Source organism: Eschrichtius robustus, chromosome 11, assembly GCF_028021215.1.
Source record: "Eschrichtius robustus isolate mEscRob2 chromosome 11, mEscRob2.pri, whole genome shotgun sequence".
NCBI classification, from domain to species: Eukaryota; Metazoa; Chordata; class Mammalia; order Artiodactyla; family Eschrichtiidae; genus Eschrichtius; species Eschrichtius robustus.
The window spans coordinates 104,627,392-104,769,139 of NC_090834.1; the positions used below are offsets into that span (position 1 = coordinate 104,627,392).

Genomic DNA, 141,748 nt, shown 5'->3' on the forward strand with positions numbered 1-141,748 from the left:
CTACAAGCAAGTTCTATTCTAAATGCATTTCAAGAGTTAGAGAAGGCTCTATCAAGTTCCAGCAGGATGTAATCACGAAGGGAGGCAACGTGATAGACGAGGAAGAATAAGGATTGGTATTTGAGAGACCTGGGGACGTCCTGCTGCTCCAGCTGCTGCTGTGTAATGTTGGATGCCATGTTAGCCTCTCTGGTCACAGATTCCACATCTAAAGTAAAGAGGCCAGATTCCTTCCAGCACTAGCAGTTCCTGCCTTTTTTGATGAAAATGTTACTCAAGATCCCATATCTCTGGTTGACATTCACCTAGAGATGATGCTTTTGATGACAACTCCTTTCTTAGATAGACTACCCAATAAGTTGCCTGTCATTTAAGGCAACTGAATTTGACAGCCTTATTAAGTTTATGCCATTTTTTTAAAAAAATTATTTATTTATTTATTTATTTTTGGCTGTGTTGGGTCTTCGTTTCTATGCGAGGGCTTTCTCTAGTTGCGGCAAGCGGGGGCCACTCTTCATCGCGGTGCGCGGGCCTCTCACTGTCGCGGCCTCTCTTGTTGCGGGGCACAGGCTCCAGACGCGCAGGCTCAGCAGTTGTGGCTCACGGGCCTAGTTGCTCCGCGGCATGTGGGATCTTCCCGGACCAGGGCTCGAACCCGTGTCCCCTGCATTAGCAGGCACATTCCCAACCACTGTGCCACCAGGGAAGCCCAGTTTATGCCATTTTTATTGTTGAAAATTCTTGAATTTTTTTTAATAGTTAACAACTTTGGCTGCAAATTAAGTTGTTATCTAGTGTACTTAGTTAAAGTAGCTTGGCCTGACCAATATTGTTAGCTAAGATAGTATGTGTACGTTTTTTTTCATACAACTTGTGTTCTTTGATCTTCATTATTTAAACAACAAAAAAAAATTTAGTAAGATAAGTCAGAAATTACAGTCTCCATTTAATCATGAGGAAACTGAGAGGCTGTGAGACCAACATCAGGCAGTAAGTGATGGGGCAGGAATACTCATGTGGCCTGTGATTGCTTTTGATCTGTGACTTCCCACAAGAAGGAACAGACACTCTTCCCGAAAGCCCAGATCCATGGCTGCATTTGTGACCTAGGCCTAGCCAAGCAGAATGTCTCATTCTTCTGACAACTGTAATTGGCCCAAGGGTCAGAATGTGACCTCAAGCCCAATAGAGCCATTCCTGGCGGATTAGTGCAGGAAGCAGGGGCTGGGGGAACATTCTTTCTGCTGGGGTTGCTTAGCAGGTGCGGCCATTTTTTTCTGTCACATGGAAACGACCTTTCTGAAGTAAGAGAGAAGCAGGCCAACAGGGAAGGAAGAGCAGAGACAAATAGCAAGTGTTGAATTGCTGCTTCCAGAGGCCCTGGTTGCTGAAGCTGTTTAGTTCTGTGACCTATCTGGCTAGTCCTCCAGGCTAGGTGAGCCAGTAAATTTCTTTTTTTCCTTACACTAATTAGAATTCCTTTTTTTGTTATTTGCAGCCAGGAAATGAACCTAGAACCTCTGGCTCTTAGGCCCCAGGGCCCTTTCTTCTAATGTTAATAATAGCAGGGAGTCATCGAGCACTTCCAGTGTGCCAGGCAGTGTGCTAAACACGTCACTTATTTACTGGACCAAAACTAAAGTCCCAATCCAGAAAGGCTGAATATGGGACCTTGGAAAAGAGAAACCCCTTCCCCAGGTACCATGGCATCTGACCTATCTTTTTAAGGACTGAGGAGATTAGAGTTTTTGTAAAAGTGTGGCCAAGTGATTCTGAAACCGAGTTCCCCTAAAACCGAGTTCCCTTACCGAGTTTATGATTAATCTCTTTATCCAAAACTTATTCCCTTTCTTGTCCCCTCTGACCTCAGTCCTGTGCTAACTGAACAGTCATCAACCGGAGTCAGATGACTAAAATCACTGTTGTTGATAACATCATTAATGTACTGAAATTGCTATTCTAAATATCATCATTAAACATACAGACTCAATTGTTTCTCTAGGGCAATATGAGCTAACAGATCCCTGAGCCATGGACCACTTGGCCAGAGAATCGTAAACCAGAGACATCCTGATTCCTGAAACTACGTTTAAGAAATGCCATAGAAATTTCACAAGACAATGATTAATCCCAGCCTCTTTGTTCTTCCCCTTTTAAAAAAACCCCTCACTCAAAGTCCAAGTTCGAATACATCTGAGGCTTGTCTCCCATTCCCTTGCTTGGTGCCCTGCAGTAAATCCTTACTTTGCTGCAAATTCCCACTGTCAGAGTCGGGCTTTCTGTGCCACGGGCACCTGAGCCCTTGCTGGGTTTCAATTCTGCCCTGGTAGAGAAGGGCACCTAACTGTGGCGGAAGGGCTCCAGACTGCAGCACACTTTTCTTCTACGATGGAGGAGCTGGTCCTTCCCCTGCCTCCTTCCTGCTTACTGCTCCGTCATTCTTTCTTTCTTTCTTTCTTTCTTTCTTTCTTTCTTTCTTTCTTTCTTTGGTTGAGCCAGGTCTTAGTTGTGGCAGGTGGGCTCCTTAGTTGTGGCTCGCGGGCTCCTTAGTTGTGGCTTGCGGACTCCTTAGTTGTGGCTTGCGGACTCCTTAGTTGTGGCATGTGAACTCTTATTTGCGGCACACACGTGGGATCTAGTTTCCTGACCAGGGATCAAACCCGGGCCCACTGCATTGGGAGCATGGAGTCTTAACTACTGCACCAGGGAAGTCCCTGCTTCCTTATTTTCATCAGCCATTCTGATTTGATGATGTGCATTGCATTTTTGAGAGAGAGGCCTGATGAAAGTGCAAGATATTTTCATTGCTAAGTCATTTTTTAAAAATTTCTAAACTGTTGCTCTTTTTTTAAAAATAATTGAGGTATAATTGACGTATAACATATGTTAGTTTCAGGTATACAACATAATGATTTGAAATTTCTATGTATTGCAAAATGATCACCACAGGAAGTCTACTTAACAGCTAAATCATTATAGATTGCAAAACTCTAAATGTTCACATCATTACATTTAATTACCCTCAGGCTTCACAGTGAAAACACAAAGAGCATTTGCCATTAAATTTATGTGGTTAGTCCAGATCACTCTTTTGAGCTTCTAACTCATGTAGCTCATGCCTTGTGGCCACTTCCATTAGGATGTCTTACCATTGTATCCAGATTAGCATGTCCAAGCCTGAACTTGCCATCTCCCACTTCACCTCTTCAAACCTCCCCTTCTGTTGTCTTCCCCATCGTTATAAATATTCTGTTCACTCAGCGGCACAAGCTAAAGACCGGGGAGTCATTTCTGAAGCTTCACTCTCCAGTGAGCTGCCGTGGTTGATTCATTACCAAGCCCTGCCAGTTATACCTCCAAAAATATCGTAAATGTCCTCCCTTTCCACATTCTCCAGTGTCTCCACTCTATCCAAGCTATTGTCACTTGCTCAGATTCCTGCCTTATTCTCCTCACTAGCCTTCCTGGCTTTATCCACATTTGACTCCCTCCTATCCAGTCACAGAACAGCTAGAGTGGTCTTTGAGAATTTAAGATCATGTCAGTTTCCTGCTTAAAACCTGTCATTGGTTTCCCATAGCACTGGAAATAAAATTCATATTCCTGTGGGCCCTGCCTACATCTCCAATCTCATCTGGTGGCTCTCTTCCCCTCACCAAGGACACTATGGCCACAGTGGCCTTCCTGTTCCTGAAACATGCTCAATTCATTCTTTTTTTTTTTTTTTTTTAAATATTTATTTATTTATTTATTTTTGGCTGCGTTGGGTTTTCGTTGCTGCACACAGGCTTTCTCTAGTTGCGGCGAGCGGGGGCTACTCTTCAGTGCGGTGTGCGGGCTTCTCATTGTGTTGGCTTCTCTTTGTTGCAGAGCACGGGCTCTAGGCATGCGGGCTTCAGTAGTTGTGGCATGCGGGCTCAGTAGTTGTAGCTCACAGGCTGTAGAGCGCAGGCTCAGTAGTTGTGGCGCACGGGCTTAGTTGCTCCGTGGCATGTGGGATCTTCCCGGACCAGGGCTTGAACCCGTGTCCCCTGCATTGGCAGGTGGATTCTTAACCACTGCGCCACCAGGGAAGTCCCTAAATTCATTCTTGAATTAGAGCTTTTGCATATGGCTGTTCCTTCTGCTTCAAACGTGATCCACTGCTCCTTCCATGACTTGCTCCTTCTCAACCATCTGTTCCCAACTTAAAGTTCATTTCTTTAAATACTCTTTCCATGACGACCGCTCTTTCTACGGAAGATTCTCCCTACTGCTGCTTACTCACGATTTTAACATCCTCTTTGTTTTCTTCTCACGGGAATTGTAATTATTTTATTCTTTCTTTGCTAATTTTCTGTCTCCCTGACTGAACTATAAGCGTCATAAGGACGAGACTTGTCTTGTTCACTGTTGTATGCCTAATATGTACTCAGTACAATTAGTTGGATGAATGGATAAAATCAATAAGAAAAAAAAAACCCAAATGAGGTGATACTAACAGGAGGTCATAGGAGAAAATGTATAGAGAGCCAATAAACACAAGAGGATGCCCAGAATTTGTCCCATAATTTAAAAGGAGGGAGACTGCACTTTTCATATATCAGATTGCCAAAATTTAGAGGTTTGGCCATATCTCTTAACCTTGATGAGAGTTTGGAAAAACAGGTTGTGGTATGGTAAATCAGTGCAGTGTCTTTTTTAGAAAGCATTTGGCAATATCTATCAAATTATAAAAGGCATATATTCATAGACCCAAGAATTCCAGAGATAGACTTGCATAAGAATGCAAATAAATATCTTCCAGAGTGTTTATTGTAGCTTTTTTTTTTTTTTTTTTGGGCTGTGCTGTGTGGCATGTGGGATCTTAGTTTCCCAACCAGGGATCGAACCTGTGCCCCCTGCAGTGGAAGCACAGAGTCTTAACCACTGGACTGCCAGGGAATTCCTGATTGTAGCATTTTTTGTAATAGGAAGAATATGGAATAATAACAGCTAACATTTGTACTCACTGTGTTCCAGGACAGTATCTCATATACTTCACAGAGCAACTCTATGAAGTGGTTTTTATTATTATATTCCATTTTGCAAGTGGGGTAATTAGCTGGCAACTTCCCCAAGGAACCACAGCAAGTAAGTAACAGAGCTGAGAATTTAACCCAGAGCTGCACACTTGATCATTATGCTGTACTATCATTTAGAACCAGCTAAATATCTGTTTAAGTAGGGAACAAGTTACATAAATATGGTATTTGAAGTTCCACACTGTGTGTCCCTCCCACCATAAACAATTATAAAACTGAAAAAAATACATGAAGTGACTGTTTTTGGCCATTGCACAATCGGCAGTGTGATCCCCAAGTAAAAAAGAGGCATACAAAAGTGAACCCCACTATATCGCTGGCTTTCTGCCTGATGGCACTTTCTGGTGCTGTAATGAGGTGAAATTCAAGCAGAAAACAGCAGAGGTTAATTTAACATTTAAAAAAAAATTTTTTTTAAATTTATTTTTGGCTTCATTGGGTCTTCATTGCTGCACGTGGCTTTCTCTAGTTGCGGTGAGCGGGGGCTCCTCTTCGTTGCAGTGTGTGGGCTTCTCGTCGCGGTGGCTTCTCTTGTTGCGGAGCACGGGCTCTAGGCGTGCGGGCTTCAGTAGCTGTGGCTCGCGGGCTCTAGAGCACAGGCTCAGTAGTTGTGGCGCACGGGCTTAGTTGCTCCGTGGCATGTGGGATCTTCCCGGACCAGGGCTTGAACCCGGGTCCCCTGCATTGGCGGATTCTTAACCACTGCGCCACCAGGGAAGTCCCTAATTTAACATTTGAAGCTGCTGAGGCAGCTGGGAATTGTAGGTCGGAGTATTAGACAAAAGGGTGTACGGAAAAGGAGCTCCAGAAATTTGCATATGGCTCTTCTTAAGTCTTTAGCCAAACCCTAAAGACGTAAGTATGTTTAGGGTGAGACCGCACAGGCCTGGCAGAGAACAGCTACTGGGTCTCACAGCACTGGGAAACGTAGGAGTTCCTATTAGGTGGAATCAAGAGACATCATTAAATACTCTGAGCATTCAGTTGAGACCCCAGAAAGGCCATGCATTAGGAGTAGGGCTACTCTAGCCCTGGACTATGTATCACTACACTATAGACCTTTCCAATAAAGCTTAAAAATAAACCATAAAAAGAACAACCTATCTGCCGGTAAATTAACTTTGCCAGAACAAGACAAAACATCCTTTAAAGGAAAGCAACAAAATCCTGACACTCAAAAAATTTAGCATTCACAATGTCCAACGTAAAACGTAGAATTGCTAGACATGAAAAAAAAAATCAGGAAAATGTGACCCATAACCAGAGTGGAAAAAAAAAAAAAAAAGCAATAGAAATTTACCCATAGATGACAAATGTTGAAAGAGCAGACAAGTAATTTTAAACAGCTACTCTAAATATACTCAAGGATTTAAAGGAAAAGATTAACATACTGGGTAAAAGCTCACTAAAGAAATAGAAACAGTGAAAAAAAGAAATGGAAATTCTATCTTTTTTAAATTGAAGTATAGTTGATTTACAATGTTGTGTTAATTTCTGCTGTACAGCAAAGTGATTCGGTTATACACATATATACATTCTTTTTCATATTCTTTTCCATTATGGTTTATCACAGGATATTGAATATAGTTCCCTGTGTTATACAGTAGAACCTTGTCGTTTATCCATTCTATATATAATTGTTTGCATCTATTAACACCAGCCTCCCATTACATTCTTTCCCCACCCCCCCTTTCCCTTGGCAACCACAAGTCTGTTCTATATGTCTGTATGTTTCTGTTTTGTAGGTAAGTTCATTTGTGTCGTATTTTAGATTGCACATATAAGTGATATCATATGGTATTTATCTTTCTCTTTCTGATTTACTTCACTTAGTATGATAATCTCAAGTTGCATCCATGTTGCTGCAAAAGGCATTATTTCGTTCTTTTTTATGGCTGAGTAGTATTCCACTGTATATATGTACCACATCTTCTTTATCCATTCATCTGTTGATGGACAGAAATGGAAATTCTAGATATCAAAAATGTAGCGTCTGGAATATAAATTCACCAGGCGGAATTAATAGCACACTGGAAACTAGAGAAGGAAAGATCAGTGAAATTGAAGATAGGAACATAAGAATTATCCAGAGTGCTGCTCACAGAGGGGTAAAAAAGGCTGGAAAAAGGAAAAAGAGCAATGGCTACTGGATAATATCAGATGGTCTAACATGTGTAAAATTGCAGTCCTAGACTAAGAGGAGAAAGAGACTAGAGTAGAAAAAAATAATTTAAAGAAATACTGGCCAAAAATGCTTCAAAATTTGAAGAAAAATATCAATTCATTAGATCCTAGAATCTCAGTGAACCACAAATAGGAAAAAAAAATGCAAAGAAAGTCATACCTACGCACAGCAGTCAAATTACTAAAGATGAAAAAGAATAAATCTTGAAAGTACCTGGAGGAGAAATATACATCACAAGTAGGCGAACAACAATAAGAATGATCACTGATTTTTCACCAGAAATAATGCTATCAGAAGACAATGAAAAAATGCTGTTAATCTGGGAACCTATGTCCAGTGAAAATATTCTTGAAAAACAAAGGCCTGTGATGGTGGGGGTGGAGTTGAGGGCTGGTTCCAAGGGTATATGGGAATTCTTTGTACTTTTCACTCAATTTTGCTGTGACCCTAAAACTGCTCTACTTTTTTTAAATGAAGGCAAAAAATATATATTTTCAGACAAAAAGGCTGAGAGAATTCACCAGTAGACCTGCACTACAAGAAATTAAATGTTAAAGCAAATTCTTCAGGTCAAAGAAAATGAAGTAGGGTAGAAACTGAGATTTATACAAAGGAATGAAAAGCACCAGAAATGGTGCATTTGTAGATAAATAAAAAATACTTTTTTCTCATTTATTAAATTTCTTTAAAAATAACTATTCAAAGAAAAAATAATAACATTATATCATGAGGTTTATAATATAATGTAAGGTTCTTTGGTTATATGTGAAGTGGTATATTAACTCATGGTAGACTGTGATGAGTTATGGATGTGTATTGTATTCCCTAGAGCAACTATTAAAACAAAGATGTAGGGGCTTCCCTGGTGGCGCAATGGTTGAGAATCTGCCTGCCAATGCAGGGGACACGGGTTCGAGCCCTGGTCTGGGAAGATCCCACGTGCCGCGGAGCAACGGGGCCCGTGAGCCACAATTACTGAGCCTGCGCGTCTGGAGCCTGTGCTCCGCAACAAGAGAGGCCGCGATAGTGAGAGGCCCTCGCACTGCGATGAAGAGTGGCCCCCGCTTGCCGCAACTAGAGAAAGCCCTGGCACAGAAACGAAGACCCAACACAGCCATAAATAAATAAATAAACAAATACTTAAAAAAATAAAAAAACAAAGATGTATATCTAAAAAGCTAGTGGAGGAGTTAAAATGAAAAAAGAAAGAGTTAAAAAAAAAACGCAAGAAAGGAGGGATAAAGGAACAAAATATAGATGAGACAAAGTGAAAACAAAGAGCAAAACCATAGACTTAACTCAACCATATCAATAATTACACTAAATGTAAACAGACCATATATTCCAGATTGTCAAACTGAATTAAAAAACAAGACTCAGGGCTTCCCTGGTGGTGCAGTGGTTGAGAATCTGCCTGCCAATGCAGGGGACACGGGTTCGAGCCCTGGTCTGGGAAGATCCCACATGCCGCGGAGCAACTAGGCCCATGAGCCACAACTTCTGAGCCTGCGCGTCTGGAGCCTGTGCTCTGCAACAAGAGAGGCTGCGATAGTGAGAGGCCCGCGCACCGCAATGAAGAGTGGCCCCCGCTTGCTGCAACTAGAGAAAGCCCTCGCACAGAAACGAAGACCCAACACAGCCAAAAATAAATATAAAAATAAATTAATTAATAAAAAAAAAAGGAAAAAAAACCAAGACTCGGTTATATACAAAATTGCACTTTAAATATACTGACACAAATAAATAAAAGGATGGAAAATATATGCAACGCAAAGTGTAATCATAAGACAATCAGTTCAAGGTGGTGGAGTATAAGGACGTGCACTCACTCCCTCTTGTGAGAGCACCAGAATCACAACTAACTGCTGAACAGTTATCGACAGGAAGACACTGGAACTCACCAAAAAAGATACCCCACATCCAAAGACAAAGGAGAAGCTGCAATGAGACGGTAGGAGGGGCGCATCACAATAAAATCAAATCCCATAACTGCTGGGTGGGTGACTCACAAACTGGAGAACAATTATGCCACAGAAGTCCACCCACTGGAGTGAAGGTTCTGAGCCCCACGTCAGGCTTCCCAACCTGGGGGTCCGGCAACAGGAGGGGGAATTCCCAGAGAATCAGACTTTGAAGGCTAGTGGGATTTGATTGCAGGACTTCGACAGGACTGGGGGAAACAGAGACTCCACTCTTGGAGGGCACACACAAAGTAGTGTGCACATCAGGACCCAGGGAGAAGGAGCAGTGACCCCATAGGAGACTGAACCAGACCTACCTGCTAGTGTTGGAGGGTCTCCTGCAGAGGCAGGGGCTGGCTGTGGCTCACCATGGGGACAAGGACACTGGCAGCAGAAGTTCTGGGAAGTTCTCCTTGGCGTGAGCCCTCCTGAAGTCTGCCATTAGCCCCACCAAAGAGTCTGTAGCCTCCAGTGCTGGGTCGCCTCAGGCCAAACAACCAACAGGGAGGGAACCCAGCCCCACCCATCAGCAGACAAGCACATTAAAGTTTTTCTGAGCTCTGCCCACCAGAGCAACACCCAGCTCTACCCATCACCAGTCCCTCCCCTCACGACGCTTGCACAAGCCTCTTAGATAGCGTCATGCACCAGAGAGCAGCCAGCAGAAGCAAGGAGAACTACAGTCTTGCAGCCTGTGGGATGAAAAACAGATTCACAGAAAGACAGACAAATTGAAAAGGCAGAGGACTATGTACCAGATGAAGCAACAAGATAAAACCCCAGAAAAACAACTAAATGAAGTGGAGATAGGCAACCTTCCAGAAAAAGAATTCAGAATAATGATAGTGAAGATGATCCAGGACCTCGGAAAAAGAATGGACGCAAGGATCGAGAAGATGCAAGAAATGTTTAACAAAGACCTGGAAGAATTAAAGAACAAACATCTAGAAGAATTAAAGAACAAACAAACAGAGATGAACAATACAATAACTGAAATGAAAAATACACTAGAAGGAATCAATAGCAGAATAACTGAGGCAGAAGAACGGATAAGTGACCTGTAAGACAGAATGGTGGAATTCACTGCCATGGAACAGAATAAAGAAAAAAGAATGAAAAGAAATGAAGACAGCCTAAGAGACCTCTGGGACAACATTAAACACACCAACATTCACATTATAGGGGTCCCAGAAAGAGAAGAGAGAGAAAGGACCTGAGAAAATATTTGAAGAGATTATAGTCAAAAACTTCCCTAACATGGAAAAGGAAATAGCCACCCAAGTCCAGGAAGTGGAGGGAGTCCCAGGCAGGATAAACCCAAGAAGAAACACACCGAGACACATAGTAATCAAATTGGCAAAAATTAAAGACAAAGTATTAAAAGCAGCAAGGGAAAAATGACAAATAACATAACAAGGGAACTCCCATAAGGTTAACAGCTGATTTCTCAGCAGAAACTCTACAAGCCAGAAGGAAGTGGCATGATATATTTAAAGTGATGAAAGGGAAGAACCTACAACCAAGATTACTCTACCCAGCAAGGATCTCATTCAGATTCAATGGAGAAATCAAAAGCTTTACAAACAAGCAAAAGCTAAGAGAATTCAGCACCACCAAACCAGCTCTACAACAAATGCTAAAGGAACTTCTCTAAGTGGGAAACACAAGAGAAGAAAAGGACCTACAAAAACAAACCCAAAACAATTAATAAAATGGTCATAGGAACGTACATATTGATAATTACCTTAAAGGTGAATGGATTAAATGCTCCAACCAAAAGACACAGGTTTGCTGAATGGATACAAAAACAAGACCCATATATATGCTGTCTACAAGAGACCCACTTCAGACCTAGGGACACATACAGACTGAAAGTGAGGGGATGGAAAAAGATATTCCATGCAAATGGAAATCAAAAGAAAACTGGAGTAGCAATACTCATATCAGATAAAATAAACTTTAAAATAAAGAATGTTACCAGAGACAAGGAAGGACACTACATAACAATAAAGGGATCAATCCAAGAAGAAGCTATAACAATTATAAATATATATGCACCCAACATAGGAGCACCTCAATACATAAGGCAAATGCTAACAGCTATAAAAGAGGAAATTGACAGTAACACATAATACTGGGGAACTTTAACAGCTCACTTACACCAATGGACAGATCATCCAGACAGAAAATTAATAAGGAAACACAGGCTTTAAATGACACAGTAGACCAGATAGATTTCATTGATATTTAATTGATATTTATAGGACATTCCATCTGAAAACAGCAGATTACACTTTCTTCTCAAGTGCACACGGAACATTCTCCAGGATAGATCACATCTGGGTCACAAATCAAGCCTCAGTAAATTTAAGAAAATTGAAATCATATCAAGCATCTTTTCTGACCACAACGCTATGAGATTAGAAATAAATACAGGGGGAATAAAACGTAGAAAACACAAACACATGGAGGCTAAACAATACATTACTAAATAACCAAGAGATCACTGAAGAAATCAAAGAGGATATCAAAAAATACCTAGAGACAAATGACAACAAAAACACAATGATCCAAAACCTATGGGATGAAGCAAAAGCTGTTCTAAGAGGGAAGTTTATAGCAATACAATCCTACCTCAAGAAACAAGAAAAATCTCAAATAAACAATCTAACCTTACACCTAAAGGAACTAGAGAAAGAAGAACAAACAAAACCCAAAGTTAGTAGAAGGAAAGAAATCATAAAGGTCAGAGCAGAAATAAATGCAATAGAAACAAAGAAAACAGTAACAAAGATCAATAAAACTAATAGCTGGTTCTTTGAGAAGATAAAATTAATAAACCTTAAGCCAGACTCATCAAGAAAAAGAGGGAGAGGACTCAAATCAATAAAATTAGAAATGAAAAAGGAGAAATTACAACTGACACCGCAGAAATACAAAGCGTCGTAAGAGAATATTACAAGCAACTCTATGTCAATAAAATGGACAACCTGGAAGAAATGGGAAAATTCTTAGAAAGGTATAACTTTCCAAGACTGAACCAGGAAGAAATAGAAAATATGAACAGACCAATCACAAGTAATGTAATTGAAACTGTGATTAAAAATCTCCCAACAAACAAAAGTCCAGGACCAGATAGCCTCACAGGTGAATATCATCAAACATTTAGAGAAGAGCTAACACCCATCTGTCTCAAACTCTTACAAAAAATTGCAGAGGAAGGAACACTCCCAAACTCATTCTACGACGCCACCATCACCCTGATATCAAAACCAGACAAAGATACTACAAAAAAAGAAAATTACAGACCAATATCACTGATGAATATAGATGCAAAAAAATCCTCACCAAAAACTAGCACACAGAATCCAACAACACATTAAAAGGATCATACACCATGATCAAGTGGGATTTATCCCAGGGATGCAAGGATTCTTCAATATACGCAAATCAATCAATGTGATACACCGTGTTAACAAATTGAAGAATAAAAACCATATGATCCTCTCAATAGATGCAGAAAAAGCTTTTGACAAAATTCAACACTGATTTATGATAAAAACTCTCCAGAAAGTGGGCATAGAGGGAACCTCCCTCAACATCATAAAGGCCATATACGACAAACCCACAGCAAACATCATTCTCAATGGTGAAAAACTGAAAGCATTTCCTCTAAGATCAGGAACAAGACAAGGATGTCCACTCTCACCACTATTATTCAACATAGTTTTGGAAGTCCTAGCCATGGCAATCAGAGAAGAAAAAGAAATAAAAGGAATACAAATTGGAAAGGAAGAAGTAAAACTGTCACTGTTTGCAGATGACATGATACTATACATAGAGAATCCTAAAGATGCCACCAGAAAACTACTAGAGCCAATCAATGAATGTGGTGAAGTTGCAGAATACAAAATTAATGCACAGAAATCTCCTGCATTCCTATACACTAATGATGAAAAATCTGAAAGAGAAATTAAGGAAACACTCCCATTTACCATTGCAACAAAAAGAATAAAATACCTAGGACTAAACCTACCTAGGGAGACAAAAGACCTGTATGCAGAAAACTATAAGACACTGATGAAAGAAATTAAATATGGTATCAACAGATGGAGAGACATACCATGTTCTTGGATCGGAAGAATCAATATTGTGAAAATGACTATACTACCCAAAGCAATCTACAGATTCAATGCAATCCCTATCAAATTACCAATGGCATTTTTTACAGAACTAGAACAAAAAAATCCTAAAATTTGTATGGAGACACAAAAGACCCCAAATAGCCAAAGCAATCTTGAAGGAAGAAAACAGAGCTGGAGGAATCAGACTCCCTGACTTCAGACTATACTACAAAGCTACAGTAATCAAGACAGTACGGTACTGGCAGAAAAACAGAAATACAGATAAGTGGAACAGAATAGAAAGTTGCACCTATGGTCAACTAATCTATGACAAAGGAGGCAAAGATATACAATGGAGAAAAGATAGTATCTTCAATAAGTGGTGCCTGGAAAACTGGACAGCTACATGTAAAAGAATGAAGTTAGAACGCTCCCTAACACCATACACAAAAATAAACTCAAAATTGATTAAAGACCTAAATATAAGGACAGACACCATAAAACTCTTAGAGGAAAACATAGGAAGAACACTCTGACATAAATCACAGCAAGATCTTTTTTGACCCACCTCCTAGAGTAATGGAAAAAACAAAAATAAACAAATGGGACCTAATGAAACTTCAAAGCTTTTGCACAGCAAAGGAAACTATGAACAAGACAAAAAGACAACCCTCAGAATGGGAGAAAATATTTGCAAACAAGTCAACGGACAAAGGATTAATCTCCAAAATATATAAACAGCTCATGCAGCTCAATATTAAAAAAGCAAACAACCCAATCAAAATATGGTCAGAAGACCTAAATAGACATTTCTCCAAAGAAGACATACAGATGGCCAAGAGGCACCTGAAAAGTGCTCAACATCACTAATTATTATAGAAATGCAAATCAAAACTACAATGACGTATTACCTCACACCGGTCAGAATAGCCATCATCAGAAAATCTACAAACAGCAAATGCTGGAGAGGGTGTGGAGAAAAGGGAACCCTCTTGCACTGTTGGTGGGAATGTAAATTGATACAGCCACTATGGAAAACAGTAAGGAGGTTCCTTAAAAAATTAAAAATAGAATTACCATATGACCCAGCAATGCCACTACTGGGCATATACTCAGAGAAAACCATAATTCGAAAAGACACATGCACCCCAATGTTCATTGCAGCACTATTTACAATAGCCAGGTCATGGTAGCAACCTAAATGTCCATCGACAGATGAATGGATAAAGAAGATGTGGTACATATACACAATGGAATATTACTCAGCCATAAAAAGGAACGAAATTGGGTCACTTGCAGAGACCTGGATGGATCTAGAGACTGTCATACAGAGTGAAGTAAGTCAGAAAGAGAAAAACAAATATCGTATATTAACACATATATGTGGAACCTAGAAAAATGGTACAGATGAACTGGTTTGCAAGGCAGAAATAGAGACACAGTTGTAGAGAACAAACGTATGGCCACCAAGGGGGGAAAGCGGGGTGGGGGTGGGATGAACTGGGAGATTGGGATTGACATATATACACTAATATGTATAAAATAGATAATAAGAACCTGCTGTATTTAAAAACTTAAATTAAAAAAAGGGTAATCATAAGAAAGCTGGGATGGCTAAATTAATTAATATAAGATAAAATAGACTTTCAGATAGAGTATTATCAGAGGGAATGTCATAATAAGGAAATCATTAATTCATTAAGAAGACATAAAAATCCAAAATTTGTATGAATCTAATAATTGAAATATGTGAAGCAAAAATTGACCAACTAAAAAGAGAAATAGACAAATCCATAATCATAGTTGGAGGTTTTAACACCTCCTTTTAGTAATTTATAAAACAGACCAAAAAAATGAATAAAGATATAGAATTTTGAACAATACCATCAACCAGTTTCACCTACTGACATGTATCCAACACTGCATCCAACTACTGAATACACATTCTTTTCAAGAGTACATTGAACATTCTTCAAGATAGACCATATGTTAGGCCATAAAATAAATATATATCACTAAATATAAAATAAAATGATACAGAGTATATTCTCTGACAACTGTGTTAAATTAGGAGTTGATTACAAAGGAATGTCCAGAAAATCTCCAAGTATTGGGAAATTATCATATTACCAGATAATCCATGGGCTCAAAGAAATTGCAAGGAATTAGAAAATATTTTTAGGGGCTTCCCTGGTGGCGCAGTGGTTAAGAATCCGCTTGCCAATGCAGGAGACACGGGCTTGAGCCCTGGTCCGGGAAGATCCCACATGCCGCAGAGCAACTAAGCCCATGGGCCACAACCACTGAGCCTGCGTTCTAGAGCCCACAAGCCACAACTACTGAAGCCCACGTGCCGCAACTACTGAAGGCTGTGCGCCTAGAGCCTGTGCTCCACAGCAAGAGAAGCCACCGCAATGAGAAGCCCGCGCACCGCAACGAAGAGTAGCCCCCGCTCGCTGCAACTAGAGAAAGCCGGCACGTGCAGCAACGAAGACCCAATACAGCCAATAAATTAATTAATTAATGAAATAAATCTATTTTTTTAAAAAAAGAAAATATTTTTAAATGAATGATGATGAAAACATATCAAAATTTATGGGATACAACTAGCAGTGCTTAAAGGGAAATTTATACCTTTAAATGCTTGTTTTAGAAAAGGTATGAAATCAATGAAATATAAAATACAATTAAAGAAAGTAAATACAATAAAAAATTAGTTTTTTGAAAAAAATTGATAAATCTCTAGCAAGAATAATGAAGAAAAAAAGAAAACATCTCACACCATACACAAAAATAAACTCAAAATGGCTTAAAGATTTAAATAGAAGACATGACACCATAACACACCTAGAAGAGAACATTAGCAAAACATTATCTTACATAAATTGTACCAATGTTTTCTTAGGTCAGTCTCCCAAGGCAATAATAGAAATAAAAGCAGAATAAACAAATGGGACCTGATCAAATTTACAAGCTTTTGTACAGCAAAGGAAACCATAAACAAAATGAAAAGATAACCTATGGAATGGGAGAAAATATTTGCAGATGACGTGACAGACAAGGGTTTAATTTCCAGAATATACAAACAGCTCATACAACTCAATAACAAAAAAACAAACAACCCAATTAAAAAGTGGGCAGAAGACCTAAACAGACATTTCTCCAAAGAAGACATATACATGGAAAGAGGTTCAACATCACTAACAGAGAAATGCAAATCAAAACTACAATGAGGGACTTCCCTGGTGGTCCAGTGGCTAAGACTCCACGCTCCCAATGCAGGGGGGCCAGGTTCAATCACTGGTCAGGGAGCTAGATCCCACATGCTGCAACTAAAATTCCTGCATGCCGCAACTAAGACCCGACTTGGCCAAATAAATTAATTAATTTTAAAAAACTATTAAAAAAAAACCTACAGTGAGGTATCACCTCACACCTGTCAGAATGGCCATCATTAAAAACTCTACAAATAACAAATGCTGGAGACGGTGTGGAGAAAAGGGAGCCCTCCTACACTGTTGGTGGGAATGTAAGTTGGTACAGCCACTATAGAAAACAGTAAGGAGTACAGATGAACCGGTTTGCAGGGAAGAAATTGAGACACAGATGTAGAGAACAAATGTATGGACACCAAGGGGGGCAAAGCGGCGGCGGGTGGGCGTGCTGTATAACCTGCTGTATAAAAAAATAAATAAAATAAAATTCAAAAATTAAGAAAAACCCCCAACAGTATGGAGGTTCCTCAGAAAACTAAAAATAGAATTACCATGTGATCCAGCAATCCCACTCCTGGGCATATATCCAGACAAAACTCTAATCCAAAAAAATACATGCATCCAAATGTTCATTGCATCACTATTCACAATAGCCAAGACATGGAAACAACCTAAATGTCCATCAACAGATGAATGGCTAAAGAAGATGTGGTACTATACACAGTGGAATACTACTCAGCCATAAAAAAGAATGAAATAATGCCATTTGCAGCCACATGGATGCCACTTGAGATCATCATACTAAGTGAAGTAAGTCAGACAGAGAAAGACAAACACTATCTGCAGCCAATCAGTCTCCTGGCTTCTCAATGACCTTGAGATAAAGTCTAACTCCTTAACATGACTTGCAAGGCCCTTTTGATCTATACTTGCTGCCTCCACCCCACCCCACCCCACCCCGGGCCTTAAATCTCACTCTTCTTGCCTGAAATTCTCCCTTCCACTTCCCCACCTCTTGTCTGTCTCTGTGTTCCAGACCTACTGAACTTCTTTCAGCTCCTCAGAAGCTGCCGAGTTCTCTCGGATTTCTGTGCCTACAGGAGTCTCTTCTCACTTCCAGGAACACTTTTGCCATCCCCACTCCTCAGTCCCTTTTCACCTGGCTAATTCCTTGCAAACTTCTGGGCTCTCTGTCACTCTAGTACCTGTATCTCTCCTTAACACTTAGCCCTTGACTCCTTTGTACTTAACTCACTATCTTGCGAGTGTTATGTATTTGCTGTGTCCTCTCCATACTGGGAGCTCCACGGGACCAGGGGCTATTCTATTTAATTATACATATGTTTACACACGCACACACACAGATCTTGTACACACTGCTAGTAAAGTTGATTGTTTCTGAGTAGAGAGGATAAGCATTTTTTTAATGTTTTAAAATACTTATCTATATTTTCTGATTTTTATAATAAACATTCTTGTTTTCCTAATAATAAAAAATAATAACACAATTTCAAGACTTACTGTAAAGCTACAGTAATCATAACAGTGTGGAAGTGGCAAAGAACAGACAGATAGATCAATGGGACAGAATAGAGAGTCTAGAAATAGACCCACACAAATACAGTCAACTGAACTTTGACAGAGGAGCAAAGGCAATACAGTGGAGAAAAGAGAATTTTTTCAACACATGGTGTTGGTACAACTTGACATCCACATACAAAAAAATGATCTAGACACAGACCTTAGACCCCTCACGAAAAATTAACTCAAAATGGATTATAGACTTAAATGTAAAACACAAAACCATAAAACTATAAGGTAACCTGGGAGAACATTTAGATGATCTTGAATTTGGCAATGGCTTTTTATGTACCACACCAAAGCCATGACCCATGAAAGAGATAACTGATAAGCTGGACTTCATTAAAATTAAAAACTTATGCTCCGTGAAAGATACTGTCAAGAGAATGAGAACACAAGCCACAGACTGGGAGAAAATATTTGCAAAAGACGTATCAGATACAGGACTGTTACCTAAAATACACAGAGAACTCTCAAAACTCAAAAAATAAGAAAACAAATGGGAGAAAATAATTGCAAACCGTATATCTGATAAGGAACTCACACAACTTAATAGCAAAAATATATAAGGAACTCATACAACTCAATAGCAAAAAAATCAAATCATGTACCTGTTGGCCATTTGTATACCTTTGTATACGTTCTCTGGAAAAAATGTTTATTCCGGTCTGTATTTTAAAACCCCCCAGTAGTCCTTTCTTCCTATGTGTGTCCTTTTCTTTTACACAGAACACTTCACTTCTGACACTTTGGTCACCAAATGTGAAGGGGGTTTCCCCACACCAAGCAATTCTGTGACACCAGCAATTTAGCGCAATTCTGACACTGTGTACCTGGAGATAGCATCAGACCCTACAGGGTAAGGGCTCAGTCCCACCAGACTGTCCCACACACCACCACTTCAGATGCCAGTAGAAAGTTCAGGTGGTTACCTGTGCTTCTGACCCACTGGCTATAAATCAGAGATTCCCACAATGCCTTCCTTGGATTCAATTAATTTGCTAGAGTGGCTCACAGAACTTAGGAAAACAGTTTACTTACTGTTTACCAGTTTATTATAAAAGGATGTGATAAAGGATACAGATGAACATCCAGATGGAAGAGATGTGTAGGGGGCAAGGTATGCGGGAAGTGGCGCCGAGCCCCCACGCCCTGTCCATTTGCACCACTCTCGCCACACCTCCGTGTGGTCACCAACCTGGAAGCTCTCCAAACCCCATACTTTTAGGATACTTATGGAGGCTTCCTCACGCAGGCAAGATCAATCATTAACTCCATTTCCAGCTCCTCTCTCCTCTCTGGAGGATGGGGGAATGGGGCTGAAAACTCCGAGCCTCTGATTATGGCTTGATCTTTCTGGTGACCAGCCCTCATCCAGGAGCCCACCCAGAGTCACCTCATTAGAACAAAAGACACTCCTATCACCCAGAAAATTACAAGGGTTTCAGGAACTGGGGACAGAGACCAACAGATATTTTCTATTACCTCACAAGATACTTTGTCCATTTTTAAATTGGATTATTTGATTTTTTTGCTATTGAGTTGTATGAGTTTCTTATATATTTTTGCTATTAAGTTGTGTGAGTTCCTTATCAGATATATGGTTTGCAATTATTTTCTCCCATTTATTTTATTTTTGAGTTTTGAGAGTTCTCTGTGTATTTTAGATAACAGTCCTGTATCAGATATGTCTTTTGCAAACATTTTCTCCCAGTCTGTGGCTTGTGTTCTCATTCTCTTGACAGTGTCTTTCACAGAGCATAAGTTTTTAATTTTAATGAAGTTCAGCTTATCAGTTATCTCTTTCATGGGTCATGGCTTTGGTGTGGTACATAAAAAGCCATTGCCAAACTCAAGATCATCTAAATGTTCTCCCAGGTTATCTTATAGTTTTACGGTTTTGTGTTTTATGGTATATATACACGATGTAATATTATTTGTCCATAAGAAAGAAGGAAATCCTGCCATTTGTGATATGGATGGAATTTGAGGGCCTTATGCTACGTGAAATAAGTCAGTCAGAGGAAGACCAATACTGTATGATCTCAATTATATGTGGAATCTAAAAAAACCAAACTCAGAAACAGAGAGCAGAATTGTGGTAGCCAGAGAGATGGAGAAGAAAGAGTGATGGTGGTCAAAGGGCACACATTTCCATTTATAAGATGAATAAGTTCTGGGGATCTAACGTACCGCAGCATGGTGACTACAGTTAACCATACTGTACCGTATGTTTGAAAATTGCTAAGGGAGTAGATCTTAAAAGTTCTCACCATATATACACACAAAAAGAACTATGTGAGGTGGTAGACATATCTTAGTCTATTTGGGCTGCTATAACAGAAATGTCATTGACTGGGTAGCTTGTAAACAACAGAAATTTATTTCTCACAGTTCTGGAGGCTAGGAAGTCCAAGATCAAGGTGCTGGCAGATTGGGTGTCTGGCGAGAGGGTTCACTTCCTAGATGGCTGTCTTTTTGCTTTAACTTCGCATGGTGGAAGGGTCAAGGACTTCTTGTAAAGGACACTATTCCCATTTATGAGGGCTCCACCCTCATGACCTAATCACCTCCCAAAGGCCTCATCTCCACACATATAACATTGGGGATTAGATCTCAACAGATGAACTTGAGGGAGACACAAATATTCAGTGCATAGTATACTGTATGATTCCAATTATATGACATTCTGGAAAAGGCAAAATTATGGAAACAGTAAAAGGCCAGGGGATAGAGGGGAGGGAGGGGTGAATAGGTAGAGCATAGAGGATATTTAGGGCAGTGAAACTATCTTGTATGATACTGTAATGGTAGATACATGTGTCAAAACCCATAGAATGTATAACACAAAGAGTAAACCCTAATGTAAACAATGGACTTTGGGTAATGATGTGTCAATATTGGTAATCAGTTGTAACAAATGTACCGCTGGTAGGGAATGTTGATAATGGGGGAGGCTGTGTGTGTGGACATATAGGGGGTATATGGGAAACTCTCTGAACTTCCTGCTCAATTTTGCTGTGAACCACAAACTGCCCTAAAGAATAAGTGTATTAATCATGATTATGTTGGAAAAAGAAGAACAGTTTGTTCTTTGAAGACAAAAATCAAGGTGTTTTTGTTAAAAAAAAAAAAAAAGAATAAGTGTATTAAAAAAATTAATGAAAGAGACCTTAAAAATCAAAAACCAACTGTCAGAGGTAATCCCACCCTGAGTCAAAATGCTAGGTGGTGTCTGAAAGTACCCACTTTCTAAATCTGGGATATGAGCAAGTTATGTGAACACTCCAGGGCTTGATTTATTTTCTGCTTGAAAATAAAGAGTTGGGCAAGGTCAGCGGTTCTCGTGCTTTTGAGTTTTTCATGAAGAAGTAAATTAAAAATGGAAATGAGTGTAGAGGTGTCCACTTTTCATTTTGTGAAATAAACATATTTTCAAAACTCCACCATCTACTGTTACCATTTCATTATTAAAAAACATTTTAGCACAGAAAATTAGGACATAATTTTTAAAAAGGCAATCATTTTAATTGAATACCCTTAGTTTTATGAAAAACTCTACATTTTCCTTTATTTTTCTATTTTTTCAACTAACTGCTGAAAACTCTATGCTATCTGGAACCAGTTTGTGGACCAGTACTTGGAATGACTAAATGATGTCTTCCAAACCTAATATTCTGAGGCTTGATGCACAAGTAGGTTGGTGTGGCAGAAACGTCCAAAGTGCTGGTCCTAAGCAAACAGTGAACACTAACCATCAGGGCCGAAGTCCCTGACATTTATGCTGAGCATATTATTGCTAATGCTTAAAACAACCCCACGGGGTAGGTATCATCGATGCAAAAAACTGAGGCTTGGAGGGCTTCCCTGGTAGTGCAGTGGTTGAGAATCTGCCTGCCAATGCAGGGGACACGGGTTCGAGCCCTGGTCTGGGAAGATCCCACATGCCGCGGAGCAACTGGGCCCGTGAGCCACAATTACTAAGCCTGCGCGTCTGGAGCCTGTGCTTCGCAACAAGAGAGGCCGCGATAGTGAGAGGCCCGCGCACCGCGATGAAGAGTGGCCCTCGCTTGCCGCAACTTGAGAAAGCCGTCGCATAGAAACGAAGACCCAACACAGCCAAAAAAAATTAAATAAATAAATAAATAAATAAATAAGTCAGGAGCTCTTAAAAAAAAAAAAAACTGAGGCTCGGAAAGACAGAGTAACCTGTCAGAGTCCAGCTATAGCAGTTGCAGCACCAGGACACATACCCAAGCCGGTCTTGACTCCAAAGCCCATGTTGTTTCTGCCTTCAGGCTCTGGTTTTCTGCCTAGTATGCTCTTTTCTTCTGGTAGCAATATTCTCCTCTTCTGAAAATGGCTCCTTTCTGTGGTGCTCCAAGGACAATGGTGCTTCAAGGACAAGGACAACCCTGTCTGAAAAACTTTCACCGTTACACCCCCTACTGGACTCTTAATCGGCCTCCCCATAATGTTGCTCTGCTTACGAAATCCCTGAGCCCACCTGGGCAACGCCCACCTGGGCCAAGGGGCCTGTCCCAAGTAAGGAAAGGCATATGGCCTGTCCCACTCCCACCCTTATGAAGGAAGGTATATGTGCCTCGACCAATCAGTAAACGAAATTTTTACCTCGGACCATTCCTTTGTTTTGCTGGCTATAAAAACGGATGCATAGCACATGTTCGGGCTCCACTCTCCCAGACTACTAGGAAGAAGACCGCTGTTCTGGCAGCGACCATTCCCTTTAATAAATTCTATCTTCTTCACATTCTGCCTTATGTCTGGAAATTCTTTTCCAGCCGTGTTCAGACCATGACATTTGGTGGCCAGTCCAGGGATCTCTTTCCCCACCTCCTGTCCTCATTCCTTGGGACCCTCTGTGAACAGGCAAGTTGCTGTGGAAGCGAAGGAGGAACTCTGGCTAGGGCCACAGCCTGGTGTGTTCCAAAGGCTCCAGGGCTCACTTCGCCCCAGTAACTGCCGCCCAGAACAGGTGAGGATCCCTCTGTCTCCCTTCCGACTGAGGACTGGGCCTATTGGTATGGTGTGGGCACGGGCCAGGCATTTAAAAGCCATTAGGGCGCCGGCCGCTGGAAGACTCCTGTGAAAGGATAAGGGGGTCACGGAACGGACCAGGCTATTAGAGCATCGGCCCCCAGCAAGACAACTTCTGAGCAACGCGAGGCACATTGTGGATGAAGAAAAACACGAAGCCCACAGTCCCTTGGCCACCAACTCCTCAGTAGGGTTAGAAGGAGGACTCCTCAGTCCTCTTTTCTGTTGCTTCTGCTTCTTTCTCCTCGGCTGCGACTGACTCCAAAGGACCTCGCCGCCTCCAGATCGTCCCAAGAGCTCCTTCCCATCCCTGAGAGTCTTCTAATGGTGAGTCAATTCCCAGCTGGCTTGCGGGGATTCCCCTCTCCGTACACTGGCGCCCTGGCCGCATGGTTTCTCACTGCTCTGACCACCTCCCAGGGTCAGACGGGACTTTTGGGATGGTCGGTCTTTTTATGCCTTAGTCGCACGGCGATGTCACTGAGACAAAGAGGGAGGCCTTTTTGCCCATCAGTGATTCTCAGTACCCCCATTCTACGGCATTGGGGCTAAGTATAGGTTCAGGCAGGTCTATCCCCTTAGACTCACCTCTTAGTTGTATTCTCAGGAAATGGAAGGAATTTGACCCAGACAATCTCAAAAGGAAGAGGCTCATATTCTTCTGTAACACGGCTTGGCCCAAGTACAAACTGGGGGACCAAGAATGATGGCCTCTTAATGGGACACTAAATTATATCACCATCCTCCAACTTGATCTCTATTATTGGAGGCTGGGAAAGGATTCCAAGGTTCTGTACATCAGGGCTTCAAGGCCCTCAGTCAGAATCCGAACCTGAGGGACTCCTGTCGTGTGTTTCTCTCCAAGGCCGCTTTAATGCCTCGTCCTCTCCCCTGTCCTCCTCCTCCTTCAGCTTCACTACCTCGTCCCTCCCCATCTCCCCCTGCACCACATATCTTGGATGACCCTTCTTGTCCCCCATCTCACCAGCCTCCTCCACAACCCCCACCTCTCTACCCGCAAGCAGACCTTCCCTCCCCTCCCCACACTCGGTCACGAGCAGCCCAATGCTCTGAATCGAGTCCCAGCATGGTTCCCCTACGAGAGGTCGCTAATGGAGACCAAGGTACTATCAGGGTTCATGTCCCCTTCCCCACGTCCAATCTCTCATATTCAAGGGAAACTGGGCCCCTTAGCCAGGACCCCTCCACCTTCATCAGGGAATTCTAGGCCCTAACTATAGCCTTTGACTTAACCTGGCCAGATATTCCTGTGTCCTAACTACCTGCTGCATCACGAAGACAAGGCCGGGATCAGGGCCTTGGCTCAGGCCTGGGCAGGTGAGGCACACACCCGAGATCCTAATGAGAACCGAGCGGGGGAAGAGACAGTCCCACGGGCAGACCCAGGATGGAGATACCAGGCAAATGAAAATGGGCCAGCAGGAGGGCTCACTAGGAGAAACTTCATGACTACATATCTACTAGAAGGTATGAAAAAGCCAGTCATCAAACAGGACAATTATAAGAAACTCAGAGAAGTTACCCAGGAACCCTTTGAGAATGTGGCCCTTTTTCAGGCCCGATTGGTAGAGGCTATGAGGAAATACACCAACCTAGACCCTGAGACTCCTGAAGTTCAGGCTATATTGCAGTTCACTTTATAAGCCAGGCATCGCCAAGCATAAGACAGAAATTATGGAAACTAGAGCAAGGGCCACAGACCCCATTTTCTGTCCTATTGACAGGGCTTTAAGGTCTTCACGAATAGGGAGGAGGCTTCTAGGAGCAGACGAGAAAGAGAGGAGGAAAAATTAACACGACATGCTCAATATACGGCTCTTGCCATTACTCAGTCCCTCCCACGGCAAGGACTCGTGGCAGCCCATCTCCCGTCGCAGAAACCACAGCTGACCTGCCACCAGTGCGGTCAGCGGGGGCACAGTGAAGAACGGCCGCATCCCACCCCCCGATCCCCCGTGCCCTTACTGTCGTCAAAAGGGCCACTGGAAGAGGAGTTGTCCCTGCCGCCCTCAAGCTGGTAGGCCAACACCACGACCACCCAACACCTGGGGTATTTCGGGTCCCAGTCCCCTGGCTGAGGTCAAGGCCAGTTGCCCCTGTTGGTGGTAGTTGACTACCAGGAGTGAGAACGGGATTACGCTCAAGATCTGGGGCTCCTGGATGCGGATGACTGAAGGTGCCCAAGTCTCAATCTACAGGCCCCTATGTTCCCCAGAAGACTGGAGGAACCCCAGGTAACCCTGGATGTGGCAGGGGCTACTATAACCTTTCGAAGTGACACAGCGGCTACTTATTCAGCCCCGACCTCCTTCTCTGGTCCCACTCGCTGTTCCTCGATGCTCCTAACAGGGATGGGAACAGGCTCAGCCGGACTCTTAAAACTTTATTTTCATGGCCCGACAGCTCTCTCTTGAACTTACACAACAGATTGCCAACCTCGCAGCTCAAATTAACATGCTACAAGACAAATAATTTCTCTGCAGGAGTAGTTTTACAAAATAGAAGAGCTCTGGACCTCCTAAAGGCTTATCAGGGAGGGACTTGTGCAACGTTAAAGGAGGATTGCTGTTTTTTGGTCAACCATCCGGGCAAGGTCCAGCCCAATCTTCGGGCCATGTATTTTTAACCTTCTTGTTAAGTTTGTCTCTTCCAGAATACAACAAATAAACCTCCAAATGGTGATGCAACAAGAATACCGGGGGCTTCCCTGGTGGCGCAGTGGTTAAGAATCCGCCTGCCAACGCAGGGGACACGGGTTTGAGCCCTGGTCCGGGAAGATCCCACATGCCGCGGAGCAACTAAGCCCGTGCGCCACAGCTAGAGCCTGCACTCTAGAGCCTGTGAGCCACAACTACTGAAGCCCGCGTGCCTAGACCCCATGCTCCACAACAAGAGAAGTCTCTGCAATGAGGAGCCCGTGCACCGCAACGAAGAGTAGCCCCCACTCGCTGCAACTGGAGAATGCCCACACACAGCAACGAAGACCCAATGTGGCCAAAAATAAATAATAAAATAAAATAAATTAATTAAAAAAAAAACAAGAATACTGGACAGGGCTTCCCTGGTGGCCCAGTGGTTAAGAATCTGCCTGCCAATGCAGGGGACTCGGGTTCAATCCCTGGTCTGGGAAGATCCCACATGCCATGGTGCAACTAAGCCCATGCACCGCAACTACTGAGCCCGTGCTCTAGAGCCCGCGAGCCACAACTACTGGGCCCATGTGCCACAACTACTGAAGCCCGCGTGCCTAGAGCCCATGCTCTGCAACAAGAGAAGCCACCACAATGAGAAGCCCACACACAGCAATAAAGACCCAATGCAGCCAAAAATAAATAAATAAATTTATTAAAAAGAAAAAAAGAATACTGGACAGTCAACACTCGTACAACCCTTGAACAAGCCACCATCTCTTTCCATGCGGTCCGCACTCCTCCCTAGATGCACCCTGACAGAGAGCAGGCAAGGGAACCCAGGGCCCCACGACGCCCTCACTCAGCAGGAAGCGGCCAGAGTTCATCGCCCCTTCTCCTCGCAAAAGGGCTTCCTGAATGTCTGACAGGGAATTAGGCAGTTAGGTAGATATGAGTAAGGTATTCAATAAGGCCAAGGAATTGGCCCTACACATAAAGAGAAGGGGGAGTGTGGTGCTCCAAGGACAATGGTGCTTCAAGGACAAAGGATGACCCTGCCTGAAAAAGTTTCAGAGGTATACCTACTGGACTCTTAATCGCCCTCCCCACCATGTTGAGATGGTTTTGAAATCCCTGAGCCCACCTGGGTGATGCCCACCTGGGCAATGGGACCTGTCCCAAATAAGGAAAGACATATGCCCTGTCCTACTCCCACCGTACAGAAGGAAGGTATGTGTGCCTCGATCAATCAGTAAACGAAAATTTCACCTTGGACCATTCCTTTGTTTTCTGGCTATAAAAACTGATCAATAGCATATGTGCGGGCTCGACTCTCCCAGACTACTAGGAATTCGGGCCGCAGTTCTGGCAGCGACCCTTTCCTCTAATAAATTCTATCTTCTTTACGTTCTGCTTTATGTCTGGAAATTCTTCTCCAACCTGCGTTCATACCTTGACACTTTCCCCACTCCAACATGTGGACTCTTTGAGATCCATCTCCAGGCCATAGTTGACTCATCCAGGCGTGGGTATTTGATCCAAGAAGGGCGTGCCAGTCAGAGTTCTTCCTTCTGTGTCTGAGTTTATACCTCGAGAGATTAGTAGGCCTACCTTCCAACGCAGCAAGCCATAAGACCTAAGACCCAGTAGTTTTCAGCTGTCTCTCCACCAGACCCTCGTTTGCAAGGAGAGAGAAAGAAGTGACATCAAGGAGGAACAGAGGAGGGAGAGACCTGGCAGCCTTCAAGATCCTGCATCTGCTGGTTCCTGAGCCCCTCCATCCCCACCTTCCTGTGGTCAGATTGTCCCACCTTTCCTTGAATTTACTGATTTATTTTAAAAATAAATCTATCTATTTATTTTTATTTTGGGCTGTGTTGGGTCTTCGTAGCTGTGAGCAGGCTTTCTCTAGTTGTGGCGAGTGGGGGCTACTCTTTGTTGCGGTGTGCGGGCTTCTTGTTGTGGTGTCTTCTCTTGTTGCGGAGCACGGGCTCTAGGCACGCGGGCTTCAGTAGTTGTGGCAAGTGGGCTTGATAGTTGTGGCTCGCGGGCTCTAGAGTGCAGGCTCGGTAGTTGTGGTGCACGGGCTTAGTTGCTCCGCCACATGTGGGATCCTCCCAGACCAGTGCTCGAACCCGTGTCCCCTGCATTGGCAGGCGGATTCTTAACCACTGTGCCACCAGGGAAGTCCCTCCTTGAGTTTAGTGAGGCAACAAACTCCTTTTTTCTGAGCCAATTTGAGTTTTGTCCCATGCAACCAGTAAGGCTTCCATCCCATTCTTCTTCCCTGGGAAGTGTGGAGCCCTACATCAAGGACACCCTACATCGAGGACACAGGACAAAAACTCAGGAATTAACCAAGCCCCCATAGCAACTGTTGCCATGGGCGCTCCTAATCTGAACCAGACAGCCCCCCTCCCCCATTCCATATTAGGCAAAATAATCACCGTGTAGTAACCTTGTAGCATCCTGACCAATCACCTGATGCCATCCTGCCAGCAGGAATTTTCTTTGTCTTGAGGCTATAGAAGTTGGCTACTAGCCCACAAAGGGGATCGTCTCTCCCTGGTCCATCAGGAAGTCGCCCGCTGTATTTGCAGCGCCCCTAACTCTGCTCTTTGCTCTCAATAAACTCACTCTTTTCTAAAATACTTCGTGTCTCGAAATTCTTCCAGCCCGCGCACGGACCACAACACTTTTGATATCCCCATCTTTATTTCCTGGAGTCTGTATAACATCACTGAACAATTAATCCTATGAGGTCCTGCATTGTTTCCATGGTACCTCTCCCAAATTGGCTGAGAGATTCCTGAGTTCAGGGCAAGAACCAAGTCCTGGAGTCCCCGCTCCCGTGGCCCGCCCCCCCTCCCCGCCCCCGCCGCTTCCCTCCACCATGGCGCCTAACACAGGAAAGCACATCAGAGGTTCCACAATTCTTTTCTAAGATCCACTGATTACAGGCCCTGGGCCAGCCGGAGGCCGGCTTCTTCCCCCAGGGAGGCTGCAGGAGGGCGCCAATGTGTATAGCACGGACAATGTGGATATACTGGAGTCCGGATTCCAGTCCGGGATAGGAGAGGGCGTCACCTAACCAGGCCAGTACCAGAGTGGAACTCGCCAGCCCGGCGGCTCGGCGCCGCCTGCGCGCCCGCCAGCCGGGCCCTGGGCCGGTCCCCACCGCAGAGCGCGCGGAGCGGCTGGGTCCTCTACGTGCCGGCATCAGGTGCAAACCCGGGAGCGCGGGCCGTGGGTGTGCGCGTAAGCGCCCGGAAAGCGCGGAACTCAGCCGCCGCCCCAGCTCGCCCGCCAAGCTACCCTGGGATATCCTTGGGTCCCCCCCCACCACAACCCCCCAGCTCGAGCGGGGGAGGGATGAGTTCGGACACGTAACCGACCTCCAGGCCCCTCTCGACTCCGCGTGGGGGGGCAGGCGGGGGAGCTGGGGACCGCTGTTCCAGCCCGCTGGCCTTCGAAAGATCCTCCTGGGCCAATGGCAGGCGGGGCGACGCGCCCGGATTGGTGCAGGCGCTCTGCTGATCACTGTGGAAACCCAGGCGGAGGGGAACGCGGGAGGATGCGAAGCCCCGGACGGGGGGAGCCAGCGGGGCGGGCAGAGGAGGCTTCGAGGCCCTGAGCTACCGAGGAGTTTTTACAATAGGCAAAAGTCCACTGCGGGCTGGCGGGCGGAGGGAGGGGCGGAGGGAGGGGACCGCTTGGGGGCACTGGGAAGCCTGGAGGGAAGGCAAGGATACTCCGGAGCGAAGGCGAGGCGGCTGGGGGAGGGGGGCGCGGTGGGGGGAGGAGTAGGAGAAGACAAAAGCCGAAAGCGAGGAGGGCCCGGGCCGCACACACCGCAGTGCACGGGGCAACCCTGTCGGCAGGCAGCATGGGGAAGGGGGGGAACCAGGGCGAGGGGGCCACCGAGCGCGAGGCGCCGATGCCTACCTTCCGCTGGGAGGAGATTCAGAAGCACAGCCTGCGCACGGACCAGTGGCTCGTCATCGACCGCAAGGTCTACAACATCACCGAGTGGTCACACCGGCACCCGGGGGGCCACCGGGTCATCGGGCACTACGCAGGGGAAGATGCTACGGTAAGGGTCTGGGGCCTCTCCCGCCACCTTTCTCTGCTGCAGGAGGGAGTCAGGAGTCATGGGTCCCAGGGCGCCAAACAAGACCTCCAGCGCCGAGTGGAGCTTGGGGCGTCCTGGAGGGAAGGAAAGAGTCTACTGCGCTCGTCCCCCGCCCCGAATCCTCGTCCTCTGGGACAGCTGGGCCAACGTGCTGTGGGGGTCGGATTTTGGAGCCCGGGAGGCAGATTCGAGCGGTGGAGAACCATGCAGGATCTACCGCGCGCACTGGGATCCTTGCGTCCGTTCCTTCCTCAGAGTTCAGCCGGAGCCTGGGACTCCGCAAAGAGGGCGCCGGGGCCCTGGAGCCTTGACGCCCCCAGCGTGGAAGATGGCCGCCCCTGGGCCCCGCGGAGAGGAGCGGGAGAGGAGCCAGGTGTGGGACTCCGCGCGCGTCCCCCACTCACCAGCCAGACTAGGGGGCGGGGAAGGAAAGCTCGTCCCCGGCCTAGGGCTCGCTCCTGCTGGAATTCCAGTCTCAGAAGGTCCGCAATGGCTGCCGCGGAGACACCGCCTGGTAGCTCCTGTTCCCACGCTCTCAGAGACTACCAGGACCCCCTCCCCCCCGCCCCCGCCCCCGCCCCCCTCCCCCGCAAGGGTCGGCCTTCTTGGGGGCCCCGGGTGGGAATTGGTGGAAAGAAAAAGCGCTGCTGGAGTTTGCAAAGCCCAGGTGGAGAGGGGCCTTGAGACGGGACGGTTTAGCAGCACTAGGCTAGCTTGGCAACAGGTCCAGCTGCGTTCGAGGTTACTCTGGGACTTCAACTCAATGGTCCTCTGTTCCCAAATCCGGCCAGGAATGCCCTCCCTCATCTTGCCCTCGGAAATGTAGTGGGACTCTGGGATCTTCCCGGAGCCGGGGCTGTCCATCTTACCCTCACCTTTGCACACCAAACCTGCAGCTCTGCGATGACACAGCACCCCACCACGCCCCCTACCCCCCAGCCCCAAATCCTTGCTTATTCTTCGGGTGCAGCTGGATCCGCTCCCCCCACCCCCACCCCGTGGACTCGAAGAACAGAGGCCGGGAGGGAAGGAAGGGGCCACTCTTGGTGGCAGTGAGCTGGAAGCAGAGAAGTTCTGGTGGCATGGAGAATTTGGGAAAGTGACTAGGGAGAGATCAGCTTGACATAGCTCATTCCACCTGGAGGTCTGGCATGCTGACCTGTTTGGGCTTTTGCTGCGCAAGCTGTATGGGGTCGTCAGTTGGTGGAACTCTAGATCTCCCTACCTCTTCTATCTAATTGGGACAGACAGAGTCAAGTGTTGGGGGGCAGATCGGGCAGCTATAATGTAAGCTGTTGCTTGGCTCGCTGCTTTGGCGAGCAGAGGGTCAGCAATAGCGCCTATAGCTTTTGGCCCGATCCCGTTTTACCTGCTTGTGAACTCGCCTTGAGCCCTTGGGGCTGTGATACCGATTGTAACTTAGGTGGGTATAAGATTTTCAAGCACCATCAGTGTATTATCTCACTGGGACCTTCCCACAGCCCTGTGAGGAGGTGGGGTAAGAGTGATTCCCAAGTAAAGACCTGACTCCTGGTTTGGGATCTTTCATAGGTGAATTCTGAAGGTTCCTGTCCTGTTTGAGCCTTCACCAGAATGTTTCCTAGAAAGAAAAGTCAAATCCAATGCATTGGTCTGTTTATTCCGTAGTGTTAAATAAATATATTTTCTTTTGCGGCAAGGCATTTCATAAACTGTAAGCACTAGGTAAATGCAATGGAGTTTTCTTGTTACCGAGTCTAAGCTCACATTGCTCATCGCACGACAGGCCAATAATCGAGAGACGAGTTGCTGGGGCAAGGAATAACAACTTTATTCGGAAAGCCAGCAAACTGAGAAGATGGTGGGCTCGTGCCCAAAGAACCATCTTGCCTGAGTTAGAATTCAGGCTCCTTTTATACTAAAAGGGGAGGGAGTAAAGTCAAACATTTCCTGGTTCCCGGCAGCCTCTAGAGGGAATGTATGTGTTAATTTCTTACTCCCGGTAGTCATTCACAGGTGGGCCTGGTCAGGATGTTTACTGTGAGCTAAACAAAGGTATTTTAGCTTAATGTTCATTACCTGAGAAGCAGGGTTCCCAGAGATGGGCCATTATGTATAATTTAAGCTTATAGGCAACATCCCTTTAGTGATTAACTTGTAATAGAATGCAAAAGGTTCTTCCGTATTAACATTATCAGGTAAGTGAGCGGAAGAGTCAGGATTATGTAACAGCTAGAATGTAAAGTAAACAAAGAGGAATTTGGAGGAAAATTTTTAAAATCCATGCCAGCTCTATTTGGTGTAGCAAGATATAAGACAATCCCTATGCCCGGAGCTTACTGCCTTCCGAGATAAAACTTTGGGGGCATGAAATGCACTAATCTAGTTGAATAATGGTGGACTGAGCAACTGGATATTTTCTCTCTCTCTCTCTCTCTCTCTCCCTCACCCTCTTTCTCTATTTTCTGGGACCAGGTTGGAAAAAGGCCACAGGAAGTCTGGGGTCTCTGGGCAGGGGACTTGAGAGGGGCAGGAACAGGCTAGGAATGGAGAGACTCCGTCTCTTTATTTTTGGGCTGTTGAGCAGGTGGCTTTCCCCTTGGGGCATGGACTTCTTCTTCAGATCTGGGGGAGTGAGTATTTATGGTCATGTGAAATTTGGGAAGGACTGATCAGCAGATAGAGGTCAGATTCCAGGGAGCACTTGAATGCACTGTTAGGAGCCAATCTCGATGCAGTAGTATCCTCACCAGAGGCTGACAGTCAAGGAAGCCAGATAATCTGGGGCCTCAATAGGGGATTTTCCTGTTACTGAAGAAAAGAAGACCTCAGAAGTCAGGACGGCCTCCTCCCCAGAAGGATGGCTTAGTGAAGGGTAAGGCCAATTGTCATGTGGTCCTTCTCCCTGCAAGAATAAAAAATGAAACTAAATTTTTACAGCTCACAAAGCACATTTGTACGGATCACATTTAGTGTTTCGATCAGCCCTGTAGGGAGTAGCTCCCTTGGGTTTGAACACCTTGCTCTCTTCGCAGCACTCAGACCTCAACTCAGGATCTACCAACACAGAGACCTCCCAGCCCCCCTTCCCTTCCCTCCTCCTCTCCTTCCTTCCTATTTACACCTTGGGTTTCTTCCCCTCTGGTCCTCTGGCACTTCCCCGGTCTTTGCCTTGCTGTGGGCAAAGGGAGCCCTCGCCTGGGTCCCAGGGGTGTCTCTCCTCTTTCAGGGCGGAGTCCCACCACTGCAGAACTTTTTTTTCTGTTTTTCAATTGAAGTATAGTTAATTTACAATGTTGTGTTAGTTTCAAGTGTATAGCAAAGCGATTCAGTTATATACAGAGTTATGAAAGTTATAAAAGTTCCCCAGAACTTTTCCTCTCTAACAAAGACTCATCACACATTTATTCCAGTGTCTCTGTGGTTCCGAGCTGGCCCTGGGCACAAAGATGAAAAACTCACAGATAGTGAGTGCATCTGCTGGATTTGCTTCTCTCCTTTCAAACTGGGACTTGAATCTGGACCCTCTGCCTCTAGGCACCAGCTCCCCCACCTCTGCCCCCCTCGTCTCGGTGACTTTTTTTGCCCTGTCTGCATCGGTCGCCTCTTGGAACCCAGGGAAGGCGAGAAGAGATCAGGATTCATTCCATCTTTTAACTTGCTCCTATGCCGTTCTTGGGAAAAGGCAACAGGTTGAAAATGGAATGAATCTCTGGCCTCCTTAGGGCAGGAGGGTAGAGGTATTGAGAGGCAGAGGACCTGGGTTCGAGTCCCAGCTTTAGGAATTCTAGGCAAGGTACTTAACCCTGAACTTCACTTTCCAGATCTAGGAAATGGGAAGGTTATTATCAGGCTCAAATTGGCTGTGGATGAGATCATTCTTTAAACTTCAGAACACTCGGCAGGTATGGGGGAACATTACCGTGGAACCCTTAGCCTCCTGAGCACATGTGTGCATGTTCCCAGCTCGCACAGTAGGGGGTTCAGTAAACAGGAAAAGAACAAGCGTGAAGCAGAGGAACCTTGGTGACCTCCTTTTTGCCAAAGGTAAAAGGCATTTACCTGAAATCCCTCCTGTGGTTGTGCCTGGAGGGCAGCCCCACCCCCTCAGCTAGATCCTGGTAGGAGCAGTCGACTTCCTGCTACCTGCAGCCTCCGGAAGACCCCATACCGAGCCCCAGCCTCCCTGGTATCTTTGGCAGCTTATCGAGGTTTGTTTCCTTGCTGTCATCCCTTCATGCCCAGGCTGCCTGTGCCTGGCATCAGCAGGGAGGCTCTCGCCAAGGGCCCTTTGGCCACAGAGCACGACCCTCCCCCCCCCCCCATCGCTTCTTTCCCTTGGAGGGGACATCCTGCCCACATCTCTCCGCCATGGAAAGGAAGTTAGCGTCCCTGGTTAGCATCCCTGTTTCCAGCTGAGAACGTAGGGTCCCTCCTCTGCTTCTCCCTCTCTAACCCCGTGCCCCACAGAGTCTTGGTTCCCAGGGCTGCTGCTGGCAGCATTGTCTGCCCTGAGTTTGCTTCTCCTGCGCTTCCCGAGTCCCTGGCCATGTGCCCGGATGTGGGAAGCTGGATTAGAGATTCACCTTGCTCTGCAGAGAAGGTGGACACAGCCAGAAACGAGACGTGACGCCTGATGCTCAGTGTACGAGGAGCTGTGAGTTCTGTTCAGCGCCTGGGAGCCGGGCAGGGAGGACGTGTTCATGCAGAAGGGGCTGGCGTGGGAGCCGGGCGATGGCGGAAGCAGGAACTGATGAAGGTCTTGCATTTGAGAATTCGGGTGTTCTGTCCCTCCATCCTCAGCCTGACCTCCCAAGAACCCAACATGCACACCTACCCTCCTGGGGACGGACCTGCCCCCGCTGGAACTGTTGGCTACTCCCTCCCCTTTACTTGTGTCCCCAGCCTTCTTCCTGGAATGTCTTTGCCTCCAATCTCCCTGTCGGACGAGGATAGAGCCTGCTTCCAATTCTTGTTCCAAAGTCAACGTTTGGATTGGCCGTGTCCTGCCTTGCCCCTTGTCCTGCCTTGTGCCAGCCAGACACTTTAACTTTTGGGAACCCGCTGCAAGTTTGTGCGGCACATCTGTGACCCTTGCAAGGGGGAGACACAACAAGTGATCAACTCTCAGGAGGAGGAAGCTCATTTTGATCGAGGCCTTTGTATGAACAGCAGAAAAGTCTAGAGTTAGGCGCACCTGGAGTGTGACCTGTGGGCAAGTAGTTTCACCTCCATCAGCCTCCTTTCTCACCTCGAAAATAGGACCTGCCTCACAGAGTTTGGTAAGGATTTGTGGGTTATGTACACAAAGCCCATGGCTCAGTGGCTGACCTGTGTAATCTCAGCCACTGAGAAGGTGAAGATGTTCCAGAAGCACAAGCCGGGTTGTGCAAAATGGCCGAAGAGTGGAAAATTTTCTGGGCTGAGAGGGTGCACAGCTGTGGGGGTCCTGTGAGCGAGCCTCTCCTAGGTATCGTTGTTGGCCCTGGGGTTATTGCAACAAACGAGACAGGCTCGGCCCTTTAGTGGAGCTTATATTCTAGTTGGGGAAACAGGCAATAAAGAAGTGAGCACATAATATAGCTTGTAGTTTTGATAACTGTTAAAACAGGGTGATGTCCCAGAAAGCGTGAGGCTGGAGGGTGGCTCTTTCAGATAGGGTGGTAGGTTGGGACGAGCCAGCCCCGGGACGCTGAGGGGGCAGGGCTCCAGGCAGAAGGAAGAGCCAGAGGCCCCGTGTGGAAACCAGCTTGGTGGGTTCAAGTGTGGTTTCCACCAGGTCTGCTCGGAAGGCTGCTGGATCTACCATGGACAATGAGATAATTGAACAGCGCTCGGCTTTCTAAACCTGTGTGAGGCTTGTGGGGATGCGGTCCCTGGATCGGGTGAACCTGGATTTGACCCTGACTCTGCCACTTGGGTGTCAGCTTCCTGGGCTCCAGGGCCTTCATCTGTAAAGTGGGGCTTTGAGGCATCAGGGAGGTAACAGAGACAACTTTCCTGGCTCCCCACGTGGCACGTGGCCCTTCCTCTCCCTTGGCCTCAGGGAGATGAGGCCACCCAAGGGCCCTCTGGAACTGACCCAGGGGCGGCCCTAGTCAGGACAGGAGTCCGCTCCAGCAGGTTCCTCAGCCCAGGCAGAGGCCTGGAGGTGTGACCTGGACCTGGTGGGGGGCAGCGGGCGCTGGAGGAGAGGTGATGCGCTTGCAGGCTGTCTGTCTCCCAGTGAAGAGTAGAGATTGTTTCGTTATTTATTATCAGCCGTTGCTCCTCAGGAAACTACCTTACCAAGAACGTCCCCTTCGTTTCTCAAAAGCCGTGGTGTCATGTGAGGTGGACCAAGGAAGGGGCCTTTTTCGGCTCTGACTTTGGAAGGCAGCTGTGCTCACTGCCATACCACCAATGCCTGGGCCCTGACTTTGGAAGTTCCTGGTAGGCCCTTTCCCAGGGCCTTTGAACACTGGAGCTGGGAGGGTCCTCCCTTGCAGAGGAGACGGAGGCTGGGGGCGTGGGTAGCAGCTGGCCCAGAGTGGACCCCAGGCTCCTCGTTGCCCACTCAGGGGCCCTGGAATAGCAGCCCATCTCTCCTCTGAAGATACACTTGCTCTGATCCTCTGCTACCATCCCTTTCTGTTCAGTGAGGGGGGTGCAGACATTTTTAAAAGACTCTGGGCACAGTTTTCCTCTGCACAAAGCGTCGCTTTGTAAGTCTGTTCTAGACACAAATAGAACAAAGACCAGGCAAAAGGGCTTGATGCCAAGGAATGGGAGAAGACTGGCAATTACCACTGTGAGATACTTTGGCAGGGGGGTGGGGTGGGGGGAGGGGGAGGCTGAGCACATTTTTAAAAAATAAATTTATTTACTTTATTTTATTTTTGGCTGCGTTGGGTCTTCGTTGCTGCCCACGGGCTTTCTCTAGTTGCGGTGAGTGGGGCCTATTCTTTGTTGCGGTGCGCGGGCTTCTCACTGCGGTGGCTTCTCTTGTTGCGGAGCACGGGCTCTAGGCACGCAGGCTTCAGTAGTTGGGGCTCGTGGGCTCTCGAGCGCAGGCTCAGTAGCTGTGGCTCACGGGCCCAGTTGCTCCGCGGCATGTGGGATCTTCCCGGACCAGGGCTCGAACCCGTGTCCCCTGCATTGGCAGGCGGATTCTTAACCACTGCGCCACCAGGGAAGCCCTGAGCACATTTTTATGAGTTGTCAGCATCTTCCTCATTCTTTCCTCTTTTTAAAAAAATTTTGAAAATTTCCCAACATACAGAAATTTGAAAGAATCAAACACCTGTATATCCTCAACCAAGATTCACTAATCCCAACATTTTTGCCACATTTATATTCCTCTTTATGCATATATTCATTGTCTTTTGCCAAATCCTATGAAAATAAACTGCATCATTATGCCATTTCACCATCTTCTCCTAATAGGGACATTCTCTAACATAATCACAATACCTTAGTTACATTTAAGAAAATTAATAGTGATTCTTTTTTTTAACTTATTTATTTTAAAATTTTATTTATTTATTTTTGGCTGTGCTGGGTCTTCGTTGCTGTGCGCGGGCTTTCTCTAGTTGCGGCGAGCGGGGGCTACTCTTCGTTGCGGTGTGCGGGCTTCTCATTGCGGTGGCTTCTCTTGATGCAGAGCATGGGTTGTAGGCGTGCGGGCTTCGGCAGTTGCGGCTTGCGGGCTCCGGCAGTTGTGGCTTGTGGGCTCTAGAGCGCAGGCTCAGTAGTTGTGGCGCACGGGCTTAGTTGCTGCGTGGCATGTGGGGTCTTCCTGGACCAGGGCTCGAACCGTGTCCCCTGCATTGGCAGGCGGTTTCTTAACCACTGCACCACCAGGGAAGTCCCAATAGTGATTCTTTAATATGATCAGATATCCTGTCTATATCCAAAATCTCTCATTCAACACCAAAATGTCTTGGATAACTGCTGGGTTCCCCACCCTCCAGTGGGAGCCTTTCGAATCAAACATTGCAGTTTTTATAAGCTTTTGTTATATCTTTTTCTGTCTCTTTTAATCTAGGACCCCTCCCCCAACACACACACACACACACACACACACACACACACATGCACCCTCACTTTTTTCCCCCACTACATTGATTTTTCTGATTGTTTCTCATGGTGTCATGCGACTTGTTCCTCTCTCCTAGTAGTCTCAAGACTTGTTTTTAAAAAACTTTTTTTAATTGAAATATAGTTGACGTACAATATTATGTGAGTTTCACCTTGAAGCTTGGTTTGATGCAAGGTGAACATTGTTTATCACTGCGACATCATATTGTGTCCCATGGGGGGAGGGTCTATGGTCAGCACATCTAATGGAGATGCCATATTTGTTTTATCTAATTTACATAGCATGTACAGAAAAAAAAAAATGGAAAACAAAATCCTGAAATATTAGCAATGGTGGTCACTCTCTGGGTGGTATTTATTTTCCTCTTTATTCTTCTGTACATTTTCTAAATTTGCCAAAACTATGCACATTACTTTATAATTGGAAAAAAAAAGATTAAAAGGCACAATCTTAATTTTTAAATTTTTTAAAAGCAATACAGCAATGTTAGAGAAAGTTTGGAAAAACTAAGACAAAGCAAGGCATAATGCCACCACCTTAACACATAACAGTTTAGAGTTCTACATTAAAAAGTTTTCATAATCTACATAATTATTTTCATACCGTTTCAAAATATGAAAAAGCTCCCCTCACCCCTCCAGAAATGCGTTTTACGGAATTCTGCATTTGTTTCCGGTTTAACACGATCTAAGCACCTTTCGCATGCTTGCGGTAGGCTTCAGGCTTGTTCTTTCTGTTGATAGGCGTGTGCACCACGTGGTGGGTGGTGCGGTTCGCCGGAAATCAGGCAGCCCACGGGGCAGGAGCAGCTCGAGGAGAATCGGGTTCCCGGCTGTGCCCCGCCCGGTGCCCGCGCGGTGTATCCCTGCAGGGGCGCGTTTTCGTGACTCACCCAGCGGCAGACCGCACGTCTCTTCGGTTTTTGTAAACACCCATGGCGAGTTCCGCGGCCCCTCATCAGGGCAGAGCCCGAAGTGACACCTGCACTGGAATTGGGCACTTAGGGACCTGCCGGAATGAGGCTGAGAGAGCATTTGGGATCGGATCGTTGCGGCCCCGTTCGGTGTCCTGGTGTCCTAGTGGGACAGAGCTTCTGCTGGCGAGCCCTGTCTTGCCTGGGGCGGAGGTACTGGCCGAGGTCGGGGTCTCCCACTCACCACCTGTCCCCTGCTCCCCAGGATGTCTTCCTGGCCTTCCATCGCAACCTTGATTTCGTGCGCAAGTTCATGAAGCCCCTGCTGATCGGCGAGCTGGCCCCTGAGGAGCCCAGCCAGGACCACAGCAAGAATGTGAGTCGGGCCTCACAAGGAAGAAGGGGAGGGTTTGTGGGGGGAGGGGGTCTCGCCCCAAGAAGGAGAGTGCAGGGCGTGGGGCAGAGGAGCCTTTATGCCAGTCCAGGGGGAGCCACTGCTCATCACCTAGGGTCAGGGAGGACTCAGAGCCTCCGATGGCCCTGGTGAGCCCCCCTCCTCCTGCTGCCAGCCTGGGCTGGCCCTCGCCTTGGAGTAATTCATTCCCAGCTTCTCCACCTCTGGGGCTTCAGCGGTGCCAGGCTGGGCACAGGGTCTTTCCCTCTTGCCCAGCCCCCTGCCCTTGTATCTGGCCTTTCTTCCCCCTCCTGCCCTGCCCCTGCCTCCTAGCTTCCCTCTTTGTCCCAGTGATGCCCTCCTTTCCCCAGAGCCACCCTTGACTCTGCCTCCATCTCCCTGACCCCACATGCCCAGTGCCCACCCAGCCCTCTCTTGCCTGATAGAGTGTCCGGAACAAGTGGTGCGTGTCAGGTAGTGGAAAAGTAAGCTTTTTAAAAAAAAAAATTGTTGTGAGACTTCCCTGATGGTGCAGTGGTTAAGACTCCACACACCCAACGCAGGGGGCCCGGGTTCAATCCCTGGTCAGGGAACTAGATCCCGCGTGCCGCACCGAAGATCCTGCACGCAGCCAAATAAATAAATAACTAAATGTTTGTTTTAAAAAAGAAAAGAAAACATTTGCTATAAACCTTGTATTTTTAAAAATTGTTGTAAAATAGATACAACATAAAATTTACCATTTTAACTTTTTTTTTTTTTTTTTTTTTTTTGGCCACACTGGGCAGCTTGCGGGGATCTGAGTTTCCCAGCCAGCGATTGAATCCAGGCCCTCCGCAGACCCTTCCCCATTTTAACTAATTTTAAGCGCACAGTTAAGTGGCTTTGAGTACATTCACGTTGTTATGCGACCATCACCACCACCCATCTCTAGAACTTTCATCACCCCAGACTGACATTCTGCCCCCATTAAACGTTAACTACCCATCTGTCCCTCCCCCCAGCCCCTGGTAAACACTGTTCTTTCTATTGATGAATTTGCCCAGTCTAGGTACCTCATATAAGGGGACTCATAAGTATTTGTCTTTTCGTGTCTGGCTTAATTTCACTTATCTTAATGTCTTCAGGGTTCGTTCATTAGTAGCATGTGTCAGAATTTTCTTCCTTTTGAAGGCTGTATATTCCACTGTATGTATAGACCACCTTTTGTTTAGTCATCCATCCATCAATGGAATTTGGGTTGTTTCCACCTTTTGCCTATTTTGAATAATGCTCCTGTGTAAAATGCAAGCTTTTGAGTTAAGTCCTTTCTCTGCCACTGAACTGGCTGTGGACAAACACATAGTCCCAGGGCTGTGCCAGGCTCAGGCAGGTATGCGGTGACGGCAGCTGTTGCAGTGACCTGCGGCCGGGCTCCTGTGGAGCTTAGGTGTGTCGATTGGTGCCCTCTGGAGCAGCTGGGAGGCTGACTCCTTCCCGGTGCTCTGGCTCAACAGTCCCAGATCACTGAGGACTTCCGGGCCCTGAGGAAGACCGCGGAGGACATGAACCTGTTCAAGAGCAACCACCTGTTCTTCCTTCTCTACCTGGCCCACATCATCATCATGGAGAGCATCGCCTGGTTCACCATCTTTTACTTTGGCAACGGCTGGATTGCAACCGTCATTACGGCCTTCATCCTTGCTACCTCTCAGGTGAGGCGTGACACTCTCACCTGTCACTCAAAGCCCCCGCCCCCTGACTCCCCCAGCTGGCAGAGGCCTGGTGCCTTGGTGCCAACGCTGGGAAAGCATCCGTGGCCCTCTCTCCCCCCAGGCCCAAGCTGGATGGCTGCAACACGATTACGGCCACCTCTCTGTTTACAAGAAGTCCACGTGGAACCACATAGCCCACAAGTTCATGATTGGTCACTTAAAGGTAAATGTCAGCCGCCCTGGGCATCTGTCCTATCAGTTAGTGGTTGGTGTAGCACCATCTCACTTCACTCAGACCAGGCCCACTGTCAGGTCAGTGTCCCGGCTGACCTGCAGGACCTGCCAACCCTCCACTTCTCTGAACTTCCAAGCCCTGTCTCCTAACCACATTAGACATGCAAAACCAGTGTCCTAGTTCTAAAAACAAGCGCTTGCTTCTTAGTTGATTATGTTACCTAAGGACTTACTAATAAATTCCTTTCAGTTTGGGGCCGGTAAATAAGCAGTCTCTCTCTTTTTTAAAATTCTTTTATTGAAGTATAGTTGGTTTACAATGTTGTGTTAATTTCTGCTGTACAACAAAGTGATTCAGTTATACGTATGTATACATTCTTATATATACATTCTTTTTCATATTCTTTTCCATTATGAGTATTGAGTATAGTTCCCTGTGCTACACAGTAGGACTTTGTTGTTTATTCATTCTATATAGAATGGTTTGCATCTGAAGAAGCAGTCTCTCTTGATAAATCGGTATGCTTCCCTCCATCAGGTAATGTTTGCTATCTGATACATTGTGTTTCTCTTTTTTTCCCCCTTGGATGCCAGGAAACACAAAGCAAAACATGAAACAGCAACTGTCCCTAATCTTCGTCTTCCTTATATGTATCCTCCCCTCCCACTACCTGTCATTTACACTTTTATCTTTAACCGTTCTGCTATAGATGAGTCCTTTATCAGAAGCCATCTCCAGTACGTTTTGGAAGTATATGGGGCCATGAAAAGGGAATATTGTCATCATATAAGTCTTTTTAGATAAGGGAAATCAAACAGTGTACTGATCAACTGAGCCAAACAAAGGGCAAGAGTTGTTTCAAACTCAGAAGGGAAGGTAGTTCTCTCACCACCCTCCAGATAAGGAGGCAGACCTGCAGTAGCCTTCTAGCTCAGCAACTTTGTAAAAAGACGAGCTCGACTTGCCAGCGACCTTGTGCTGCTGTGATTGATAGGTGTTGTTATCTCTTTGGTTTCCGGAGTAAGTCCTTGCCAATTCTCACTTGGAAACAGACCTCATCCCCCACCCCAGCCCTGCCTCCACATCATTCAGCTGCTTCCTAAGAAAAGCTGTGTCCTAAAGACCCCCATCCCTCCCCACCCTGGCTTCGGAAGAGCTCCGTGTCCGGGTTGAGCGTCTCTCCCTGTGACCCGACCCCATCCAGCTCCTGGCTTGCCGGCTGCGGATCTGGTTGGGCATGAACTACCATTGAACTAGTAACCAGTTCCTCAGCAAACAGTTTGCCTGGACCTGAGCCTGGAGCTGTCTGAGAACCTGGTTTCTTTCCAGAATTTCAGGGGTGAAGGATGCACATAGTTGAGCGCTTTGTTTCATTTTATGCTCTTTTCTGTTGGAGAAAACCCTCCTCGGTATTGAAAGTAACATTGCACTCCGGACCCATGTTATCCCCACACACTTAACAAAGATAGACTGTGTCCTGTTTTCAGACTCTGGGCGGGAGCCGGGAGGGCCTTTCCCGTCTGATGTCTCTCGGTCCTTGAAGGGCCCTGGGACACAGCTCCTGCATCAGACGGAAGATGCAGTCAGGACAGAAGACTGGCCTCCATGTAGAACGTTGACTTGTAAACTCTGGGGTGACAGGGTACGCAGGTTGGGAGGCTACAGGAGGTCAGGGACCTGGGTTCTGCTGATGGCTTGCCAGCCCGCTGCTAGCTGTGTCCTTCGTGCTGTGTCCAGGCCAGTGGTGTGGCTGGGCAGGGGTGCCCCAGAGCGAGGACCATCACAGCTTTTGTGGACTCGCTCTGGCACCCACTGGCCACACAGCTGCAGACAAGCCTTGTAGGTCCAGCTGTTCCTCTGGTCCCTTTGTTGGGACAGAAAGGAGCTGGCTGCAGGGAGGTCCTCGGGTGCCCTGCCAATTTGGACGTCTTAGCTCAAGACAGTGAGGGCACTGAACAGGGTGCTGGAAGCTTCAAGATGTTGGGACCCGCTTCTTACTGTCAGCCTGCACTGCTGTAGGGTTCCACGGGTGAGCCCTCCACCTCCCAACTCCTCAGCCCATGTCACTTCCGGTGGACATTTCTTCCCAAGGGTGATCTTGTACAAAGACAGTTCTGAGAGGTCGAATCTTTGTTTGGCATTGCACTGAGGATAAAATGCAAACCACCAGGCCTGGCGCCATCTAGACTTTACATCTGGAGATGGAAATCTTTGGAACCCACAGCCTTTTCACAACCTTATCTGGGGCCACCAGGGCCGGAACTAGGGTGAGGCAAGTGAGCACACAAGTGTGTCCCAGCGGCACAAAATTTAAGGGGACATCAAAAAGAGTCAGGAATTGAGATAAGTAACATTTTAATGCAATATTTAAAAAAAAAAAAAAAGCAGAATTAATGCCAAAAAATCCACAATGAACAAAAAACCAACATTTCAAATAAAGATCAGGACTGTGTTGAGCCATATTGGAATCTGAAGCCGAAGGACAACTTGTACCTTACATACATGTTTGTATGTATTCGTGTTTTTCTTTTTTTGATGGTAGATTTTTTTTTTTTTAATATACATTTATTTATTTATTTTTGACTGCGTTGGGTCTTCGTTGCTCCGCACGGGCTTTCTCTAGTTGCGGCGAGCGGGGGCTACTCTTCGTTGCAGTTCACGGGCTTCTCGCTGCGGTGGCTTCTCTTGTTGCAGAGCACGGGCTCTAGGCACACGAGCTTCAGTAGTTGTGGCACGTGGGCTCAGTAGTTGTGGCTCGGGGGCTCTAGAGCGCAGGCTCAGTCATTGTGGCGCACGGGCTTAGTTGCTCCGCAGCATGTGGGATCTTCCGGGACCAGGGATCGAACCCGTGTCCCCTGCATTGGCAGAAGGATTCTCAACCACCGTGCCACCAGGGAAATCCTAATGGTTGATTTTTTTTCCCCAGAGCATTAAAATAGTTGAAAACTACTTAAAAATTGGAAAGGGTGGTATATTAAAAATCCTAATATGAAGTTTAAATTGATTATTTATACTGAAACCGAATTTATTACTATGTTACAGTTTAAGTTAATTAAAAATTATTTAAGGGACTTCCCCGGTGGCACAGTGGTTAAGAATCCAGCTGCCAATGCAGGGAACATGGGTTCAAGCCCTGGTCCGGGAAGATCCCACATGCCGCTGGGCAACTAAGCCCGTGTGCCACAACTACTGAGCCTGCGCTCTAGAGCCCACAAGCCACAACTACTGAAGCCCACGCACCTAGAGCCTGTGCTCCGCAACAAGAGAAGCCACCGCAATGAGAAGCCTACGCACCGCCACGAAGAGTAGCCCCCGCTCGCCGCAACTAGAGAAAGCCCGCACGCAGCAACGAAGACGTGACGCAGCCAAAAAATAAATTAATTAGTTTTTAAAAAAAGAAAAAAAAAGTTTTTTAAAAATTATTTAAGAGACTTCCCTGGTGGTCCAGTGGTTAAGACTCCGCACTCCCAACGCAGGGGGCCCGGCTTCGATCCCTGGTCAGGGAACTAGATCCCACATGCCGCAGCTAAGACCCGGCGCAGCCAAATAAAAAAATAAATATTAAAAAAAAATTATTTAAGACTGTCACTTGGTTGAGAGAAATTGTCAGACTTGGCAGTTCTCTCAATTGAAAATGGGATGAGCAAAAGCGTAGATTTTTAGAAATATTGTTGATGAGTTTGCCTCAGGGTCTGCTATGGCTCTTCCCAGCACTGCTGGCCCAACTGAGGGGGCCTTCTTTTGGCTTCTGGAACATTCCACGCTCCCCTTCCCCCAAGGCCTTCACCTAGGCTCTTCCCTCTGTCAGAAACGGGACCCTCACTCTGGCTGGCCCGCTCCTGCCCCAGCCTGCTGCCCAAGGGCAGTCCTCCTGAGTGGCGTCCCGAAACTTTTCCAGCTCTGTCAGCCCACCCCAGTGTGGAGTGATACCCTCCTCTCCCTCTCTAGACAAGGGCTCGCCTCCTTCCCCACTTCATCCCCAGGGCAGGCAACATTGGCACCACATTCCGAGAGCACAGCACTGGGTCACTGTTCCAGGGCAGGCAGGGCTTCCCAGTGCCCAGGAAGGATACGGAGGGTTGAGCCTAGTGAAGAAGGATGGAGGAGAGTCACAGCAGAGAATAGCACCATCAAAAAATGTTTTGTCGTTACAGCCGATGCCAAGTTCGGGGATGGCCCCACCTTGCCTCCTCTCATCCCCGTGGTGCTCGTAGCCTGTCTTTCCTCCAGTTATTCAACAAACATCTCTTGGTTGGTGCATTGTAAACATCGTGCGCACATGCCTTGCCCCTTGATTTCTTTGTGCCTGGGACTCCCTTGCGCTCTTCCCAGGAATTTGGTTCCTTTTGTCTAGAAAGGCCAATGTGTCATCTGATTTCTTAATCCTCTAAGCTCTCATTCGCTGACTTTTTTTTTTTGCCCTGTTGGGTTTTGAGGCCCTCCTGCTTACAGGGGCCTGAGGTCACTGCAAAGGCCACAGCTGCTCAGAGCTGTTCCCGCCCATGGCCGTTAGGGTCCAGAGACTATGTTTGTACCAAACATCTTCCAAGTAAAATATTTGTTTTTGCAGTTAGGCCTTTTTATAGATGGCCAGACCCTTGGCCAAAGCATTGATTGATCCAGCGACAGTTCACCAGTGAAGTCCTCATGCGGAAGAGTCAGAGGAATCTTGTTTCCTTCTTTGCATCACTGGGTGACTTTGTAGAGGGACGTGCCTTCAGAATGTGTCCAGAGCTGGAGCTGGTGAGACAGAAATTTGTGGCCTTGAAAGAAATACTCATGTAATGCTTCCTGTCTCCTAGAATTGTAATTTTATTATTATTGTTATTGGCCGTGCCGCACAGCTTGAGGGATCTTAGTTCCCCGACCAGGGATTGAACCCAGGCCCTTGGTAGTGAAAGCTCAGAGTCCTAACCACTGGACTGCCAGGGAAGTCCCTAGATTCATAATTTTATATTTACCCGTTAGAACCAGGAAGCTCTGTTGGTGATTGTTTATGAAGCTCCGCCAAGCCTTCTGGGTGTGATGTGACTCAGCTGTCACCTCTCAGTGCAGTGGCATGTCTGGCTGCTGGGCTGTCTCTTGCCAGCTACTCTGTGGGCCATCTGAGAGCAGGGACCACTTGTGGTCATTTTTTTTTTTTTTTTTAAAGTTTTCTTGATGTAATTCACATGCTATACAATTTGCACATTTAAAGTGTACAAACCAGGGAATTCCTGGCAGTCCGGTGGTTAAAACTCTGCACTTCCACTGCAGGGGGCGTGGGTTCCGTCTCTGGTCAGGGAACTAAGATCCCACATGCTGCGCGGCGTGGCAAAAATAAAGTGTACAAACCAATGACTTGTAGTATAGTCCCAAATGTGTGCAACCACCATCGCAATCAGTTTTGGAACATCTTGATCACCCCAAAAAGAAACCCCACACCACTTAGCCATCACCTCCCAACCCCCTCATCCCAACCCTAGCACTAGGTAACCATTCATCTTTCTGTCTGTGGATTTCCCTGTGCTGGACATTTCATATAAATGGAATCCTTTGTGGCTGCCTTCTTTCAATTAGCATCGTGTTTTCCAGGTTCATCCACGTTGTAGCGCGTGTCAGTGTTTCACACTTTTTTATGGCATGGCCAAACATATTCCATTGTATGGATCTGCCATATTGTATTTATCCATTCATCAGTTGATGGACCTTTGGGTTGTTTCCGCTTTTTGGTTATTTTAAATAATGCTGCTGGGAACGTTTGTGTACAAGTCTTTGTGTGGCTCTGTTTTCATTCCTCTTGGGTACACACGTAGGGGCGGAGTGCTGGGTCATATGGTAGGGACCACTTCTTACTGTTCCCAAAACAGAAGTGTTCCCCTCTGGACAACACACGCAAACAGGAGACGAGCAGAGGATGGGGGTGGAGCCTCACGCCCGGTGTTGGCAGAGAGCTGAGACTCCACCACACATGCTGACGCACGTGCCTCTCCGTCCATCCCCAGCACCGTCTTATGATCAGAGAAATAGGCCTGGGGCAGGGGGGAGTGACCTGGCCCCATACGGAAGTCCTGGCCAAGGGCCTGCCCAGCACTCTGGACTCAGCACCGGCAGGGCTGCATTCTGACTCTCAGGGGCCCGAGGCCCTGTGTATAGTGGAGAAGTCAGCCCTGAATATTGGACCTGCTAGGAACTGGTCCTGAGCTGGGCCTGTCGTGGATCCCCTTCCCGCGCGCCGAGGATTGCACTGCTCACCCCTATTCCTCCCCCGACAGGGTGCTTCTGCCAACTGGTGGAACCATCGCCACTTCCAGCACCACGCCAAGCCCAACATCTTCCACAAGGACCCGGATGTGAACATGCTGCATGTGTTTGTCCTGGGTAAATGGCAGCCCATTGAGGTATGATGAAGGGGACCAAGTGGCCATGGGGAGTGTTTGGCCTGTGCAGGGATCAGGGGAGGAATCCTGTGGGGTGGAGGGTGTCTGATGTTTACACGAAAACCTTTCCTGGACACCCTGAATTATTCAAGCTGAAATGTCTGTGGGATGGTCTCCTGTGTAAATAAGGGAAGCAGCTCCTTAGAGTATTAGATACCTCCCCACCTCCCATGGGCCGGGGAAGAGCATTTCCTGGCGTGTTCCTTCCAGTTTAGCAGGAAGGCACGATTCCAGAGCTCAAGCTTGGTGCCCAAAGACCAGCCCCAGGAAACCTTACTTGGAGAGTCACAATCCCCGATGCTGGGAGGGACCTCAACAGGGTCTGGTCCCACCTGCTTCACCACAGATGCCAAGCGAGGCTCGGCAGGAGGAGGGCGTGTGTTCAGGGTCACATCGTTTAGTGGCCAGTCTAGGATGAGGCCCCAGATCTGACAGCTAGGCCATTTCCTTCCACTCCATCACACTGCCTTGTTTTTACATTAGTTTTTTAAAATTATTATTATTATAAATATAGAACATACCTGTTACAAGCATTTACATAATAATAGAAATAGACCAAACTAGGAAGTGAGTCTCCTATTATCTCTACCATCCCCCCTTTGCCTCTAGTGTCATGCCCCTGAGGGTGACCACTGTTGACAACATACTACAGAATCCTTCCAGATATCTTCTATGTGTGTAGACACACACACGTATCTTTTTTTTTTTTTTTTTTTTTAAATTTTTATTTATTTATTTCTTTATTTATTTTTGGCTGTGTTGGGTCTTCGTTTCTGTGCGAGGGCTTTCTCTAGTTGTGGCAAGCGGGGGCCACTCTTCATCGCGGTGCGCGGGCCTCTCACTATCGCGGCCTCTCTTGTTGCGGAGCACAGGCTCCAGACGCGCAGGCTCAGTAGTTGTGGCTCACGAGCCCAGCTGCTCCGCGGCATGTGGGATCTTCCCAGACCAGGGCTCGAACCCGTGTGCCCTGCATTGGCAGGCAGATTCTCAACCACTGCGCCACCAGGGAAGCCCCACGTATCTTTTTTAAAAACAAAAATTAAGGGCTTCCCTGGTGGCGCAGTGGTTGAGAATCTGCCTGCCAATGCAGGGCACACGGGTTCGAGCCCTGGTCTGGGAAGATCCCACATGCCGCGGAGCAGCTGGGCCCGTGAGCCACAACTACTGAGCCTGCGCGTCTGGAGCCTGTGCTCCGCAACGGGAGAGGCCGCGATAGTGAGAGGCCCGCGCTCCGCGATGAAGAGTGGCCCCCGCTTGCCGCAACTAGAGAAAGCCCTCGCACAGAAACGAAGACCCAACATAGCAATCACTCAATCAATCAATCAATCTTTAAAAACAAAACAAAAACACAAAACTTAAAACTTAAACAGTTTTTCTGCAACTTGCTGCCTCACCAAATGTAGACTTCTTTGCTCGAGTCAGAAGTGTATGGGCCTCCACCTGGGGCTGTCCAAGTGCTCTGTCGTACTTGTATACCGTAATGTAACCCACACTATTTTATGACAGGAAAAATTGGTGTTGCTAAGTCTTTGAATAAAGGCCCCCCCAATGCATTTCAAGAATTTAAAGACTGTCCTCGTTTAACATTCTGTAAAAAGTAGAGCCTCTATGTGACAGCCTCTAAAAAAAATCTACGTATGCTTTACTTTTCAGAAATACATTGATGATGTAAACCAAAGTTTAGAAGATCCTTGTTGCTTTTCCGTAGATCTTAAGTGTGACCATACCACGCGCAGAGTAGGGGCCCGATAAGCATTTGCCAAGAGAGGCATGTCTGCCCTCAGTAAGGAGCAATGTCTTTAATTGGTCGTATTCCCAGTGGTGCTGGCATCCAAGGATTGGAACAGGGAGAGAAGAGAGCCTGTCCCCTCAATTCTGGTTGGTACCCCCTCTCCCATTTCATATCTGACAGAATATCTGAGCAGAAACATGGCTTTTCTGTGACATTGTCAATTCAGAGGAAATTAGCCAAAACTCAGTACTCTGGAAGTGTGGAGGCTCTCTGGCTGGGCAAGGATTTTATTCTCTGCCAAAATACATGCTTGCGTTTTCCTTCTAGGAAAGAGTTTGCTCTCTTTGATTTGAGGTGTCTAGATAGTAGGACTGATTAACCTGGGTCCATCTGATAAGAAGACAAAGGCCTTCCCTTTCTGGGTGAGGCTTCGTGTTGTAGAGCTGTTGACTGGCTTGACAGATGCTCTCTGTGTCCCTGACAACAAAATCTAGTCTCACCGGTGACGCTGGCAGCAAAGCCGTCTCTCCCCTCCGTGTGGTGGCCAGCGAAACTCCTCCCAACATCTCTCCCTCGACACCTCTCGAATGCCGACTTCTGGGGAGGGGGTGCGGTGGGAGGTTTTGGGGATCTGGCCATCCAGTTGCCAGTGGCCTTGAAAGACCATGGCCACGGCCACGGTGCCCCATGAAATCCTTTCTCTCACATACTCGGGGAAAGGCCAGCTGTTTCTGGGTTCCTGGTTGAGCCATACCCTGGTGTCCACGGGACCATGCTGCCTGGAAGGGACCTTTCTTTTATGCTTAGAAAGTTCTTCATATATTTTCAGTGTTTTATGGTTTCACTTTTTTTTTGGCCGTGTGGCAAGCGGGATCTTAGTACCCTGACCAGGGATCGAACCCGTGCCCCCCACAGTGGAAGTGCGGAGTCCTAACCACTGGACTGCCAGGGAAGTCCCTGGTTTCACTTTTATTTATTTATTTATTTATAATTTTTAATTTTTAAAATTTTTTGGCCACACCACGTGGCATGCGGGATCTTAGTTCCTGGACCAGGGATCGAACCCATGCCCCCTGCAGTGGAAGCATGGAGTCTTAACCACCGGACCGCCAGGGAAGTCTCTGGATTGGAGAATTTCTCCTTCTTCTCATATGGTGGACTCAGAGCAGTGAGGAACCTTCTTGCTGCAGAAAAAGAATATCCCGCAAAGAGAGGCCATGATTCCTTGAGGCCCTGCTGTTTTCCAAGATCTCCAAAACCTACTTCCTGACTCCAAGAGAAAAGTTAGGATGAAGCTGGGAGGTTGGCCAGGAGCGGGTGGGGGAGCTGCATCTCTGGCAACTGTACGAAGCCAGGGCCCTCAAGGAGGACTGAAGTGTTCCAGGTTGGTGGCACCCTCTGGCTCCTGGCAGAAGCAGAGGCAAATCCCCCTTGGAGGAAAGTCTCCAAATATAGGTATGAAGATTCCCATAGGCTAATACCAAGCAATGAGCTCACAATCAGAAGCACAGCACAGAAGGCTAGCCACTATGAGTGAGAATCGGAAGAAACAACATATAACAGATTTAGATGCTATAGAACTCCAGATACTCAGGTCCTATGTACAATATAGAAAGGTTATGTATGAACTTAAGATAAATAAACAACAAGTGATTATCAAAGAGAGCCAGATTTTTGAATGACCAAATGAAGTATAGATATAGACATATATCTCCTAAACAATGGGTTAAATAGATTAGACAGAGCTAAAGAGAGAATTAGAGTCCTGGAAAATATATATAAATAATCAAAAAGTAATATGGTTTGCTCTCCGTTGGGTCCCCAGGGCCTGTGCATAGTAGGCCCTCAACGTATGTTTGTTGAATGAATAAGCTGCTTTGTGTCGGCCCGTGCTGGGAGTTGGAGGCTCGGAGCTGGCCATCGTCCCTCTTCCTAGGATACTCCCAGCCCAGTGAAGGAGCCAAGACGTGCCCTCAGATGGGCATGTTACCAGCTAGGGTGTAGCAGGAGACATCAAGCCAGCAGCTCTGTTGAGGGTGTTAGGAGTTGAGGGAGTGCTGACAGCAGGGCTGTGCACCCAGGGAAGGGGGAGGGGTCTACGGGGTCGAGAGGGTCTGTGTCTAGTGAAGAGAGGGGTCTGCAGGTGGAGAGGGTCTGGCTGCAGACGAGAAGTGGTGGAGCCCCCATCAGAGCCTGGTTCCCTGGACCTCTTTGTTTTTTTTTCTTTTTGGCTGCACTGCAGCATGTGGGGTCTTAGTTCCCCGACTAGGGATGGAACCCATGCCCCCTGCAGTGGAAGCCTGGAGTCTTAACTGCTAGACCGCCAGGGAAGTCCCCTGGTATCACTTTTGAATGCTTGACTTTTGCCAAACGGGACTTGGCTAAGACCGATGGTCAACCTTCATAATTCTCAGGAGTCGGCCAGTTTTCCTGGTTTCCCCTTACCGGGTCACGCCACCCCTTCTGAGTGGGAGGGTATCCTCTCCTGAACCCCAGCACCTGGTCTGGGCTGAGTGTCAGCACGGGACGCTGTCTGGGTGACTTTGGCGTCATGAGGATCCATCTGTGGCTCCCTAGAGCTCACTGCAAGCTTGTCATGGGCCGACTTTTCCCTCCCAGAAAGAATTTACATCTTTACATTCAGCCTTTCCATCCAGAAATAAGACATCTTTCTCCATTTACGCTTGAGTCTCCTTTTTATATCTCTTAGAAAGGTTTTCCTTTTTCTTTTTTTAAATTTATTTTTATTTATTTATTTATTGTTGGCTGTGTTGGGTCTTTGTTGCTGCGTGCGGGCTTTCTCTAGTTGCGTCGAGTGGGGGCTACTCTTCGTTGCCACGCCCGGACTTCTCACTGCGGTGGCTTCTCTTGTTGCGGAGCACAGGCTCTAGGCGCGCAGCTTCAGTAGTTGTGGCATGTGGGCTCAGTAGTTGTGGCTCGCGGGCGCTACAGTGCAGGCTCAGTAGTTGCGGCGCACGGGGCTCAGTTGCTCCGCGGCATGCGGGATCTTCCCGGACCAGGGCTTGTACCCGTGTTCCCTGCATTGGCAGGCAGATTCTCAACCACTGTGCCACCAGGGGAAGTCCTCCTTTTCTTTATATGTCTTGTGGATGGTTTTCTTTTTTTTAATTAAATCCTAGGTAACTTCTGCTTTTTGTCATTATGATAGGGGTTCCTCCAGTGTTCAGGAAACATGCTGATGTCTGGCTAGTTATCTTACGTCCAGCTAGTGTCCGCTTATGTCTGCTTGTGATTCTAGTTGTTTTTCAGTTGATTTTTTTGAATTTCCCGGGTAGACGATCATATCCCTGAAAATAATGAAAATTTAGACTCTTTCTAATCGCTCTACACTCTTATTTCTGACTTGGGTTTTATGGCATTCCTGGAACTTCAGAACAGAATTAAATAGTGGTGATGTCAAGGGCGGTCTTGTTTTGCTCATCCTGCCCCTCCACCACCCACTTTTTTTTTTTTTTTTTTCCATATCATGGGGGAGAACGAGGAGGCCCTTAGCCCTGTAGCTCTGTAAACGGGCTCTCAGAAGGCAGCTGCTTCTGCCTCCCTGCCTGAGATCCTGCTTTTCCTGCCCATCTGGGAGGCTCTCCCTGCCCCATGGTCTGTCTGCAGCTGACCCTCCAGGCTTCCTTCTTGAACAGGCCAAATATTCCCTTGGAGCACCTGTGGCCCTCCTCTCAGGGCCCTTGGGCTGGAGTCTTGCCACCTTGCATGCCTGCTGTGGCTGTGTTCCTCATTTCTGTGTGTGAGTCTGGGCAGGACTTTGCAACTGCTCCCCTCCCCCTTCCCCTGAGCAGACAAGGAAGGCCCTTGTCATTCCTCAGACATTTTGTTCCAATGCTGAAAAGTCCCCTGCACATGCCCCTGGCACCCGCTCAGCCCATAATCCAAGCCCGGCCTTGTGGTCCTCGCAGAGGCTGAGCACAGGAGGGTCAGCTGGCCGGGGCCCAGGGTTGTGGGCCTCCAGGAAGACAGGCCGCCGGGGCTGGCCGTACTCCCCCTCCCTCTGCCTCTGGCCTGTGCTCCCTTCAGCCTCGGCTTGAGGACGTGTCAAAGCAGGTCCTGCATGTGCCGCCACTCCTTGGGGTCTGGACACGACAAGCCACCCGGAGCCTCGCCCGCAGCTCGAGTGGAAGCACCCCCTATCTTCCTGCATCTCCCCTGTGGTGGCCTCACGACCCGAGCTTTCTCCCTGTGTGTGATGGGGACTGTCCTGGAGGGCAGGGGCGTGTGGGTCCTCCAGGCCTGTGGTCCCCACTGGGGAGGAAGGTTGACTCTTTCTGAGTCCCCGGGCCTAGCACCGTGCCGAGCACTGCACGTGGGGCGTCACTTAATCCTTGCTTAACCGTGAGGCAGGAGCTCTCATCAAACCCATTTTATAGATGGAGCAGCTAAGGCTGAGAGAGTAAAATAACCTGCTCAAGGCTACAGCTAGAAAAGCAGTGCCACCATCCAAACCCAGGCTGTCTGGCTCCCAGCCAGGGCTTCCGGGTCCTGTGGGACCCTGCCCGGGGCCACCACCTGCTGGACACTAGAGGCCTGTGTTTGTTGGATCCCTCCAGCTTCCTGATGAATTAAGAAGCCAGAAGCCCCTCCTCCTAGCTTGGTACGTTCTAAAACAGCTCTCCCCGTCCCTTCCCTGCGCCCATGACATACAACTGAGTGTTGCAAAGAACTGAGCGTGTGAAAGTCAAGAAACCAGAAGGTTGGCCCCAGGCCAGGCCTGGCATCACCAAACCACAGCTGTGCTTGCTGGTTTTTGGAGGAAGGCTAGTGCCCTGGATCAGCCTTACCCTGACATGCGACCTTGCAGTTCCCCTAACTGAGGTCATCAAGACGGGAACAGGCGTCCCGTGACATTTTGCATGTTACCGCACACTGGCGCACGTGTAACCGTGACTGGCCTTCCCTCACAGTTCTGAAGTGCTTTCACAGCCCCATCACCAGCGGGCCCTCGACAGCCCTAAGAAGTACTAAGAAGTAGCCATCATACCTCCACTTTACAAATAAGGAGCCCAAAGCTTATGGAGTGGGAGGGCGTGGGGACAGCAAAGCAATTTGCTCGAATAACAGATTGTTTCCAAATCCGGAGCCCCCGCCTCTCTAAGGCTGGGAGCCCTCAGGGGTGGACAGAGAGGCCTGCCGCTGCCCGGGGGCAGGGACTCGGCAGCTCCCGCAGGACAGTCTCGGGCATCGAGGGGACACACATGAGAGCCTGCAGTGCTAAGCGGCTAGGGGCAGGTGGGAAGCATCAGCCCCGTGTAATCTCCTGTCACCCCCTACAGGGCACCATGGATCAGTGCAAATAGGGTGCTTGCTGTGCAAATGCAGCTTCAAACCAACTCCCCAGCTGCGCCCACCCCTGAGTCCTTCTGTGGGGTCCCTCCGCCAGCCAGCCTGCACTGCCTTTAGTGCTCACTCCCCGAGCAGAGCTGGACCAGCCCGAGGGTCCTCTGGGCCTGGGGCTGTCCTCTGGGTTGACCTGCGGGGCAGAGATGTGGTAGGAGGGCTCCTGTCCAGGGCTGGAGAAGCCTGCAGACAAAGTCTGGGCCTGGTTCCTGGCTTCTGGGAGGAGGTTAGAGCAAGACCCGGGGGCCTGTTCAACGGGCCACATGCTGCCCAGAACTCAGACCACCAGACCGGCCACTCAGGGGGCGCCTCTAATCCCTCCCTCCTCTGAAAAGTTGTCCAGAACTGTGTCTGGTGTCCCCTGGCTGGGACCTCTCCAAGGCCAGCCGCAATCTTACTGATAGCCTTCGTGCAAAGGACGTGCATTCTGGGGATGGGTGAGACCCCTGCCGAGGCACAGGAGGCCACACGGAACAAAGGGATTGATTCTGGTGGTGCTTCAGCTGGGTGTGCCATGGCCTCTGTGCCAAGATGCATGTCCTGGGGACAGGCTTGGCTTTGCTCCCACCGGGGCCCCTCTGTCCATGGGCCCTCTCTGTGATTTTGGCAATCACTCCCCTCTTGTGTTCTCACCTGGAGAACAGGAACACTGGCCTAGAGGACATCCAGGGTTTCGCCATCCATATCATGCTTTGATCTCCTAGCTGAAATAAGCAGGAGTGGACATCATTGGATGAGAGCGGCGCCAACCTTCGGAGCCGGGGGTGGGGTTGGGGGAAGGGGGGCTAAGGAGCCGTGTCCCAGGGGTCAGCCCCTGGCATTTATGCCCTTGTTCTCATTGGCTCCTCTTAACAACCAGTGATTTGGATGCCAAACAGGGCTCAGGCGGGCTCAGTGACCTGTGCAGTGTCTCAGCGCAGGTGAGAGGCAGAGTCAAAGCCCAGGCTCCCCACACAGACCCCCAGCATCGCAGGTGCCCCTCTTCGAGCAGCATCTTTTGGTCTCAGTCCCCTAGGGGCCAGGTGGGCTGGTCCCTGGGGGGGTGGACCTTGAATTAAGGAGCTGCAGGGATCCTGTGGGGCCGTGGGTCCCCTCACCCAGGCTCATGCTCATTGTGGCCTGAGCCACTTTGTACAGTGAGGATGGCCACACCCCAGCCAGCCCTCCCAGCCCTCTTCACTTGAATGTCTGGGTGTCAGGGTGCCCTGGGTGGGACCAGGTGACCAGGTGTGGCCTGAAGAGTCCATGTGGTGACCTCCTCTGGCCCGCCGGCATCCTCAAGTGAAAAGTCTCAGCCTGGAAATTGCAGGAGGCTCCGGGAAGGTAGATGTGCCCGGCCAGGTGACTGTTAACAATTCCCCAGGCTCTGACCTGAGTTCTCCTGCCCACTGCGGGCTCCAGGGAGTTTCTCAGGGGGACCCAGGAGCTTTTCTGTCTCCCAAAGGGGTGGAAACTGGCCAAGGAGCTCCCTCTGGGTGTCTGTGCCCCCCACGTGCGCTGTTGAGTTGTGCATTCACTCAACATTTATTTAGTGCCCGTCGCATGGGCTCTGAGTCCACTTTCTTGGGTTCAGATCCCAGCCGGCCCGCTTCTCCTGTGGCCTTGGGTGGTGACTTGACCCAGAGCTTCAGCTTTGGAAGCACCGCTCGTAGAGGAGCGCATGAGCTGAGGCCAGCATGGGATGCGGCTTGGGATCGGCACGCCCAGCGAGGGCTGAGGAAGTGTTGGCCGGAGTGGCCGGGAGCCCAGAGGGGCCCAGCCTTGGGAGCCCAGGGTGCAGAGGACAGAAGCCCCCTGGGCAGGAGGAAGGAACAGTGCTGCAGAGCGGGTGGAGGAGAGCACGGGAGGCTGGAGCCTGAGGGGTGCTGGGGGCTCACGGTCTCTGCTCTCTCCTCAGTACGGCAAGAAGAAGCTGAAATACCTGCCTTACAACCACCAGCACGAGTACTTCTTTCTGAGTGAGTGCTGGGGCACCCCGCAACCACACCCGGACCCCCTTCTCACCCCAGTGTGGCCCTCTGTCTCCCCTCCCACCTGACAACCTTCCAGACCCAGGAAATGACACCAAACCTGTGAGAGGAGAAGGGACCACAGCAGCCATCCCAGGCAAACCCCACATGGCCCATGATACAGAAGGGACATTGGCCCAGACACCTCCCCAGGGTCCACACTCATGATCGCTGGGCGGGGTGCCGGCAGGTGCTGTCTGCTCCCAGGCCCGTCCTCGGGTACCGGGGCCCCGGCCGCCTCTGCCCGGGAGCTGCAGAGCTGGCACCACATTCAGGCTTCTGCCCCCGGCTCCTCCCCGTCTCCCAGCCCCGCCTGGGTGAGACAGGCCTCGCTAAGTGCCTCTCCTCTCTCTCCTGCAGTTGGGCCACCGCTGCTCATCCCCTTATACTTCCAGTACCAGATCATCATGTCCATGATCGTTCACAGAGACTGGGTGGTGAGTCCAGGGGGCCCAGGAGTGTGGGGAGGAGGGCGACTGAGGCGAGTGGACCCTGGGGGCCTGCAGGGCCCCTGGCATCTCCTCCTGGGGTGGCTGCCTTGTCACCCTCAGGAAGGGACTAGCTCTGAGGCTGCCAGGAGCCAGGGAGGCCATAGCGCCCCAACCCTAAAGAGCCCCCCACACAGGGCACCCACTGGGAGAGCCACGGCCTTGGCAGAGCTCCTCAGAAAGTTCCTGAAGGCAACGTATGAGCCCACCCATCCAAGGCTCTGCTCCAGCCATCGCCCTCCTGTGTCCCCGTGCGGCCCCTAAGACCCGGTGGACCGGGTCACACTGCACTCTGGTTGGTAAATGGAGAGCCGCCGGGCGCTTAGTTTGCTACAGCTGCATGAGAAAGTGCCACAAACTGAGTGGCATTTCTGTTAAACGACAGAATCGCATTGTCTCACAGTTCTGGAGGCTAGAGTCCGAGATCAAGGCGTCTGCAGGGTTGGTCCTTCTGAGGGCTCTGAGGAAGGATCTAGTCCAGGCCTCTCTCCCTGGCTTGTGGATGGCCATCATCTTGTCCCTGTGTCCCTTTCCATCATCTTCCCTCTGTGTGTGTCTGTATCTGTGTCAGGTTTCCCCCTTTGTAGAAAGACACTAGTCCTAGGGGATTAGGGCCTGCCCTAATGACCTCATTTCCACTAATTACATCTGCAAGAACCCTATGTCCAAATAAGGTCCTGCTGTGAGGTCCTGGGGATTAAGACTTCAACATAGTCATTTCAGGAGATGTGATCCAGCCCATAACTCCAGAGAGAGAAAGGGACCCTGGAGAGGGCCGCGTAGCGTGGTGCGCAGAGGTCCTTGGCTTGACGTAGATGTGCAGGCGTGGTTCTGTGGAAGAGGACGATGTGCCCATGATGGGATGCCCTGGGTGAAGCAGTGACCCTAGGCAGAGACTGCTTTTGGCAGAGCAGGGTTCACTGGGACGGGAACAGGGCCCCTGCCCTCGGGACCAAGCGGATAGTCACTGAGTCAGTATTGCTGGTCTTTTTTAAAAAAACCTAGTTTCATAAATGAAGATATTGAAACTCTGAGAGTTTGGGACTTGCCCAAGGTGACACCGAGGGGTGGGTCAGGCAGTAGAACCCAGGCCTCCCGATGCCACGGCCTGGATCCTGTCCCCACACCCCAACCACCACTCTCCCATGTTTGTACAGCAATTGAAGCACTTCAGAGTACTTTGTCTTACATTCTCTCCTTGGCGTTATTGGCAAAGGTGCCAGCTGATTCTGCTAAGAGGGCCAGGCCTGGGACTCGGGAGCGGGTGGGGCTGTTTGGGGAGGAGGTGGGATTCTGAGGTCTCTGCCAGCCCTGTGCTGGTAAAACCTGTACTACACTCTTTTAAGACACGCTCTTTTATCCGTACCCGCTGTGTTCCGGGAACGGTTAAGCACCGCCCCCTACGTCGTGTCATCTAACCCTGTTTTGCCAGCAAGGCAGGTACAGGCCAGAGGGAAGGAGTTTCTGGATCAGTTAAGTGGTGGAAATTGGAATCCAGATCTCCTGCACCTGAGCTCACCTGGGCCCTGGAAGGGGTCACAGCAGAAAGGGACCGCAATGCTGCTGCTGGGGACACTTTAATCTGCTTTCATGGCAAATGACTCCTGACATGAATATTTAATCCTTTTTTTTTTTTTTAAAACTGTGTTTGTTCCCTAAGGAACAAAGCATTACATAGGGGCAGCGGGAAAGGGAATCAGACTTTGTACCTGAACCGGCTCAGGTGGCCCAGCCAGGGACATTTGATCGGGCCCCTCGGGGCAGGGCTCTCCCGCTGGGGAGTAGGGTTCAAGCTTGGGTTTCTAGTACAAAACTGTGGCTGACTGCAGCCAGGCATGGCGCCAGACCCAGCACTCCCTTCAGGGGCCCACATGGGCAGAGGCATGCCCTGCGCTGTGGTTTTCTGATTTATGGTAACAGTGAGCTTAGGTGCCAAGTGCAGCTGTGACCTGGGGCAGTGGTCCTCAACAGGGACAATTCTGCTGAGCCACTTGGCAACATCTGGGAGACTTTTTTTTTTTTCGGCCGCACCATGCGGCATGCGGGATCTTAGTTCCCTGACCAGGGATCGAACCCGTGCCCCCTGTAGTGGAAGCTCAGAGTCTTAACCACTGGACCACCAGGGAAGTCCTGGGAGACATTTTTGATTGTCACAACTCAGGGGGGATGGAGAGCTGTTGGCCTCTAGTGGGCCTCCTACCATGCCCACGACAGCCCCCCACAGCTGAGAACTATCCAGCCCCAAATGCCAGCCAGCGTTGCCAGTGGCTACATCCTGGGGATGTGTCCCAGGCCTCAACTTCCTGGAGGTCCGATGTATCTGATACCACTAACTGCTCCTTCTTGAAATTCTCCCTGTCAGCTTCCAAGTGCCACCTCTGCTGGTTCTCCTCCGCCTCTGTCTCCCTGCATCTCCTTCATCCCTTACCTGTGAAACCAGTGGTCCCATGGTCACGTATCGCTCTGCACAACAATACATAAGCACACACCTCCATTAATATATATGTACGTACTATTGCACTGCGTACACGCAAACAAGGAATTAAAATGCATGTTTAGACCACCTCGGTCCCGAGGTCTTGCCCTCCGCCGGCCCTTCGACTCCCCTCCCCAGTCGCTCCCCCCAACCCCTTTCTACCCCAGCTGATGGCACCCACGCCAGGGACCAGCCCAGATTCCTCGTGACCAAGCAGTCCCCAGGTGGAGCTGTCCCTGCCTCTTAAATATTTCTGGAATCTGTTATCTCCTCAGTGCCATGGGTCCTGGTTTGGGCCTCTGTCATTTCATTCCTGAGCTACTGGAATAACCGAATCTCCCCACCTCCAGTTGGCAGGGACCCAGTTTAAGGTCCAGATGGGACCACGTTCTTGTTGTTTAACGCTCTCAGTGGGTCTTCATTGCCGGCAAAGAAGAGGCCAGTCCCCCCAGGTGGATGTGACCTGGCCTTGGTCTCCTGCCTCCACTCGAGCGCTTGGGCTGGAGTATATGGAGCATATAATCTGTGTGTAAACACAGCCCCTGCCCGGTCGCTTCTCTGGGCTTTTCTTCGTATTGTCATTCTGCAAACATCCATCCTACTGTTCTTTGCTTAGCTGACGTCCGGTGTATCCCAGCCCAGCTCAGGCACCACGTCCTGATGGAGGCCTTTCCTAAATCAGGATCGGGTGGGGACGTCACGCCACACTCCCATCACCCCTGTAACTATGTGTCCCCTTCCATATGATATTGAAGGGATCTCTGTATAAGTCTGTCCTTCCAGACGAGGGGCTCTGAAGGACTTCCTTTCGCCCCCGGCACCTAACTCAGTCCCTGACACAGAGAAGGCATTTACTGAATGTTTGTGGAGCTTAACTGAACAGAGCTCGTTTGAAGGATGAGTTTGCTGAGCAGATAAGGGGAGAAGGAGCTTCCAGGTGGATACAGCCAGACGCAGACACTGCAGCACCGCCTGGCTGTGGGAGATGGGCTGCAGGTGAGGCCATGTCGGTGGGCAGGCATGTGAGGGCTGTGCAGCCTACTAAGGGGCTGGATTTTATCCTTTATCCCCCGGCGGGGAAGGAAGCCCATGATGGCTTTGAGGATTGCAGTGGCGTGGTCCAGCTTGCATGTTAGGAAAGTCTCTATGATAGCAAAGTGGTGCAGAGACCAGATTGGAGTCTTTAGAGCTCAGACTTGTGGGCTATGCTTATTGTTGCAACACCTTCAAGCCATGTAGAATCTCGGGGGGTGGGGGGGTGTTCTTTTCCCATCCTGCAGATGGAGGAACTGAGGCAGAGCTCAGAAAATTACTTACAGCTACACAGAATAGGGTGGAGCTATAATTAATAGCCAGCAGCCTGACCCGGAGCCTCTGCTCTCATCACTACCCTGCCTAGTCTCTGGGGAGAAGTGATGAGGGAGAGGAAACAGTTAGTGCAAGGGCCCTGAGGTGGGAACAAGCTGGGTCAGGGTGTCTGAGAAGAGAGTGGTCCCCAATCCCTGTGGACTGATCTGGGTGGGATGGGAGGGCTTAGCAGGGAAAGATAAGAGTCTGTTTGGAGCTAAGATGGTCGCTCTGGTTGCCATGGTTATGGAGCCCGTTGGGGCAGCTGGGGGAGGTGCTTGCCCAGGAAGGGAGGAGAGGCGAGTGGAAGAGGGGCCAGGAGGAGAATCAGGTGTGGGAAGAGGGCCAGCAGTGTCAGAGGTTGCTGGGAGGGCCCTGAGGTGGGCGATGGATGGTGTCCCTGGCCTTTGTTGTGCTGGAGTGAATGTCCAGGAAGGAGACCCAGGTGCTGAGGAGCAGTTTGTGAGCCTGCGGGTGTCAGGGGTGCGTGCAGATCGTAATGCACCTTCAGAATCCTCGGGACCATGAAAGAGCTGCTGACCCCCGGCCCCTCCCCATGGCTGGCATCTGCTGGTCCCCATCCCTGTTTATTTCCCTAAATGCAGAGCTTGCAGCTCCCTTCCTGCTGCTAGAACACTCAGCATTTCCCTAGACATAAAGACAGTCGTGCACACCGTGAACTGGCAGGCGTCCCGCCCTCAGTGGGCCTGGTGCCCAGTTTCACGGAGGCCTGTTGAGCTTTCTTGGCCCCCTTGGCCCAGCAGTGAGAGGGAGGTGCTGTGTACACACACCTGTGGTCGGGAAGCCGTACCCGGGGGCGGGCGGGACACTCCCATATCTAACTGTTTCTCTCCGCAGGACTTGGCCTGGGCCATCAGCTACTATGCCCGTTTCTTCATCACCTACATCCCTTTCTATGGTGTCCTGGGAGCCATCATTTTCCTCAACTTTATCAGGTGCCTGCGCTTTGCTGGTTAATAATCCCTGGGCCCTCGAGCACTGGCACTGATGGGGGCTTTGATGCGAGGCCCCCATGAGGAAAGGCTCAGAGGTCCCCACTGCCTGCCCTGGCCCCTCATCAGGGGCTGCACTCACTCCACCCCCCAGCCCCCACCCGCCCTGGGCGGCTCCGGGTCGGGAGGGAGGCTCTGTTCCCACCGATTCCCCGGGCCCCGTGGAGACCGAGCACGCCGGGCTCCAGCGCTGAGCCGAGCTCCCTTCCAGGTTCCTGGAGAGCCACTGGTTTGTGTGGGTCACGCAGATGAACCACATCGTCATGGAGATTGACCAGGAGCCCTACCGTGACTGGTTCAGCAGCCAGGTGAGGGTGGCCAGAGCTGGCCACCGGGGGGCCCTGCGGAGCCTGGACCCGAGGTCCATGTCCTCGGTTCCCGGGAACGTGGCTGCCCAGTGGGCCCGGCGCCGTCCTGCGCTTCCCTGGGGCTGCCTGTGTCCTTCCGCTGGGAGGAGCAGGGCTGGGCAAGAGAGAGTGGCGGGGAGGTTTTGGAGGGACCAGTGGGGAATCTGGGCAGGGCGGTGAGACGCCTGGGTAAGGCTGGGCCTCGTGGGAAGGAGACGGGGCCCTCTGTGCTTTTGCTCGTGGCCACTCATCCCCCTTCTCCCTGATAGCTGGTGGCCACCTGCAACGTGGAGCAGTCCTTCTTCAATGACTGGTTCAGCGGGCACCTCAACTTCCAGATCGAGCACCAGTGAGCGCAGGCGCGGGCGGGGAGGTGGGGGTGGGTGGAGGGCGTACCGTGGAGGGAAGTAGCCTCCAGCCTCCCCGGCAGAGGGCAGCAGGGAGGGACTACCTCTCTCTTCCCCAGTGAGGTCCCCCCACCGACCCTAGAGCATGTCTTCGCCCCAGCGCCCCCCGAAGCCTGGAGAGGGGTTCTCCTGCCCTGGGCCACATGGTCATAGTGACGACCACCCCTGCACGTGTGGCTTGGCATCTTCCTTGATCCCGTGAGCCTAGCAGGGCAGGTGATTGGTCCCTTTATTGCCAGGGGACCCGAGGCCCAGCCCTCCCCCTCCACATGCCAGCCGCCCCCGTGGGCACATAGGGCGAGATGGACGGGGTCCCCTGGGCCCAGCCAGCCTCCAAGTGGGCTGTGAGAGGAGGTGGGTGCTTCCTCACGCCCGGCCCCCCGCACCCTCCCCAGCCTCTTCCCCACCATGCCCCGGCACAACCTGCACAAGGTCGCCCCGCTGGTGAGGTCCCTGTGCGCCAAGCATGGCATCGAGTACCAGCAGAAGCCACTGCTGCAGGCCCTGCAGGACATCATCAGGTAAGGGCTGGCGGGCACGGGTGCTGGCGCCCCTTGAGGTCCGTGGGGCACAGGGAGGAGACTGAGAGGCACGTAGCTGGGACCACCCATGGTGGAGACAGGGGCGACAAGAGGAGCCGAGGCCCTGCTGGCACTGGTGCCCCCACCCGGCCCCTCCGTCGCTAGGAATTGCCTGGCCTCTGTGTGGGTTGGATGAGGACCTTCCCTTGGTCCTTCCACAGGGGTCTCCCGGGGAGCCCTGAGCTAGCAGGCCCGCAGGCCCCTGGCTGAGAGCTGAGAGGAGGCACCCATGCTCCCAGCCCCCCACTTCCTGAGGCTCCCTGGTCCCTGACTGTCCCTGTGCCTCTCTCTTCCCAGGTCCCTGAGGCAGTCTGGGCAGCTGTGGCTGGACGCCTACCTCCACAAATGAAGCTGCAGCCCTCCGGGCGCCCATGGGGAAGGGGGACCAGGTGGGGATGGTGGCCAAAGGGAAGGGTGGGATTTCGTTCAGGGGGGTGTCATGAGGCTGTGGTACCTGCTGGCTCACAGGCTCTGGGTTCGGTCTTCCCTGTTTTGCTCTCTGGTTTCGCTGCCTTTGCGCCTCCCCCCAGCACCCTCCCTCCTGGGGCCTGCCCGGTCAGCCCGGCTCTCCCCACCTAGGAGCAGGGCCAGGTGGTTCCATCCCTGCCATTACCCTCTGTCCCTAAACATCTGCCGGACCAGAGGTGCACAGGTGCAGCCTGTGGCCCACCCGCCCCCCCCCCCCGCCCCCCGCCCCTTGCACCTGGCCTCCAGGCCTCACGCCGCCTTCTCCCTCAGATGCTCTTGAGGTCTGCAGGGCTGGGTCCTAGCCAGCAGGACGGCTCCCTGAGCCTGCAAGCCTGGCTCCACCCTCTCTGATCGCCGCCCACCGTCTGCCCCTATGTGGGGTGGCGTGCTTTGTGCCTGGGTCTCCTTTCCACCGCCAGGATCGGTACTTGGGGCGTCCCTGCAGGCCCCACTTTCTCTTCAGATGTCTTCAGCCCCTGGGCCCTGACGCCAGGTTCCCTTTGCCTGTAGCGCAGCCAGCTCAGGCCTCGGGGCCCAGGGAAATGTCCTCCTGGCCCCACTGGAGCCCTCTGACCCAGGGCTCGAGCAGTTCCATCCTGCTGCCTCCCAGCTCTAGAGCCTGGGACTTTGGGTCCAAGGGGGCAGTGCCACAGATGGGCTTAGCAGAAGCAATGGCCAGGTCAGGGGTCAGCCAGCCTGTAGGCTCAGCCCTGTGCCCCCATCCCTGTTCAGATGTTTGTCCCGGTTGAGAGGCCTAAAATTCTGGAGCAATCAGACCCTTCCCCAGAGTGCTCCATTACCTGCCAGGCAGTGCCAGCCAATCCCTGGCTGCTTGGCCCGTGCAGACTTGGGTCCCACAGGCTGCAAGCGGGCACTGGAGCCCGGGGGCTCATCCCAGCTCCTCCCCAGGTTGGGGCTGCCCGCGTGGACACTCTTTCACCGTCTTCTATGCTGTCTTTTCCTGGTTTTTTAACCTTTTGCTACAGGATGCATTCTGACGGGGGTGGCAACGGGACTGGGCCACGTGACAATCTGCCTGTTACCACCCGCCCCTCGCAGCCTCCCCAGGCCCCACAGTGGGTTGAGCTGGGCTCACTCACTGAGGCCATGGTGGCCCTGACTGTTGGGAGGCAGAGAAGGAAGGAGTCCCAGAGGAGGTGACCCTGAGGAGCCGGGGGCTTGGGGGGGAACCTAGTGGGACAAGGAGGGGTTGGGGCTGGAGGCCAGACAGCTGAGGGGACAGGAAAGTGAGAGGGAAGGGTGGGGAGCTTGGTGCCACTGGGAGGATCCAGAGCTGCTGCATTTGGAAATTAACCCACTAACCATTATGTAGCTCCAGGGGAGGGCAGGACAGGAACCAGCGCTGGCCAGCCAGGAGGGACCCGCCCTGATGGACCTTCAGGTTGCCATGGCAACAAGGGTCCGCCTGAGGCCCTCCCACTGAGAACACACTGGCCAGAAAAGCCGCTGTCCCTCCCCTGGGGCAGAATGGATCCATAGGGAACTGATCTTAATTTTTATCATGTTGCTTCCCCACCCCTACATTTTTGGAAATAAATGAAGTGATTTTATTCTCACTTCCTTGATCAGCGCTGGCCTGGTGCTCCTCCGTGTCCTGCATGCCGATGCTGGGTGGGGTGTCGGTGGAGGGTGGGGGAGGGGGCCCGTGTTGCACTGGGAGCACGTTTCCTCTGTCCACCCCTCCCCAACCCCCTCCACCCGCCACGCCTTTGCTCGGGAGAGGACTTCCTCTCCCCTTCCCCGAAGTGCACTCCAGGCCAGGAGTTTTGGACAAATGGCCCAAATAAATGAGCCCTCCTTCCTCTTCCTGGGGACTGGGGACTCTCCGCAGCTCCCGCAAAACCACCACCGGAGTGAGGCTTTCCGGAAGGTCTCTGGGGGGCAGCAGGGGGCTGGCACAGGCCACCTTCCTGACATCCTCATTCCCCATCCCCCTCCTCCTTTAGGGACCAGTTGTCTGCCCACAGGCCCATGTCAGCTGGCTTGTGCTAGACTCCCCTCTACCCGTTTCTGGTCACTGTACCGAGTGCTGGGGGCAAAGAGTCTCAAGGGGCTGAGGAAAGCCCTGGGGACCAGATGTCTTGTGGCCGCTGTGCCCGTGCAGTGGCTCATTCAGTCCCCAAGCCTGGAAAGAGTCCATAGGAAAGTGCCAGGGGCACTCGTACAGTTTACCTCCCAGTGGCTCCCACACTGCTCTCTGATGACCCCGCTCTGTGCTGGCTCAGCTGGCAGGTCAAGCTGGGTGTGCCAGGGGAGAGCCAAGAGATTCACGGGGGCCAGAATCCCAGAGGCTCCCCTGGCCTTGCATCTCCTCCCAGCAGGGCTGGCAAGGGCTCCAGAGTAGACACTTGTCCTCCCTCTTGCTTTGCCTATGACCTCAGTATAGCCGGCAGGGACAGCCAGCTGATCCAGGTAGGGTGTGTGTGTGATTCCCCAGTGGGCACAGACTGTGGAGTAGGACCTAGGATTCCAGAAGCCTCGAGCCAGGAGGCAAAGACCCAGCCCTGGCTCACTGAGTGGCCTTGGGTGAGTCCTTTGCCCGCCCCAGCCTTCAAGGCCGAAGTCTCCCCATTTGTACAGAGAAGGCAGTGGGCTACAGGGCTCCAAGGATGCTGTCGTCTCCCAACACTGTGAGCCCTTGGCCTTGCCCTGCCTGGACACCCATTAGAAGCCTTCAAATCTGGGAGACCTTGGAGAACAGACCTTTCATCCTTCTTACCTGTGCCTGTGTTCTGCCTCCTGCCTGGGCTGGGCCTCGCACCCTGACTCGCAGGATGGTAGAGTACACACACACCTCTGTACCCCTGCCAGCTGTAAGTCCAGCATCCATCACCAGTGACAACCAGGATCCCAGGAGGAGGAGGAGAGTGGTGGCTCTGAGGGCATCAGGTAAATCAACCAGGTTGATGGGCACCTGGATCTTCTGTGACTTCTTCCCCCACCCCCACTCCCCGCCTTGCCCTGATGTATTACCCTTGGGGCAAGAAACGGGGGACACCCATACCTGCTCTCCGTCCAAGCGCCCCTTCTGTCCCCATACTCTGCTGAGGCTCTTGCCCAACCCAGAATCGTGGGTTTCTGATCCCCACCCCTTGCCAAAGTCATGACACCCTAACGTGCAAGGCCCTGAGTGGTCACAGGACCAAACCGCCATTCACAAGTGAGAAGGCTGAGGCCAGAGGGAAAGGACTGGCTTGAGGCCACTCGGTGCAGCAGCTCAACCCCGGCTCTTCACCCTGCACTCCGCCTGGCCATGTCCTTCACTGCCGCAAGGGAAGGGCCATTTCCCAGACCATGGGCTCTTCCCGCCCCATCAGGCCAAATGTCAGACTGCTCCTGAGAGGCCCAGCGGCTGGGTGGACGAGGTGGAGACATGCAGGGAGTTAGTCCCTGTGGAGGGGATAAGAGCTCACCCGTGGCAGGTGGCTACCCTGATAAGAGTGTCAGCTTTGTGGGTGGCGTGGGCATGTGCTGGGCACCAGGCCCAGAGGAGGGGCTGGCAGAGCAGCCTGGACTGGGTGTGGACCTGGAGCCCCAGAGGTGGTCACTGGCTTGACAAGTTCCTCAGGCGTCCAGTGGGACGCTCAGACCCTCCTGGCCCACTGGGAGGAGAGAGGAGGCCTTGGTGAGAGGGGCAGGGCGGAGGTGGCAGCCACCTATACTGGGCACAGACTGCCCTCAGGAGTGACAGGCTACTGCTCATGTGACACAGTGCCCTGGGGACTCCTCAGCTGTCCCAGCCATGCCGTCCCTGGAGAGGTGTGCCCCTCTGGACAGGAGGCAGCTTCTCACCCCTGGTCTGAGTCTGAGATGGAAATGATTAGCTGTGGATCCAGTGGGGTATCTACACCATCTATGAAGAAACCGAGGCCTGGAGGGGGAAGGCAGGGCCCAGGCAGGTCTGGAACTACTAGCCCGTGCATAAACAGAACAAGAGAACACCTAGCATGCTAGGACTTAAAGATCATGTCTCTACTGTCCTCTGCTATTATAAATACGTTTCTTTGAATTTTGAAGGCATTTGGGTCTTTCTTCCAAATTATCTGGTTTAAGAGCAAGTATCCAGGAGGACTAGTGACAGGTACCGGGGGCTTGGAAAGGGCCAAGGAGATGGAGGCAGCCAGGTACTCCAGGACGTGTGTGGGGGGAGGGGGGGGCGGGAAAGACCCACCACCTGTCCAGTCACATAACCTACCAGCCACTCCCAACGTTACAGGCAGGGGCTGGGTCTTGTGAATCTCCTTTTCCCCACATCTGCCCAGGCCAGCTCACAGAAGACTCTTGATTAAATGCTGGTTGATTGAAGGGGGCAAAAGGCATGGCTTCCCTAAGGAGTTTTGCTTTTCCTCTGGGCCCAAGACTGTGCAGACCGTAAAGCAGGGACACGGCCTTTCCTAGAGGTTCCACCAAGGCCCTTCCCTCCTTTCTTGTACAGACCCAGCCCAGGCCCCGTGACTGCATAAGAAACCTATAGACATAGAAGGGGGAACTCAACTAGGGAGAGGGGTGGTTGACTTGTCCTCAGGGGTTCCAGCATGGGGGACAGAGAGGGACAAGGGCAAAGATGACCCACCAGTGAAGGATTTCAGGCAATAGGGAGTGGGGTGACTAATTGAGGCCAGGGGGCCTTCCCAATGGTCCTTTAAGCAAGTTACTAGGCAACTACCCATTTGCAGTTGTGAGGGCACACTGCCCTCAGCCACCACCAGGGGCAGCACGGAGCTCAGCCCGCCCCACACTGGTGCAGATACTCCAGGTACCTCTGGGGGGCGTTGCGGGCTCAGCGTTCCCGCTGGGTGGGCACCCGCTGTCCCTGAGTCTAGTGTATTAGCATTTCCCTGATAAGGGCATCAGAGTCACTGCAGGAAAGGCACTGACCATCTGCCCAGGGGGATTGCCATCCCAGGGCCCACAAGGCACCAGGAGTCAGCAGGTGACCACAGGAAGGGGGACTCCCACAAAGAGAACAGCCTGTGCAGGGGCCCTGGACGTGCGACTTGCCCTGGACACAAAGATTTGCTCTCAGGGCAGGAAGTACCTTTCAAGGACAAAACGGGCTTGGAGGCAGCCAAGTGCTTTTCTCAGGTGAGCGCAGGTGATGGCCCCAGGGCCATGGACTCTGTGCAGAACATTTTAAAAATAAATGTCTAAGCCCTATTGCTGGAGCCCCTAAGCAAAGAGCCCTCTACTTAACATCCATTTTTTTATTTTATTTTTTTCAAAGCATCCCTTTGATCTTCCATCACCCTAGGAGGTCATACTATTACTCAAAGAGATTGCATAACTTCCCCAAGGTCACAGCCTAGAGTCCAGGCAGAGGCAGGTCTTTCCCTTGGCTGCCTGATTCCAGAGAAGAGGGGGTGGAAGCTGCGTGGAGAGGGTCAGGGTGGGGCTGGGTGGTCCCTGGAAAGACTGGACAAGAGTTGCAGTACCTGCACCTCTTCCACCTCCTGTAGGGAACCCAGTCCGGGGCCATGGGAGCCCAAACAAAGAGTGGGGAGCAATCCTGCAGCTGGTGGGGAGATTCCGGCTCCCACTCCAGAAAGTCCCTCAGAGAAATTCTAGCTCAGCATTTCAATTTTTTTTTTTTTAAGCTGCTGCTGACATTTCTTCAAGTGAAATCTTCTACTCAGCTTGGAGCTGCTGAAGTGTGTGTGTACTGGGAGCGGAGGGAGCCCTTCTTCCCACCTTCAGGAAGCCCCAAGAGGCAACTCAAATCCCTCCCCAGAAGTGTCCAAACACCACAGGCCCAGGCCAACCACACCCATCTTCCAGATGAGGAGCCCAAGGCTTATTAGTGAAGGACAGCGCTGTGCTCTCAGACTCTAGGGGCGGAAACAGCCCCTTCCCCGGGGTCCCGCCTGAATGGTTCACTGCAGGCAAGCACCTGGCCCCGGGCAGGCACTGGGGAGATCCGGGATCACCTCCTGTAGGCCACTGAGCATGGTCAGCTGCACCTCCACAGGTGTGATGCCAAGTGTGGGTCTGAGATCAGCAGGGGGCCCGCTGCCCGTGGGCCTCTGAGGCCCCTCAGCGCTGAGGCTGAGGCTGCAAGAAGCCAGTGCAGATCCAGGACAGGGGTGCCTCTTGTGCCCCCCGGGGGCGCCTGCAGACATGGCACTCAGCCCTGAGTCCCCGTCTGCCGCCAGCCCCTGTCCCACTGGGCAAAGGAGTAAAGTGAGGTGAGCCCAGCGTGATCTGCCAAGGTTGCTGGTGAGTGGGTGAAGAACAGGAAGGGACCAGGCCCTCAGGTGATCCGAGCCCAAGGCAGATGCCAGCTCCCTGACCCAGAGCGGAGGGGAACTCGGAAAGCCGCCGTCCACCACTACCCCCTCGCCCCGCCAAGACCCTGATGGCCCAAGGATCTGAACTCCAGCTCCAAAATTCATGCAAATTCAATACTCTAGTCCATAATGCATCTGGGTTTGTTTTTATATAAAAATAACCTTTTTCCCTAAATTTTTGCGCTAGGAAAACATGCCATGCTCACCGTGTGGCTTTATATACCATGCCCCCAGCCCCGGTCCCGTGGGGTCTAGAGCCGTGGCCTGAGGGTTGTGGAGCAGGCAGGGAGGGGGCCCAGGATGGCGGGCAGGGTCCTCAGGCTGAGGCAGGGCAAGGTGGGGGCAGGTGGGGGAGCCCGTCTGGGTGGCTGGGTGGCGCTGGGGCCCTGGGTGCCGCTGCCTTCACTGGTGGAGGTAGGCTTCCAGCCACATGTTGCCAGACTTCTTCAGGGACCTGGGAGGCGGGGGGGGGGGGGCGGGGGGCAGGAAGAGGTAAGGGACTCAAGTGCAAATATTAACCCCCTCCCCCCACGATGATGACTGTGAGTAGAGATATCCCCGTTCCCTGGTGAGCCCCTGTCCCCTGGGGCAGGCAGCTGGGTGGGGCTGGAGCGGGGCATTGTGAGAGGAGGCTACACTCTCATTAACTGGAGCGGGACCTAGACCTTGAGTCGGGAGAGGGGGCAGCCAAGGCCAAGTCCAGGCAGGAACCAGGGTGGGCCTGTCTCTCCTTCACCCAGCTCTCTCTGTTGCTTCCTCCTGCTGAGCCCCGCGACCCAGAGATTTGTAAGCCTTGGAATCTGCCCACCAGGAGCCTGACATCAGGCAGAGGAACCAGAAACATCAAGAACTTGCTAGGAAACCCTGTGCCAGGTGTCCTAAACGGGCCATGCCAAGTGGCAGGGGCCCCAAGGATTGGGCTGGGAAGGGCCATGAAGGAGAAGTAGGCGGGACTTCCCTGGTGGCGCAGTGGTTAAGAATCTGCCTGCCAATGCAGGGGACACGGGTTTGAGCCCTGGTCCAGGAAGATCCCACATGCCGCGAGCAACTAAGTCAGTGCGCCATAACTACTGAGCCTGCGCTCTAGAGCCCACAAGCCACGACTACTGAAGACCGCGCACCTAGAGCCCGTGATCGCAACAATAGAAGCCACCACAATGAGAAGCCCGCGCACTGCAACGAAGAGTAGCCCCCGCTCACCGCAACTAGAGGAAGCCCATGCGCAGCAACAAAGACCCAACACAGCCAAAAATTAATTAAAAAAAAAAAAAGGAGAAGTAGGTGTTCCAACACCAGTATAGAAGGAAGGGCATCCAAATAAAGGGAACAGCATGTGCTAAGGCACAGAAGTGGAAGAGCTCTGGCTGAGAATCTGGCCTCTGTTCCCCACTGCCAAGGCTAGCATCAGGGCCAAGCCAGGTCATCCCTGGACGGCTGCAGGAACCCCCACTCTGCTCTTTCTGCCCCATCAGTACATTCCCACAGTCAGAGCATCTTTCCAAAATCGTGCCGCTCCTCCACTCAGCAACTCTCCCACACACCGAGCACACTCCTGCCTCAGGGCCTTTGCACGGCTATTCCCTTGCCCCAAATATTCTTCCCCTAGATGTCTCCATGGCCAGCCCTCTCCCCTCCTCCCTGCCTTGCTCACACGTTGCCTTCTTAATACCACCCTGCCACCTCACTAAAAACTGCAACCCTGCATGGCACCACCCAGTCCCTCTCCTGCCCCCACCCTCAGGTTTTGTGGTTTTGTGGTTTTTTGCCGAAGCACCTCTCGCCTTCTCATATTTTCTGTAATTTACTTATTTTAACTGCCTTTTTTCTGTTTTCCCCGCTCGGATGTCAGCTCCTGGAAGGCAGGGATGTCAGCCTGTTTTGCTCACTGATGTATTTGTAGCACCAAGGACAGGGCCTGGGCCTATGGTAGGTGCTCCCTAAACCCTGGCTACGTGGGCGGACACTGGGAAGGGAGGTCACGGGCTGAGGGCAGAAAGGCCGATCGGAAAGGCCTTGGATGCCAGCTTCTACAGAGGAGCCCACGTGAGCTCAGAGAGCCGGGTGGGTGCTCAGGACGGGGCTGACCAGGCCGAGGGTGGGCAGGGGCCCCCAGGGAGCCACCGTGAGCAGAGAACCCTTACCCGATGATGTCCACCAGGGCGGTGAGGAAGGGCTTCACCTCGTAGCTGAGGCCGTGCTTGGCGCACAGGGCCTTGACCAGCGGGGCCACCCTGCGGTAGTTGTGCCTCGGCATCGTGGGGAAGAGGCTGGGGGCAGGGAGAGCGTGTGCTGGCACCCCCCGTCCACCCATCACCCCCCGGGCCCAGCTCACCACCTCTCCCGGGCCCTCCGGGAAATCCAGGGCTCACGTCTCGGCCTCCCTGGGGGAAGACTGGACAGAGAGGCTCAGGCCTCACTCCCACCCCCGTGGGCCCCCGGGGCCTGCGCTCACTGGTGCTCAATCTGGAAGTTGAGGTGTCCGCTGAACCAGTCAAGGAAGAGAGAGGGCTCCACGTTGCAGGTGGCTGCCAGCTGCCGGGAGTGGGCGGGGCACAAGTGAGGGGGCTGGCACGGAGCCCGACCCCGTGGCAGCCCCATCAGCGCCCCCATGCCTCTCCGCTGGGACCCCACCCCCACCCCCAGGACGGACCCCGCCTCTGCTGCCCACCTGAGAGCTGGCCCAGTCCCGGTGCTTCTCGTGGCCGATCTCCTTGGGGATGTGGTTCATCTGCGTGATCCACACGAACCAGTGGCTCTCCAGGACCCTGTGAGGGGAGGCTCAGGCACTACTACCCCATGTCCAGCTGACCGCGGGCTTCAGCTTCCCCATCTGTACTATGGCACTGCGGCAACCCCTCCCCGCTAGTGTTTAAAGCAGCTGAGTGGTGCAGGGGCCATTGCCAGGCTGAACCCAGAGTTGCCCTACTCAAGAGGGGGGACACCCCCGGGGCCGCGTGTGAGCCAGGCCGCTTCCCTGAGGCCTGCCACCCCCAGGATCTTGCCACTCAACAACCCAGGGAGACAGTACTGTCCCCATTCTGCAGATGGGGACATGGAGGGTCAGGGGCCCCTGCCGCCTGTGTGTGAACTCCCCATACCCCACCATGCCAAACCTGGCCATACCTGACAGCCACAAAGAGGAACAGCGCCCCAGGAACACCGTAGAAGGGAATGTAGGACAAGAGGAAGCGGGCGTAGAAGCTGGCGGCCCAGAGCAAGTCCTGTAGAGGAGGGAGGTGGAGGGCAGAGGCCTCGAGGCAGCCGGGAAGGGGAGCTGGGTCATCCACCTTTGGCTTGATGTGCCTCGGACGGGCACGTCACCGCCCCTCTCTGGGCCTGGGTGTCTCAGCCAAGTAAGTGGATAGGGTCCTTGCCCTGCCAGCCTCAGGGGGCTGACCATGGAGGTGAAGGTGCTGTGCAGGGGCGTGGGCTGAGGGAAGCCTTGCCCGGGAGACAAATGCCTGGCAGAGTGGGCCCAGTGGATCCCTAGCCCCAGGGAGGACACCCCACCGTGAGAGACCCACAGCACGCCCTGTGCATACACCCACTCTCCCCCTGCAACCACACACAAGCACACACTCACTCCCCTTGCGTGGGTGCACATGAATACCGTACCATCACAAGCACATCTGTTTGCGTTGGTTGAGAGGGGCTGCCCCCTGACGCCCCACCTCCTGCCACCACAGCTGTACGCCCAGGGGACCCGGGCAGGGCCCCCACTCACCGTCCACTGCATGCACACCAGCATGTACGCCAGGTTTTCCACCTCGAAGTTCACCAGGGTGAGCAGCGGCGGGCCGACTGCAAGGAGGGGCGTGAGAGGGCTCAGGGGTGGGGCGGGGTCACTGAGCAGGCCGGGCACAGGGATGGGGGAGGGGCTCTGTTCCTCCAGGAACGCCAGCGGCACTTGGTGCTGGTCCCATCCTGCTGGGATGAGCCCGCATCACCCACAGGGCCTGGTCCTCACTCATTCCCTCCGTGTCTGAGCCTCTCCAGGCTGGTCCTCGCCGCGCCACCTCCTGTGCCTCTGCAGCAGGTCGGCACCAGCCTTATACATCCGCGCCCTTCAATCCTCACCTTGTTGCCCCAACGATTGCCCTAGAGCTCTGGATCGCCCTGAGGTGAGGGTAGGAAGGAACTCTGAAAGCTCCAGGCAAGGCTGTGGTTGTTTCCTTCTGCCGGAAGGTACCCCAGGCAGAGGGGAGGGCTGGGGCAAAGGCCTGGCGATGGAGGTCGGCATGGGCTGCAGGCTAGGGTGACCAGAGAGAGGTCGGGAGAGACCTGGAGGTGCTGTGCTGATGGGGCTGGAAGCCGTCAGGTGGACCGTGCAGGCCCCGGCATGGCCCCCACCCCCAGGGAGACAAGCGGACACTCACTCAGGAAGAAGTACAGGTGCTGGTGGTTGTAGGGTAAGTATCTGCGCTTCTTCTTGCCGTACTGTGGGGACAGGCAGCCGTTGGGGAGGGCGGCTCTCCAGGCCCTCCTTGTCCCGGGCAGGGTCAGGGGGCCGGCTGGGGCCCAGGGGCCAAGGCAACTCTGGATTCTAACCAACCGGGAAAGGGGGAAGGGGTACCCCCAGAGCAGGGGCTCAGCCTGGAGCTACAGTTGGGGGCTGGGTCAGGGGCTGGGCCACAGCGGGGGGTTCAGGGACTACCAGTTCCCCTCTACTGCAGGCCCAACCCGAGCGTGTCCCCCATGCACCTCGACGGACGACTCCCCCAGAAGGAAGACGGGCGCCACGGTCACATCCGGGTCCTTGTGGAAGATGTTGGGCTTGGCGTGGTGCTGGAAGTGGCGGAAGTTCCACCAGTGGGCAGAGAAGCCCTGCAGGGGAGGGGGCTCTCAGGAGTGGGGCAAGGCCACGCCCCCTCTCCATGGCAACGGCACACTTGCGCAGACCCAGTGCGGCCTCCCCACCAAGCCCCTGGCTGCCCACCACCCGCCCCCAGCCTCACCTTCAGCTGCCCCATCACAAACTGCTGGGCCACGTGGTTCCACCGGGACTTCCTGAAGATGGAGGTGTGGCCCAGGTCGTGCTGCAGACACCAGCTCTGGGCCTGGGGAGACGCAGGGTCAGGAGCCGAGGCAGGGAGCCGCCTGGGGCCCAACCCTGGGCCCCGGCCAGCCCTCCCAGCTCGCAGGGCACCCCAAAGCTGGCACTCCACTCTAGACCCTAGTAGGCCAGTTTCCTCGGGAGGTCCAGGGGCTGCGGGTCTGTCATGGAGCTGTAGGCGGCAGCCGTCCAGCTCCCAGCCGTGGGCTCTCTCTGGGCTTATTAAGTAAAGAGCTTCCTTCGCGTATTTAAACTGCAGCTTGACCCCCAGATACACACTTATGGGACTGGTCATTCCTTCATTCATTCATTCAGCAAATATGTCCCCAGTGTCCATGTGTGCCGGGCCCTGTGTCTGCTGGTCAGTTTAGGTGGCTGCAAGATAGTGCTGGGGTCACCTGGGAGACGGCCAGGATGAGGGCGGCGAGGGTGCTGGGCACCCAGCCGGGGCCGAGGAGGTAGACGATGAGCCAGGCGAGCAGCTCCATGGCCAGGATGTGGCCCAGCAGGAAAGCGAAGAAGGTGGGCTTGGCCTCAAACAGCTTCATGTCCTCGACCGCCTGGCGCAGGGCTCGGAAGTCCTCGATCAGCTGGGCCTGCCACAGCGGAGCGGCTGGTCAGCCGAGGAAGCGAGGGAGGCCCCAGGCGTCCCCGGAAGCCCCCCCAACAGCCACTCCTCCCAGTGTCAGACCCAGTGGGTCTGTGGCCGAAGGGGATGGAGGGACGAGAGTGCCCAGCCTGGGGTGTGAGCTGGGCTGCTGGCTGGCGGCAAAGGCTCCTCCGCCACCCACAAAGGGTGTGGGGTACCTGAGAAGCAGGGAAAACCGCAAGAGTGCAGCTCATCAAAATTCTCATCATAGATGGGGATGCAGGGCCCAGAGCAGGGAAGGGGCTTGCCTGGGGTTCCCCAGCAAATGCTGGCGCAGGTGTCCCTACAGCTCTGCCTACAACTGTCTGCCCAGGAAGGGATGGCAGACCCAGCCTTGGCCCCAGGGCCCCTTGGGATAATTCGAATGAAGCTGCTACTGGCAATGCCTTCCGTCCCCTCCAGCCCCCCACTGGGGGCTTAGCCTCCACCAGGGCCCTGCTCACATTCTGGGGCCCATCCTGGCTGGGCTCCTCCGGGGCCAGCTCTCCAATCAGCAGGGGCTGCAGGAACTTGCGCACAAAATTGAGGTCCTGGTGGAAGGCGTGGAAGGCATCCTGAAGGAGAGTAGACAGTCAGGTGGACAGACAGACCGCTGGAGTAGCACCCAGAGGCAGCAGGCAGAAACAAAGTGGAAGGGCTGTCTATGGAAGGGCAGAGCAGACAGACACAGACAGGCAGGCAGGCAGGCAGTCAGCTGGTTTTTCAGCAGTCACAGAAATAGGACCACGGGTCAGCCTTGCCTGTGAGCCCTCCCTGGTCCTCCCCAGGCCTTGGGTGCCCCAACGGACATCCCTCGCCTGCCAGGCTCCAGCTGTTTCACGCCACCATGGGGCCCTTCCCCAAATTTGGTTGGGTATTTTAAAATCTGGATTTACAGGGGACTTCCCTGGTGGTCCAGTGGGTAAGACTCCGTGCTCCCAATGCAGGGGGCCCGGGATCGATCCCTGGTTGGAGGAACTAGATCCCACATGCCTGGCGCAACTAAGAGCCCGCGTGCCACAACTAAGAGCCCGCGTGCCGCAACTAAGACCCGGCGCAGCCACAATAAATAGATAAATAAATAAAATTTTAAAAAGTCTGGATTGGGACTTCCCTGGTGGCGCAGTGGTTAAGAATCCGCCTGCCAATGCAGGGGACACGTGTTCAAGCCCTGGTCCGGGAAGATCCCACATGTCGCGGAGCAACTAAGCCCGTGCGCCACAACTACTGAGCCTGCGCTCTAGAGCCAACGAGCCACAACTACTGAAGTCCGCACGCCTAGAGCCTGTGCTCTGCAACAAGAGAAGCCACCGCAATGAGAAGCCCGCACACCGCAACAAAGAGTAGCCCCCGCTCGCTGCAACTAGAGAAAGCCCGGGCGCAGCAACAAAGACCCAACGCAGCCAAAAATAAATAAATAAATTAATTAATTTTAAAAAATAAATCAGGATTTACAGAAAGTTCTCCCTGGAAGACTCTGATTCCTTTCCTGAAAGGGTTTGACTTTTCCAAAAAGATCACTGGAAAGCTTTCTTGAAATCATATGCTTTTCTACTGGGTCACAAATATCAGATTAATCAGCTTTCACAAACACAAGCAGCGGGTAAAATGTGGGTGAGGAAACTTGTAATTGACGACCACTGGGCCACCGGGAGAAAAAAAATCAGTCGAGGACCACAGAGCCCGAAGACGCTCGAACAGTTAAACTCATCTGATTTTAAAAGCAGGAGTGGAAAATATAAGTTTTTTAAACAGTAAGTTAAATAAACAATCTAACATTCCTGTGATTCTCTGTAATGGGGGCGGGGTGCGAAGCAGGAGAAGGGGTTGGAGGAAGACAGCGACCCCAGGAAAGATAAAGGGCTGTGGAAAGGGGCCGGTCAGGAAGTGACCCCCACCTCTAGCAGCGGGCAGTTCTGAAGTGTGAGTAAACTTGAGCTTCACGCTTGGGACTCACTCAGTCTTCCTGATCTAGCCCTGGCGTCACTGGCTCATTGTTGTTCACAGCTCTGCAACCAGTTTTTATCTTTGCACTTTCAGAGGCTCTGTCTGAGGGAGCCAACCCCCAGCCGGCCAGCAGCCTGAACTGTGGAAGCAGTGCCTGGAGTAGTGGCGGGTCCCCTTGGGCCGGGGAAGGTGACTGCTGGCTGCTAACGAGCCTAGCAGCGTCTGGTGGGTGCTAAAACAGCAGGGCCCCTGTACTCACTCCAGGACATCCCACACCGTCCCATCCCCGGGGCCAGAAACACCTCAGGCCCCTCCAGCCCCCACCTAAAGGCCACCCCTGCAGGATTCACCCAAGGGGTCCCCTTTCCTGCTCTCTTACTGGCCCAGGGCAGTCTGAGGACCTGGGGGCTCAGAGGATGTAGCTTCTGGGATAACCTAGGCCCTTGGGAAGGCTGACTTGGGGCCCCTCCCTGGAGCTCATAATAGGGGAAGGGGTTGTATAGGTCCAGACCTCACCCTCACCAGGGAAGAGCCTTGATGGAGGGGCAGCACCCCTGGGAGGGGGGGGGAGGGGAGGCTGGCCCCACAGGAAGCTGCCCTGGGCGCTGGCCTACTGGGGAGCGGGGGGAGTGGCACGGGCAGGGGAGCCAAGAGGAAGACTGCTCTTGTGCGTGGTTGACCCCGCTCACTGTGACCTTGAGCGAGTCTGTTCTCCTGCCTGGAACTAGGCAAATCCAGGGGGCAAATCAAAGGGGCGCGCCTCCAGGGCCTTTCGGGCTCTGGACTATAGAGCGTTACGTTTTTTTTCTTTTTAATTATAGTCAAACACACATAAAATTGACCGTCTTCACCATTTTTTTAAAAATAAGATATGTGAGGTACATCCTTAACTTTTTTTTTTTAATTTTATTTATTTATTTATTTTATTTATGGCTGTGTTGGGTCTTCGTTTCTATGCGAGGGCTTTCTCTAGTTGCGGCAAGTGGGGGCCACTCTTCATCGCGGCGCGCGGGCCTCTCACTATCGCGGCCTCTCTTGTTGCGGAGCACAGGCTCCAGACACGCAGGCTCTAGAGCATGGGCTCAGTAATTGTGGTGCACGGGCCTAGTTGCTCCGCAGCATGTGGGATCTTCCCAGACCAGGGCTCGAACCCTTGTCCCCTGCATTGGCAGGCAGATCCTCAACCACTGCGCCACCAGGGAAGCCCCTTCACCATTTTGAAGTGTACAGTTCAGTGGCATTAAGTGTACTCACACTGTTGGGCAACCATCACCGCCATCCATCTCCAAAACTTTTTCATCTTCCCCAATTGAAACTCTGTCCCCATGAAACCCTAGCTCACCATTTCCACCTCCCCCAGCCTCTGGAAACCACCGTGCTGCTTTCTGTCTCTATGAATTGACTCATAGAAACTTCCCTGGCGGTCCAGTGGTTAAGACTCTGCGCTTCCACTGCAGCGGGCACGGGTTCCACCCCTGGTCAGGGAACTAAGATCCCACCAGTTTCGAGGTGCGGCCAAAAAAAAAAAGAATTGACTCGTAGAAGACGAATCATACAGTATTTGTCCTTTTGTGACTGACTTGTCACTTAGCATAATGTCTTCAAGTTTCCTCCATGTGTGGCATGTCAGAATTTCCTTCCTTTTTAAGGCTGAACGAGCGTTGACTCTGATTACCTCTTGTTTTCTTTGACACCCCCCTGGTGGCACACAGAGCCCACATGCGCACAGAGGCACACGGCATGCTCACAACGAGTGTGACACCAGAGGTGCACACGTGTCACGGAAGTGCAGTGCCTTAAGCATGCGCCTCCACACGCGCAGACACCACCACAGACCCACGAAGGCTCCCAGACACGCTTGGGAATCCGCGCACAGGCAAGGCCACAAGAACACCTAGACAGACAGACCCAGCCTGGCACACACGCAAACTCACAGAGCAGCTGTGTGTACTGTGGCTACGGCCCCAGGCTTTCCTCCCTCCCAGCCCCGCTCTCTCACAACCTCTGTGTCTGTTCTGGGGCCACCCCAGCGCCCGGCGGACCTCAGATGCTCCAGGGCCATGCTGAGGAGCTGTGGGAGCCGCTCTCCCTCCCCGACTCCTTTCCCTTTGTCCTGATTCACCCAAGCCAGGCCTGGAAATACCCTGAGGGAGGACAGAGCCAGGCTTGCCCGAGGGACCCCCAGCCAGGCATGTCCTTTGCACTGAGGAGGGAAGGTGTGAGCCCCCTCAGGTCCGGGCAGGGACATCCCAGAGGTCGTGGACAAGCCTTCAGCTGGTGGGTGGGAATGCGCGGGGCTGTGGCAGGTCCTCGGATAGCAGCTCGGGTTCCTGGGGCTGGGTGGGCACTGCTGAGCCTACGCTTCTTGTGGTCTGAGTACCAACAAGGTGGGTCCCTGGCCGTAGACCAAAACCTCAGCAAACAGCTTTTTCTGGAACATTGGCTGGGGCCATGTGACTCAGTCCTCTTTGGCCTCTGCTTAAGGATTCAGGAGCTGGGCAGAAGACTCAGGGAGGTTGAGCCACTTACCCAAGGTCACACAGCTCCATTTGATGGAGGTTGGAGCAGAACTTGGTCTGACTGTAAAACTGTGCTTGTGGCCACTCGGCAGTAGCCCCAGGGTGGCCAGTCCCGGTCAGAGGGGAGGCAGTGGGTCTCCTAGGTGTGGGGAAGGGGCCCTCATCGTGAGGCTGGTCACCATCCCGAGTAGCCAAGGATCCGACTGCTCGGAGACCGGGCTGTGGGGGTCAGGATGGTGGTCCTGGTGTTTCTGGGGCTGCACTGACCAAGTTGCAGTGTACTGGAGGAGGCCCCACCCCTGATGCGCCTGGAAACGTCCTCCCAGGGGCATAGGTGTAAACTCTGCGACCCTCCCCCACGGGAGTGGCAATTGAGGCCTCTCACTAGTTCTCGGAACAGAGTTGGGTGAAACTTTTAGAATTAAAACGATGTCTCTAAACATAAGCTGCGGTTGGCAGGGACAGGCCCTTGTTCACAGCGGCGGCCTCAGAGCCCTGCACAGCGCAGGGGCAGGATGGCAGGGGTGAATAAGTGGACAAGGAGCTCACAAGTCAGGGGTCTGAACCATTTTGCCCGCGAGGGGACAGAGGCTCTGGCCTGCCCAGGTCAGAGTTTGTAGTGGCAGAGCTGGGATTTGAATCCAGGTCTATCTTCTGTGATGTCCCTGCTCTCCCAGGACAGAGCTCCCACCCAGCCTTGCTTCAGTTCCTGGAAGCCTCAGAGTGGCTCCTGCCCTGCCCCCAGCCCCGCCTTGAACTCCAGGTAGCAGCTGGTTAAGGGTGGGAGTGGGGAGACTTAGGAGCCAGCCTGCAAGGGATGGAATCTGAGCCGCCACTTATGAGCCGAGCCCTGGAGCCACAGACAAGGTCGCACCCCCTCTCCATCCTATATTTTGTCAGTAAATCAGGAACCACAAATACCCATCTCGTGGAGCTGCTGGGAGGACTGAGTCAGTGCAGGCAGAGCACTTAGAAGGGGCCTGGCGTCCAGTGAGATTCGGGCCCGCAGGCCTGAGGCAGGAGGGCGGAGGTGCGCCCTGCCGGTCACGTCCTGGCCAGCCTGAGGCTAGGAAACAGGAGGGGCTGGCAGCCTCCTTCCACCCCAGAGATAAGGTAGGGACGGGGAGCATTTCTGGTCACTTCTCCAAAGAATCTGGAATGTTCCAGATCAGGAAGGGGGTAGAGCAGGGAAGGAAGCATGGCTGCTGGGGGTTCAGGTGGTCTGGGTCTGCTCCTCTTAACCTCGGCTCAGGAGGCAGCAGTGGGTTGTGAGGACGGGGGAGTGGACACACCCAGGAATTTCTTCCTCCCTCCCTCCCTCTCCTGGGTGGGAAGATAAAGCAGGATCTCACGCCCAGGTCAGACGCTCCTTCCCATCCTCTCCCTGGGTCTCCTCACAGGAGGCCAATGGGGAGGCACTATCAGTATCCCCATTTTATAGATGAGGAAACTGAGGCCAAAGGGCACACAGCCCTGAACATGAGCATCAACTCCCGCTGGAGCAGCAGAGCCCAGCTCAAGGACGGATGTCCTCAGGAAGTTGCCCCTGTCCCCCCAGCACCCCTGGTGTCCCTGGTGACAGGTGTGGTGGTGGTGGTAGGGGTTCCTCCATCCAGCACCCTTGGCCTCACAGGTGTCACTGACCCAGCAGTGGCCTGAAGTGGCCAGGCCCTCTGGCCCCGGGTCCTCTCTCCACCACTGAGGTCTGGCTCTTTCCCGCTGCTGTTTCCTGAGAAACCCGTGGCTGCCGCTTGGGCATCCTTGGGAGGAAATGCAGAGGGACTGCCAGGGTGCTTAGTATACTAGCATCCCCACCCCTGCTCCCCAAGTTCCTGCCCAGCACCATATGATCCGACGCCTCCTCCAGGGCACTGCCATCCCCCTCTCTCCCCACCAGGGGCCTGGGTGGGTGGGGACATTGCAGAAAACACCCACAGAGCCCAGAGAGGTCACACTTCACGGGGAGTGGCCCTTAGGCAGCTTTCAAGGCAGCTGGCGTGGTAAGCGGAAGCAGAGTACGGGCTCTGGAGCCAGGTTGTCTGAGTTCCTGGCCAGCCCCTCTCTCCGGCCCCACCCTCGCTCCAGAGCCTCAGATCTGCCCAGACCTGCCCCTCCCCAACTCCCAGATACAAACCCCATCCTCCAAGCCCAAGGACAAAGGCCCTGCCCTTTGAGGGTTCCAAGAAGGTCCCTTCAAATCACCCATATTCAACCTCAGTCTCCTCATCTGCAAAATGGGCTAACGCTAGGACTACCTCTGAAGTTTGTTTTCTCAAGACCACACTGAGCTAAATCCTAATGGTTCCTGTTGGTGTGCCTGAGCCCACAGCATCACTTGCCCCCTGCCCTGGACATACCTGCACGCCAGGGCCCAGATGAATGGCCACCTCTTCCAAGTGGCCTCCCCTGGGGAGGGCAGGTCCCCACCATCTCTTCTCTTAATGCCTCCCCCTTCTCCTAGGAGGCTCTGCCTTCCCCCTCCTCATTAGGGATCTGTTTAAATGTATATCAGATTCCCCTGGCTTCCCTGCTCTGCCCTTCACGCTCGCCTTAGAATAAAACAAAAGTCCTGCTTCCCCTGCTACCTCTGGACCACACTGCCTGCCCTTCTCCTCACTGCTGTGCTCCAGCCACGCTGACAGCTGATAGCCTTGCTGTTCCTTAAATGCACGGAGTACAGTCCCACCGCTGAGCCTTTGCCCTAGCTGGTCCCTCTGCCAAGGAACATCCTCCTAGCAGATTTTTTTTTTTTTTTTTGTGCAGCATGTGGATTCTTAGTTCCCCGACCAGGGATCGAACCCGTGCTCCCTGCAGCGGAAGAGTGGAGTCCTAACCACTGGACTGCCAGGGAAGTCCCTCCTAGCACATTTTTTGTTCACAGCTGTATCTTCAGAGGTTAGAACAGGGTTTGGCACGTAGGATATGCTCGTTGCATATCTGCTGTTGGATTTAATGATTTGATAATTGAAGAATGAATGAATGAATGAAATAAACAGCTAAGTGGCAGTGGAGCAGGTGGTTACGAGCATGGGCTGTGGATTCAAATCCCAGACCCGTCACTTAATTTCCAGTCACTATGCCTCTCTGAGTCTGTTTTCTCATCTGTAAAATGGAAATAGCAGTAACAGTACCTGTCCCACAGAGGTATCGTGAGGATTCAAAGAGGGAGTATCTATAAATCAAGCACTGAATTCGGAGCCTGGCACATAGTAGGTGCTCGGCGCCCAGCCCTGTTAAACTCATGACCAGCAGCGGCTGGGCCTCACCCCTCCATGGCTGGCTCCACTAGTCTCAGGCCGCCTATGACTCTTAGACAAACCTGGCCCAAGGCCCAGAGCACTCTCCCCAGGGTACCCGGCTTTGTATCCCAGGATGGCCACAGACTGACTTCACGGCGCAGGAACTCTGGGCATTTCCTGGCAGGAAGGCTTTTGTGGCGTGAACAGGAGAACAGCTGATGGGCAGCAGGGGCTGCTAAAAGGTGGCTGCGGGAACAGAGCCCGGCAAGATGGCTGCCCCACCCCCACCTGTGTTCCAGGGCCGGGGATGGCGTGCCTGGGGTCTGGGCTGGACCACACAGGGCACTGGGGTGATCTGATCCCTGCTCTGCCCTGTGGGCCCACCACAGACAAAGACTGGGGTCCCCCAACCCCAGCCTCCTCACAGCCCCTTTGGCCTGAACAGACCAGGTATTTCTGGCAACTCCAGCCCAGTGTTTGGGGCCTCGGGGAAGCTAAGAGATGGCCTGACATCATGTCCTGTTACAGCCGTGAATGAACCAGACAAGGTCACCCAGCAAAGAGGTGGCTATGCCATGGCTGTCCACTGCACTCTACAGTCTGCAGGGCACACTCACACTTATCAGCTGGCAACATACACTGACCAGGAACAACTACACGGCAGCTCTGGGGCCAGGGAGTTGAGAAGGCACAGTCCCGCCCTCATCCGGCTCACTGTCTGGCCCAGCTGTCCCCACTTTACAGATGAGGAAACTGAGGTTCAGAGGAGTGACATGCCTGGCTCCAGGTCCCTGAGAGCCTCCAATGGCAGAGCCGGGACCTGGCCCCAGGGAACGGACAGAGTGTTTTAATGGAAATGGGAAAACAGACCTTACTGGTGACGAATCAGTGAGAAAACTGTCAAGTGGGGTCTAAGGGTCTAGAGCTAAATGGGGTTCCCACACGGGAGGGCCCCCAGCGCAGACCTGGGCACCAAGCAGGAAAAAACGATTCGTAAATATTCTCCATCGTCTTCCTCTTGCCAGCCTCCATCCCGTCCGACAGGTCAGAGGTTGAAAACAGGCCAGAGTAGCCACCCCCAGCATCCTGGAGGGGTGGCCAGGGCTCAGCCAGGCTGAGGGGGGAGGGGCTGTGGCACCTCACGCCCCCCACGCCCTGGCAGCAACGCACACATGTATAACCACGCACACAAACACATGCCTCGTTCGCACATGTACAGGCCTAACACGGCCACACACTCCCTGGCCCACAGTCAGCTCCAACTCCGTGGCCACCGCCGGGCCGCTCAGCACCACCCACAAGGCTTTCTCAGTCAGCTTCTAGAGTTTCAGGAGGTTTCTGACCCTAACCTCTCAGCTTCCTGGGGAAGTGAGGAAGAGACACTTCTCCCCTTAAAAGAGTCCCGGGAAGGTTGCCCAAGCCATGGGAGAAGGCAGTGGGCAGACAGCAGATGTTTCTGGCAACAGGGGCACTGACCCTCCTGCGACGGGACACAATCGCTTTTGTTATCTAAAGTTCCGCCAGTTAGGGATTCATCCCTTGGAATCTTGAAGACCTTCCTGGTACCCAGCGTGACCAGCCTAGAATTTTGGGTGGTCAAGGACAGAGTGTCATGGCCCCGAGTCCTATTGTCCAGATGGGGGACTGCGGGAAAAGGGTCTGGTGAGGAGTCTCATCCCGATGCTGCTCTGCCAGACGGTCCCACTGGACAGGCCACATTCCTCCTTGACCAAAACATGTCTGAACATGGCTGGAAAGGGGAAGCTGGGGTCCACAGGGGCCAGCCTGTTCCTGGGGTGAATGTGCTTCCCAAAGAGGCCCACCCAGCCTGACTAGCAAAATTCTCCCACATGCAGCTGTTAGCCCAGGAGAGGTGAGTCACGGCTCCTCAGAGCCATTTACAGCAGCAGCTCTTGGGAAAGCCACAGACCTCTAGGCCTCGCTCAAGTTTTGCTGCCCAGCCTCCAGCCTCTGATGGCACATCCTTGCCAGCCCCTGGGGAACCCGCCCTACCTCTGGCTTCCAGCAAGCGCTCAGCATGAGGAGCCTGGTCTGGGAGAGCCAGCACTGAGAGGAGGAACGTCAGAGCATCAGGGAGCCCCCTCACCAAGGGCCAGTGCTTTCTGCCATGACACACCCACCTCTGAGAGCCCCTTCCTCCCGCACAGATCTGCTCCAGCCCAGCCCTGCTCCACTGCCGGGGGTATGGGTCCTCCATGCTGATGTGGTCTCCTTACTCCACATCAGGCCCCGGCTAGTACATCCCAACTCTGGGTCCCCAGCCGGGAGGTCAAAGGTCAGCGAGGGTAGGAAGGATGCTAAGGCCCCGCCGGTGGAGCAGGGCACGGTGCCCACGAGCAGGCCCCGGCGAGCGCTGGGCTCTACCCCGCCAGCGGTGGGCGGCCTTACCGTGGCGTCCTCGGCGCCGTGGTGGCCGATGAGGCGGCTGCCCCCCGGGTGCCGCTGTGCCCAGCGGCTGATGTCGTAGACGCGACGCTCGATGACCAGCCACTTGTCGCCTGGCAGGTTGTGCGGGCGGATCTGCTCCCAGCGGAAGGTGGGCAGCGGCGCCCCCAGCTGCGCAGGTCCCCCTCCGGGCTCCCCGACGCCGCCCATGACTGCGTGCAAAAGTCCTCGCGAAGCCGGGACCTCGCCGAGCGAGACCCCTTGAGGAGCGAGGCCGCGTTCAAAGACCTCCTCCGCCGCCACCCGCTGCTCCGCGGCCCCGCCCTGCCGCTGCGGCCGCCGTACGAGCGTGCGCCGGGCTGTCTGCGGGCAACTTTTCACTCCCTTATAATCGCGCTGACAGCGCTCGCCTCGCCCCTCCCCGCACCCCGGCCCCCGCCGCCGCCCCGTGCCCGCCCCAATCCCGGCGCAGCGCCTTGGCCCCCATTGGCTGCGCCGCGCTCTGGCGGGGCTGGCGGGGAGGGCCGTGTCGAGGCTGACGCGCCCCGCCCGCGAGGCTCCGCGGCCACCACACCCTGGCCTGCGGGGGGCACCGTCCGCAGCCCGGCTTGCGCTCGGCGGGGCGGGGCCGGAGGGACGGAAACCCCACGGCCGGCGTCCGCCGCGCCCTCGGGGGTCCGGTCCGCGCCCAGTGGGGCCCAGAACAAGAGTCTGCGAAGAATGGGCTTCCCGCTGCGCCTCCTAGAACGTTAAACCCTGAGCGCTCAGAGGTGGGGACACTACCTAGGGGTGACCGTAAACAGCTCTCAAACCGTGGGTCCCCAGAATCGGCTCAGCGAGGCCCCTCCATCGGGACTGAGGTTACTGGCCTGACCGCCCTCCCCCCGCCCCCGCCCCGGACCATCTATGGAAGTCGGTGGTCTTCCTGCCTTTGGAGCTGCAGGGTCGGTGACGCCTCGGGATGGCCATTGGGACAGAAGGGGACCAGAGTGGGGAGTGGGGTGTTGTCAGTCACCGGATGTGTTTGCTCTACTGGCTGGCTTGCTCGGTACAGTACCCTTGCCTATTTTTTACTTAAATTCCTTCTGAGAGTGTAGGTTGCTCCCCTACACTTTGTAATTTTTTTGAGACAAAGGTACGTGTTCTTAAAAGTTAAGAATTCACACCTAACGCCGAATGAACTCAGGCTAAGGTTATGCTACAGGGCAGGAAGTGTCAAACTTGAGTGCACGTCAGAATCACCAGAGGGCCTGTCAAGACACTGACCGCTGGGCTCAGCAGGTCTGCTTTGGGGGCAGAGGATTGTGTTTTAACAAGTTCCCAGGTGATGCTGATGTGGTGAGGCGGATGTCCTGGTTTGGGGAACACACTTTGAGAACCCTAAGTAGAGTTCTCTGATGTGCTAAAATTTTATTTTCGTTTAACACTTTGTAGGAAATCATTGTCACTAATATTTGTGGGACAGGTTGGGCAGGATCCAAAGAAGGGCTTGAGGGGTCGTGTGGGTTCTCCTTGGTACCAGGAGCACCTGCATTCGGTTGCCAGGACAACCAGTAAGGCCTTGTCGCCAGCACAGCTGTGGGCGGCCTGAGCCCTCTCCACTGAGGCGTCCTTGAACCCCCTCCCTGAGCATGTTTGGGGATAGAGGAATGTGGTTGGCAGCTAAGGCTGGAGGTGACGGCAGATGCCCCTGCCCCCACCACGTTCACACATGGGCACAAGGATGGAGGAGGCGTGGCCCTCACCCTGTCTTCAGCAGCCATCAGTGGTCAGTTGCTGACACCTGACCCGTTCCCTGGGCCCCAGCCTGGTGTCAGCTCATGTGAGGTAGTGGGGAATTGAGTGGGTTAGAACCTTCACTCGCCCCAGCTGCCCCCAGAGAGATGAGGCAGATGAAGGCCCTCATAGGATCCCCTTGGAGGTAAAGCAAGGACAGGGCTCAGGGCCAGGCCATTGCCTCCAGCTACTTCATCCCGACAGGGGGAGAGAGATGGCTGAACCCTCCTGCCACCTGGAGTTGAGTGGCTGAAAGCCCGAACGATGTCACCGCCCCAGAGCCCAACCAGCAGCTTCCCACATTTCTCTGCAGGCCTTGGGGACTTCCATAGCCTCTCTGGGCTTCAAACCAGTGGGGCTGGCAACTTTCCTGGAGTCAGGGGCCCTGGGGAAACTAGGGATTGCATTGTTTCCAAACCCCCATCAGGGCAGCGAGGCCCCTCAGGCTACTTGGAAAGAGAGAGGGACTACTTGACATTCCTGAGCTGCCAAGGGGCCACTGTCAGGGCTTTGGGTTTAGGCAGGGGGAGGGGGAAGTATCCAAAAGGCAAGGGAGGGTCTGGCCAACTGATGCATTTTTTTGGGGGGGCACATGAGGTTTGAAGAGAACCCCTGTCCCAGCCCCTGGCTGGGCTTCTCCACGAGCTGCTACACAGCCTCTTGGACACACTGAAGTCTCCACACCCCTACGGTGCCACCAGCCACTGTCCTGGGGCCAAATGATGTTTGTGTAGGCCGTGTAGGGGCTACGGTGGCCCAGTCGGGCAAATTTCCGAAAAAGTCTGGGCCTACCAGAAAAAGCAGTCACAAAGCCCAGGCGTTTGTTCTCCAGCAGACACGCAAAGTGGACCCAAGTCAGAGCTTTGCGATTTGGCTTTGAGTTAAAGCTCACCACTTTTCGAGCTTGGTTATTAGGCCCTAGACACAACTCCTCAGTGAAGAGTTATTATTCATTACTCAAGAGCCCTAGCAGCCACGAAAGACTCTCCCTGGAGGCATCACTATGATGGTACAGTAGAGCTCCTTAGAATACCCCGTAGGAAGAAAAAAGAGGCTGTGTACAAATGGCCAATGGGCATATGAAAAGATGCTCAACATCACTAATCTCAGAGAAATGCAAATGAAAACTACAATGAAGGGGCCTTCCCTGGTGGCACAGTGGTTAAGAATCCGCCTGTCAATGCAGGGGACACGGGTTCGAGCCCTGGTCTGGGAGGATCCCACATGCCATGGAGCAACTAAGCCTGTGCGCCACAACTACTGAGCCTGTGCTCTAGAGCCCGCGAGCCGCAACTACTGAGCCCACGTGCCGCAACTACTGAGGCCCGTGCGCCTAGAGCCCGTGCTCCACAACGAGGGAAGCCACTGCAATAAGAAGCCTGTGGACCACAACGAAGAGTAGCCCCTGCTCAGTGCAACTAGAGAGAGCCGGCACGCAGCAACAAAGACGCAAAGCAGCCAAAAATAAATAAAATAAGTAAATTTATATAAATAAATAAATAAATAAATATATGGTAGGAACTGTGTTTTATACAAAAGAAAAAAAAAGATACATGCACCCCTATGTTCATAGCAGCACTATTCACAATAGCCAAGACATGGAAACAACCTAAATGTCCATTGGCAGATGAATGGATAAAGAAGATGTGGTATGTATATACAATGGAATACTACTCAGCCATAAAAAAGAATGAAATACTGCCATTTGCAGCAACATGGATGCAACTAGCAATTACCATGCTAAGTGAAGTAAGAAAGACAAAGACAAATACCATATGATATCACTTATATGTGGAATCTAAAATATGACACAAATGAACCTACCTACAAAACAGAAACAAAATCAGGGACATAGAGAATAGATTGGTGGTTGCCGAGGGGTGGGAGAGGGTAGGAGTGGAAAAGTCTGGGATTAGTAAATGCAAACTGGTATATATAGAATGCATAAACAGTAGGATAAGGTCCTACTGTATAGCACAGAGAACTATTGAATATACTCAATATCCTGTGATAAACCATAATGGAAAAGAATATGAACAAGAATGTGTATATATGTATAAATGAGTCACTTTGCTGTACAGCAGTAATTAACACAACATTGGAATTCAACTATACTTCAATTAAGAAAAAACAAGATATCACACAGCCATTAGGACGGCTATTATCAAAAAACACCAGTGAAACAAGTGTTGGCAAGGATATGGAGATATTGGAACCCTTGTACACTATTGGTGGCATTGTAAAATGGTGCATCTGCTATGGAAGACAGTATGAAGTTTCCTCAGAAAATTAAAAATAGAACTACTATATGGGGGCTTCCCTGCTGGTGCAGTGGTTAAGAATCCGCCTGCCAATGCAGGGGACACGGGTTCGAGCCCTGGTCAGGGAAGATCCCACATGCCACGGAGCAACTAAGCCTGTGCACCACAACTACTAAGCCTGCACTCTAGAGCCCGCGAGCCACAACTACTGAGCCCACGTGCCACAACTACTGAAGCCTGCGTGCCTGGAGCCCGTGCTCCACAAGAGAAGCCATCGCAATGAGAAGCCCGCACACCTCAATGAAGAGTAGCCGCTGCTCGCCTCAACTAGAGAAAAGCCCGCGTACAGCAACGAAGACCCAATGCAGCCACAAATAAATAAATAAATAATAATTTTTTTTTTAAAAAAAGAACTACTATATCATCTAGCAATCCCACCTCTAAATTTCCAAAAGAATTGAAAGCAGTGTCTCAAACAGGTATCTGTACTTCCATGTTCATAGCAGCATTATTCACAATAGCCAAGAGGTAGAAGCAACCCAAATGTCCATCAACAGAGGATGGATAAACAAAATGTGGTCTATGAATACAATGGAATATTATTCAGCGTTAAAAAGGAAGGAAATCCTGTCTCAGGCTACAACACAGATGAACCTTGAGGACGTTATGCTCAGTAAAATAAGCCAGTCATAAAAAGACAAATACTGCATGATTTCACTTATATAAAATCTCTAAAGTAGTTATAGAATGGCGGTGGCCAGGGGTGGGGGAGGGGATTTGTTTAATGGGTACACAGTTTCAGATTTGCAAGATAAAATAGTGCTGGAGATCTGTTTCACAACAATGCAAATATACTTAACATTACTGAACTATACGATGAAAAATTGCTAAGATGGTAAACTTTGTGGGTTTTCACCACAATAAAATAAATGGGAAAAAAAAAAGAGAAAGAGTGGGGCTGCAAAGGTCATTTAGTCTGATATTCCCAACTCAAAGATGAGAAAACTGAAGCCCAGAGAGGAGTGACTTGCCCAGGTACACAACCCTGGCAGGACCAAATCAGTACAGGCTTGGCAGATGGTAAAATGTGACACAGCAGCGCAATGTGTGAGGCCAGGGTGGGGCTGGGCTCAGGCTCAGTGACTGTGGTTGGTGCTGGCTTTTAAGAGGTGCCCACCTGTGCAGCACTACTTAGAGAGACCTGAGTGGGTTATCTAGAAAATTCACTTAAGAGGAACAATTCCTGTGTGGCTGATGTGAGCTAACCTTCCCCCCCCAACTCCAAAAGCCAAAGCCCTGAGCTCCCCCCATACCCACCCCCAGAAGCCTGCAGAGCAGGGGTGAGGGCACCCCCCACGGGGTAAAGGTGAGAAACAAACCTAGATTAAAATCCTGCTCCGCCACTGCCTGAGCCTGTTTCTACATCCCTGAAAAACAGGGAAGGACCGAATGCAGCATCCGGGACGTGGCAGGTGGTGAGTATAAAGCATCTAGGAAGCTGGCTAATACCGTGGGCTCTGGAGCTGGGCTCATTTATTCCTATTCTGGGGCCACCATTTCCTGTGTGACCTCATGGTGCCTCAGTCGATTCATCTGCAAAATGAGGAAAACAGTACCTCATAGGGTTGTCCTGAGGATTAAGTGAATTCGTTCACTTAAAGGGCCTGGAACTAGCCCCGGGACACAGTAAGTGCTCAGCTATTAGGTATTGTTGGGAGATACTGACGCCAGAGTGTAAGGGTCACAGGCAACCCCCCAGGCATCTCAGCTACTGTTTGCTCACCTTGCCTCACCTGGGCATGACAACAGGGAATGCTATTGCAGGGGCAGGCAGAGCACATCTGGCGTGGGGATTCTCTGCCAGGTTGCCTGAAATGTTGCCTGGTGTCTCCTTGGCGCTGGGTGTGGCTGGACCAGGAGCACAGAAGCTCAGGGCAGGAACGGGCAGCTCCAGGGCCCAGACTTTCATCCTCCTTTGTCCCCTGGCTGACCCAGGATTGACCCAGGACAGAAAGAGACTGGTATGCAGGAGAGGACATAGGTGACCCCATATAATGTGGCAGGATACACCCTTCCCTGACATCCTCCATCGCCTTCCTTGCTTTACTTCCTCCATATGACACTGTGGATGTCACCCGTGCATTGTTTTTATTGCCAGTCTCCCCCTGAGAGTCTCAGCTCAAACGAGGTACCCCCAGCACCAGGAACAGTGTCTGGCATATGAGTTGCCCAGCGTTTGTTGAGTGAATGAATGAACGTCTGTGACAGGAGACCTGACCAGTGAACATCCGAGGGGGCTGGGGAGACAGAAGGGATTCAAATCACAAGTGGAGTAGGGGGGAGGGCTGGGAAGAGAGGGAGCAAGAGGGAAAAGGCTACTGGCTGGAGAGAGTGATAGGGTGGTGGGGGGGGCCTCGACCTACCAGCTGAGTGGCCCCAAGGTCTCAGGCCAACAGAGAAGTCCCCTCGAGGGATCACCAGCCCCAGTAAATACTGACCCAGAAGCTGCTACGCCCCACCCCCACAAGGAAGGACACCAACTGGCCTGGGCCCACATCCCTACTTGTGGGGAGGGGATCAGGCCCCACAAGGCACCTCCCAAGGCCTACCCTGGGTCCTCAGAGGACCGGGCCACTCTACCTTCTTCCACCTCTGACTACTGTCCCTTGACCAGGGCGGGGAAAACCAGAGCTACCACAGGCCTTGCTGTGATGCTGGCAGACATCAACAATCAATCCTGCCTTTGCCCTGCACGCACCAGGCAGCCCTGAGTGCTCTGACTCCGAGCTCCAGGCTTCCGTGACACTTGGCAGGGAGACGGGAAGGGGATCTGCCCAAGATGCCCTGTGAGGCAGCGACAGAGCCCCCGTTCTCCTGACAGCAGACCACTTCTCGGGAGAGGGAGCTGGGCTCATCCCCCAATAACCTACTGCCCCACGCAACACTGGGGAGGACTCGTTTGGTGCTCCCTCCAGCAATCCCTTCAGGATTTGGGTTTAATCCCAAGCACGAGGGCGGGCAAGGAAAGGATTTTGTTTCATTCCTTCAGATGCCCAAGCCTTGGCCCAAGCCCCGGGGCGCAGGAGTGAAGGCGCGTGGCTGCCTGGCCTCTACCAACAAAGCCGTCCTTTATTAAATAGAGATCGCGTTACATTCCATTCAGAGGAGGAAATCGGACGTGGTGAGGGATGTGTCCAGGTTGGACCCCGGTACTGAGTAGGCTGCAAGGGGTGAGGAGGGGCCCGGGGCCTGCCTGCCCCACCCCAGTCCTGTGTACGGGGCTGGGCGATCTCAGCCCCCGTCGTCTGAATGGCCATCCACAGCTGAAAACAGGCCCGGGGAATCCTGAGGCCTGTCTGTGTTTTACTTTGGGAGGAAAGTGCCCCAATCCTCCCAGCAGTGGTGGGGGCAAAGGCTCCTTGCAGCATAGGGCTCAGCTGGCGGGAAGGAGGAAGGTCGAGAGGGCGGGCGGGAGCAGGGCCCCTGATACATCTTAAGAATGTTTTGGGGTCATTCTCAGGCAGATACAGGATGGAGTGGAAGACAGCCAGCGAGGCCCCCGTCCGCTCCTCCTAGCTCTGCTGCCGCGTGGGCACAGCAGGCCCACCTGGGAACGAGGCGAAGGACGGCCACAAGGGGGTGCTGGTGCCCAGGGCTTGGGAAAGGGGGTGGTGGGGAGAGACCCTGGCGATCTCGCCAATGAGGCACCTGCAGGCAGCAGCTCCTGGGACTGGGGAGGGGTTGCTGGCTGCCCCAGGGGTGCCCTCCCAAGGGCTGAGCCCCTTTGTACGGCTCCCAGCTCCTTGGTCTTTGGTGCTTTCTTGAAAGTCTCCTGGTGGCTGTAGTACTACGAGGGAGGAGAGGTCACCTCCTGAGGTCCTGTCCTGGGATGGACGTTTGGTGCCGGCTCAGTGCTGCCTCCATGGCCTGGCCATTTGTCCCTCTGTTCAGCTTCTGGCTCAGGGCTGGCTCTAGGACCCCGTCTGTCTGTCTGTCTCTCCTGGGGCAGGTGTTGGCTCCAGCTCAGAGGCCCCCTCCAGGCCTGGGCCATGCCCTAGGCCTCCTGGGGGAAGAAGCCAAGCTTGGCCAGCGACATCTCCTTCCTCAGCCTTGTGATCTCCCAGAACATGGGCTCCGCTGCAGGCAGAGAGAGAGGGTGGATAGCTCGGTGCCCACTCAGGGTCACCTCAGGCAGATGGCCTGGCCTCTCCCCGGCTTTGGGCAGCGCAGCTGGAGGGCACCCTAGGACTCCCCAGTCCCTCAGCACAGATCTCAGTGAGTAGCCGGACCTCTTTGAGGTTCCACTCTGAGGGCTTGCAGCCCGGGAGGCATGGAGGTGACGGTCACCTCCACAGCCTGACACGCACACGCATGTACACACTGCCACACACTTGGACAGGCTGCAAATGCTCTCCAACCCCTGCTCCCGGAGCTCTCCAGCGACCCTGAGCAGGGCCCATCCCCGGCCTGGCAGAATGGGGGCAGGGGGACAACGGGTGGACAGAGGACTTGCTGGGCAAGGGCGGGAGTGTCTACAGGCGAAGGTGGGCGAGCCGTGTTCAGCCACCACTGGGAGGCCCGCACGGCGGGAGAGGCGAGGAGATTCACAGGGGAGGCCCCATCGTGTAGGCCAGGCCAGTAACGGGAATGCCGTCCCTACAGGCCCAGGGGGCTGGAGAGGTTTCTGAACGGGAGAAAGCAGCTGGATCCAGGTATGTGGGGGCGTCAGGCTGGCTTTCCTGGTGAGGCAGAGCCCAGGAGGCACCTTCCGCTCTTCCTCTCTCCACAGGGCTCAGCAACAGGAGCTTCCGGATCGCTTTGCTAATCCACGACCTTCTCTCTCGCAGAGTCCTCGCTCCGACGGGGGGCAGCAAAGCCCTGGGGTTGGCCCGGCCGCCCCGCCCCGCCCTTCCCCTCCCGGGCGCCAGCCCCAGCGGCCACCAGGGGGCGCTCACCGTCCTGCCGCACCAGGCCTTGCTGGATGTAGCGGATGTAGGTGAAGAAGTTGCACACGGCCGTGATCTGTGGGCAGAGGGGGCAGGGTGTGACCCCCCCGGCCCTCATACTTGCCCCCCCCCCCAAAAAAAGCCAGGGCAGATCGCAGACCAGAGCGGGAAGCCCCACGTCCTGTGAGACTCAGATAACTCTGGGCTCTAAAGTTACAGTCAACAGCAGCAATACTAGTACTCCTAATAAAAACGATAGCGACAACTAAGCGTAATCAAGTACGCGTATCTGGTGCGGCAGACGTGCCTATCATTCCCAGTCTACACGTGGGGAGAGCTGAGGCTCCAAGAACGACCCCACAACGACTGCGGAGGCCATGGAGCCTCCACTTATTAAGTGGCTGAGCTGCAAGATGAAACCCGGCAGGCTGCCTAGAAGCCACGCTCCCCTGAGGGGCCTGCTTGCTCTGGCTACTGGAGGCCCCAGCCAGCCGGGCCTTACCAGGTGCTATTCGTAATGCCAGGAAAGGTGAGGGGATCCGAAGCTGCTCACCCGGCCGCCCTGGATCCCCACCTGAAGCCCCCAGTCTGACCTGAGGCCTGCTCCGTGCCAGGCCCTGCGCCAGGCACTGGGGACCCTGAGCTGGATCAGACCTGATCCCTGTCACGAAGACTCTCATACCGTGGAGAGGGTGCTGTCAGCGCCCTTCCCAGGCCCCTTCCCCAGGCTGGGGCCCCATCTCCCCACTGCTGAGAGTGTTGGCTGCTGATGCCTGCTGGTACCCCTCTGCACCCCATACCCTCACAGACTTCAGCCAATGACTGACAGGCATCTGGGGTATAAAAGGCCACGCCCTTGCCTCAGGGTGGAACCCACTCTGGGCTCCAGAGCCCCTGTGGATCAGGCTGAAGCCAGACTCCAGCTGAAGCCTCACCTTTGCCTGTCCTTCCCCCCACCCCCATTCTGCCTCCTGAGAATTGCACACCATCTCGATCTTAGGCTCTGCTTCTAGGGCACCCAACCTAACACAGGGTGGAAGGCAGCTGGCAGCTGTGCCCACAACTGCCCATGCTGAATATCCAGCACTTTGGGGGAGGGACATCAAGTGTGTGGGGGCCACAGGCTGGGGAGTGGAGAAAGCTGAGGGAGGGGCAATGCTCCTGCTGGGCCCTCAAACACACAGGAGCCCTTGCCAGGAGGACAAAATTGGGCGCAGGGGGTTGGTGGCCCTGGCAAAGGCAGGGAGGCCAGGTGAGGGGACTAACCCAGGATGGTCAAGGTGCTGCCTGGGAGGGCTGAGGAGGGGCTGCGCAGGGCCGGATGGGATGGGCAGGAGAAGCTTGAGTCCCAGGCCCTGGCGTTGCTCGGTGGCCAGTAGGCCCTACCAGAGGCCCGTGAGTAGGGAATGGTGGGGAGCAGTGGGGCTCTCTCCCCAGGGCTGTGCTCTGGGGACAGAACTTTCTTCTCCCTATGGATTCCACACTCCTTGGTCTCATCAGGGTGGGGACCACATCCTAGAACTTCACACCCTTCCCCTCTGCCTTCCCAGCTCTGCCCAGGACAGCAGACACAGAGTCCTGGCAGAACAACGGTCTAGATGTAATTTTCTAGGCATGGGAGCGTCTGGCCCAGATCCCCTCATTGGGATCAGAAAAAACAGAGGTGACCCATGGCCACCGAACAAGGCTCTGGGCACAGATGCAGGGGGTGGAGACTGCAGCAGTAAGAGACTGGATCCAGGATGGGGAGACCTCGGGTCTAGGCTGAGTGGCCTGGGGTGCACCCCTTTCCTTTCTAAGGCTCAGACTCCCTCTCTGTAATGGGAGCTCAGCTCACTGCTGGGGGATTCGCTAGAACAACATGCTGGGCTGCCCTGCAGAGGCTGTCGGGACCAGACAAGCTGACTGTGCTGGTCAGTCTGCTGCTTGATGATGAGGCCATTTGCCCACTTTAGTCCCATCAGGCACCTCTAGTAGGTCAAGGGGAGGAGATGGTTCCTCTAAGAGGACCTTCCACACCATGTCACCTTTGCACCAAGCTTCAGAGTTTTCCAAACTTTTGTTCTTTCCAATCTTCTTCACTGTCTTTGAAGGGACAGAGGAACGGGGTCCACCCCATCCTCATCCCAGCTCAGTGAGGCCCCTTGATCCAGTGACCCTCACCTGGGTCACTCGGCAGGCCTTGTGTGACAGACAAGCCTCAGAACCTTCTCCAAAGCCTGGGGCTGGAGCCAGGAGTCAGGAGCCTGGAACTCTAGTGTCACTCCCTTGATTAGGTTATATTAAATGACAGAGCTGATGGGTGTCACTCCCACGATTACTTTTCGGCAAGCAAGAAAATGGCTACCTCAGTCCTTCAACCACAAGGAACTGACTTCTGCCAACAACATGTGAGCTCAGAAGAGGACCCTGAGCTCCAGAAAGGATGCAGTCGCTGATACCGTGACTGCAGTCCATGAGGCCCTGAGCAGAGGACCCAGCTAAGCTGTGCCCAGACTCCTACCCAGGGAGTCTGTGAGATAATAAATCGATGCCACTAAGCTTATGGTAATTTGTCACACAGCAATAGCAAACAAATACACTGGCTTGGCTGTGTGGCCCAAGTCATTCTCGTACCTCTCTGAGCCTGTGCCCTGCTCTGTAGATTGTAGGTTGTGCAGCCTGGGGCTCAGAGTCCCAGCCCAGGGAGCCTCTAAGGAGCCAGGTAACACTCCCCTTGGATGACTCACTCTGGCCCGGGAGGACGGTGAGATGTAGTAGTGGCTCTCGGAGTCCCCAAGCCGGATTCGGTGACGACAGGCGCAGGCCAGGCCACTCAGGGCACATGTACTAGGGAAAAGCAGACCTCAGGACCATGGGGACGGCTGGGGCTCGCCCACCCAGCTCATCCAGGGAGGATGCAGCAGCCAGGGAAGGCACAGAGGGAGGGGGAGGCAAACAGACATCAGGGTGGGGCCTGGCATCCTTTCCCCTGGTCCCAGCTTCCCAAGGAGCCTGGAGCCAGGCCAAGGAGGGGGGCAGTCTCAGAAGTCCCTGGGGGAGACCTTCAAACCAAGCTGGACCCCATCCCTCAACCCCTCACCTCACCGCTGTTGGGCAGGAGAGCTTGGTCAACCTCAGGCCAGGTGTACCAAAGCTCCACCCTCTGCCGCCCCTAAAAATGCTGCCCCCTACTTTACTGGGGCCCTCAGACCCAGTCACCCCTTCCTCCTAAGCAGGAGAACTAAGCAGGAGTCTTCTCTCTCCTCCACTTAGGTCACCAAGTCCCCAGGCTAGGTTCTACCAGTAGGACCTTTTGCCCGGATGCCCTCAGTTCCTTCCAACCAGCCTTCTGCCTCATCTCCACCCTTCTTCTCCATGTTACAGCCAGGGGCTACTCCAAAAACCCGCATCTAGCCCATTACCTTTCCCTGATGCTTCCCTACTGCCCAGGAAATAGTTATGGAGATCCCGAGTAAAGGAAGGTTAAATAGGCTCCTTGGTTGTGGGACTTATCAGAGCCTTTGCTGCCTCCAGGTTCACTGTGACTCTCTGATTGAACCAGGGAACCCTCTTTTCAGGGAACGTTAATCGATGATTTGTGAAATGCTGGCCTCAGTGGGTTAAAGCCCAAACCTCATTTGAGGCCCTTCACACTCTGGCCCCAAACACCCGCTGTGGCCTCAGCCCCAACCCCATGCCCACCCACCCCACTGCTCCGCCCACCAACCCAGTGGTGTTTCCATTAATATTCCAGCTTCTCATACCTTCACTCATTCTGTTGCCTCTGCCTGAAAGGTCCTTCCCTGCTCGGCAAACTGCTATTCATCTTTCAAAACCCGGCTCAAATGTTCCCCTCCGTGACAAGGCTCCCACCCAGGGGCCTCCCTCGCAGGCCCCAGTCCCTGCCCTTGCTCCATGCTAGCAGTTTTGCTCTGCTGCTGGCCCTGCCCAATGCCAGCTGAGAAGCAGGGAGGACAAGATGCCAGGGCCATCGAGTCATTGTCAGGAGGTGGAGTCAAAAAATGACATCACTTACGTGTCGATCGGGGCCCGGAACCCACTGTGGGAGAGAGGGAGTAGGAGAGGGATGCAGGTCAGGCCAGCCAGGAAGGGGGAGACCCGGCTCCACGACTAGAGGCAGCATGTCTGCCGAAGATGCCTCCTTGCCCTGCGCGGAGGCGGCCACTGTCCCTCTCTGGTCAGGTGCCCCTGCCCACCTCCAAGTCCCACTGAAGGACCCAGCAGGCAGGCCTGAGGCTCAGTCCTCCCTGGCCACCCCCTTGGTGCAGCCCAAGGCTATGCGGGCCTTTCCCAGGGGGCAGGGCGCTAAGCTTACTTGGTGCGGCCACACTCGACAGCGGCCACCTTCACCGCGGGCAGTGTTTGCGAAGCCGCGGGCTCAATGGTCAGCGTGTTGTCCTCCACGGCGGCCCGTACCAGGGCTGAGAGCTGCGGTAGAGCAGGGCGGAGTGGGAGGTGGTGAGGGGCTGGCCGCCGGCTGCGGGGCCGGGCCCCCCGGCAGGCCGCCCTCTGCCTGCCTCACCTCCTGCATGGTGAAGTCCAGGCAGGGGCCCACGTCCTCCCGGTACACCCTTTCCAGGAAGGGGGAGGTCTTGTCCAGGGTGGGTGATTCCCTCCAGGCCTGGAACTCTGCAAATAGGGTCGTGTCCACCTGTGGGGGAAGGCGAGCTGGGTGTGTGTGGGGGTCAGGGCACTGGGGGGCCAGCATGGCAGAGACAGGCAGAGCCCCAGGAGGCGGGGAGCCAGGGAGGATGCAGGACAGGCCCCAGCGGGCCTGTCCCCTGTAGCCATGCAGGGGAGCCGAGTCCCAAAGAAGAACTCTTCTCTTCCCCTTGCACAGAAGAATTTAGATTCGGAACTCAAAAGTTTCACTTCCAAGTGTGTTGGAGGTGTGTTGCCTGTTTCTTGGCGCTACAGAATTAGACTTGGGTCCAGGGTCTCATTCTGAAGACCCTCACTGCCTCCTTGAGGAGGGAAAGCTGAAGAGTGACTTTGCAGGTACCCGCAGGTACACACAAGGACCTGCTGGGACGCACAGCACACACAGGCATGCACACACGGAAAGGAACACACACAACTTGCTGGCTGCCCTGGGGCACATGCAGAGGGAGAGGCTGGGAAGGGGCAGAGGGGGCGGCCCCTCTCCGGAGCCTTTACCTGTCGGGAAAAGGAGAGAGAGGTAGCAGAGGTGGGGCCCACGGGCAGCTCCCCAGGCGGGAGCTGCCAGGCCGGCTCGTAGGTGAGGTGAACCGCCTTGCTGGGGACCACGCAGAGGAGCAGGGAGAGGAGGGGGGGCAACCCGGGCTGGGCCGGCAAGACAGACAGACAGACAGACAGGTGCACAGAGACAGACAGAGGAAGGAGATTATTAGAGTCCGGCCTGAAGCTTAGAGCTCAGAAGGGGATGGAGAGGCCTGGCCCACGCCTCCTCCCTGTATGCTCAGGAGGCCTGGGGCAGGGCAGAGCTGGGGCCACCTTGGCATCAGAGACTCCAGGAAGCTGAATCCCACTACAGCCTTCAGGGGCGTCCGCTGGGTGCAGCCCTGAGCTGAGCTCCTGACATCCACGTCCTGTGGCCCCAGGAAACCCCATTTACGCGAGGAGACTGAGGTGCTGACAAGCGGCTTCACTTGCCCAAAGACCCACGGCCGAGGACGTCACAGCCATTGTCCCGCCTGGACCAGGTGCCCCATGTACCCTACTGAGGGCCAAACACCTCATATCACAGGGAATTCACTCAGCCCTCACAGCCAGAGGACACACAGGCCCAGAGAGGGCAGGACAGGCTCCTGGTCGCACAGCGGGGTTCAGGCGGGTCCCCACTGGGCACCGCTGCCTGGCTGACAGTGGGCACTGCCTCCCTTTCCTATGACCTCTGCCTGCCCACTGCCCCTCACCTCTTTGCCCTCCTTGTCCGGGGTGAGGGCGTGTCCTACCACGGGGCACACGGCGGGGCAGAGGGCGCTGCTGGTGCTCTTATGACGCAAGTGGCCCTTGCGGGGTCCGGCCTTGGTGGGGCTGAGCAGCTGTGGGTGGAGCTCGCGGTTAGGAGAGGCTGGTGTGGACGTGATGACCAGTGTCTTCAAGGCTGTCACCTCTGCTTGCAGCATGTCGATCTGGCCGGGAGAGATGGTTGTCAATATTAACCCAGGGCTGAGGCTGCCCCGGTTGCCACTGCCTGCCACCCCAGCTCAGGAAAGACCACCCTGAGCACCTAACCCCACCTGTTATCCTCGGAACAGCCTCTGAGTTGGGGGCTGAGATACCCATTTCATAGATAGGGAAACTGAGGCTCAGAGGAGACACAGCCTGGCTGAGGTCATACTGGAAGCCAGGACTCTGTTAGGTGCACGTATCTGGGAGCTGGCTGGGTCTCCCACTGAGGGGCCCCCAGGAGCCAGGAACAGCCCAGCTCTCATATTTTGCAGATGGGTAAATGGGCTCCAAGGGATAAATCTACTTGCCCAGGCTCACACAGCCAGACTGAGGTTTCTGCTTTGTAAAAGGGGTATGGGAGGAAGGAAAAGAAACTACAATGGCCACGGGATCCTCCCAGCCCCTGAAAAGGCCCCAGAAATGTCTCCGTGGTTCAGCAGAAACACAGCTCGAGTCCCAGGGAGCTGGGCTCCCACTGCAGCGGGCACATTTCAGCGGGGCCATCTCGGATGCCTCTGCCCCTCCCTGACGGGCCCCCAGGCCATGCGAGGGTCCGATCGGGGGGTAGCGAAGGCCGGCGCTCGCAGGGCTCAGAGGCGGGCAGGAGGTCTGGGCCGGCGGGTGCCTCACCTTGCCCCGCGTCTCCTTCAGCTGCTTTTCTGACGCTGCCTGCTTCATGTTGGCTTCTCGGACCATCTTGTGGGCTTCCTGGGAAGAGGGCAGGCTCCAGGTGAGGGGGGAGGCGCTGGCGGAGGCCCAGCTGAGCCATCCCGCAGCCCGCGCCCGGCCCTGCACCTCGAACAGGCTGGCCGTGAGCTCCTCCAGCTCCTGCTCCAGCTGCGTGCGCACCCTGGACAGCCGCTCACACTCCGCATCCTTCAGCCTCAGCTCCTGGGGGGGCGGGGGTGGGCACGAGGGGGGGGAAGCTGTCAGCGCCCCCGCGGTCCCGGGCCTGGCGCCGTTCCCAGGGTCACCTTACGTGCGCCTCGGGGCCCCAAGCCTGCTTCCTCTGTGGTTCTACAGTTTAGAATGCTTTTTCCATTTAGCTCAGAGCATGAAGTTGCACCCCAACTGTCAGTCTGTTAGAGCCTGGGACCGGTTTTCAGCGATGTCACGACTTCTAAAAGTTCTTTAAAAGTCACAAGAAAAACTGTTTCTCCTTTGTTTGTGCTGCCCTCCTGCCCAGCACAGGCCTGGCACGTAGGTGGCCTTGACAGGAACGTGACATCTCTGGGCGTTGGGTGAGAGCCCACGGCTCCTCAGGCCGGCCCCTCATCCCCCCCCACCCCCCCGCCCCCGCCCCCACCCTCAGAGCCCACCTTCTGGGCTTTGTGCAGTTCCTCCTTCAGGAACTCCGAGCCCTTCTCTCGGATCTCCATGGAAGAGCTGCGCAGACGCAACACGTCCAGCCGGCTGGCCGCAGGGTCCTCCTCGCCTTGGGCCTCCTTCCCTGCAGGGGTCTCCACCAGGCTTCCCAGGGACTCCCTGTGGCTTTTGCAGGGGCCCACACTCTTCCAGGGGACTGGGACAGCTTCGAGGGGCGGTGGGTGGCCCTCGTCCGGGTGGGGCTGGCTGTGAGGCAAAGAGCAGATACAGGGTGGTGTCCCGAGGCCTGGAGCGCTGAGGCCAGGGACCAGCCTTGGGCAATGCACCTGCCACTCTGGGCCTCAGTCTCCCCAACTGTAAAATAGGCCATCACGGGGGTTGTCACAAGGGCAGAATGACCAAGCACAGGGTCTCCTGGGGGCAAGGACAGGACTCATTCATCTTTGTCAACCATCCCCTCCAGCCCAGGACCACAGTAGGTGCTCAGCACACAGCAGGTGCTTGTTTGCCCAGCAGGTATTGTAAATGCATCAGTGTCGAGAGCCTGAGTTTCCTCCTGTATAAAATGGGGACAATCCCAGTGGCCCTACCTCAAGGGTCACTGAGTGGATCAGAGATGTGCAGAAAACCTTGGCACATGAGATGATTAAGTGGGAACTGCCTTCATTGCTATTGCTTATGCATATTTTATGCAAATTCGACCCCATTTAGGGTGGACCAGAGAGGAAGGACCTAGCCAGGGCAGGCAGGGCCGGCTGAGGCAGGAAGATTCTGCAAACAGCCCGGGCAAGACAGCCCCACTTCCTGCCCTCTGGACCGTGTAGGGGGGCAGTCCCAGCTCTCTGCTTGGTCTGCCTTGTGACCTCAGGCAAACACCCCCTCTCTCTGGGTCTCAGGACCCTCCTCCCTCTGAAGCTGAAGACCCTAGAGGTGGTGCGGGGTGGGGGCCGCCAGCCGCTGCCCACCTCCCATCCACGTGCCCCCCTTCGCAGCAGACCCTGAGGAGGGAGGGGAGGAGAGGGCTGGGCCGTGGTGGTTTGTGCCAAGACAGCACCCTGGACTCGCTCACTCAGCAAAAGCCGGCGGCTCCTGAGCCAGCAGCTTCTGAGCTGCAGTGGCTGGGCCGAGGCTGGGGGCTGGGCTGTTGATAGCAGTGGGGAAGTGGAGGGGAGGGGGCCAAGAGGGGCCCACACAGGAGGGAGGAAAGACAGGGCCAAGGGGTCATGAAATTCAGGATCGTGGAGGGGAAGTAAGACAAGGCTAGGGTCTGTCCGGTGCCACCTCCCTGTCTTCTGGACCCTGGGACAGTCACTAAGCAGCCCCGGAGCCTCAGTTTGCCCTTAGGTAACACAGAGGGCACCCAGGGACCCCAGCAATGAGCCCACTCCCGACCCTCCGCATGGCCCTGTCCAGCTGCCCAGCCCAGCCTGCCGTCTGCTGGAACTGGCCCGGAGTGTGGCCTCAAGGTTCCTGGGGCTGGGTCCTGCCTTGCTAGGACGTGGGGCTTTGATGAATAAAGTTGGAACACACACCCACCACTCCATCAACAGTGTTTATGCCGGACAGGGATCTTTCCTAATACCTTGCTTGGGGGGTCTAGTCAGTAAGGGGGGGTCCCTGAAGCTTAAGGGTCTCTGGCAGTACTGTGGCAGCCCCAGGCTGGGGTCTGCACCCAGGGGACTCATGGGGGTGCTCTGCCCATGTTATCTCATTTAAAACTCTCAGCAGCATTCGTGGTATTATTCCCATTCGACAGTTGAGGGACTGATGCTCAGAGAGGTAATGGGACTTGCCCAGGGCCACACAGCTAGTCGGTGGCACTGGTGGGACAGGCGGCCAGGTCTTCAGCCCAGGCCCAAAGCTCTCCAGCCACAGCGGACAGGCAGGTGGGGTGTGGGCCATAGAATTGTGCATCTGCCTCGGGATCAAGAGCCGCTGGGCCCAGGGGCATCCAGGAGGCTCCTCCCTGGCTGTGACAGGAAAATCTGACCCAATTCCAGCCCAGACTGGCTTCTCAGCCTCTGCTCAGGCAGAGAAACTGCCTCCCAGGAGGGAGGCCAGGACTGGGGGAGCTGTGGCTGAGAGCACAGGCCAGCTGGGCACGGCCGGGTCCATGCCAGGCTCTGACCTGGGGTCCACGCGAGCCCCTGGGAAAGTTGCTGAAATTCTTTCAACCTGCTTCCCCGCCTGTGGGACGGCAGTAAAACCTGCAGGGACACACTACGAATCCAATGAGGAAGTCACTGGCTACAGCACCAGGTAAATAGTGGGCTATCCGCAGGCACGTTTGCCAGGTACCTCCTCCACCTCCACCATCCCTGCCCGGGCTCTTGTGTCCTGCACCTGAAACCCCAGGCCCTGGGGATGTACCCACTGTGGGAGCCTGGAGGCCTGGGCCCCAGCCCCACTTCCTCAGTTGAGAGAATGGCCATAGTCACTCAGGCTTGGTGGGGACCCCATCTCGGGACTGCCCACTACAATAGAATGAGCAGGAACTACAGGCCAAGGGCAGGGGTTGACTCAGGGACAGCACAGGGCACAGGGCAGGATCCCAGGTCTCAGACACCTAGCCCCATAACAAGGACCACCCCGACATTGCCAACACCCCCTGCCTAGGGGAACAAGGCCGCCAGCCCCTCCCATGAGGCCTGAGCCTCGTCCACCAGTGTGGTCTGGGCCTCTGGCCACAGTGAAGGACTCTCCAGCTGGTCCCAAGGGCACGGGCTGGGGGTGTGTCCAGACAGCCCCCATCATTTTCCTAACAGGCTCACTTTGGCCTACTTCTGGGGGGATGGCGCCCTATTTTGCAGCCAGAGGAAACAGTGGTCCAGGGAGGCCTGAGACAGAGTGTGATACCCTCCCCCTCTCCCTGGTGGAAAAGCCCACGAGCAAATCCTCATGGCAGAAGGCGTGGGAACAGCAGGACCACCCTGTGGTCACCAAATGCCCAATGCCTGGGCCAGGGGTGCAGAAGCAGGAGGGGAGGAGGGTCCACCCTGTACTGAAATCTGCAGACCCTGCCCCTCACACTTCTGGGCTATGAGGCCAGCTCCTGTGACTCAAAGTTCAGATGAAGGAGGGACCCCAGGCCCCTCGGGTCCACCCAAGCCGGAATCCGCTATCTTCCACACACTTCAGTCTCCTAGACCAGAGGCCCGAAAATCCAGGTGTGAGTGCCTGGGGGCTGGGGAGCTCACTCCTTGGGCAAGCACGGGTTACCACTGAAGTCGGGCTGCTCTGCACCCTCCCCTTCCAGCCCAAGTCCACGGCCCTGTGCGCAAACCTTCTCAGACCCCATTCCCTGCAGACACAGAGTTCAGTGTCCAGGACACGCAGCAGGGCCGGCTAAGAAGGGTTCTGCTCGGGTAGGGGGGTGGGAGATAATAAGAGTCAAGGTCAGAGGTAGGTGGAGGCGGCCAACATCCCCCATCCCAAAGCCTGCTCCGCGGCCTAGAGCCCAGGGCAGTTCATACAGGAAAGGCCCCACTGGGTGACTTCCCCAGGAAACACACAAGGCAGGGGAAAGCAGTAACCTCAATCCTCAGCCCCCAGGCCACCCCTAGGAGGGCCAGCAGGGCTTTTGTCCCCAAGCAGAAAAAATGGCGAAATGAGGACCACCCCTGGATTCTATGGTCCCCAGTCACCCAGCAACCCCACTGGGCCAGGAGGGCCTGAACAGAGCCCACTCCCGGGGCCAGTAGGGCCCAGGTAGCGTCCTGCATACCCTTTCCCAGCCCCAGCCCAACCAGCCAGCCATGGGGTCCTTCTGCCCTAACCTTCCCCTCTCTGCCCCCCAGTGCCCAGGTCACCTCTTTGAGTTAAAGACCCCTCCCCTGTGCTAACAGGCACAGTGGGTTCATAAAGCAAGCAGCGGGGAAGCCAGCGAGGGAAGCACTGAAAACCAGGGGAAGGAGAGGGTTGGGAGGGCAGACTGGGACCCTCACCCTCTGCCTGGGGCCACCAAGCCCGGTTCCAGGGCGACTACAGCTGGTCTGGTCTGCAGGAATTCCGACCCAGGGCCCAGCTCAGGAACAGCCGCGGCACAGGGGCCCGGTTCGGAATCACGCTCATACACTTATGGGCAGTCCAGTAAGCCCTGAGGACACTGAGGCCGACAGGCAAGTGACTCTCATCCAGAGGCCAAGGGGGTCCCAGGAAAGGTTTCGTGTGTTGGGTCCCCAAGCAACCAGCAAGCCCAGCCAGGCTCAGCCTACAGAGCGGCCAAGTCTTCAGCTCCAGACCCACAAACAGATCAGATTCTCAAGCTCCTGTTCACGTCCACGCCAGCCCACCACTCCACATCTCCACAGACGTCAGCATGTGTTAACTTGCGGTGCTGCTACAGGGAGATGCTCTCCCCAGCCCAGTTTGAACGACGAGGCACCCGAGGTTCAGAGAGGGATGGCGACCTGTCTGGAACACACAGCAAGGAAGTGGCAGTGGGGAAACTGAACCCAGAGTCCAGGCACTAGTGCATCATGTGAACTGTCACCCAAAAAAGTCCGGACTGGCGGAAAGGGGATGAATGGTGGTTTCAGAGAAGTGAGGCAGGATGCAGACGGGGGTTTGAGGAAGTTTGAGATAGTGCTCGAGTGGTGGTGGTGCGGTTCCACCCAAGGCTGCTGTTCTAGCCAGGCAGGCTCTGGGCTGGAAGGGGACACACAGAGGGGACACACAGAGACAAAAGACTTGGGCGGGGGTGGGGAGGAAATCAGGGGAGGACCAGGGGCTGGAGAGGGGAACAGAACAAAAGTTGCAGTAATTAATATAATGAAAAACCGAGGACAAGGTGAATGAGAACAGCAGTGCCCACGACATGACTGAGGAACTGGGAGGGGGTCTTTCAGGGACGGGAAGGGGCGTGGCTGAGGCATTTGGGAAGTGGTGGCTGAGGGGAGGCACCAGCCCAGAGGGAGCAGCTGCAGCCCTGAGCCTGGACGAGGGATGGGTGAGAGGGGAGCTGAGGGCCAGAGAGCGAGCCTGGAGACCTGAACAGGAGCCATCAGAGGGACTGGAGGGGAGGGTTCCAGAAGAATGGGAGAACAGTGTCATACGTGGCAACAGAAGAATGCTGGGAAGTGAGCCGAGCGGGACCCCCGGTATAGGAGAGGGTGGGCCTGGACCACTCCAGGAAGGGGGAAGCAGGTGTGTGCCTGGTAGGACAGGGAGCAGGAGGGAGGAGGAGGTCAGGAACAGCTTCAGGGTGGTAAGCAGGGAGGTCAGAACACCTGAGGCAGGTGGGCCAGGGCAAGCCTCTCCCTGCCATAGCCCCAGGCCTGCCAGCCCAGCCCAGCGCAGCTCAGCACAGCCCAGCCCTGACGAGGGAGGGAGTCTAGCCCTGTGTCTCCACCGGAGGTGGCACAAGGCCTGAAAGGGTGGAGGGCTCCCTCCTCTACTGAGGTACAGCAGGGCACATGGCACACACCTCACATCTGCCTGTTTAGTCCTAGAAGGATCTGACACCCCAAGCCCTCAAACATCCAACACATATGCAGTGAGCACCTATCGTGTGCCAGGCACTCCACCGGCCCGGACGCATCCAATGTGCACAGATTCTGGCAGCCACATCACCAAGCCCCCTTCTCATCACAGTTGAATTCATTTTGCTTCCCTTCCCCCACCCTGTTGAGCACAAATCCCGTGTGGGGAGAGTCTAGCACAAGCAGGACTCTACTGAGCGCCACAGACAGGTGTGCTGATTAAGGGACAGCAGGAGAGACATTTCCATCTGTTGAGGGCGAGGCGGGAGGTAGTTAAATCATGGAGGGCTTCCAGGAGGAGGCGACAGTGAAGGTTGCACAACCCCTTTCTCCTGCTCTTGACCCTGGAGCCCCTAGGCCATACTTCAGATGCCATTTCAGAGCCTGGAGTTCCCTGTGACTTGTTCCTTAAAGGCAGGACCTCACAGATCCAAGCTCCTTAGGATAGCCAAGGCCCAGAACAGTTAGGTGACTTTCTCAAGATCTCACAGCCCATCTGTAGCCCTGCATCCTGCCTGCAGCAAAGACACAGTCCCCCATCCCTGGGAGGTTGGGGTGGTCTTTCTCATTCCTGGGCAGTCTATCAGAGCCTGTCCCTCCCTTTCTAGGGAGGTATGATTAGCCCCATCTGTCAGATGGGGAAACCGAGACTGAGGGGCTACACCAATGTCAAGTGGCCCCTTAGTGTCAGAAAACGAGCCCAGAACCCAAACTCTTGGCTCTGATGACCAAGTCTCAAGTGCCCAGCACTGTGTTAGCAGCAGAAGTACCCCAGTCGCCACCCTCACCCCATCACCACGAAGCCGGCTTGGCACCCAAGACTATGGACAGGGGACACTGTGGGGGAGGGGGAGGGGAGCAGTCCTGTTTTGGGGGAGCCACCTCTGGGTTCTGAGTTCAGGGCCCACACTCAAAAGGAGTCCCAAGGAAGAGGGTCCACCTGAGCTCCTGTAGAGTCCTGCCACTTCCACCCACCCCAGGGGAGCAGCCCTGGGTCCAGGGCCAAGAAGGTGAACCGGCACTATGACCTGGCCATTAACAGAGCAGTCACCCAAGAGACATACCTCTGCTGTCTTCCAGGTAAGGAAATCAAGCCCCAGAGACATCAATGGCTTAGCCAGAGTCACCAACTCCTCACCTCTCCTAGGCTAGGAGGAAGGATCCCAAGTATGCACTCGCCCAGAGTTGTCACAGCAGCTCAGTCAGTTACCTGGGCAAGCGTGACCTGAGCAGCATCCCTCCCAGCTGCTGCTGGGGTCTGGGTGAGCTCCTAGGACACCAGGACCCCAGCGGGTGCTGGCAGCTTGGCCCCTGCCTCCAATATCCAAGTAAGGGGTCCATGAAAAGGCAGAGCTCAAGGTAACCCCAAAACTCTGCCTCTCACTCCCCAGATGCCCAGCTCCTCATTCTGCCCCTCATGCTTTCCATCGGCATTTATGAAGCACCTACTATGTGCTCTGCACCCAGCTACACCCTGCGGGATCCAAGTAAGCCACACTTAGGATCAAGCGAGGGTCAGCTTGGCAGCCTGGTCCATCCAGAAGGGTCCTGGGACTCTTGGCTCCAGCCTTTAAAGTGAGCCTCCATCTACTGGCACCTCCCAGACTTGCCTGTCTGGCTCCGGCCTGGACGCCTCCAGGAAAGGACACTCTCTGGGCCTGGATTACCTCCACCACACAACCCGCACGTTTCACCTTGAGGCTCAGAGCAGTGAGGCCATACTCTCAAGATCACACAGCAACTCGGTGGCTGTGTTTTGCCTGGGTGCACCCAACACAAGGGGTCACGAGCTTCCTCCAGAAGCTCCTCAAACATGGTTTACCCCAGGTGGGATCGCCCTAGGGATCGCTCCAGCTGTCACCAACCCACCTCAACCACGTTCTCCCTAAGCTCAGTCTCCTTCCCCCAGGGCGCAATTCCAAAAGAATCCAGGCTCTGCTTAACTCTCTCCCTTTAAGAGTCTCACGTGTCTCCACACCTCACCCCTACCAGGAGCCCATTCTCTCAGGAGCCCCTGCTGGGGATGACTCCCCAGCCCTCCCCTAGCATCTCAGCTCGAAGTTCGAACTTCGCTAGGTGCCATGGAGTAAAGTGGATGCAGCCTGCATCAGAACTCTCCAGCCCGCCAGCCTCTCCAGTGGGGCTTCCCTCACTCCCCGGCTGTGGCTGGGAGGAGCCCTGTCCTGGGACCACCCATCTGGCCCCGTTCTTTCCAGGAGTACAACCCACCCCCACTCTGGCCACATCTCCGCCAGGACCTGGTCTTTCCAGGCTATGGGGAGGAAGAAGTGTTTACCCAACTCCATGAGAAGGCCACAGCTTTTTTGCACATACAGGGAAAGGGTCCCACACCTGGTTGCCCAGGGACTGGGACCACCCCTGAGAATCAAGGAACAGATATGGGTACTGGAGCCACCAGTCCAGGGCCCAGAGTCTGCGCTGCACCCCTCCAGGCTGCAGGGATGTCCCACCCACCTTTGAGCTCAGCAGGTTCCAGGAGCCCCAGATGGAAGTTCACCAACTTGCAAGTGAATGTGGCAGAGACCCAGTCCCCCCTTTCGCAAATGCACTGCTTTTCAAGGGTTCACTCAGCCTGGGGGTCCCTCCTCTAGGTGCTTATCCCAGGCTTACTCTGGCTTGCACTCCGCGCCGCACACCCCCTTGCCCCCATCTCACTTGCGCTCCGGACTAGTTAGGAGTTGGCGCTGTCACTCCGGGATGGTCAGCAGCCCACCCTTCACAATTCCTGCCCCCAGAGAGACCCCCTGAACCCTCCATGCCGAATGTCCTTCCACCCCCAATCGCTAACCGGCTCGCCAGTCCTCGTGCTACAGCACGGGCAGGGAGGGGGGCGCAGAGCACCTCCCGGTGGAGGTGCACACACTACAGGGACCCCCCGGCCCGCACCGTCCCACCCCCGGAGGCAGCCGCGGCCCGACCCCGCGCGGACCTACCCGCTCCACATACTGGCGCCTCGGGGCGCCCGGGCGTCGGTTCCCCGCGCCGCCGCCGCGATCACCCAGCGATCTCCCCGCGCCGCCCCCGCCGCGTCCCCGCCCGCAGCCGACTCCGCCCCGGGCCAGCCGGGCTGCCCCGCCGCCTGTCAGTCTTGCCCGCTGCCTGTGGGTCTTTGCGGCCCGGGCTCGCGCCCCGGACCCCAGTCCCTCCGCGACCCTGCCCTCGGCGGGTCACGTGGTCGAGGGGTGGCCCGAGGACACGTGCCCTGCCCCGCCCCTCCGGCGGCCGACGCGGAGAGCTCGCGCGCGCTCCCGGCCCAGCCCCGCTCCGGCCGCCCGCCCCGGACAGTGAGACGGCCCGAGTGGGGGAGGAGCCGGTCCCCATCATCCTGCGGCCAGCACTGCTCTCCGACGCTCCCAGCTTGCTCCGCTCCAGACATCCGGCGCCCAGCGCGGCGCAGCGCAGCACCCTCCCAGGACCACCCCTGCTCAAGAGCCTACCATGGCTCCGGGCTTTCAGCTCCCAGATTCTTAGCGGACTGTCACTCAAGGCCGGCAGACACCCTCCCACCCCCTCACCCGGCCCTCCGGGCATCACTCCTTCCCTGGCCTCCCTGCTCTGCGCCTGTCTCTGGGCAACTTCCCTCCTGGTGAGAAGGGGGGCTGACCCCAAAACTAGTTTTCTCCCTCCTACTGAGTGCTTTTTCTGAGAGGGGCCCCACCTTTGGCCCAAGTCTCCAACCCCAACCCCGCCCCTCCCCCCCCAACCAGGGGCCTCCCTTCCTGCTCTAAACAGATTCTGCCCGTCCTTACCTTTGCCCACCATCTACTCTCTGGGAGAATTGCGCGCGCGCGCACACACACACACACACACACACACACCTGTCAGGTCCCACATCCTCTGCAAATTCCCTGAACGCTGGTCTAGCCTGTCCCTCAACCCCTCTGTCCCTCTGTCACCTTTCCTGAGCCCTGACCATCAGCCTCAACTTCAGCCTGGGGCTGATCCAGTGAGAGCATAACCTCGCTTCTCTCCTGCCAGGGACCACGGCTCCCACCCTCCGTGTCTAGAGGAGGCCTGGGACGATGGGAGGAAGTATTTCCCTTCCAGATATTGCTAGAACTTGGGGCACTACCCTCAGACCCGGAGCTGGGACCCCAGGCTTGAGTTTGTCAGGTCTTCATCTGGGGCACGCATTTTAAATACATGCATTCAACCACCCCTTCTGAGCACAAACTATGGGCCATACAAGGGCTGGGGACCCAAAAGGAAACTGCATAGACACAGGCTCTGTCCTCCTGGGGCTCCAGGACGGTGGAGAGACGTGGGGTGGGGACCTCCACCTCCAGGGCCACTGCCTGCCCGGGGCACACCTTGCGAAGTGAGTGGTGTCTTAGTTCAAAATAGAGAATGGTACTCCTTTCCTAGGTGGGCACGGCCCACGCCAAGGTACAGGACTTGGTCAGTGGAGGGCAAGCCAGACTTGGTGTCTGGCTCTCATGCCCCCTTGGCTGGTACCTTGTGCAGTGAACAACCTGGGCAGCCCTCTGTGACGTCCTTTTCATTCTGCCCAGACCTCCTTCACTCTGCAGGGCAATTGTTTCCACAGCTGTGGTTTCCCAAGGGCAGGGACCAAGTCCTCCTTAGGGCTGTATTTCTCCACCCACCGCAGCCCAGCCCAGGGTCTGGCCCAAAGGAGATGTCATTATGTTTGTTGACGAATCCTTCACCAAATAGTCTTGAGCAACTGCTGTCTTCCTGGACCTTGCTCTGTTCACTCTTTAGGGAAATGGGGAGGGGATGACACAAAAGGAGCTCAGAACACGGCGCTTACCCTCCAAGTCTTCACAAGCCCAGGCAGGAGATAAGACCTGGTCCAAGTCGTGGTAACCCGGACTGGTGGGAGATAAGGGGTGGAGGGGGTGTCAGTCCAGGGCTATGGCCCCAGAGGAAGAGTCCTCAGCCCGGGAGGACTGGTGGGCTGGGGAGACTCTTGAACGAGGCTTTGAAGGACAAGTGTGGGGTCACTGTCACCACCCCAATTACTAGCCAAAAATATCCCATGATCTATGCAGCTGCTTAGGACTCCCAAGGCCTCACTAGCTCCTCCCACAACTCCTCAGTTGAAAAGGATGGGCTCAGAGAAGTGAAGGAACCTGCCCAATGTCACACAGCCAGGGATGGAGGGGCTGTGACCCCTTATACCGGTTTTCTGAAAAGACAGCCCAGAAACCAGAGGGCTCTCTGGCAGCGGCAGCTACATGCTGTCGGGCAACAAGAGGAGCCTACTAGGTGTCTGACCAGCAGGTGGGGAGGAAAAAATAAAAGGTGTCTCCTCTGCCCCCAAGCCACTGCCCTTCCCAAACTTCCCCCCTCACCCCTGCCATCCTTATCCCCAGCCTGGCAGCCTTGGCCACAGACCCATCCAGGAGACTGCCAGCCTAGATGACCCAGGCCCTGATTCTGGACTTCAGCTCACTGTGTGACCAAGAGTGAGTGTCTTGCCCTCTCTGAGCCTCAGATGCTACATCTGTACAATCATCAAGTTGGACGAGACAATCAGGGCCACCCCTGGTGCTGACCTTGTAGAATGCTCATGAAATTCCTCATAGTTCTATGCCAGTCCCCTGTCTGGAGCCCCGCCTCTCACCCCTCCCCCAATGCCCCTGCTGAGTGGCAAAATTCCCCTATCCCCTCCGCTCACCTGTCTGTGTCCCAGGGCTGCTCTCCCAAGTTGCCCTTGAGTGCAAGGCCCAAACCTGATGGGGCGTAGCAGACAGTCCCTGATCTCATTGCCAGGAACACAGGGCATTTTTCTCGGGCAGGACACTCAGTGCTCTCCTTAGCGGGGTCCATGGCTGGAGGGCCAGACAGAGAGTCCCTCTGGAGACTGCCAGGCGGGGAGGTGGCAGGAACCTTCTCCCCACTCCCAGGCTGAGACTCACACTAACCTTTGCTATCTCTGGGGAGCAGTGGCCTGTGAGGGAGGCGCCTCCCAGACAGGCCTCTATCTCCTTAAACCCAGTAATTATTAACTGCCGTGGCTCAGCGGGCAGCAGACGATGCTGGGCCCCCCTCCTAAGGAAGGTGAGATACCTTGAAGGGAGGTGGGAGCCTCCCTCTACATACCCAAGGCCCCAGGTTTTTACCAGGCCCGTGGATGGGGCTGCCTGTCCTCTCCCCACTCAGGTTGGCAAGTTGAAAAGAGCCCGTCCAGCTTTGACCCTGTCACTAGTTGGCTGTGTGGCCTTGGGCAAGGCCCCCGCTGCCCTGTGGTCCCTGGCCTCAATATCCCCTTAAAACTATTAACCACCATCAAAAAGGGACCAGATGTAGCAGTTAGGAACGCAGACCTGGATGGAGTCAGAGAGGCTGGATTCAACCCCACTCCCAGACTGTGAACCTTTGGGCACATTAGGCTCTCTGTGCTGCAGTTTCCCCAACTATAAAATATAATCTCTCCCTCTGAGGCACACCAGGCCAGCTGCTATTGCCCAGACATGCCCTACACCCCCCTCTTCCCACTTTCCTCACACTATCCCCTCTCTGCATCCTCCACTCCAACCCACCCCCTCGGATAAAATTCTCTTTTGCTCATACCCCCTCCTTCAGGAAGCCTTCCCCTCTGGATTGCTTTTTCCTCTGCAGGCATTGGGCTGGAGCCCTCAGACACGTGGTCCACCTTGTGTCATGAAAAGTGCCCCATGGCACTGTCAGACACCCCCCCCACGTGAACTGAGTGACCCCATGGGCAGAGGCTGGCCCGCACTCATCACCAAATCCTCAGTGGCCCCTTGCCTGGCACACAAGTCAGCCTCAATCCACCCGTGGGATGGTTTGAGTGTTCCACCCTATCTCATTTGACCTGAATTCTAATCGGGAGTTCTGCCATTCCCTTGGCTGTGTGACCTTGGGCAAGTCACTTAACCTCTCTGGGACTCAATCCCCACAACTATAAAAATGGGAACAATTCTCCCCTGTGAAGTTGTGAATATCAAAGAAGATAACATTCATGAGGTGGCAGCCACAGTGGAGACTGAGTTTCCTGTCCCCTTCTCCCTCGCCTTCCCTCTTTTTTCCTGTTAGGCTCTGAGTTCCCGCTGGGAGAAGCTGCCAGTTCCTGACTGGTAGTCACACCCCGCCTGCCCTGCGCATGGATAACAATATCTCTCACTCAGGCTTTGGGCTTCGAAGCTCTCTCAGCCTAATGCAAACCAGATGCGGGCCTCTCTTTCCTGGCAATGAATTTTCCACGGCCTGCTCCCAACCCCTTCCTGTTTTTGCTCCTCACTGATCGTCCTGCTAAATTCTCCCGTGCCTCCACCTTCCTCTGGGCCCACCTGGAAACAATTAATGAAAAACAGGATGTGTGAATGGGAAGGGGGGGTCTCCCCATCATGCTGACATGGCGGGAGGTGAAGGAGCTGAGCCTGGCTGGTGACAAAGTGTACAGGCGATGGTCCCTCCCTGCCAAGCCTCAGCTGTCCTCTCAGAGGGGAAACTGAGTCAGAGTTGTTCTGGGGATTGTCTAGAAAATCTGGCTACTTTCTGGACATTTAGGCACAGCTGGGATTGCATGGGAAGCTATGAGGACCTTGTCCTTGGCTGTGACTTAGGCAAATCAGAGGCAGAAGAAGCCCAACCCCTTCCTGTTGCAGGTGAGGAAACTGAGGCTTGGGGACTCATCCCGGGTCCCTGGTGGGTCAGAACCAAGAGGCAGCCAGGCCTGGGACTGCTTGCTAGGAAAAGCTGCTGCCCTAAGTCACCTCTCAGGCTGCTATCTCAGTCATTCCCGCCTGCCCTTCCCCCGCCACTGCACCAAGCCCAGTCACGAGGGGACGCTCACAAGGCGGCCAGCGCCCCGCTGCCACCTCGCATCGCATCTGGATCCTTCCCACCAGGGGCCGGGCCCTGGTGAGGGAGGCCTTGGGCAAGCCCAGGAGGGCGTGTTGGGGGCTCTTTATCCTCTCAGCCCTGCAAACCCACTTAGAGCATCCCAGACTGGCCCTCTGAGTAAGGACTCAGCCATTTCCATGAAAACAACAGTCCAAGGGTTCCCTGAAAGCCAGGCTCTGGCCCCTCCCTCCGCCAGCTGTGCAGAGTGTTTGGACAACTGGATGGAATGTTTTGCAGGGAGAGTGCTCGCTGGATCCCTGGGCTCAGATTTCAACAGGGAGGGAGGAGAGGATGCTGGCTCCAGGAAGAGGCTCAAGAGGTCAGTTGTGGGCTTGGAGGCCCCCCGCCCAGGCCTGACCAATACCACTGCCTGCCCAGCTCCCCCCCGCCCCCGCCATGGTGGGGAGCCAGAGTCAGGCCCAGGCCACTGGGGGAAGGACAGGACAGAGGGAAGAGGCAGCAGAATGGTGTCAGAGATTTGTGGGGGCCAATCGGGTGAAGTCAGGCCCAGGAGACAGTCTGGGCTCAGGGAGGAGCCGGGCTCAGGGAGGAGCCAGGCCCAGGGCAGCATTTTGATCCCCTGGCAGCGATCGGTCTGTCTACCACCACCCCCACCCCCATTTTACAGATAGGGAAGTTGGGGTCCAGAGGGGGCAGGCACTCATCCCAGGTGACAGCATGCTGGGTGTAGAACTGGGCTGCAACCCAGGGTTCCTGAGCCCAAGCTCACTCTTCTCACTGTCCAGGCTGTCCCCACCCTCACCCCCAGCCTCCGAGACACACACACGCTCCAGCCAGTGAATCGTCATCCTTGCTCTCCCCAGACAACACAGACAAAACAACCTACTCAAGCGTAGTACTCTAGGTTCACGAAGCATACACAGACACTGAGCTCCCCACCAGCCTCCGAGAGGGGCACTGACCCATCGAGCACAAGGGGTGGAGGCCATGAGAGCCAGGGTTCCTGTACCGTCTCCTACTCTGGGGTCAGAGCTCTCCCCAGGTGTCCCACCACAGCCGTCCAGGCCTCCCAGAGCCCCTTGAGAAGACACACAAGTTCTAGACCCAACTATTTGGAAGATAGCCTGAGCCTCGGTTTACCCACCTTTGAACTGGGAGGATTACTCTTGCTCTACTTGACTCATCATCATCCTGGGTGCTGATGGCAAGGGGCAGAGAGCGCTGGCTGGCGGGCCTCTTTGGAGACTTAAATATTTCCCAGGGACAAAACCACTGGAGCTCACAAGAAAGGAAGGAGGGGATTCCTTTTGCCCCAGATGGGTGTGGGTGTCCCACCAAGGTGCCTGGGGGCCTGGGCTGGATTCTTTGAGGTGGAACCTGTTTGCCCACTCCCTGCTCCAGAGCAGGAAAGCTCAGCCACCTAATGGAATTAGAACCAGCCAAACCTTGAGGGACAAATACGATTAGAGGGGGAGAGTATGACCCTAGGCAGGTGACTCCTTTCCAAAATGGCAGCATGTGGGGTAGGGACCATGCTAGGATCTTTGCATTCATGATATCAGACTTAGTTCACCCTGGCAACAACCCATCTGGTCCTTTCATTGCTTCCTGTTCCCACTTTAAAGATGAAGGAGGGCTTCCCTGGTGGCGCAGTGGTTGAGAATCTGCCTGCCAATGCAGGGGACGCGGGTTCGAGCCCTGGTCTGGGAGGATCCCACATGCCGCGGAGCAACTAGGCCCGTGAGCCACAATTGCTGAGCCTGCGCGTCTGGAGCCTGTGCTCCGCAACAAGAGAGGCCGCGATAGTGAGAGGCCCGCGCACCGCGATGAAGAGTGGCCCCCGCTTGCCGCAACTAGAGAAAGCCCTCGCACAGAAACGAAGGCCCAACATAGCAATCAATCAATCAATAAATAAATCTTTAAAAAAAAAAAAAAAGATGAAGGAGGGGGGAATTCCCTGGTGGTTCAATGGTTATGGCTCCATGCTTCTGCTGCAGGGAGCCAGGGTTCAATCCCTGGTCAGGGAACTAAGATCCTGCAGGTCATGTGGCACAGCCAAAAACAAGCAAACAAACAAACAAAACGAAGATGAAGGAACTGAGATGTGGAAAGTTTAAAGGGTTTGGTGACAGTGAACAAGGGAAGGAGCTAGGATTTTCATCCAGATTTATCTGATTCCAAAAGCTCATGTTCTTATCCCTCCATCATTCATCCTCTCAGGAGGAGGGATAAGGGGAGGCTTTTTAGAGAAAATAGGGCTTGAAGAATAAGCAGGAGTTTAATATGTAATAATTATGAATACATAGAATAAATAATTATTAAATAGATAGACGGGGATTCTCTGCAGAGAAAGCATCAGGAACGAAGGCTGGGAGGTGGGAGAGAGCAGGGTACAGAGAGAAGGAATCCCTTCATTTTGCTCAGGCTAAGTTGAGGGGCAGTAAAGAAAAGATCAGATGGGCAGCCTCGGGATGAATCATGAAAAGCCTTGGAGGCCAAGTTAAAGAGTTTGGAGTTTATACTAAAGGCTCCAAGGAGGCAGTTAAACATTTTTAAGCAGGAGAGTGACATGATTGGAGCCCTGCTTTGGGAAGAAGAAATTGACAGCAGTGTGCATAGAAAATAGAAGGGAACACATCAAATATCCAGAGAGGGCAAGACTTTCCAAACTTAGAAGCGTTTGAAGAGCCCTCAAAAGAAAAAGATCTGTTTACATGGAAATGTAAAACTTCTCTCTGTTCTATGTTCCCTCCTCCACCAAAAAATAACCAAAATTAAAAGCCAAATAGCCTGGGGAAAATATTCCCAATGAATGGCAAAATGTTAACATCTTTAAGATAAAGAATTCACAGAAACCAGTAAGAAAAACACTGGGCCCAGTAAATGTGTTCATTCATTCATTCATTCGACAAATATTTAATAAGCACCTGTGCCAGGTGCCAAGGAGATATTAGTGGACAAGACAAAGTTTCTACACTCATGAAGTATACAGTTTGGGGGAGGGTGTGTTGGGGGATTCAGACATCTAATTATAACAATGTGACAGGTACAAGGATGGGAAGTACATTGAGAAACGAGGCCAGATCACATGGGGCCTTGTAAGCTGGGCAAGGAGTTCAAACTTTATCTTTTTTTTTTTTTTTCTTAATAAATTTATTTATTTATTTTTTAGCTGTGTTGGGTCTTCGTTGCTGTGCATGGGCTTCCTCTAGTTGCGGTGAGCGGGGGCTACTCTTCATTGTGGTGCGCGGGCTTCTCATTGTCGTGGCTTCTCTTTTTGCCGAGCATGGGCTCTAGGTGCGCAGGCTTCAGTAGTTGTGGCACGTGGGCTCAGTAGTTGTGGCTTGCGGGCTCTAGAGCGCAGGCTCAGTAGTTGTGGCACACGGGCTTAGTTGCTCCGTGGCATGTGGGATCTTCCTGGACCTGGGCTCGAACCCGTGTTGCTTGCATTGGCAGACATATTCTTAACCACTGTGCCACCAGGGAAGCCCCAAACATTATCCTTTTTGCTTGTGGGATCTTAGTTCCCCGACCAAGGATTGAACCCGGGCCCCGGCAATGAAAGCACCGAGTCCTAACCACTGGACCGCCAGGGAATTCCCAAGGAGTTCAAACTTTATACTTAAAGAAAAAAGGGAGTCATTGAAGGGTTTAAGCAGGGGTGTGATGTGATCAGATCTGCGTGTCCAAAAGATGGCTCCTATAGACGTGTGTGGAATGGATTGGAAAATTTCTTTTTTTTTTTGGCCTGCGGCACACGGGATCTTAACTCCCCAGCCAGTGTTCGAACCCACGCCCCTGCAGTGGAAGCATGAAGTCTTAACCACTGGACGGACAGGGAAGTCCCTGGACTGGAGAATTTCTGCTTCTTCTCATATGGTGGACTTAGAGCAGTGAGGAACCTTCTTGCTACAGAAAAAGAATGTTCCGCAAAGAGAGGCCATGATTCCTTGAGGCCCTGTTGTCTTCCAAGATCTCCAAAACCCAGTTCCTGACTCCAAGAGAAAAGTTAGGATGAAGCTGGGAGGTTGGCCAGGAGGGGGTGGGGGAGCTGCATCTCGGGCAACTGTACGAAGCCAGGGCCCTCAAGGAGGACTGAAGTGTTCCATGTTGGTGGCACCCTCTGGCTCCTGGCAGAAGCAGATGCAAATCCCCTTTGGAGGAAAGTGTCCAGATATAGGTATGAAGATTCCCATTGGTTAATACCAAGTAATGAGCTCACAATCAGAGATCGCCAGCACAGAAGGAGGCTAGCCACTATGAGTGAGAATCAGAAGAAACAACGTATAACAGGTTTAGATGCTATAGAACCCCGGATATTCAGGTCCTATATACAATATAGAAAGGTTATGTATGAACTTAAGATAAATAAACAAGTGATTATTAAAGAGAACCAAACAGATTTTTGAATGACCAAATGAAGTATAGATATAGATATATATCTCCAAAAGAATGGGTTAAATAGATTAGACAGAGCTAAAGAGAGAATTAGAGTCCTGGAAAATATATATAAATAATCAAAAAGTAACAGAAAAGTACACACAGATATGGAAAATTTGAAAAAGAAGTTGAAAAGAGATATAGAGCATAGGCTTACGAGGTCTATAAAATCCAAGAATAGAAAGTAAAGCACAGGGACTTTCCTGGTGATGCAGTGGTTAAGAATCCGCCTGCCAATGCAGGGGACACAGGTTTGAGCCCTGGTCTGGGAAGATCCCACGTGCTGCGGAGCAACTAAGCCCGTGAGCCACAACTACTGAGCCTGCGCTCTAGAGCCTGTGAGCCACAACTACTGAAGCCCGCGTGCCTAGAGCCCGTGCTCCGCAACAAGAGAAGCCACCGCATGAGAAGCCTACACACCACAACGAAGAGTAGCCCCTGCTCGCCGCAAATAGAGGAAGCCCGAGCACAGCAACAAAGACCCAACGCAACCAAAAATAAATAAAATTGATTCTTTAAAAAAAAAGACAGAAAGTAAAGCACAGATAGGCAACAACATTTGTTTAATGGATTCAGAGTTTCAGTTTGGGAAGTGGAAAATATTCTGAAGATGGATGATGGTTGCACAACAATATGAATGTACTTATTGTCGCTAAACTGTACACTTAAATGCTTAAAGCAGTTAAAAAAACCCACACACCTGACCTACCTAAGCATAAGGATATGAAAAGGTTGAAACTGAAAAAAGTTATATGAATAAACAACAAGGTTCTACTGTACAGCACAGGGAAATATATTCAATATCCTGTGATAAACAATACTGGAAAATAATATGAAAAAGAATGTATATATATGTATATATGTACATATGTATATATATGTATATATGTACATATGTATACATATGTATATATGTATAACTTAATCACTTTTCTGTACAGTAGAAATTAACACAACATTGTAAATCAACTATACTTTAATAAAACATATTATTAAAAAGAAAAAAGTTATATGAAGAAAATACAGAGCAAAAGAAAGGTGGTATATCTATATTAATAACTGAACTTTAAGACAAAAAGTATTATTAAAGGTAGTCACTATGCAGTAATAATGAAGTGATGACAATGTTAAGTAAATAAAAGTTAATTTCACCAGAAAAGATATAACAATTCTATATTAGTATACACCTAATAAAATAGTCTAAAAATTTTTAAAGCAAAAATCCTTAAAGCTACAGGGGGAAATTAGACAAATCTGTCATTACAGTGTGAGGTATCAACAAATCTCTCTCAATTATGAGTAGATTTAAGGAAGCAAAATATCAGAAACTGGCAGCAACAGAGACCTCTAGCATTGGTAGTAAAGGCTAAAACATGAAGCTCTAGATCAAAGCTGATTGAGAAGAAATTAGATCCCTGTATCCTCTCCCCTACTTCATGCCACTAAGCAACTTCCCCTTTCTGAGTCTAACATACGACTGGAAATTTGTTCTCTGGAGATGGTAAAACAGAGTCCTTGGGACAATAGCTGACTAAGGGGATTAAGTGATTGCATACAAGTTGAAAACTGAGACACCACCCCCTTCCCCGGCCCCAAACCCTCTTCCCTTACCAAGCAGTCAGAATAGTGGCAGCCAGATTTTTACCCTCCAGGCAGCAGGTTGGATGAACCTTCCCTGGGGACTCAGGCCAGCCCAAGAAGAGAGGACTAAAGACCCTAAGATTAGTGTTACCCATGAAATGCCCCATCAGAACACCATACTGTGAAGGTCAAAGTCAACATGCTTAGAGCTTCCCATCAATTTTTAAGCTCCCATTCTTAATAATGAACAGACAGGGACTTCCCTGGTGGTCCAGTGGTAAAGAATCTGCCTTCCAATGCAGGGGACATGGATTCGATCCCTGGTCGGGTAAATAAGACCCCACATGCTGCGGGGCAGCTAAGCCGGTGCGCCACAACTACTGAGCTCACACGCCTCAACTAGAGGCGTGCTGCAAACTACAGAGACTGTGCACTCTGGAGCCTGCGCGCCACAGCTAGAGAAGAGAAAACCCTGCACGCCACAACTAGAGAGAAGCCCTCTTGCTGCAACTAAGACCTGACGCAGCCCTAAAGAAAGAATTAAAAAAAAAATAATGAGCAGACAACCAAAGATTATACGACAACGACGGAGAACCTCTAACATGAAGGAAATCAAACCTAGTAAGCAGAAAAAAAGCAACTTGCAGGAAACAGAGACTCTGAGAAGGAAAAAAAACTCAAAAAACAAACAAAAAATCCCCCCTATCATTAATATCTCTCAGAGAGAGCAAAAGGAGGTATTGCATTCATGAAATAAGAACATGATTTTATACAAGTGAAAGTTGAGAGAACAAAAAGAACTCTTGGAAATTAACCTTTTTTAAAAAAATATGACAGCTGAAAAGAAAAACTCTGAAGAGGGGCTGAGGGAATATACCCCCAAAATAAAGAAATAAAATAAAAATAAAGAAATAGAAAAAGGATTAGAAAATTCAAGGCGAAATTTAGGAAACTCACTATCTGCATTACAAGGATTACAGAAAGAGAGAACAGAAGAAAATGGAGATAAAAACATCAAATAAATAATTTGAGATCACTTCCCCAAACTGAAGCATATGATTTTTGAAACTGAAAAGGCCCACACTGTGCCTAGTAGAGTCAATGAAAATACTAAGATACATCATTGTACATTTTCAGGAAACTGGGGACAAAAAGAAGATTTTACAAGCTTCCAGAAACACAAAAATAACCACCACAAAGGACCTAGAATCAGAATGGATTTTGACTTCTCAATAGCAACACCAGAAGCAAGAAAACAATGGAGAAAAATGCCTTCAAAATTCTGAAGGAAAACTATTTCCAACCTAGAACTCTATGCCAACTAAACTATCATTCAAGTTCACATGCAAGGTCTTGAAAAATTTAGCTTTCACATACTCTTTCTCAAGAACCACTGAAGGATGCACTTCAGCAAAATGAGGGGGGAACCAAGGAAAAAAACTCTATAGGTCAGGAGACTGGAAAGCCAACAAAGGACTAAAGGGAAGGGAATCTTCAGGATGATTGTGAGAGCAGATGCTGGGATTCTGTGTAGGCAGCGACGGCAATCAGACCAAACTGGAAGAGAGAAGATCAAGAAGTTGGAATGTTAAGAGCAGTCATCACCATGCCTTCTGCCACTGTACCACTACTTTGAACTCATGAACTCTTACAGGGTGTGTTCCACCAAAACAGAAGAGTAAAACCATAAGAAAGAAAGACAGAGGATACAGGAAAACAAGGACTCCAACCCAGGTGCATGGGGAAGATTATTCCAAGGACAACGGCAAAGCCCCAGGACAATGGCTGTGTAGCAGTATGGAGAGTAACCAGCCTAGACAGAGGAGAACCATGGTCACTAGGAATAACGTCTCCAAGGAAAAATCATTGGAATGGATAGATTAACTGATATGATTGAAAATACTGGAAGGTGTGGGAAGAATTAGCACTAGGTACAAAGAAACCTGAACAATTTTAAAAAATGACAATTACTAACTTTAGGGAAAACTAAAAGTACAAAATATAGTCATATTAGTGCTCAGCTATGAATAATATTTGAGTAGGCATAAATATATAAATGCCAAATATTCACTTAAACACTAATTTTTAACCTGCAGTGGTATCAGAGAATTAAATCCTCATCTACTAAATAAGTCAATAGATTAAACAATTAATAACAAGTTGTCGGGCTTCCCTGGTGGCGCAGTTGTTAAGAATCCACCTGCCCATGCAGGGGACACGGGTTCGAGCCCTGGTCCGGGAAGATCCCGCATGCCGTGGAACAACTAAGCCTGTGCGCCACAACTACTGAGCCTGCGCTCTAGAGCCTGCCAGCCACAACTACTGAAGTTCGTGTGCCTAGAGCCCGTGCTCTGCAACAAGAGAAGCCACCGCAATGAGAAGCCTGCGCACTGCAACAAAGAGTAGCCCTGCTCGCCGCAACTAGAGAAAGCCCGTGTGCAGCAATGAAGACCCAATGCAGCCAAAAAAAAAAAAAAAAAGCTGTCAGTATACACATGTTATTTAGCAATATGAAAATGCGTAAAGCCCAGAAGGAACAGCAAGTAAAAAGATAAGCCATAACCAACAAAATTTTAGTATCTAGACTATAAAAGGAACTCCTATAAGTCAATAAAAATGCATAAAATAATTCATTAGAAAAATAGGCAAAGACATGAACATGCATTTCATAGAAGAGTCATTACAAATGGCCAATAAGAATTTGAAGAGATACTCAAGCCTAATCACATTGGTAATCAGGGAAATTCAAATAAAACCACAGTGAGACACTATCTCATACTCACTAGGATTGGCAACAATTAAGAAATCTGATTATACCAAATGATAAACAAAATGTGGATCAACAGGAACTATAGCGTTGGTAGGAGTGTAAACTGGTAAAACTCAAGCACATTTGCACCAGGAAACATGTACAAGACTATTCATAATAACAATCCGAATGTCCAATGAACAGAGACTGGATAAGTGCATTGTAGTATCATATTAGCTTCCTATAGCAACTCTAAAAAGTTACAGAGGCTTAAAACAACAGAAATTTAGTCCTCCACCATTCTGGATGCAAGAAGTCCAAAATTAGTATCACTGGACGAAAATCAAGATGTCAGTAGGTCCATGCTTCCTCTGGAGGCTGTAGGGGAGAACTTGTTCTTTGCTTCTTCTGGCTTATGGTGGTGGCTGGCATTTCTTGTCTCACAGCCTCACCATTTCTCCATCATCTTCACATTGCCTTCTCTTTTGTCTGTCTTCTGCCTCCCTCTTATGACACACATGATTGCATTTAGAGCCCACCTTGATAACACAAGATAATCTCCACCTCTCAAGATCCTTAACTGAATCACATCTGCAAAGACCCTGTTTCCATATAACATAGCATTAATAGGTTTCAGGAATTAGGATCTTTTGGGAGGGAGGTATTTTTCACCCTTCCGGAGTCTGCCCCCTGGCCCCAAAATGTTCTCCTTTTACACAAGCAAAATACATTTACCCCATCCCAACATCTTCAAAAGTCTTAATCCATCAAAATATCAACTCAAGTCCAAAATCTCATCTAAATATAATCAGCTCAGAATCCCTAATCTCATTATCTAAACCGAGAATAAGTGAGACCCTAGGTATGATTTATTCTGGGGAAAACATTCCTCTCCATCTCTGGAACTGTGAAACTAGAAATAAGTTGTCTGTTCCCAAAATACAATGGTGGGACAGGCACAGTATAACAGTTATAGACATTCCTATTCCAAAAGAAAGAAAATGGAAGCGATAAAGGGCAAATTTCATTAGTTTTTTCAAGGCCTAGGAATAATCTTCTGTCATTCACAGTTCCAGCCTCTGCATCCTTGGCTCTGATTTCTAGGCCTGAGGCTCTGCCCTCTGGACCTGAGGCTCTTCCCTTTGAGTCATTTTTCCTTTTTTCTTAAAGGCAAGCAAGTGGTTGAAGCTGACTAGTTTTATAAACCTATCTCCTGCCTGTAGAATTTTGGAAGTCCAACAGCCTTCCTTCATTTCATTGCCTCTGTTCCTTTCAGTTCAAGCTGGCAGCATTTCTGCTAGTATAACATTCTCCAAGGCCTTATGGGTCTCCTTTGTATGTCACAGAGACTCACATCATTAGAGTCTCCCACAGATCTTTCCTGGAAAATATCATCTTTTATCCCTGGCTTCTGCTGAGATGGTTGAGTGGATCCATGGGTCATACACCTAATATCCTCAACACCAGCAGAAGGCTGTCCAACGACACCCATGACCTTCTCTCTAGAGCACAGTTTTCTAACAGTAAATCATCTAATTTAACATCTTTTGCAACCTGGATAGGCTGCGAATTTCCAAAATCAAGTACTGGTTCCTTTTTGCATAACAGTTCTTTTCTCAATATATTTTTTTCTACAGTTTACTATAATCAGCAAGAAGAAACCAGGCCACATCTTTAAAATTTTTGTTCAAAATTGCCTCAGCTAAAATCCAAGTTTGTCACTTAAAATGCTGCTCTTCACCACTGTAGGACACAATTCAGCTAGACTTTTTCTACTGTATAACAGAGATCACCTCTCCTTCGGTTTCCAGTAACATTTTCCTCATTTTGGTCTGAGCCCTCACTGGCAGAGCCTTAAACATCCATATTTCTACCAATAGTTTGTTCAAGGCAATCTAGGCTTTTTCTATCATGCTTCTCAAAATTCTTCCAGCCTCTACCCATTACCCAATTCCAAAGCCATCTCCAGATTTTTAGCTATCTGTTACAGCAGCACCCCACTCTCAGTTCCAAAAATCTGTATTAGTTTCTATGGTAACTGTAACAAATTACCACAAACTAGGTGGTTCAACAGAAATTTATTTTTCACCATTTTGGAGGCCAGAATTCCAAAATTAGTGTGAGTAGGCCAAAATCAAGATGTTGCTAGGTCTGTGTTCCTCTGGAGGGTCTAGGGGAGAATACGTTCCTTGCTCCTCCCAGCTTTTGGTGACTGCAGACATTTGTTGGCTTCACTCCAGTCTCTGCCTCTATTGTCACATTGCCTTTTCCTCTTCTGTACATGTCAAATTTTCCTCTTCTTCCCTCTTAAAAGGACACATGTGATTGCATTTAGGGCCCACTCTGATAATCCTGATAATCTCCACATCCCAATATCCTTAACTTAATCATAACTGCAAATACCCCATTTCCATATAAGATAACATTTACAAGTTTCTGGGATTAGGACCTGATATCACTGGGGGGGACATTTTTCATCCTATCAGAGTTATGTTCTTATGATGGAATATTATACAGCAGTAAAAAGGAATGAATATTTATATGACTCTTATTTCTCTCCCTTCTAGAATATAAACTCCATATGGGTAGGGTCTTGTTTACTTATTTTTGTATACTTAGTCCCCACAGAGTGACCACCAGGTAAGTGGTACCCAATAAATATTTGCTAAATGATCTACTAAAATGGATAATAATGAAGAATAATACAGGTAAATAGAAATATTTATGGTATAACGTTAAGTGAAAAAGATGCAAAAAATTTAAATACCAAATAATTATTTTTACGTAAAAATATTCTGTGCTTTAAAAAAAAAAAAAGACAAGATGTCAATGAAAATGCAGTAGGGAACTCCAAGAGTTCATCTCTTCACAAAAGCAACTAATAACCTGCAAAACTGTCAGAATCAACTTTATCAGAACTCTGGAAACAAAATAAAGTTTACAGCAACCAGGTGAACACTTAATCAAGAAATAAGTAGCTGGGCTTCCCTGGTGGCGCAGTAGTTAAGAATCCGCCTGCCAATGCAGGGGACACGGGTTCAAGCCCTGGTCCGGGAAGACCCCATGTGCCGTGGAGCAACTAAGCACATGTGCCACAACTACTGAGCCTGCAAGCCACAACTACTGAATCCCGTGCGCCTAGAGCCCGTGCTCCGCAACAAGAGAAGCCACCGCAATGAGAAGCCTGCGCACCGCAACGAAGAGTAGCCCCCGCTCGCCGCAACTAGAGAAAGCCTGGACGTGGCAACGAAGACCCAACACAGCCAAAAAAAAAAAAAAAAAAGTAGCTGAATTTCAGTAAGAGAACTTTATGATATTTTAACTTACCCTGGCCCATCCCCCACTCCCCAGCTCTGTGGTAGCCTTGAAGACAACAGCCTGCATTCCTGTTCCTAGCATTAGAGGGAGGGGAATGGACCTTCTACTGAAAGAACTGTGGTTGTTTGTTTTGACCTCTCTGGTGGTTGCCTGGAGGTCTGGCTCAAAGGGCTAACCTTATTTTTCCCAATTCAGAACTCTCTTAGTTACCTTGGGGGCATTTATTGAAAGTATATAAAGTCTATTGTATTAGATGCTGTCATCTGGGTAACATTTGGAGAAAACAACAAACAAACCAAAAAAGCTTAGGAAGAAAGGCTGGGGAATGAGATGCTCTAGGGATAAGGGTTTTGAAAAGCACCTAGCTATTCATGGGACTAGAAGTCCACATGCCTGCCCAGGGCTGGAAACATGCTCAGAAAAGACACGAGAAGACCCTAAGATCTCACCTCTAGCTGATCTTCAGGCTCTGAGCAAGCAGGAAATGAAGGCTAAAGCAGTTGTAAACTGCCTGGCTGAGTATTAAAGGTATGTCCCAAAATACATACAGAGCTCATCTGCAAAGACTGGGAGATTTTTATGGCTGTTGTTCCAGGCATTTAAGGAAATCTCTGTCAAATCACTAGCTGACCACTAAGCTAATGGACAAGACTTCAGTGGCCACAGACAACAAAAAATAAACTTTACAAAATTAGTTCAGAAACGTTAATCAACTAACAAACACTTTCTACTACAAGCAGCAAGAACAAGGCCTCACATGGTAAAGAATCTGATTTCCAGAGTTGTTACATTATAATACTAAAAATGTCCAGTTTAGAACCAAAGTTATGATGCATGCAAAGAAACAAGAAAGCATGACCTATACATGGGGGAAAAAAAAAGTGTCCTTGAAGAAACACAGATATTGGATTTAGTAGACAAAGACTTTAAATCAACTATTTAAAATATTTTCAAAGACCTAAAGGAAACTATGTGCAAAGAACTAAAGGAAACCATGAGAATATCACACTAAATAGAGAATATCAATAAAGAGACAGAAGTTATAAAAAGGAAACAAATAGAAATTCTAGAGTTGAAGAATACTAATTGAAATGAAAAATTCACTAGTGAAGTTCAACAGCAGATTTGAGCAGGTAGGAGAAAGAGTCAGCATACTTGAAGATAAGTCAATTGAGATTACCCAGTCTGAGAAGCAGAAAGAAAAAAAAAAAAAGAATGAAAAAAATGAATAGAGCCTAATCTGTGAGACACCACCAAGCATATGTTATTAACATATGCATGATGGAAGTCCCAGAAAGAGGGAAGGAAGAGAAATGGGGGAAAAGAATATTTGAAGAAATAATAGCTGAAAACATCTAAATTTGATGCAAGACATAAACCACACATCCCAGAAGCTCAATTAACCCCAATTAAAATAAACTCCAAAAAGATGCACAGCAAGACATGTTCAATGGCAAAAGACCCAAAACACAAAGGGAATCCTTGAAACAGCAAGAGAAAAGTGACTAATCATGTGCAAGGGAACCTCAATAAGATTAACAGTTGATTTCTCATCAGAAACCTTGGAGGCTGGAAGGTAGTGGAATGAATTATATTGAAAGTATATTTGAAGTTCTGAAAGGAGGGGGGAAAAGGTCAATCAGGAATTCTATATCTGGTGAAACTATCCTTCAGGAATTAAGAAGACATTCCTGTATACCCAGATGAGACTATAATTCAAAAATATACATGCATCCCTATGTTCATAGCAGCACTGGGAACACAATAGCAAAGTCATGGAAACAACCTAAATGTCCATCGACAGATGAATGGATAAAGAAGATGTGGTACATATATACAATGGAATACTACTCAGCCATAAAAAAAGAATGAAATAATGCCATTTGCAGCAACATGGATGGAACTAGAGATTATCATACTAAGTGAAGTAAGTCAGAAAGAGAAAGACAAATACCATATGATATCACTTATGTGTGGAATCTAAAATATGGCACAAATGAACCTATCTACAAAACGGAAACAGACTCATAGACATAGAGAACAGACTTGTGGTTGCCAAGGGTCGGGTGGGGAGAAGGATGGACTGGGAGTTTGGGGCTGGTAGATGCAAACTATTATATTTAGAAGGGATAAACAACAAGGTCCTAGTGTATAGCACAGGGAACTATATTCAATATCCTGTGATAAGCCATAATGGAAAAGAATATAAAAAAAAATAATGTATGTGTATAACTGAGTCATTTTGCTGTACAACAGAGATTGGCACAACATTGTAAATCAATTATACTTCAACAAAAAATAAAATTAAAAAAGACATTCCCAGATTAACAAAAACTGGGAGAGTTTGTCACTCAGACTTTCCTTACAAGAAATATTAAAAAGAGTGCTTCAGGCTGATATAAAAGGACACTAGACAGTAATTCAAATTCACATGAAGAAATAAAGAACACTGGTAAAGATAAGTACATAGGTAAACATAAAAGTCAGTATTAATGTGTTTTTAGAACATAACTCTTCTTCTTTTCCCACATGATTTAAAAGCTAACTACAGGGACTTCCTTGGCAGTCCAGAGGTTAAGACTCCATGCTCCCAATACAGGAGGCCTGGGTTCGATCCCTGGTCAGGGAACTAGACCTCACATGCCACAGTTAAAGATCCCACATGTCACTATGAAAGATCCCTCACACCACAACTAAGACCCAGCACAGCCAAATAAAGAAATAAATGTTGGACTTCCCTGGTGGCATAGTGGTTAAGAATCCGCCTGTCAATGCAGGGGACGTGGGTTCAAGCCCTGGTCCAGGAAGATCCCAGATGCCGTAGAGCAACTAAGCCCATGTGCCACAACTACTGAGCCCATGTGCCACAACTACTGAAAGCCCGCGCGCCTAGAGCCTGTGCTCTACAACAAGAGAAACCACCACAATGAGAAGCCTGCACACTGCAACGAAGAGTAGTCCCCGCTCTCCACAACTAGAGAAAGCCTGTGGGCAGCAACGAAGACCAAACACAGCCAAAAATAAATAAATAAATAAATAAATGTTTTTAAAAAAGCCAACTACAATAACTATAAAACTATGTTGATGGGAATACAATGTATAAAGATGTAATTTGTGATAATAACAGCATAAAAGGCAGGGAATGGAGCCATAGAAGAACAAAGTTTTTGTATACTATTGAAACTAAATTGATATTAATTTGAACTGGATTCTTAAAAATTAAGATGTTAATTGTAATCCCACTAAGGAAATAACTAAAATATATTTTAAAAGAAACAAAAAAGGAATGGAAATGGTAGACTAGAAATCACCTAACACGAAAGAAGACAATAACGGAGGAATTGAGGAGCAACAATATCAAAAAAGATATGACATAGAAAATAAATAGCAAAATGGCAGAAGTAAGTCCTTATTAGTAATTACATTAAATATAAATGGACTAAATTCTCCAGTTAAAAGACGTTGGTAGAATGGATTTTACTTTTATTTTTTTTATGTCTTTTTTCTTTGGCCACACCATGCAGCTTGTGGGATCCCCCATCAAGGATTGAACGCAGGCCCTCAGCAGTGAGAGCATGGAGTCCTAATCACTGGACTGACAGGGAATTCCCTAGAGTGGATTTTAAAAAACACATATGATCCAACTATATGCTGTCTACAAGATTCTTAGTTCAAAAGACTCAAATAGGTTGAAAGTGAAAGGAAGGAAAAAGATATTCCATGAAGAATATCTAGCAACAACAACAAAAAGAGATGAACCAGCTGTACTAATATAAAAAATAGACTTTAAGGCAAAAATTATTATGAGACATTATATAATGATAAAAGGCTCAATCCATCAAGAAGATATAATAATTATAAATATATAGTCATCTAACTTCAGAGCCCCAAAATATTTGAAGCAAAACTTGAAAGAATTGAAGGGAGAAATAGATACTTCAACAATAATAAAAACCTCAATATTTTAATTTCAATAATGGATAGAACAACAGTTGACCTTGAATGAAATGGGTTTGAACTGCATGTGTCCACTATATGTGGATTTTTTTTACAGTAAATATATACTATGGTACTACACAATATGTGGTTGGTTGCATCCGTGGATATGAAACTGTGGATATGGAGGGACAACTATAAAGTCATATGCAGATTTTTGACTACATGGGGGTTGGTGCCCTTAACCCTTGCATTGTTCAAGGGTAAACTGTACTACACAAAAGATAAATAAGGAAATAGAAGACTTGAACAGCACTATAAACCAACTAGACCTAACTCCATCTCACATAGCAGAATACACATTCTTCTCAAGTGCACAAGAAACATTCCTCAGGAGAGACCATATTTATACCACAAAACATCTCAATAAATTTAAAAATATTGAACTCATATGAAGTATCTTCGCTGACCATAATGAAATGAAACTAGAAATTAATAAGAAGGAAAACAAAATTTTGCATATATGTGGAAATTAAACACACTCTTAAATGTCCAATGGGTAAAGAAGAAGTCACAAGGCAAATTAGATGGGATAAATGAAAATGAAAATTCAGCATATGAGATGCAGTAAAAGCAGTTCTCAGAGGAAAACTTATAGCTGTAAACACTTATATTAAAAAGAAGAAAGATCTCAAGTCAATAACCTGAACTTCCAACTTTATTTATTTTTTTTAATGAGTGCAAAGGAAACTTACTGAATCATGTAACTGAGTGTCTGGAAACAGAACTTGCTTCAGACATGGATTAATTCAGGGGCTACGTACTGTCCTCAAGACCCAGTGTCTTTCTTGTCCTCATCCTGGCTTGACTGTATTCTCAGGTTGGTGCTCCCTCTTGGTAGCAAGATGGTTATGGAGTCTCCAACCTCATACCTCTTACTTGAGTCCAGCCCTAAATTTCCAACTTAAGGAACTAGAAAGAGAAGAATAAAGTAAACCCAAAGTGAGCTGAAGGAAGAAAATAATAAAGATTAGAGTGGAAATAAGGGAAATACAGAATAGAAAAACAATAGAGACAATCAGTGAAAACAAAAGTTGCTTCTTTGAAAAGAGCAACAAAGCTGATGAACCTTTAGTTAGACCAAGAAAAAAAAATAGTCAGATTACTAAAAGGAGGAATGAATGGAAGGACATTACTATCAACCTTATGGATATAAAAAGGATTATTGAGAGAATACTATGAATAATTGTTTATCAACAAACCAGATAACCTAGATGAAAAAGATAAATTCCTAGAAACAAGCAGACTACTAAAACTGAATCAAGAAGAAATAAAAAACCTGAATAGACCTATAACCAGAGATTGAATCAGTAACCAAAAAAGAAAGTCCAATATAGAAAAGGCTAGGACCAGATTGCTTCATTGGTGAATTCTCCCAAACATTTAAAAAAGAATTAACACCAATCCTCCTCAAATTCTTGCAAAAAATAAAGGAATGTGCTTCCTAATTTATTCTATAATGTCAGTGTTACTTTGATACTAAAGCCAAGGAAAGAAATTTAGAGACCAATATCCCTTATGAATATAGATTCAAAAATCCTTAACAGGGCTTCCCTGGTGGCGCAGTGGTTGAGAATCTGCCTGCCAATGCAGGGGACACGGGTTCGAGCCCTGGTCTGGGAAGATCCCACATGCCGCGGAGCGACTAGGCCCGTGAGCCACAATTGCTGAGCCTGCGCGTCTGGAGCCTGTGCTCCGCGACAGTGAGAGGCCCGCGCACTGCGATGAAGAGTGGCCCCCGCTAGCCTCAACTAGAGAAAGCCCTCACACAGAAACAAAGACCCAGCACAGCCATAAATAAATAAATAAATAAATAAAATTTAAAAAAAAAATCCTTAACAAAATACTAGAACAAAATTTCTCTTTTTTTAATTGAATAAAAGATTCTTTAAATTCTATAGTGCTTTACAATTTTCAAAAGTTTCACACATATGGTTTCATATAATCCCATAATAACCCTTTCCCCCCCACCACCACTATAATGCCCCAAAATGCTAGAAAACTGAATCCAGCAACATATTAAAAGAATCATACTTCATGGCTAAGTGAGATTTACCCCAGGAATTACAAGGGTGGATCAACATATAAAAATTAATCAATGTAATGTACCATATTAACGGAATGAAGAAAAACAACCACATAATCATCTCAACGGATACAGAAAAATAATTTGATAAAACCCAACACCCTTATGAATGAACCTGGAGGATATTATGCTGAGTGAAATAAGCCAGTGACAAAAAGACAAACACTGTATGATTCCACTTATCTGAGATACTCAGTGTAGCCAAAATCATAGAGACAAAGTAGAATGATGTTTGCCAGTGATTGGGGGAGTGCAGAGTTATTGTTTAATGGGTTTAGAGTTTCCATTTCACAAGAAGAAAAGTGTTTCAGAGTTAGAGAGTGATGATGGTTGTACGTTATAAATATATTTAATACCACTGAACTGTACACTTAGAAATGGTTAAGATGGTATATTTTATGTTAAAGGTATTTTACCACAATAAAAAAAGGTGGGGAAAATACACTCTTTCATGATAGAAACACTCATAAAACTAGGACTAGAAGGGAACTTCCTCAGCTTGATAAAGGACATCTCTGAAAACCCACAGTTAATATCATACTTAATGGTGAAAGACTGAGAGCTTTCCTCCTAAGATCAGAAACAATATAAGGATGTCTGGTTTTGCCACTTCTATTCAACATTTTACTGGAAGTTTTAACTAGGGCAAGAAAAAGAATTAAAAGGCATCCAGATTGGAAAGGCAGTAGTAAAACTATCTCTATTCACAGATGGCATAATCTTACATATAAAAAATCCTTGGGACTTCCCTGGTGGCACAGTGATTAAGACTCTAATGCAGGGGCCCCAGGTTCGATCCCTGGTCAGGAAACTAGATCCCACATGCATGCCGGAACTAAGAGTTCACATGCCACAACTAAGGAGCCCGCCTGTCTCAGCTAAGACCCAGTGCAACCAAAATAAATAAGTAAATATTTAAAAAAAAAATCCAAATGCAGGGCTTCCCTGGTGGCACAGTGGTTAAGAATCCGCCTGCCAATGCAGGGGACACAGGTTCGAGCCCTAGATCCCCCATGCTGTGGAGCAACTAAGCCCGTGCACCACAACTACTGAGCCCACGTGCCACAACTACTGAAACCCACGTGCCTAGAGCCTGTGCTCTGCAACAAGAGAAGCCACTGCAATGAGAAGCCCAGGCACTGCAATGAAGGGTAGACCCCGCTCGCCACAACTAGAGAGAGTCAGTGCACAGCAACAAGACCTAACACAGCCAAAAGTAAATAAATTAAATAAATAAATTTATTTTAAAAAAATCCTAACGCAGAAATATTGTACCTAGTAAGTGAATTCAGCAAAGTTGTAGAATATAAGATCAACATACAAAAATCAGTTGTATTTCTATACTAGCAATGAACAATCTTAAAATTAAGACAACAATCCCATTTAAAATTGACAACAATTCCATTTAAAATAGTATCAAAATAATAAAATACTTAGAAATAAATTTAACAAATACACTGAAAACTACAAAACAGTGTTGAAAGAGATTAAAGAAGATCTTAATAACAGACTTCCCATGCTCATGGAGTGGAAGACAATATTGAAAAGAAAGCAGTGTGATCTACAGATTCAATGCAATCTCTATCAAAATTCCAACTGCCTTTTTTACAAAAATAGGCAAGTTGATCTGAAAATTTATATGGAATTTCAAGGGACCCTGAATAGTCAAAACATTCTTGAAAAGGTAAAACAAAGTTGGAGACTCACACTTTCTGATTTTAAAACTTCTACAAAGCTACACAATAAAAACAGTGTGGTACTGGCATAAGGATAGATTTTTAGATTAAAGGAATAGAATTGAGAGTCCAGAAATAAGCCTATACAACTACTGTCAATTGATTTTCAACAAGAGTTTCAAGACCATTCAATGGGGAAAGAATAATCTTTTCAAATAATGGTGCTTGAACAACTGGATATCTGCATGCAAAAGAGTGAAGTTGGACCTTTACCTCACACCATATACAAAAATTAACTCAAAATAGGTCAAAGACCTAAATGTAAGCACTAACGCTTTAAAACTCTTCAAAAAAAACTTAAGGATAATTTTTTTGTTTTTTTAAATAAATATTTTATACTTATTATAGGTTAAGTTTTATAACCTTGGATTTGGCAATGGTTTCTTAGATACAACCCCAAAAGCACAAGCAACAAAAGAAGAAATAAACTAGACTTCATCAAAATGTTAAAATCTTTGTGCATCAAAGGACATTCTCAAGAAGGTGAAAAGGCAATCCAGAATGAGAGAAAATATTTGTAAATCATACGAGATACATATACATCCTATAAGGGTTTAGTAATCAGAATATACAAAGAGCTCTTACAGCTCAACAATGAGAACACCATCCAACTGAAAAATGGGCAAAGGACTTGGATAGACATTTCTCCAACGAAAATATACAAATGACAGGCACATGAGATGCTCAACACCATTTGTCATTAAGGAAGTGCAAATCAAAACCACAATGAGATACCACTGCACACCCACTAGGATGGCTGTATTTAAAAAAAAAAAAAGGGAAAATAACAAGTGTTAGAGAGGATGTGGAGAAATTGGAACCCTCATAGAGTGCTGGTAGGAGTGAAAAACGATACAGTCACTGTGGAAAACAGTTTGGTAGTTCTTTGAAAAGTTAACCATGGAATTACCATATGACCCAACAATTCCACTCCTAGGTACATACCCAAAAGAACTGAAGACGGAAGTTTAAAAAAAAAAAAACTTGTACATGAATATACATAATAGACAAAGAATGGAAGCAATCCAAATGTCCATCAACTGATGAATAAATAAATTGTGGTACATCCATACAACTGAATATTATTCAACCCAAAAAGGCATAAAGCACTGATCCATGCTATGAAATGAATGAATCTTGAAAACATTATGCTAAGTGAAAGAAACCGGACACAAAAGGACAAATATGTATGATTCCATTTATATAAAAGGTCAAGAATAGGCAAATCCATAGAGATAGAAAGCAGATTAATGGTTGCTAGGGATTGGAGAGAAGGCTGAATAAGTGACTGCGTAATGGGTACTGAATTTCCATTCAGGATGACAGAAGTGTCCTGGAATTAGATAGTGGTGATGGTTGAATAAACTAAAAGCCGCTGAATTGTTCACTTAAAATGATTAAAATAGTGAATTTTCTAGTATGTGAATTTTACCTCAATATTAAAAAAAAAAGACTGGAACGAAATACATCAAAATGATACCTTTGGTGATTTGCGGGGTTTTTTGCTGCTCTATATTTTCCTAAATGTTTACAATAAACACTTAGTACAATAATAAATCTCCCTTATCTCTGTTGTCATGGTCTGAAGCTAGCCTCTCCAACTCTCACGGCCATGCAAATCTCCTGGGGACCTTGTTAAAATACAGATTCTAATTGAGTAGGTCCAGGCTGGGGCCTGGGAGTCTGGGAGTCTAGTTTATTTCATTTCTAAAAAAGCTTCTGGGCTTCCCTGGTGGCGCAGTGGTTAAGAATCCACCTGCCAACACAGGAGACACGGGTTCGAGCCCTGGTCTGGGAAGATCCCACATGCTGCGGAACAGCTAAGCCCGTGCACCACAGTTACTGAGCCTGCACTCTAGAGCCTGCAAGTCACAACTACTGAAGCCCGCGCGCCTAGAGCCCATGCTCCGCAACAAGAGAAGCCACCGCAATGAGAAGCCTGTGCACTGCAACGAAGAGGAGCCCCTGCTCGCCGCAACTAGAGAAAGCCCTCGTGCAGCAACGAAGACCCAATGCAACCAAAAATAAATAAATAAATTTATCAAAAAAAAAAAGCTTCCAAATGATGTTTTTGCAACTGGGCCACAGACACCTCCCAACCCTCCACTCCCACCCCCCCAGGCAGCCAGGCTCTAGAAGTCAGCAGCAGAAGGACCAGCACAGAAAGGACCATTGCTTCTGGATGCCCTCCCCAGGGAGCTTATGTAGTGCAGGACATATTTACACTAAAGAGTTATTCATTATTTATCTGGAACTCATATGTCACTGACTGTCCTGTAGTTTTACTTGCTAACTCTGGAGCCCCGGCCTGGGGTGGAGAGAGGTTGGAGCTGGGGATGCCAGGCAACCTGTGTCTGAGGCCCATCAACGCAACTCAAGGCAGCTTGCTTGGCCGTCCTGTTGGCCCAGCAGACAGTCACCCCCATGGTTCACTCCTCGACAGCTTGCCCTTGTGCTGTCCTCCCCCACTGCCCTTGGGTCTGGCCGTCTCCTGAGGAAGGCTCCCCTGGAAGCTGACACACAGACTCAGAGGCTGCCTGGTCCAATCACCCATCTGGTACAGGAATCCCCCTCCAGGGCAACCCTGACAGGAGGCCTTACCCCAGGCGGCCCGGTGGTCAGCAACCTCGGGCCAGGAGGCAGCTTTCACAGTCATTACCTCTAGGGCTGGCGACCAGGCAGACTTGGATTTGAGTGGAGACTTAGGCACATTACTTACTTTCTCTCTGGGCTCGACATCCACCTGTCACAGGTAGATAACACTTCCTATTCCCCAGTTCTGATGATGAGCCGATATCATTTCTTTTTTTTTTCCATTTCTTTTTAAATATTTATTTATTTGGCTGCGCTGGGTCTTAGCTGAGGGTGCTGGGACGTGTGAACTCTTAGTTATGGCATTGGGGGATCTAGTTCTCTGACCAGTGATCAAACCCAGGCCCCCTGCATTGGGAGCCTTAGCCACTGGACCACCAGGGAAGTCCCGAGCTGAGATCATTTCTAAAAAGCACTTAGTGCGCTGCCTGGCACCCAGTAAGTGCTCAAGTCATGGGAGAAACCATTGTTTCTTGTTCCCTTTTCCTCCCGCAATACCCAGCACAGCATTAAGCTCAGCTGGCATTTAGTGCTTGCTTGTGGAACTGAAACTCAGGAACCTGCTGGAACAGTGAAAAGACACACTGCTCTGACCTAGACCATGACGTGCTTATACGTCCCAGCTCCAACTCTAATTTCTGTGACTTGAGGCAAGTCAACTTCTGCCTCTACGCCTTGGTTTCTTTGTCTACAGCATGTGAAACTGCTAACATGCCCATTAGACAGATGAGGAAAGCTGAGGCTCCTGACTTGTGGTGAATGCATGACAGCATCCTGTGCTCTCACACCCAGTGCAGTTCTCTCGGGGAGCCCTGCCCTGGGACGCTCCTCTTCTTCCTCCCCTGCCCATTAGCCCCGGTCCTGAGCTGGTGGGCTGGGGGTGTGGTTGGCGTCTGTGTCTCACCTGGCTGGCCTCAGGGGGGTAGAGTCCATGGGGACGGGGTAACTTGGAGATCCCAGTGTTCTCCCGAAGGCTGTGGTGAATCCTCTCGCCTTGTGTCTGTAGTTGGGCCAGCTCTGGCCTATTCCAGAATTCCTATTCTGGCTATTCTGTTGTCTTTGGCAGGACTGGGCTTGGTGAAGCTGGACCTGGGCGTGTCCCAGCCTCTCCCTGCCTCTCCTGGTCCCTGTCGTCTTCCTGCAGGAATCAGAGCTCATGTGTTCATATCTTTGTATGTTGAGTCTATTTGGCCCTTCAGGGATCAGGGCTGCCTGGCCCCAGGGTAGAGGTGTTGTCTGTCTTGATTCCAGGCCCCAGGCTGGCAGTATCCCTCCCCTCCTCTGTCCAGCTGTGCCAAGACCTCGTCTTTTCTTTCTTGGCTTCTGTCCTGTTTGTACTGTGATTGGCCCAAGAGAGGGGTGTGGGCTGGCAGGTGACCTACACAGAGCCTGGGCAGCATCCAGGCCTGGCTGGCCCACCCCAGGGCCCCCTGCCACTGCCCCCAGCCAAGCTGGGTCCCCTCCTTCCTGCCTGGCTGAGACAGAGCCTGGAAGGGCACAGTGGCAGGCCCTCTGTGATGCTCCTGTTGCCATGGTTATCCTAGATAAGAAGGCCATAGCATTCTGCCCCTGGAACCTCCACCCATCTGACCAGCTCTGCTCTGCCTGCCGCCGGAGATGGCTCTCTGCCGGGGGGCTCGAGAGCACGGGCTCTACTGCAGTCAAAGTCTCTTCCATGCATCCCCCATCCTTCGGGCCTCCCTTCAACCCCAACAGAGACCACTACCCTAACCAGTAAGACTCTCCCCCTCAGAAACTGACCTCCACTGGAGAGGTGATGATGGGTGGTGGAAAAGGCACAGGTTCAAAATCAGAAGACCCAGATTCCAGTTCCAACCTGGCCCTTTATAACCGCGTTACCTTGGACAAGGGGGGCTCTGGGAATTCCCTGGCGGTCTAGTGGCTGGGACTCTGTGCTTTTACTGCCAAAAGCCCGGGGTTCGATCCCTTGTCCGGGAACTAAGATCCCACAAGCTGCGCGGCCATGGCAAAAAAAAAAAAAAAAAAAGGTGGGCTTTGAACTTCAGTGTCGTCCTCTATAAAATGTGGATAATAATGCCATACTTAACTGTCCCTCAGTAATGCCTCTGTGACTTTTCATGGGCTGTACCCCTGATGTGTAGTGCTCTTCCAGCCTTCTCAACTCAAACTCCTACTCATGCTTCACGACCCAACTTAAATGCTCCCATCTCTGAAAAAATTTCCCTGACCTCTGTGCACTTGGCACAGATATTAGGGCTTGCCTCTCTGTGTTAGAGTTATTTAAGTGTTTTCCTGGTTTTTACTTAACCATGAGTTCTTTTATTTTTTTAATTTTTAATTAATTTTTATTGGAGTATAGTTGATTTACAATGTTGTGTTAGTTTATGCTGTACAGCAAAGTGAATCAGTTATATACATATACATATATCCACTCTTTTTTAGATTCTTTTCCCATATAGGTCATTACAGAGTACTGAGTAGAGTTCCCTGTGCTATACAGTAGGTTCTTATTAGTTATCTATTTTATATATAGTTATGTATATATGTCAATCCTAATCTCCCAGTTTATCCCTCCCCACCCTTTCCCCCTTGGTAGCCATAAGTTTGTTTTGTACACCTGTGACTATTTCTGTTTTGTAGATAAGTTCATTTGTAGCCTTTTTTTTAGATTCCACATATAAGTGATATCATATGATATTTGTCTTTCTCTGTCTGACTTGCTTCATTAACCATGAATTCTAGGAGGCAGGAATCAGATTAGGCTCAGTTCTGGCGTTGGAAGTAGTTTGTTGACTGACTACTTTGCGGAATGGAAAGCAGAAGAGACTGACACTGATGGGGTTGGGCCCCATCCTTGCAGGGGTCAATCCTAGGGCCTTTGTCCGAGATGGCTTGAGTCAATCAGTGTTTACTGTGGCCTTTCTGTGTGCCTGAGCCATGCCTGACTGGCTGGGGACATTTTCATGGCCAAGACCCAGTGGGAAAGACAGTGACATGCCTGGGGTGTGCCTGTCTTAGCAGTGGGGTGTGGCTAGGAGCAGCTGCTCATGGGGTGTCTCTGGGGATATCCTGGGGCATCTGGGAGGGAAGGGGGCTGGGGCAGCACAGTCAGCTGGTCCTGCTGGGATTTGGGGGAATTGCCAAGGAACCTGTGGTTCAGGGAAAGGGAGGGAGGACTCCAGTGTCTCCCAACTCCCTCTTATAGCTGCTTGTCAGGCTCAAGGAGATGAAGGTGCCATCCAGTGCCAGTTCCACCATCCACCCAGGCCCTGACCAGTGGACCAGGCTTTCCAGGCCAAAGCCAGCTGGACAAGGGCGCCCTCCAGTGGCCACCACAGGGGAGGCAGGAACCTGATTCCACAAAGACAGGTGGTTCATTTATTCCACCTAATTGAACATCTTCATGCCAGGTGTGGTGCTTGGCACATGTTTCAATTTTAATTTTAAAATATACGTATTGGGCTTCCCTGGTGGCGCAGTGGTGAAGAATCC

The 141,748-nt window shown here is 51.2% G+C and overlaps 3 protein-coding genes across 6 annotated transcripts; 1 reads left to right on the forward strand and 2 right to left on the reverse strand.

The window, feature by feature from the left end:
- Positions 1-29,636: 29,636 nt before the first annotated feature.
- FADS2 (fatty acid desaturase 2) lies at positions 29,637-65,513 on the forward strand. 2 transcript variants are annotated; one of them, XM_068555508.1, is made up of 12 exons: positions 29,637-29,931; positions 39,208-39,318; positions 40,833-41,030; positions 41,152-41,253; positions 47,520-47,645; positions 56,678-56,738; positions 57,150-57,226; positions 61,959-62,056; positions 62,325-62,421; positions 62,730-62,809; positions 63,263-63,388; positions 63,746-65,513. In XM_068555508.1, the coding sequence occupies exons 1-12, from the start codon at positions 29,725-29,727 to the stop codon at positions 63,795-63,797; spliced, it is 1,335 nt and encodes a 444-aa protein (XP_068411609.1). In that variant the 5' UTR covers positions 29,637-29,724; the 3' UTR covers positions 63,798-65,513. The 2 variants fall into 2 exon arrangements, with proteins under 2 accessions (XP_068411609.1, XP_068411611.1); XM_068555510.1 differs by lacking the exon at positions 29,637-29,931 and adding an exon at positions 30,249-30,343.
- Positions 65,514-70,351: 4,838 nt separating this feature from the next.
- Positions 70,352-86,403, reverse strand: FADS3 (fatty acid desaturase 3). The gene is made up of 12 exons (XM_068554082.1): positions 86,017-86,403; positions 76,367-76,477; positions 75,673-75,870; positions 75,177-75,278; positions 74,923-75,045; positions 74,598-74,658; positions 73,946-74,022; positions 73,345-73,442; positions 72,890-72,986; positions 72,674-72,753; positions 72,363-72,488; positions 70,352-70,675 (listed from the first exon to the last, which is right to left on the reverse strand). Exons 1-12 carry the CDS (start codon positions 86,221-86,223, stop codon positions 70,624-70,626), a joined length of 1,332 nt encoding a protein of 443 aa, XP_068410183.1. The 5' UTR covers positions 86,224-86,403; the 3' UTR covers positions 70,352-70,623.
- A 6,758-nt stretch (positions 86,404-93,161) lies between these two features.
- RAB3IL1 (RAB3A interacting protein like 1) lies at positions 93,162-111,177 on the reverse strand. 3 transcript variants are annotated; one of them, XM_068556270.1, is made up of 11 exons: positions 110,916-111,177; positions 102,475-102,727; positions 101,951-102,046; positions 101,786-101,863; positions 100,897-101,115; positions 99,522-99,650; positions 99,315-99,427; positions 99,015-99,038; positions 97,726-97,825; positions 95,006-95,072; positions 93,162-94,187 (listed from the first exon to the last, which is right to left on the reverse strand). In XM_068556270.1, exons 1-11 carry the CDS (start codon positions 110,924-110,926, stop codon positions 94,105-94,107), a joined length of 1,173 nt encoding a protein of 390 aa, XP_068412371.1. In that variant the 5' UTR covers positions 110,927-111,177; the 3' UTR covers positions 93,162-94,104. The 3 variants fall into 3 exon arrangements, with proteins under 3 accessions (XP_068412371.1, XP_068412370.1, XP_068412372.1); XM_068556269.1 differs by having other exon boundaries at positions 97,613-97,825; XM_068556271.1 differs by lacking the exon at positions 99,015-99,038.
- Positions 111,178-141,748: the final 30,571 nt, after the last annotated feature.

Coding starts and splice junctions, on each gene's coding strand:
- FADS2 (XM_068555508.1), top strand. CDS start 29,725: ATGGGGAAGGGGGGGAACCAGGGCGAGGGGGCCACCGAGCGCGAGGCG. Junction 62,057..62,324: donor ATTTTCCTCAACTTTATCAG/GTGCCTGCGCTT, acceptor GCTCCCTTCCAG/GTTCCTGGAGAGCCACTGGT. Junction 62,810..63,262: donor AACTTCCAGATCGAGCACCA/GTGAGCGCAGGC, acceptor CACCCTCCCCAG/CCTCTTCCCCACCATGCCCC.
- FADS3 (XM_068554082.1), bottom strand. CDS start 86,223: ATGGGCGGCGTCGGGGAGCCCGGAGGGGGACCTGCGCAGCTGGGGGCG. Junction 75,279..75,672: donor TCATCCTGGCCGTCTCCCAG/GTGACCCCAGCA, acceptor GCGTCTCCCCAG/GCCCAGAGCTGGTGTCTGCA. Junction 74,023..74,597: donor GCACCTGTACTTCTTCCTGA/GTGAGTGTCCGC, acceptor CCCTCCTTGCAG/TCGGCCCGCCGCTGCTCACC.
- RAB3IL1 (XM_068556269.1), bottom strand. Junction 102,047..102,474: donor AACTGCACAAAGCCCAGAAG/GTGGGCTCTGAG, acceptor CCGCCCCCCCAG/GAGCTGAGGCTGAAGGATGC. Junction 94,188..95,005: donor AGGCCTGGTGCGGCAGGACG/GTGAGCGCCCCC, acceptor CTCTGCCTGCAG/CGGAGCCCATGTTCTGGGAG.